The sequence below is a fragment of the Lissotriton vulgaris genome, chromosome 4_1 (genome assembly GCF_964263255.1).
Source record: "Lissotriton vulgaris chromosome 4_1, aLisVul1.2, whole genome shotgun sequence".
NCBI lineage: Eukaryota > Metazoa > Chordata > Amphibia > Caudata > Salamandridae > Lissotriton > Lissotriton vulgaris.
The window spans coordinates 1,988,350,203-1,988,494,381 of NC_141691.1; the positions used below are offsets into that span (position 1 = coordinate 1,988,350,203).

At 46.9% G+C, this 144,179-nt stretch overlaps 1 protein-coding gene across 4 annotated transcripts; it reads left to right on the forward strand.

Moving 5' to 3' along the window:
• Positions 1–40,631: 40,631 nt before the first annotated feature.
• LOC147724805 (uncharacterized) lies at positions 40,632–117,157 on the forward strand. 4 transcript variants are annotated; one of them, XM_086966307.1, is made up of 9 exons: positions 40,632–41,857; positions 47,371–47,548; positions 56,710–56,781; positions 63,149–63,220; positions 82,234–82,327; positions 83,089–83,195; positions 83,627–83,833; positions 84,345–84,539; positions 117,051–117,157. In XM_086966307.1, exons 1-9 carry the CDS (start codon positions 40,632–40,634, stop codon positions 117,087–117,089), a joined length of 2,190 nt encoding a protein of 729 aa, XP_086822433.1. In that variant the 3' UTR covers positions 117,090–117,157. The 4 variants fall into 4 exon arrangements, with proteins under 4 accessions (XP_086822433.1, XP_086822434.1, XP_086822435.1 ...); XM_086966308.1 differs by lacking the exon at positions 63,149–63,220; XM_086966309.1 differs by lacking the exon at positions 56,710–56,781.
• The last annotated feature ends 27,022 nt before the right edge of the window (positions 117,158–144,179 follow it).

Sequence of the window (144,179 nt, forward strand, 5' to 3'; positions counted from 1 at the left end):
AATCCGAACTAGAAAGTAAAGTTCTCGTATACAAATTGATTTCCGCAGTCTAAAAACATTTTAAAAGAAGTCAGAAATAGATGCAACTGTTAATATAGTATCTAATTTCTGTATTGCTAAAAAAGCGGGGCAGCGGCGATTCACTTCCATCGCCTTCGGCATTGGGACAATCCATCTCTTCTGTGGCACTGTATAAAACTTACAGAAGAATAAAATGTGAATATCTGATTGTTCTGATAATCATCGCAAGGGCATTTAATTGTCTCAACCAATTGTTCATATCAGGAAAGCTAAAAACTCTAAAGAATGTTTAGCCTAAAGCGTGTTAATAAGAACCTTTCGCGATCACTCATATATAAAGTTGTATATGGTTGTAAATTGCTAGAGGTCATTATTAATTGATGGGCTATAACTGTCTTTTTTTTCATTTCATCATTAGATCTCCTCTCTTCCAGGTACTTCATACATTGGTTTTTAAACTCCTTCCTGGGGGATGTGACACATAGAGAGCGGGTCATCATAATATTTTTGACAGCCCAGTTTTTTAAAGGAAATTTTTTACGTAAGAAAGCCATCCTGGACCCAATCTTCTCCTTCAGCAAGTACATCTCCTTCAGCCACTCCACTGGACTCCACTGGACAGACCACAGCTACATCCACTTCAGTTTCAGGAGAACCACGACTCGCCACCACCCGCAACAGGTTCCCCGCAGGAACTGGAACAAGATCACCACCGACCAGCTCACCACATCTCTGAACCAGAACCCCCGCCAGCTCAACAGACCCCAACCAAGCAGCCAACAACCTCGCGCAGTGGATCACCAACTGCGCGGACGACCTCGCACTCCTGAAACTACCCCAGCAGACCCGGCAGCAAGAGAGCCATGATCGCCCTCGAGCACGCCTCCTGCATACACCACCAAGAAGACAGCATTCAAGGAACGAATAGACCACAACAGCAAGGAACTATTCAGCATCGTCAAAAAGCTCTCCAACCCCAGCGCAGGAAATAATGACATCACTCCCTCACAAGACCTCTGTGACTCTCGCCTCATTCTTCCACAGCAAGATCGCCGACATACACAACCGCTTCGGAGCACATATCACACACCCAACCGCCGAACTGACACCTCCCACCAGCACCCTCCGCGCCTGGACCCAGGTCAGCACCGAAGACACCATCCACACGATGAACGCCATTCACTCCGGATCACCAACCGACCCATGCCCCCACCACCTCTTCAACAAGGCCGACTCAATCATCGCACCCCAACTCCGGGACATCATCAATTGCTCCTTCGACACCGCCACCTTCCCGGAGAGCTGGAAGCATGCCGATCTCCGCGCCCTCATGAAGAAACCATCAGCAGACCCCACCGACCTCAAGAACTACAACCCCATGTCGCTCCTCCCTTTTCCTGCAAAAGTCATCGAGAAGATCGTCAACAGACAGCTTGCCGCCTTCCTCGAGACGAACGGATCCCTCGACCACTCGCAGTCCGGCTTCCGAGCCAACCACAGCACCGAGACCGCCCTCATCGCAGCCACAGGCGACATCTGTGCCCTGCTCGACAACTGGGAAACAGCGGCCCTCATCCTCCTGGACCTCTCTGCAGCGTTCGACACTGTGTGCCACCGCACCCTAGTACAGCACCTCAGCAACACCAGAATTCAAGATAAGGGACTAGAGTGGATCATCTCATTCCTCGCCAATAGAACCCAGAGAGTCCGCCTCCCCCCGTTCAGATCCCAGCCCACCGAAGTCATCTGCGGAGTACCTCAAGGATCATCACTCAGCCCCACCCTCTTCAACGTCTACATGAGCCCCCTCGCAGCCATCGCACGCCAACACCACCTCAACATCATCTCCTACGCCGACGACACCCAGCTGATCCTCTCCCTCACCAACGTTCCAGCCACCGCCAGGACCAACCTACACGAAGGGATAAAAGACGTAGCCGAGTGGATGAAGAACAGCCGCCTGAAGCTGAACTCAGACAAGATGGAAGTCCTCATCCTTGGATCATCACCCTCAGCCTGGGACGATTCCTGGTGGCCCCCTGCCCTGGGCAGCGCACCCAAACCAACGGACCACGCACGAAACTTGGGCTTCATCCTGGACTCCTCCCTCTCTATGACCAGACAAGTCAACGCCGTCTCGTCTTCATGCTTCAACATCCTACGCATGCTCCGAAAGATCTTCCGATGGATCCCCACCGAAACCAGGAAGACGGTCACCCAGGCCCTCGTCACCAGCCGACTGGACTACGGAAACACACTCTACACCGGAACCACAGCCAAACTACAGAAAAGGCTCCAATGCATCCATAACGCCTCCGCACGACTCATCTTGGACATCCCCCGACACAGCCACATCTCCGGACACCTGAGAGACCTGCACTGGCTCCCCGTCAGCAAGAGAATCACGTTCAGACTCCTCACCCACGCACACAAGGCCCTCCACGACCTGGGCCCCAAGTACCTCAACAACCGCCTGACCTTCTACACTCTCACCCGCCAGCTACGATCAACCAGCCACGCCCTCGCCGCGGTCCCACGCATCCGAAGAGCCACCATGGGAGGAAGATCCTTCTCCTACCTGGCAGCCAAGACTTGGAACACCCTCCCCATCCACCTCCGCCTGACCCAAGATCACCTCTCCTTCAGGAAGCATCTCAAGACCTAGCTGTTTGAGCAGTAGCAGCCCCCCCCCAAAGCGCCTTGAGACCCTCCGGGTGAGTAGCACGCTTTATAAATGCCTTGATTGATATCCTACTCACATGCTCTAGGCTTATCGCATCCTTTAAAATAGTGCGGTTCATGGTACACTCCTCGATTTTCCAAACCCTATGCCACAAAAGTATCGGTTGGACCTTGATGGTGTCTTCAATATATGGTTGACCAAGTTCCGTGTGACAAATGTAAGTTGAGACACTCTCGGGTACAGCTAGGAGATATCTCAAAAACATGTTTTACACTAACAAACTGGATGCATTTCACGTTGGCGTATCCCCATATACCAGCGCCATAGACAGCAGTTGCTATACACGTTTCACTATATATTTTTAAAAGCTCCCTAATTGGTTTTTTGCCCATTTTCTTTGAATTTTTTTTTAGAGCCGGTATTGTTTTACAGAACATACGTCTTCTTGCTTTTATTGCCCTTGACCACAGGCCAGATTCATGTAACAATATGCCTAAGTATGTAAAAGTGGGGGTGAAGTCCAAGGGACTTGAATTAATGTACATCATTTTTTTCCGTTTGTTTGCCCCTGAGCCATGCAAAACGTTTTTGTGCAATTGATTTTCAGGTCCAGGTTGGGCATATAGGTGTTAAAAGATGTTATCATTCTTTGCAGGGCAAGGGATGTCCGGGCCATTATGATCGCATCATCTGCTTACAGGAGTGCAGGGATTGCTCTTTTTGCTACCATAGGCATGTCTTTGCACTCCTGGAGTAAAGTTTTTTCCAGGTCATTGATATAAACTAAAAATAAAAAGGGAGCAAGGACCCACCCCTGGCGCACTCCTCTCCCTATAACAAATGATCTTGTACATTCCCCGTTTCTTCCATAACGTACTCATGCCGTGGCACCTGAATAGAGGTCCCTAAGGAAATTATTTTTTCGTCCACCCCCAAATTTTCTAATATCAGCCATAATTTACTGTGTGTAACGCAGTCGAACGCCGACGTTAAGTCAACAAAAGTAAAAAAGATGCGGTCACTCCTAGCCCTAGTATATTTTTCTTGCAGGATAAATACGTTAAGGCCCTGATCTACAGTACCTAAACCTTTCTGTAACCCAGAACTCATTTAAGATTAAAATATTGCTTGGAGTGTTAAACTGTTTTTTCAAATATGCATTTTTTTTTTTTTCGAATAACTACCTGCATCTTATTTATTTTTTTAACCGTTATTTTGCTTGTTTATTTATTGTAATATTGATGCAAATCCTATTCTTGTTTTTATTGTATTTAAACCAACATCTGTGACCTTTAAATGATAATAAACTTTCTGGTATTATGTGAAAAGCCCAATATTCCTAAAGCTATGCCCAATATTCCTAAAGCTACGCCCAATATTCCTAAAATACGACATAAGAACAAGGGCACAGGCGGTCAACCTTTTAACAGAAATGCCCTCAATTGAAATTTCCATTGCTCTAGGGAAGTACATAAAAGTAGTTCATAATTTTCAAAAAATGGACTAGCCAGGAGTAATTTTTAGGAATTTTAACCCCTTGCGTGCGGGGCGTATTCCCCGCCTGTGCTGACTCCGCCTTGCGCGGGCGGAGTCATGACGGAACGGTTCAGTCATCAGCACAGCTCAACCGACGCTGATGACGGAACCGTTCTGCCATCAGCATGGAAGGGGTTAAAATACTATGTATATAGTGTGTGTAAATCTTTTTAAACTAGTGCAGAATATTCTTACCTGTAATGACTTTTATTATCTCCTTGTAGAATATTTTAACTTTGTAGCTATGCATTCACACATGTTTAAAGATTTCGATCTAAATAAACATAAGTTTTGACTTAACTTGAAAGGGAAAAACGGAATATGTAAGTGTTAAGGACAAAATCCTCTCTCGGATGAACTAAAATTGATGAACTGTGTGCATATCCTATTTTTCCTTGGAAGAGGGCTGAACAAACTTAAGTTTGCAGTTGAAGTATCACGGTAACTAGCTGAGTTGATAAGACATTTGCAATGCACTCTAGGTCCTAAGACCCTGGTTGTCTGCATCACAACTCACTTTTCCGGCATCTAGAGATGAGTGACTTATTTCTAGAGAACTGAAAACGCTCTACAAATAAAAGCTGGCCTGCTTTTTATCTGCTTGTGATTCAGATGGTGACTTACCAGGGTAAAGTCTTGTCTGCATCAGACCTCTATAAGAATGGAGGAACATAGTGTCTTTTTAGAATAATACTGAACGCAAGTTTCCTTTCTAGCTGTGCCAAGTTGTCAGCAGCTGTGCCCAGGGGGATCTCAAGTAGCTCTTGTGGACATCGTTCAATACAAATCATCAGATTTGTGTTTTACCAGAAGGTGACTGACCAACTCTGTCATCAAACTCTTACAAGGTGCTCTTCCCACAAAAAAACTATCCAATTCTGCTGAAATAAGCTAGGCTACTTTCAGCCTATGAGGACCTACAGACCATCCACTTGAAAAGTAAGACACAGCGGGCTTATATGAACCGAAAAACTTTCTGCCATATCTATCTCACTCTACAAAATATAGCAAAGTCCAACTCTTGCACCTGCGGCTTGGTCTGATGCTGCTCAAGGATTAGAAGTATGGACCTTTTACAGGTAGTCAGGATGCCTTATGCAGAGGCCGTCTGATCAGGAAGGGAACGGTCATACATCCATTGCCTTTGTGTCTCCCTGTCCTTTCTGATGCTACTGGCATTTGCCCATCTTCAGACAACTGAGCATAAGGGCCTGCAAGGTGGCAATCGAAAAATGTGTAAAGTAAATCAAACCAATTTTATAATGGCTGCATCATTTCTCCTGAGCAAGTTGACATTGGGACATTTGCAGGCCTTCCTTCTGCACTTCTAAATCTGTTTGCCTTACCTTTTCCTCCCCCTCGGGCAGCGGAGGCCAATGATTGCACTCTCCCTATGATTGACATGGCACTGAGCTGAAAAGCTATTTCTTGTCAAAGAATGGTCCCTTTTATGCTGGAACAATTTGTACTCGAGAGCCTGGGATAGATCACTGTGTTGAAGTTGTCACAGGAGAGACGCGGGAGTTCACACTTGGTTATGATGGGATGACACTCCATTGCACCTTCATCTACTTTGGAAGTTGATGCTTTTGCAGGGTGGATCTGCATTGTTTTAGATCTCAGTAGAAATTTTCTATCCCCAGTTCATCTGGACCTCTGATTGCTGCATCAGAATCCACTGTCCATAAATCATTGTCATATTGGATTTAGTGAGTCTGGATCTGTTCTGAGTACACATCTAATCAGCACAATAACTTCTGAATAACCAGCAAGTTTTTGTTGGCGCTGGCACTTTACTGTACTAGCACCTTCTCAAGGAGTGCACATTTTTGCATGGGGATCTGCACCGTATCGCACTTGCATATTAGGTTTCAGGAGGATTCCCCCTTATGCAGCTTAGTCAGCCTTCACAGTAGGTCTCTGCATCAGTCTGTAGTGTACTGTACCGAACCACCCTTTTTTTTTTTTTGTCCTCATCTCACCTTTGAAGCAATATGCAGAATGTTACAGCCGTTCTTCTGTACCTGAGCTCCCTCCGGCCGACTGCGCATGCTTAGGCCCTCAGACCAACTCCTTGTGCTGGAGTCTTACGGTGTAATCATAGGACTGGGGAGCCATTGCCTTTTCCTTATCTGCACAATCTCAGTTCTTTACCCATGATGGTAAAAGGGTACCAGAGGCTATTTGAGGCAATGCCAGCGCTGGCCACATCCAGGCGAGCCATTGCAAATGCAGAGTTCAGCCAGTCTTCTGTTTTGGGGGGGTTAGGGTCTTTCCATTTCAGGCAGATTTCCCTGCGTGCCAATAAGATCAGACTCCGCAGCAGGCCTCTGTGCCTTGCTGCGAGAACTTTTGTTGATACACGGTCGTCGGCAAAGAAAACCAAGGTCTTGTTGACTGTGATGTTAATGGCAAAAGTCCTGCGAAGATATCCTCCAACCCCCTCCCAAAATGGTACCAGTTTTACACAATCAAAAAAGACATGTATATCATTGGCTTAAGGGGCCATGCATCTATGACCTTTTGATTCTGGGCTTGGTGCAAATTTTGCAATTTTAGCCGGGGTGTAGTAGATGCAGTTCGTTACAAAAAAGTGTTTTTTCTTTAGACTAGCAGATTTGACATATTTATATAATCGATTTAATGAGGGCTCCAATAACTCCTCTATTTCTCCTTCAAAGGGAGTCTGTCTCCACACACAGGCCTGAGTTGGAATATCCCTGGTATCTGCTTCTACCAAATTTTTGTACCATATTGATACCTCCTTTTAATGCGGTTTTCTGACAAAGAGGATCTCTGTTTCCCAGTCACCCGTTAAGGCCCCGCTCTCTGCCTCAAACCAGGATTTCAATTGTAAAAACTTAAATTTAGAAAACCCCGGACCTATCTTGGCTTTCAAACTTTCCCACGGATATACCCCATTACTGTCCTCTAACTCTGACCAGATAGAAACCCCTGCCTCCCTGATAGGGGCAGCCAACCAGTCTCTCAGACAGAGAGGTGTTCCTGGGGAAACCCAGATGGGAGCGTGTTCAGAGTAGAACCCTATGGTACACCTTGTCCTTACTTTTGTACCAGCATTCTAATGCATTTTCCAGGATCTTCAGGCGCACCTTTTTTAAAGAATTTCTTTGCCCCAAATTTATATAGGAACCCTTCCGTTCTGCCCCCTTCGATGTCTCTCGTCTGTTCCCTGAGAATAACTCCCCCCCCCCCCCCCCCCCATGCAGAAGAAGTTGTAGTTGTTGTTAGGAGCATCCTGATGGCTTTAAATTGAAACGCCACCAGGTACCAGCTAATATCTGGAAGGGCTAACCCGCCTTTAAGCAGCCTCCGCCTCAATTTCTTCCAGGACAGTCTTACTCCCTTATCTCCCCAGATGAAACTCCTGATCTTGCCCTGTACCCTGGAGATATCACGTTGTGGGAACTTCAGAGGGACAGCATTAAATATATGTTAAATTAGGAAGAGCCGTCATTTTGACCAGATTCACCTTACTGAAGATGGTCAATGGAAGATTTTTCCACCTCGAGAACAGACGGGTCCAGTTCATTGGTTACCCTTTTTTAATTCACAGGGGCAATGCTGTCCAGGTCTTTTACTATTGTGATAACTAGATATTTAAACTCCTTGCTGGTCTGCCCCGTCCAGTGCGTTATATTCCAGCACATTATTTCTGTCTTTGAGGTGTTGGCCAGGTATCCAGATATAGATCCAAACTCCACCCTTGGGATTGTTACTTCTGAGTCTCTCGTGTAAAGAATAATATCATCTGCATATAATGCAATTTTAGATATGTATTGTTGTGATCTAAAAGGCAAGATCTGATCGTCCAGCTTTATAGCCTGGGCCAACGGCTCGATGTAAAGATCAAACAGGAGTGGGGAGATAGGACAACCCTGCCTGGATCCCCTTTGGATCTCAAAGCTGGAAGTGAGCGTTCCATTTACCAATATTTTTGCCGACGCTCCCTGATAACATTGCCTTAGTGTTTTAACTAATATGGGGCCGAAGCCCATAACCTCCAATACTTCCCATAGGTAGGACCAACAGACCCTGTTGAACGCCTTGGCGGCATCTAAAGCGACTACCACCAAGGGTTCAGATCTCGCTACCGCCAAGTCAATGTTGCCAATAAGGAGTTGTCTGCTCCTCAATGAAACGCCCTCTAATGAATCCCTTTTGGTCAGGGCTAACCAGCCCCGGGCCAGTTTAGCCAATCTCCCTGCCAAAATCCCCTTGAAGATTTTATAATCTGAGTTTAGCAGAGAGATTGGTCGATAAAAGTCAGCCCTTAAGGGGTCTTTTCCTGGCTTAAGTAACAGGACAATGGTTGCCTCTCGCCAGGAGTTAGGTATTTCTCCCGAAAGGCTATAAACTGATTGGAACAGGGAAGCCATAGCTGGAGCTATCTCCTCTTCAAGGAGCTTATATACTTCGTTCGGGAGAACATCCAACCCTGATGCTTTCTTATTTTTGGATGCTTTTATTTGCCCTTTAATTTCCTCCAATGAAATCGGGGCATCAAACAAATCTTTGCCCTCCTGAGTTAGAACTGATAACGATTTAGAACTCAGCCAAGACTGAATTTGATTTCTTGAAGGTTCCAAATCTTCTTTATATAGATCCATGAAGAGAGAAAGAGAAGACAGTTCTTTATGTCCTCTGTCAGTCGATTATCTCCCCTATCGTTGATAACTAGCTCGCCTATATCATTTTTACACGATCTGTTATAGCTTTCCATGCTAGCAAGGCGCCGGCCTTCTCACCATATTGGAAGTTTTCCATGTTCTTATTCAACAATTGGGCCCTGCATTTCTCATCGAACTTGCCTCTATAATCTAATCTGGCATTCACAAGGTCCTCCTGTATTTTACCAACTCTGTCTGGTGGATCATTCCTCTGTAAAAGAAGATAAGCTTCTAACACCTTAATTTTGTCCTCTCTGTTTTAATTCGCAGGATTCAATTTTATTTTTTGAAGATATGAGACCGTATAACCTGCCTCTAAGACTGGCCTTAAAGGCATCCCACACCACTCCTATATATGTTGAACCTATATTAAACTCCAAGAACTCCGAGGAGGAGACTTTAATAGCCAAGGCTATCTCTGGATCTGATAACATTCTCCTATTAAGGGTCAACCTTGTCTAGACTACCTTCGTTGAACTTTTATATGCAACTAAAATAGGGGCATGGTCTGAAAGATGACTAGGCAGGATAGAAATAACCGGATTTTTAGGCAAAAAGTATCTGCTTATAAATATATATTCGATCCTTGAGAAATGATGGTGTCTCTTACTGTGAATGAATGAATGAATGAATAACTTTGTTTGGTTACTTAAAACCATTACATTAAGACCAGAGTATAAAAATTATAAAAAGTTAAAACCACAAAAGTTCCTGTAGGCAAGCGTTTATGAGAAGTTCCCATAGTTCATGAAGGGACACGCGGTCGGGGACCTGTGAGAACCGCCAGGTATCCCACGACGAAATCTCTATTCCTGCATGGCCTTGGCAGCTGTCAGCTCGTGCCGAGTCTGTTGTATGAATTTTCCAAATGAGGCCATCTGTTTTACTATGCTCAAGGTGAATAGATGAGGAGTTGCTTCCTTGGCTGTGCGTGTCCCGGCGTCCCTAAGAATGGGCCTAAGGTAGAGGGTGCGGGGTGCGCGTAGGGCAGGACAGCAAAGTAATAAGTGGGCCAGTGACTCTCGTTTATAATTACAGAGTCTGCAATCCCGAGCACCTGTGCCTGCTTTTTCCGGGTGATATAGTTCTTCCAGCGGCAGGGGGTGCAGTCTGTAAGCAAGAATCTTGCGGAGAGCTGGGAGGCCCACGGCCTGCGTGAGATGGTTTCGAGGATTGTGCATGGTGTGGGGCAGGCATAGGGACTCATGGAAGGCTCTTTTCGTGAGGGACTCCAGGTCCATGTCCCGAGAGCATACGCGCACTTGCTTCTTTATCGCGTGTTTGATGGTCGTATAGTTGACGAGGTCTGGGTTCCACGATTCGATTGCCAGATTCAATTGTGTCCTGGCTGCTTCGATGGTAGTTGACCAGGGGTTCCCAGGTTCAATGAAAATGTGTTTCACGACGGCCTTCATTGTGTTGTCACGTGCCGCAGTTGTGAGATAATAATATTTACTTAGGGCTGCCATCTCTTCCAGAGTTTGTTGATTAAGGGAGAATTCCAGGCGGATTAGAGTGTTTCTTGTGCATTTCGGTAGTTGGTACAGTCTCTTGTATGCTCCACAGTGAATTTTTTCCAGCTCCTTGTTCAGTTTGCCTGGGTACGCCTGTTGTGCGTAATTAAGGGCCGGCATTAGCTTGGCCTTGAGGACTCTTTGGATGGCCATTGCTGTAGGGCTGTGTATGAGGGCTTGTAGTTTACATAGGGCAAAGGTGATGGACTTACCTTTGCCCTGTATTTTCTTTAAGTGGGTACCGCACAACCCTGATTCATGGAAGGAGACTCCTAAGTATATGTATTTCTGAGTGCAGTCCAAAGTTAAATGGCCAACGCTCCATTTTGCTCTTTTTTTTTTTTGGGGTAATGCCCAAAAATGACTTTTTGATTTAGTCTGATTCACTACCAGCCTGTTTCTGTTGTTATATATTGCCAGAGCGGTGAGTGCCTTATGGAGTCCTGTTTTTGTGTGATCCAAAATTACGAGATCGTCCGCATACTGCATGAAATGTATTTTGGTTGCCCCGATCTTTGGCGTTGCTAGGGCGGCCCCCTGCAGTGCTGTCTCCATGTCTGCTGTATATAAATTGAATAGTAGGGGCGCCAGCACGCACCCTTGTTTTAAGCCGCGGTTCGTATCTATCTTGTCTGTTGCAGAGTCGTTTGAAAGTTTGATTCTTACCCAGGTGTTTTGGTACAGAGATTGTATTGCTCTTAACAGGGAGGGATCGATGTTCCAATGGACCAGCTTTCTCCATAAGATGGTGCGGTCTACTCCATCGAACGCGGCAGAATAGTCGATGAAGCAGGCGAACAAAGGGAGACTTTTGCGCAGCCGTGCTCGGTTGACTAGGTAAGAGAGTGCTGTGATGTTGTCTATGGTCGAGGACCCTGGTCTGAAGCCGGTTTGACAGAATGGCAGGAGATTTTCTTCGCTTGCCCAGTCTGTGAGGTATTTCAAGATAGCGCTTGCGTAGGCTTTGCCCTCGATGTCCAGCAGGGCGATCATGCGGTAGTTTGTTGGATCTGATTTGGTCCCTTTTTTGTGGATTGGATGCAGGAGCGAGCCTCGCCATGAATCAGGCACAGCCCCCGACAGCCAGCAGTCAGAAAATAGGCAGGTCAAGTTTTCCGACCAGAATTCGATGTTTGATTTAAACAAATGGCCTGGTAGGCCATTGGGGCCCGGTGCACCATTTGGTCTGATTTTTTTTTTTTAGTATTTCGGACACTAGAGCTTTTCCGGGAGGGGGTGTTGAATTAGTGGTTAAGGGCAAGTTCACTTTTTGTGGGGTTGTGTTATGTGGCTGGGTAGTTAGTCCTTCTTCCTTATAAAGAGCTTTTACATGACGGACCCAGACGGATGCCTCAAGGGAGTTTTCTCTATGGTTTATGCCTCGACCAAGATGACTAATGTAACTCCAGAACTCTTGTGATTTTGCGGGGCTCAGCAGATCGAAAATTTTAAGCCACTGTGCCTCACAGTGATTACGCTTTGCGGCCCACACTTTTAAGGAGTGGCTCTTGGCGACATCTTGCAGTTGGATTTTGTTTTTGATTGTGCGGTGTTTACTGTAGGCTTTTCGTTTTTTGTTTAAGTCCTTTGCGCTGGTTTTAATTTCTGCGTTGAATCCAAAGGTCGTCGGCGGATGCCAGTCAATTGCCCTTGGTTTGTCCCCACCACCCCTGAGTTCTGCCGCTAGGGTCGAGGTGATTCCATCCCATGTAGCTATTAACTCCTGGTTGTGTTTACGCGGGGGCCAGCCTGCCCACGTGTTTACCCAGTTGTTAAAGGTTGCTGTGGCTACCTGTCCCCATTTTATTCTTCTGGGCAGCTTTATTAATTCTTGGCCATCCGATGCCCCCATGCATGAGGGTTTGTATCGTGATTGCACTAGTAGGTTCATGGTGATTGTTAGGGCTGCATGATCACTATCATTGCGTTGGTGAACTATGAAGTTTGTCAATTTGTCTTGCAGTTTATCACTTAAAATGATGTGATCGATCGTCGTTTGGTTGTTGTACGTGTGACCGATCAAGGCTCCCGGGGATTTCTTTAAGAGCAATGTGTGGGCCGTCGCCAATTTATAAGATTTTATGAAATCGTTCAGTGCTTTGGTCTCCCCACGATGTTGGTTTTGCTTGGTAGAAACCCCTATGTTGTGGATGTTAAAGTCGCCGAGGATAATGCAGTCTAATGATGGATGGCTTAGCAGTAAAGTTTCTAATTGATTTACCAGTGTGAGCGAGTTCGATGAGTTTTCCTGCGAATTATGGTAAATGTTGATTAACAGTATTGGTGGAGTTCCGTTAATGAAGTGGGGGAATTTCAGAATGCCCGCCTGTAGGGTGTCTGATTGATTGTGTAGTTCCTTGAATTCTATGTTCAAGGCGTGTTTTATGTAGACACAATTCCCCCCTGAAGGTCTTCCGAATATATTGGTCTTTTTAGCCGCTTTACTGTATTCTGCATAACCTCTTAGCGAGAGTGGGTGGGTCAACCAAGTTTCCTGTGTGCATATGATGTCTGCTTCCTCCAAGAAATTCACCGCGTCTGGGCTTAGTAGCAGCTTTTTGAGGCCTGAGACGTTCCACGTTAATATTTTTAGACTCTCAGTGAATTTCTCTTTTGTCCTCAGTGTTTTTTCTCGCTCACAGACCGAGAGTTGAAATGATCGGGCTAAATTTGCTGGGCGAACTGTGTTAGGAGCTGGAATTTAGTGCAGATGACAGCCAGGACCAGTCGTTGCTTGAGTGACCCCTAGTTATACAGTCGTTTTCCTTGACTGAGATTGGTTGTAATCTTAATTGGGGTACCGTTGGTTGAGCTGTTGTTCATGCTGCCTTTGCACCCCAGAAGGACCGACTCAATTTTTAGGCGATGGTTGAGAGGAGCGTTTGTGAGTGTAGGGTCAGCCACACCCTGTATCTGATTGTCCGGCTTAGGGTGTGGGATCGATGATTTTAGAATTGAGGGGTATTTTTGGGTCGGCCTTGCCTTTATCTTTATGCCCCAGCTTTCTAGTAGGGGTTGTTGGCTCCGCAGTGCCTCCGCCAGGTCTCGCTTGATGAAACTTAACTCCGTTGTTTCGTTTTTTTTCTTCCACATCCGGGGGCAGGAAAGAGATGGATTCGATGTCTTTGGTGTTTATACCTTCCAATCCCGGGAGGTTTGCACAGAGTGTTAGGAGGTTACTTCGGTTGAGGATGTCCCATTCTCCTTGAGAAGTGTATTCTGGGTATAGCAGTATTTTCCGGTCCTTGCCATTTGCTTGAGTTGCACTGGCCTTGTTAAGCCAATTTTTACCATGGGTTTCAGTTGGAGGTATCGATGTCAAACCAGACGGGTGAAAGTTTGTCTGCTGATTAGATCCTGTTGACGGTTGTGGTGTCTCCATGGGCATTGAGCTAGGGGAGCAGTTCTTGTTCCATTGCCTATTGGCGGGTTGCTCCAGCTTAAAGGATGTTGGCCCATGGGGGGCACTCTGAGAATCTCCGAAGGTGACATCGATTGTTTTTAAGTTATCGGGAATTGATGCTTCACTCATTGTAAAGTTGGGTTGCACTGGGTTCTCAAAGCTTGTTTGGCAGTGCACCTGAGTATGTTGCGTGGCTTCATCGTGACTAGTTGCCTGCGGTTCATACGCATGTTTTTGTGTTATTGGTGCTGTATCAGGTTGAGAAGGCGTGGGCGGAGCAAACAAGCTTGGGTCCGAGGCTGGGGTAAATGAGCCTGAGTTTCCAGTCAATGGGCCTATTACTTCTACTGTATGCATGGGGGCTGCCAAGTTTGGTGTTTCGTCTGTGATGATGTTATCGGGAGGCTGCTTATTAGGTCGTAACCAATTGTGGATAAGGCTGGTGGCATATGCGTTGTTTTTCTTCGCCTTGTTGAGTTTTCTTAGTTTTTTCTTGTTTTTCCTTGACCGGTTTTGTTGCTCTGGGCTCGACGGCTTAAGGGTTTGTTGGTGGACCTGACTTTCAGCCTTGGTCAGAGGTGTTCTTGTCCCGCCAGCAGAAGACGAGGCCAGGGGAGCTGGCTTTTCCGAGCTGCTTGGGCAGGGAATTACTGGGCTGTTGTCCATGGAATGTGCCTGAGCTAGGCCCTGTGTAATTGGAGGCCTGCTATTCAAGCATTTTTTCTTTTTATTTGCCTCACCCTTGAGGTCCTCTATCAGAGTGGTCATAATATTTGGAAGTTTTTCTAAGCTGTGCAGGATCGGACTGCAGCTGCATGACTCTTGCTTTAGTTGTGTGCTGTCCTGCGCTCTGCGTATCAGGGCGTTCAAGTTGTCCAGTTTAGAGTCTATCCCCGAGATCAAATTTGCCACTATTTGTAGAATGTTAATCTGCACATCAAGCTTGTCCGCGTGCATTATCGCAGCACTGGTCATTGAGACAAGGGCTTCGCTGATTAATGATAAATAGTTAGTGTTTGCAAGGCCACTATCTGAGGGCAGGGATGGGGCCATTTTATCGTTTTCTGGGAGGCCCAGTCTTGGTGTGTTCAGTGGGTGATTTGGAGTCCCATTGAATAATTGTCGGGTTGCACCTTCCTTAGTGGTGGAGGGATCATAGATCGAATCTGTGTGCATCGGTAAGATGGGCGGGGTTGTGCCTCCTCTCTTGTCAGCGTGGGTGCTGTCTGAAGGGGTGTGTATGTTTGCTTTGACTGCGGGTGGGCTGCTCCACTGGCGGTCCGCTAGAGGGGAGAAAGTCTGGGCTGTGGTTGTGGTGTTTGGTTGGGTAGGCCCGAGTGCCACCATGTCCAGTGGCGAAGGTTTGAGGGGCATACCGCTCTGGTGGATAAGTATTGTTGGTGAGAGGGGTATCCTGTTTGCCCGAGGGCTTGCGAGTATTGGGTTCAACTCTTCTTCCTCCATTACGTTGTTAATGGGTAAACTGTCCGGAGTCCTGGGGCAGGCGGGGGTGGAGGATATTTTGGGGTTCAAAAAACTTCTTATGTCTCTAGTCCCAGCGGAGCAGTTTGAGCGTTCTTTAATGCTGAGCCTGAGCTTGTGCGCTTTTGGATTCAGGGAGCTAGGAGACTCCCCCGTGGTGGCAGTCGGGGGGAGAGCTGAGAGGGAGGGAGCCGTTGGTTCCACGCTGAAGTCAATATGCTGTCCCGGAGAAGTTGGAGTTGCTCCAGTCGCTCCCGCTGCTCCTGCGTGTTCCCAGTCCCAGGGCCCTGGACCTAGATGAGGTCCCCCTAGTTCTACTAATGGGGGGTAAAATAGCTTCGCCTTCCGTCTCTTGGCAGAGCTGTGTGGCCGGGGCTTCTCCTGGGGTTGGATTAAAGTACAGTTTCTGGTCCTCATATTAGGGTTGATTTAGACGGCTTACTGGCACCTGAGTTACTGCAACTCGAATGATGAGACCCGCGTGATAGATGGGGTCTGGATGGGGTCTGTGGTATTCTCCTAGTATCTCCTGCTGGATGAGGAGCTCTGGGCCCCCTAGTGCTGCTACAGACCCGGTGCATATGCTGGTGGACAAATACGAGTTGCAGGTCGCAGTGTTGGCGTGATTTTTGGCGTTTGATGTGTGGGATTCTAACTCCGGCACCGGGTGCGGGTTGGTGCTGCTGAATGCACGGTGTTATGCTCCTGCTGCGCTCCTGGCCCCGTCAGTTTGGGAGGCGCAGATCCCCTGGCCTGCTGGGCCTATGGGGGAGTTGGAGGGAGTTAGGGAGTTATGAGTCTGTCGGGTCCGTCCTTGTCCCTTGCCTCTGGGGGCGGTCCTGCTCCTCAGTTGCTCCTCAGCTCCTCAGCTGCTCCCCCTGATGCAACCTGATGTGCCCGGCTGTCCCCCTACACCTGAGACCGGGCAAGAACTTGGGCAAAGACCGCTCAACCCACTCGACCCGGGAGAGGGAGCGGGAGCGGTACAGGTGGTGGTGCTTCTGCTTCTGCTTCTGCTTTTCTTGGCAGTGCCTCTTGCTTCTGCTTCTCGCTTTTTGCCTTCAGTCTTTGTCTTTGTAAGGTCCGCCGGCTTGCGAGAGGGAGGCTCACACTGATTCTGCCTTGGCCGCCTTAGATTAATAGGCGGCTGAGCTGCACACCGCTTGCACGCTGCCTCAGTCCGGTAGCTTGACGCTTGTTGCTCGGCTCGGCTGCAGTTTGCACTCAGGGGGCCCACTGGCTATCTCTTGCTTAACACCGGTAGGGGGCGAGGGAATGTGGCATTTTGCGCGGTGAAGGCTGTAGTTGTGGCGGTGGCGGTGGCAGTGGGTGCGGTGCGGTGCGGTGTACGCTACGGTACAGTGGAAGTGAAGGCGCAGTTTTTCCGCTTGCCGCTTACCGCTTACTTGCGTTCCGCATCTCACTCTCCACGTTATCTTCGCCGCCGGGCTGCTACTGAAGGCTGCCGTGCAGCTGTGCGCTGTAGCTGTAACTGCAGCAGGAGCAGCGGCAGAGGTGGCGGCGGGGAAGCCGAATTCTGGTTCTGGCCCGGCTTTCCGTGCAGCTCTTGGGTCCCGATGACTCTCCTACCCCCGGCTTGCCGCTCACCGTGCAACACCTCCTCCTCCTCCTGCTGCAACTCGTTGTGACTGTTTCACTGTCTCACTGTCTCTTACTGTGAAACGTAAAACCTGGAACCTCTCCCATCAATTCTCTCCAGACATCCACCAACCCTATATCATGGATCAGATTTTTCGTTACATGCCGTATATGAGGCGCCCCTACATAGTGGCACTGATTTGACCTATCTTTGTTTAGATCTAGGAGGACGTTGAAATTCCCCTCCCCCCCCCCCCCCCCCCCCCCCTATGTTTATAGGAAGATTTAGATTTTCCAAAATTAGCTTAGCATAAAGCCTCAATATATATGTTACGTCGTCTACATTGGGTCCATAAAAAGATACGCAGGCCAACTCCTCGCCGTCCAACATCGAATGTGCAATAACCCACCTCCCGGACTGGTCAGTCTGAAAAGATTTCATTGAGCACCCTGACCCCCGCTTTATTAGGATTGCAACACCTCTGGTATTAGATGATTGACCCGAGACACAAAAACTCTCAACCCAATAGACACTCAAACAATTTTCCAGCTTCTATCAGTCAAATGAGTCTCCTGTAAAATACATATCCGTGCCACAGAAAGTTCTAGATATTTCATTATTAAACGCTGTTTTCTGGGGCACCTCATTCCTTTGATATTCCAAGAGACAAAGCATCTTCCCCTGCCCTGAGTCTCTACTCCTGCCATAGCATCTGATTTATTTTTTTTTCCGCCAAAAAGTCAAAATCTCAAAGTGAGATGAGTATTCTTATTTTTCCCCTCTGCTCCCCACCCACGTGACCCTCATCTCCTAGTGCCCCCTGACTCCCCCCGACTCCCTTGAGGAACCCTCCCTTCCATATAGGCTAAGCCTATTTAGCCTTGCGCACCTTCACCTAGGAAAAAATGGATAGACGATATTAGACCATATCTAATAAAAGCTTTTCCTGTCTTCCCTGTATTTATAACCACTTTTCTACCACACTACCTTTATCAGTTCTCCGACTTCCCACCTATTTTTTTATTTCTGTTATGAAATTATCAACATCTTCTGTGGTACGAAACTGATGCATCTTGTTGTTATACATAGCACGTATTTATTATTATTAGAATAATAATTATAATAATAATATTTCTTATATAGTGCCAGAATCGATCCCCGAAGGGGTATCTCCGCGCTTGCCTTGGGAACCCGTCCTGGTTTTTCCCTGTGAGATAGCCCCTACAGAGCATCCCCAAGGTGAAAGCCAGGCATCCCGCCGCAGGGGGGGCGTTGTGGAGATTAGGGTATTAACAGGGGGGTTATACCCAGCTAAAGTCACTGGGACCTGGGCTGTCTAAGTGGTGAAAGGAAGGGGTCCCAGTTGCATAGAGACAATAGTACAAAATTTGAAATTAAATCAAATCAACAATAATTTTGCCCACATTGTTTTAATCACAATGGGAATGTATATAAAATATACAGGTTACCCAGACAATAAGTTAGTGGTTTCACAGTGCCCCGAATAAGGGAAAAAGGAGGGGGGGGGGGAAAGAAGTGGGTGATCGTGTGAGGATATAGTGAAAGAAGAAAGATTCTTATAAACCAGTGTAATCAACACATATATTGCATTTGTCCATGTTACACGTTGTGTACAGAGACCATGACCATCAGGTTCAAACAAACATTGCAAATGAGCATACTCCACAAAGTTCAATAAATGAAAACAATAGGGCATGGAGTTGACGTTTAAAGACGGATAATTGTCGACGTTTCGACCCTCATATGTGCAGGTAGGAGTATTATTCTTGCTGCGGGGTCTTCATCAGGACGGGAAGGTGGGACACATAACCTATTCAATATATAATTTAAGGCACGGGAAAAAAATATCCCTACGTATATCAAAGAGAAAAGCACATCTGCCCACAGTTTGATTGGTGGGTGTATAAATTCAAAGGTATCCCGACCAACATTCTGGGATCATATCGATTAATCATAGTACAATGTCCGTGGTTGCGCTAAATAGTCACACCAACCGATGAAGCATTAAGGAACAAGTACCTAAAGTCAAGAGCCGCGGAGGGTGAGCCAACACGACACAGGTAGACAAAGCCATATATCACTGAGAGACTGATAATTGGGGCATGGTAATACCCTGGGACCCGATGTGTCAGGACCAGGGTGCAATCACCGAGTCACGTAATGAACGTACGTAATGTAAAAATAGGTTGTTAACTCAAAAGCCAGGAATCATATGCTTGTAAACTTACCACGGGCGTGGTATTGACCCGACGTAGACAAAGTTGAAAGTATTCAAAGTCGGGAAGACCGAAATTGCGGTCCCGTCTATCAAGGGAATTGTGATAGACAATGTGAAGGTAATTTTCAGAGAGAGGGCAACATAAAACTAATTTGTAGGCACGCAAAAAAACTCACCGTGGACTGAATCTATATTGGGTTGATTAACGCTCAATGGCCCGTCGTGGTCCAATATATCCACGATATTATGAAAATCTAACAAAAAAATGTAAAACATACATTTGTTTACGAAATTTATAGACATCTACCCGCATCCAAATTCATGATGAGCCAAGGGGAGATCACTCACCGAACAGTTGTATGGAATACAAGTTCACCGAGAATCTCGTAAATCTTCGAATTATTTTGGAAACTTGCTCGAAGTATCTAGAAGAAATGAGCAAAGTGGAATATTGGAAAGGGGCCACCCTACCGCATTGCCGCAATAGCTGGTGCCTGAACAATTGGAATACTTCTTACCCAGCACGGATTTAATCACGTCCCGGTCGCCGCTCCAATTCGCAATGGCGAATCGAGTTCCGGGTTTGAAATTATCACCACGGAAACGCGGTCACGTGGTGCCGAGCACCCGTATAGACATAGTAGGAAGACTTGGTCAAAGAACCTGGTTGCAGTGAGCCTAGCAGTACGCTTGCAAAACGAGACCAGTGTATCGTATCAGATTACGGATAGGTTAACTCCACGTTACAAATAACCAACACAGCGCAACATAGAAGTTGCATGATTTAGAAAAAACAGATTGTTCAAAAGTTATACCAAGAAAAGGTTTACACTGTTGGCATTAGGACACTAGATTGACAGATTAGCGAAGCTTAAAAGGCAGTTGCGGTGTACCTCTCACATGAGGGTAAAACCACATGTCATTGCCATCAATTAGACATTTGTAAAGATTAATACATTAAACAGAACAAAAGTGGCGTACCTCTCCCAAGAGGGTAAAGACCACATATTGTTGAGATCAGTTTGATTTTTAGAGAGACGGATTGATCAGACATTATACAAGGAGGAGGTTGAAGACCTCTACCACATTTGCATCAGAGAGGTGGAATTACAACCTTCATTATAAGAACTTTAGCAGAGGTAGCGTTGCATTAAACAACAGTTGCGGCATACCTCTCACAAGAGGGTAAGGCCATATATCATTGCCACGAGTTTATATATTATACACGGCTTATAAATAACCAAGAATTGATACATTGAACACATCGTGGCGTACCTCTCACAAGAGGGTAAAGGCCACATATTGTTGCCATCAATTGGGTGCAATACTTGGTTGATACTTGGCACAGAGTTCATACATTGTTGAGCATTATATAAACCCTGACACCCCACTTTATAAGGACAGAAAAGGTCTGGTGGCCTCCTAGACTATACTAGCGTGCCACATAGAGTGTAATTTAGCTGTACTCATGAAAGCGTAGCTAGTTGAGAGAGAGCTATCTTGTTCATTGAGCCCGTTCTCAATGGAGTCAAGCGTGAACATCCATTTCATCTCACGAGTATTCAAGATGCTGGCAATGCTACCACCGCGGGGTCCTAATGTGGCTTTTTCAATCACTACCCATTTGAGGCTTTCAGGTAGATGTCCCGCCGAGGAGAAATGATCCACCAATGGCGCACCCTGCACATGGCATCTAATTCTGCTCATGTGTTGCAGTATCCTCATTCTGGCTTTTTGCTGTGTCTGGCCAATGTATATCATTTAGACACGGGCATAGGATGGCGTATATAATGTTTGTAGAATTACAGTTGGTATGTGTCTTGAGAGGAATTTTGTGATGACGGTATAGAAATTCCTTAGTTTGAATAGTACTGTCACATGCTTTGCAATTACCACATCTGAAGTGACCAATTACCGGAGGTAGGTTCCAGAGGGTGGTGACGGTAGGCTCCTCTGGTGTCTTTAAAAGAACGGACCACAAGATCTTTGACACTCCTTGCCTTTTTAAAAGCGTGTAACGGCAGGTCAGTTTGCTTGACGTCGTCCGAGATTAATTTCCAGTGGTGATTAATTATGCGTTTGATTTTGTTACTTTTTGTATTGAAAGTAGTAGCGCATACAATTCTGTTGTCTTGTTGCTCATTTTCAGTCTTGGGGGTGAGTAATTCATCCCGGGGATAGAACCAAGCTCTTTTCATTGCTCGCTTGATCAATTGTTTGGGATATCCCCTACTCAAAAGTCTACTTTGCAGTTCTTCCGATTCCGTAAAGTAATGGTCCTTGTTTGAACAGTTCCTACGTATACGTAGGAACTGCCCAAACGGCAAATTATCTCGTAGAGCTCTGGGGTGATGACTACCATAGTGTAGCAGCGAATTCCTTTCTGCAGGTTTGCGATACAGCATGGTTAGCAAATGTCCACAATTTTCATAAATGGTGAGATCCAGAAAGTTTATTCGGTGATTATCAGATTGGATGGTAAATTTGAGATATTCAGACTGCTCATTTAGCCAACTGAAAAAAGACATAAGTTCTTCCAAGTCACTGTTCCAAATCAATAAAATATCGTTTATGTATCGCATCCAGAGACCAAGATGGTCTCTGAATGGATTTACTTGGTTGAGCACCGTATCTTGTTCAAAGGCCGCCATGTACAGGATGGCTACATCCGGAGCAAAGGGAGCCCCCATCGCTACTCCTGATGTTTAGATGTAAAATTTGTCTTTAAATATGAAGAAGTTTTTGGTCATGGCTATGCGGAGTGAAGCCACAATGAATTCAGTCGGTACCTGGACTGGTGCTGGTCGTTGGTGCAGGCAACGTGTAATGACCATTAGTGCTTCGTGTTGGGGTATACATGTATACAGTGATACCACGTCGCACGTGGCCAGTCGTTGTTGTTGAGAATCAAAGGGTAGATTTTCGATGATATTAATGGTGTGCATAGTGTCGCGCAAATATGCAGGAGTTGCCTCAGCCAACGGTTTTAAAAAGAAATCAATATATTTTCCAAGGGGCTCAAGGATGGACCCGCACCCCGAGACTATGGGACGACCAGGGGGGTCCGCCATGGATTTATGAATCTTTGGTATTGTATAGATTGTTGCCAGTCGTGGATGCTGTTTATTCAGAAAATTGAACTCTAATTCCGATAGGAACCACTGGTCCCGACCAGCTTGAGTTATTTCCAAAATCTCAAGAGCAATTGCTTTTGACGGATCTGATCGTAATTGTAGATAGCTAGTTCCATCATTTAGTTGACGGAGGATTTCGGACTCGTAGGAGGTAACATCTTGAACCACTATGGCACCACCCTTGTCTGCGGGTTTGATGATAAGTTTCTCATTACTAGCCAGTGATTGTAGAGCCAATTTTTCTTTTTTGCTGGTGTTGTATCTGGTAAAAGATTTAGTTCCCAGGAGCTGTAGTACATCTCTCCACACCACTGATTCAAAAGCCAAGATTTTGTGTGACATGGCACTGTTAAATGGAACAAAGGTCGAAGGAGGTCTCAACCCAGTAACAGATGATTGAATTGTAGGTTCAGTGTTACGGAAGAAGTATTTCAGCCTAATCTTTCGAAAAAATTGACACAGTTCCGTGCGGATAATAAAGGTATCAGGGTTGTTGGTGGGGACATATGATAGTCCTTTCCCCAGTATTCTGATTTCGTCGTCATTCAGGGTTTGTTTGGATATGTTGACAACAGGGCTGTCAAAACAAGGGGGAGCTCCTCCCAATAGTCTTAGTCGGTTGTCTACCATCGGTAGGTTTTGTTGCGGGTGATCCGTTCCCCGTGTTGTGGTTCCGTCTGGAAATGCACTTGTTTTTGCGGTTGACCACGACCTCCATTCCATGTGCTTGTGTTTGCTTGAGATCCACGTTGTTGGCCGCGTTGCCAGTTGTTGCTTCTGCCACGTGGAGGGCGCTATGACCCTCGGCGTTGCCCTAAAAAAGGGCTATGTTGATACTGTGGATAATAGCCGTAATCGGGGTAGTTTTGTTGAAAGCTGGGTCCCGGTTGCTCCTGTTCACCCTCCGAACTATAGGAGGCGTCAGAAAAAGTATAGTAGTTGCGTCTGCCTCTAAAGGTGCCACGACCACGGTTCGTAAATCTTCCTTGATTATCTTGTCGCAAATAATCCTCTTGTAAATAAGGATACGTTTTTTTCTTATCGTATAACCTGATGTCACGTGCCAATTTCTCAAGTTTACGATTTTGAGTTGTTAAATGGAAGTCTTTAAGCGTGGCTTCTAGATTAGTCAAGGTCTCTTTCGCGCTGGCGAAGTTGGCGTCAGCCGCAATCTCTGCTTTCAAGGTCTTAATTTCAGCGGTGATTAGTTGAATTTGTTCAGCCGCGGTTTCTACGCCAAGGACCATCCTATGACGGTTAAATTGTTCGCGACGTGGCTAAACCCTTCTCTGAATTTGGGCACCTCCACAAAAATTGCTGGTTCGATCTTAATCTGCAACCCGATGGGAATGATGTTTTCCTTAAGGTACTTCGTTAAAAGATGGCCATGCCATGCCATGCAAGCTTAATGCCCAGAGTTGCAGAGTGTGAACCCATGATTAAGTCAGGCACCGAAGCGAGTATTATCGAGTCCGTGGACATTTGGGCTCAAGACCCTGCCGCGTCGGGAATTGAACCCTGGTCCCGGGTCTGACCTCTGCTTCAGGGTCTGCCTGCTCTAACCAGTGAGCCACACTTCTCCTTCTGAGCTAGGAACTTCAGTTGGGCCTTGACCCCTAGCCCTTTTAGTTCCTCAAGCCTATTCCCTAGCTCCAATTGCCTTGTAGCTGTGGTATGCGATGTCTGATCTTATATAAAAACTAATCGGTTCTTGCCCTGTAAGGGAGAATGATATAGAGCCTGCCTTTAGGCCTGCAGACAGTTTTTGCTCTTTGACTGAGTAGGAGAGAAAGTTAACCAAAATCTTCTGAGGTTTAAGTTGACCTTGCTTCCTCCTAAATGGGTCCCGATGAACCCTTAGAATCTCTTGAGAGGGATTTATTTCTGGGGAACCCTTTAGTACAGTACCCTGTAACACGGAAGTTATAAACCCCTTCAGATCTGTCCCTTCGATTGTTTCCGGAACATTTAAAAACCTCAAATTGTTCTTCCTGGAATGGTTTTCCAGTCTTTCTAACTCCTCCTGCAGGGTCTTATTCTGGGCAGCCAATTTTGCCAATCCTGAGGTTGCAGAGCTTAGTGCTTTCTTGATACCTGGAATCTCCGCCTCAATTTTATCTGTCCTCACTACAACCTCCTCCAATCTCTGGGCCAGCACCTCACAGGAAGATTTGATCGCCATTTGGTTTGCTTCAGAGATAGAGAATCTATCAATCAATCATTGACACTTATAAAGCGCGCTACATACCCGTAGGGTCTCAAGGCGCTGGGGGGGGGGGGGGGGTTGGGGGGGTGCCGCTACTGCTCGAACAGCCAGGTCTTCAGCTTCTTCCTGAAGGAGAGGTGGTCTTGGGTCAGGCGCAGGTCGGTCGGGAGGGAGTTCCAGGTCTTGGCGGCCAGGTAGAAGGACCTTCCTCCTGTAGTCGCTCTTCGGATGCGGGGGACGGCGGCGAGGGCGTGGTTGGCTGATCGGAGGTGGCGTTTGGGAGCGTAGAAGTTGACTCGGCTGTTGAGGTAGCTCGGGCCTTGGTCGTGTAGGGCTTTGTGTGCGTGGGTGAGGAGGCGGAAGGTGATTCTTTTGTTGACGGGGAGCCAGTGAAGGTCTTTCAGATGTCCGGAGATGTGACTGGTTCGTGGGATGTCGAGGATGAGTCTGGCTGAGGCGTTCTGGATCCGCTGGAGTCTCTTCTGGAGCTTGGCGGTGGTACCGGCGTAGAGGGCGTTGCCGTAGTCCAGTCGGCTGGTGACGAGGGCCTGGGTGACGGTCTTCCTGGTCTCGGTGGGGATCCACCAGAAGATCTTCCGTAGCATGCGTAGGATGTTGAAGCACGCCGAGGAGACGTTGTTGACTTGCCTGGTCATGGAGAGGGAGGAGTCCAGGATGACGCCCAGGTTTCGTGCATGGTCAGTCTGTTTGGGTGCGGTGCCCAGGGCGGGGGGCCACCAGGAGTCGTCCCAGGCGGAGGGTGAGGAGCCCAGGATGAGGACCTCTGTCTTGTCCGAGTTCAGTTTCAGGCGGCTGGTCGTCATCCACTCGGCTACCTCTTTCATCCCTTCGTGCAGGTTGGCTCTGGCGGCGGCGGGGTCGTTGGTCAGGGAGAGGATCAGCTGGGTGTCGTCGGCGTAGGAGATTATGCTGAGGTTGTGTTTGCGTACGATGGCCGCAAGGGGGCTCATGTAGACGTTGAAGAGGGTGGGGCTCAGAGATGATCCTTGGGGGACGCCGCAGATGACTTCGGAGGCCTCTGACTTGTACGGTGGTAGGCGGACTCTCTGTGTTCTTCCGTCGAGGAAGGAGATGATCCATTCCAGCGCCTTGTCCTGGATGCCGATGTTGCTGAGGCGCCGTACTAGGGTGCGGTGGCAGACCGTGTCGAATGCCGCGGAGAGGTCTAGGAGGATGAGGGCCGCTGTTTCTCCATTGTCCATCAGGGCTCGGATGTCATCGGTGGCGGCGATGAGGGCGGTCTCGGTGCTGTGGTTGGCTCTGAAGCCGGACTGTGAGGGGTCGAGGGATCCGTTCGTCTCGAGGAAGGCGGCCATCTGCTTGTTGACGGTCTTCTCGATGACTTTGGCTGGAAACGGGAGGAGCGAGATGGGGCGGTAATTCTTGAGTTCGGTGGGGTCCGCTGTGGGTTTCTTGAGAAGAGCGCTGAGTTCGGCGTGCTTCCAGCTCTCGGGGAAGGTGGCGGTGTCGAAGGATGTGTTGATGATGTCTCGCAGGTGGGGTGCGATGACAGCGTCGGCCTTGTTGAAGACGTGGTGAGGGCAGGGGTCGGTCGGTGATCCGGAGTGGATGGAGTTCATCGTGCGGATGGTGTCTTCGGTGCTGATCGGGGTCCAGGCGTGGAGGGTGGTGGTGGGGGGTGGTTGTTCGGTCATAGTGTGCGTTGGTTGGTTGTTGAAGCTGTTGTGTATGTCGGCGATCTTGTTGTGGAAGTATGAAGCGAGGGAGTTGTAGAGGTCTTGCGATGGGGTGATGTCGTTGTTTCCTGCGCTGGGGTTGGAAAGCTCTTTCACGATGTTGAAGAGTTCCTTGCAGTTGTGTGCGTTGTTGTCCAACCGGTCCTTGAAAGCTGTTTTCTTGGCGGCGCGGATCAGCTGGTGGTGTTTCCGGGTGGCAAGTTTGAAGGAGGTCCTGTTGTCCGGTGTCGGTTCCCTTCTCCAGACTTTCTCGAGGGCTCGGCAGTTCTTCTTGGAGCTCTTGAGTTCGTCGGTGAACCATGGGGCCTTCTTGCTGCCGGGTCTGCTGGGCGGGGTCCTCAGTGGGGCGAGTTCATCCGCGCAGTTGTTGATCCACTTCGTGAGGTTGTCTGCGGCCTGGCTGGGGTTCGCTGAGCTGGCAGGAGGGTGCTGGCTCAGGGAGGTGGTGAGCTGGTCTGCTGTGATCTTGTTCCAGCATCTGCGGGCGGCCTGTTTCTGGTGGTGGTGGGACGTCGTTCTCTTGAAGGTGAAGTGGACGCAGCTGTGGTCCGTCCATTGAAGCTCTGTGGCGTGGCTGAAGTTGATGTCTGTGCTGGAAGAGAAGACTGCGTCGAGTGTGTGTGTCCGGCGAGGTGGGTGGGGGTGGACACCAGTTGCTTGAGTCCCAGGTTGGCGAGGTTGCAAGTTCTGCTTGATTTGTCTTTGCCCCTTTTTCGAGTTCTTTTAAATTATTTGTCTCGGCTGTTTTGCTAGGACTTGTTGTGGAGGACATTATTTTTTGGTAAGTTTTCTGTGAGGGTGTTCTGGTTTTTGCGACCACTACCTTTCTCCCATTACTCTTTCCTCTATTTTTTGGGATTTCCCTTGACATTTTTTCTCCTTCTTTTATCTGGCCCCTTATCTTCGCTTCTATTACAGGGGGGGTTTCCTTGGAGTCACAATGGGCAGAGTGATATCTAAATTGGGGGCTAGGGGTGCTGCTCGTGTCCTGAGCGTATGTCACCCTGGTTTCAGAGGTAATATACCTTCTCTGCTTTCTTTTGCCGAAATTTAACTCTTGTTGCTCCCTCTTTCCTCCTCCATATACTGCAGGAGATTGCTGCGGGGGAGACCCAGCTCAGAGCACCCATTCAGTTAAATAAATGAAAAGACCACTCCCTCGGGCTCCTCTCCGCGAAAGGCTCTACAAGGGGCTCCCTCTAACTGTTGAACCCACTCCACGTCCAGTGTCCTGTTTAATAAGGCACTCGTTCCCAGAGTAAAAAAAAACTCACTGTCTCCCATCCCATCCCAGTGACCACTCTGTAAACGATTTTACCTCTACTATCGCGAAGCTCCTGGCTCCTGAATAACCCGTATCAAGCCTAAGATCGAAGCAAGACCGTGTCTCGGCGTCTTCGAGACTGAGCAGCCTCCTCGCACTTCCAGCTCCGACTCCGGCTACTCGCCGCGCAGGCTGCGTCCGCCGACCCCCGTGAGACGCTCTCGCCTCCAATCCGCCGCATCAAGAGGAAGCCTCCCTTGGAGCAAGAAACAAAATAGGAAAAAAGCAGGAATAAAACGGGGGGGGGGGGGGGGGGGGGGAAATCCGCCGAGAATGAACGCGGCATTATCTCGCCACCGCCATGCAATACATTACACACGAGGTGAGCGAGGCAGCGGCTGTTTAGCTGGCGGCCGCCATGTTCCTCCGGCCCCTAGTGTTATTTCCCAGAAATGTTGCTAATGCTTGACAGAGGCTTCCAGTATAACGTACCTCCAGCCCACCTAACAACATGAGGGTCATGTTCAAACCGATCCAGATTGCCCTGTACCGAACCACCCTGCCACTTCAGATCTCTTTTGGCACACAGCAAATTTGCATAACTACCTTTTGGTAAATATAACTTCAGGCTTTATAGCTCTGCATGGGTTCCCAGGGAACACATTACTAAAAACCGGGACTTTAACTCCCTGAGATTGGCGTTACTAATTTATTTATTTATTTTTTGGGTGCTACTTGTTTGAACCTTCATTTAGGAATGCATTTCTCAATCAATCTTTTGCTATTATGACTTTTGAATTGACTTCGGAAACATCACATGTTTATGCAGACGGCTTTTTATTGCTAATTGATTGTGTGTATTTGATATGCCTTTTTAACCTTTTGGCATGTTTTCTCCTAACCTATATTTGCTATGCTTTCATTGTCTAATGAATATAAGGTGTGCAATGATTTTAATTAATCGCACAAATAAAAATGCAAAAAAGTCACCCTGTTGAAATAATTGTTCTATTTTCCGTGAATACTGAATAAAAACCCAGGAGAAGAAGGTTCAAATAGCTGTGGGTGCCTCGGTTATTTTGGATGACCAAGTGCTCTTGCTTTTCTTCATGGTATGTGTGACTAATGTTTGTTGTGTGCCTACTGGTCTCTGCTTGTTCCATGGTTCTCGTTGGCGCTTGTTTTAATCTGTTCAGTTTCCCTCTGCTATGCATCTCTCCTAACTGGGTGTTTTTCCTTCTTCATGCTGTCTTGGGAATGATAAAATAGTAACTCAGTAAGTACCGGACACAGGTTTCTTTTCTGTTTCCCATTGCATGTTTTTATGCATGCCTTTCATGGTGACGGTCACAGTGCATGCTAGTAGTAGTACATCGATGTGTTCTTCATGGGAGTTTAATGCAGCATTTCCTCTGAAACAGACAAGTTTTCTTTTAGGATTTGGTTACGAACGTGGCAAATTACTTAATTGTTAATACTGTTTAAATGGCCCTTGTAGTTTTCCTGTTGAATAGTTGTGCTGCCACTGGAGCCAGTAACCGCATGCCCTTTCAGTCCTTGTGCGGTCTCCCAGCCCCAAGGTCAAACATTTGGAAGATTAGCTAAAAACGTGGACTGTCCAACTATATGAATATGAACTCTATATTGGTGTTGCCGATTCTGTAGTTGGAGCGCGTGGCAAATAAGATATGCACTGCTCAGAAATGACCATGCAACAGACAAAGAAATTGAATATGCTTTCAGGTCCTTCAATGACCTGAAACCACAACAAAATACTTATTTACTGGCATAAAATGTTCATTGCTGGTTATTATCTAGTAGTCTATTTTAAGGAAGCTGTACAGTGAAAGAAGTTCCAGATACTAGTATGACCTATTGGGCCAAATTTTACGCCGAATGCATGCTGAAAGTGTAGGTACCTTAACTTCCATGGAAAACTTCGATTGACTTGCATCCCAAACTTGTGCATGCGGCCCTCTTGACCAACTTAATTCATTTCCCTGTGGTTCAGTTGCTCTTCTGCATGCAGCAGGAAAAACCTCGTATTACAGATCGTCCTCGAGTCTGTTTTTTTTGCCTTATATTTTTTCCTTTTTTCTTCGTGACCCAAAGGATCGATTAGACCTACAACAGTATACCTGTAACTTAATTTTAAGAAAATAAAACCAGCAGCAAACATTTGGCGCTTACTGGAACATCTGTGGGGAACATCTGTAGGAGAACTTTGTTGTCAGAGCAAATGCATCGTAAATTGACAAGAAGCCAGGACCTCCCGCAAATTGATCGGCGGCCAATACCCATTCTACTCTACGCCGACGACTCGGTCATCCTGGCCCGAACAGCCAATCAACTCCAAAGGCAATTGAATAAATACGTGACGTTCATGGACTCCTTAGGATTGAAAGTAAATACGAAGAAAACGTTTACAATGTCCATAGGCCCCAAGTCTGGAAAAACAAAAATTATACATATAAATAACACTAAGCTGGAAAAAACGTCAACCTACCTGTATCTGGGTATACTCGTGGACGACTCTATGACCTGGCGAAAAGCCATCGAAGCCAGAAGCCTAAACTTTCGCCGAGCAACATCAGCACTTTGTGCTTTCTCCAGGAAATTAGGAAAACCAGCTCCATCCGAGCTATTAACACTATACTATGCAAAATGCCACAGTGTGGCGAGCTATGGAGCAGGCATCTGGGGCCACGGAAACATCCAGCAAATACAGGCAACTGAGAACGCTTTTATTAAGTATGTCCTGGCACTCCCACAAAGTTCACCGATTTTAGCGTCACATCGAGAGCTAGGGATGGAATATGTGACAGACACCATACGTTGCCAGCCTCTCATCTTATGGCATCGCATTTGGTGTAATCCTGAAAGCCACGTCACACGCTCCATCATTACAGACTGTCTGAGCCTAGCACATTGGAGAAAAATCCCCTGGCTTAATTATGTCTTCAAATTTTTTAAAGACCTTAACTGTGAACATTATTTTCATGATCCACCTTCAATTGAAGACATATCCAAGAAACGGCTGAAAGACCTGTGTTTAGGACATTTGAGAGAACTTCGTAACCAGGCGGAGATAGTGAAAACGCAAAATGGTAAAATCTCCCAAATACAAACAGGGAGACTGATACAGCCTTACCTTACGTTCTTCTTATCGAACTATGAAAAGTTTTTACTGATAAGATTCAGGTTCGATCTTTTTTTCCGCCTGGTCACATTCCCAGAACAGAAAACATGGTCACGGACTTTGATTTGTTGCCCATGTGATGGGGCCTCCACGCAAAATACGGTCCATGTCATTTTATTCTGCAAATATTACAGCATGGCTAGGAAAAAATGGATTCTCCCCCTCTTACGCTCAAGCGGCCTCAGGAATACGTATCCAGCGCTTGCCTACCTTCAGTCGCCGTTAAACCCCCATGAAGCCAAAATGACAGCGACTTTCTTAAAAAAAGTTATAAAAACACGGCAGGACATTGTTTTATAAAATGTATCATCTGAATTCTAGCTTAAAACTGACTGTTTTTTAAAATTGTTGTACTTTTTATGATTATGTAAAATTTTAATAATCGAATAAAAGTTTATGAACTGACAAGTCACCAATTTATCTATAGGGCCTGGCATTTAATTATTGTACAACAATTGCACATTGTAAAATCAGATCACATTTTCTTGACTGAATGTTGGTACAATGCACAGCTTCTTTTTTTGTTTTTGTTTTTTATTGTTTTTACTATACTGTCTTTTAATCGGTCTGCTTGAGGGCAGGAGGAAGCTCTGCCAACGCACACCTTACACGTTTTCTTTTTTTTCTAGCAACATTGTCTGAAAATGTCTATTGGTGAGTTGGTTCTAGGGGTAGACCAAGCAGCCATATGTCCATTCCATTAAATAGTTATGGAAGTTTCAACTTGGTTTCTAAAGACCATTGCCACATATATAATTGCACAAGGCTGATGAGTGCCATTAAATCGCCAACATTGAGCAAACTGATTTACAGTGAGACTGCAGTCTTTTGTTCTAGAATAAATCTGTGGGCATTAAATTGACTAGAAAGAATCTTGGCATTTTCTCAAATTAAAGAGCAGGGACTTTGTTCACCTGCCAGTCTATCCTGATCAGGGAGACGTTCTGCTGTATGTTTATAATGTAGGTTATCAGCCGAAGTGAGACTATCCAAGCAATACGCTTCTGCTGAATGAAGAGTAATTTTGGTTGACTACCTTTTCGTTGTCCAACATTGGTGTCCCTGCTCTGCAAAATTGTTCTTTAATGCAATTCTTAATCTTGTGGCATTCATGTTTTTGCAGATGTGTGCGTTTGTTAGTGGTTGTTGCATCTTACAGGGTTTCATCCGATAATGTATGTTAACTAGCCTATATCATTCATTTGGAACTGAAACATTCGTGGTGTCACATTAAGAATAAAGGAAATGAACTGGCGGTATAGACTGCAAAAAAGACTACTTTCTCATTCTCATGGAGATGTAAACCTCCAAGGCACCGTGAGCGCCACTGTCCGAATGTAGATTGTAGTTTACCCTGTAAATAGAAAACAAACTTTTGAGCCTCTCAAACTATAGGCCTGTATCTTTGATGTCCTACAAGGATGTGTGGCAAGGTAGATTGAGAGGAACGTTGGGCAGTAATCTGCAAAAGTCTTGCTACCTTCCCGTTTGATTTTCATTAAAATGACCACGTTTTGCATCCTTTAGGAGACTGCTCACCAGTTTCTCGTACTGCTGACTAATGAACACAAACATTTTATAACTGAAAATTAGTATTGAATACGGGGGTCTGACATGGCTAATTTCCCCATAACGTGCACACCTGCATATTGGCTTAAGCTATGTTTTTTTTTTCAAGTATCTTATTAAAAACAAGCAATTGAGTACATCAAAGTCTACTGTCATTGCTTGAGCCCATTATGAGTGTAGTGAAGATCCAAGAGCAGTATGGTCCAGAATATGATGCTCTACTGTAGTTAAATGGCATTTCCGCTTTACACTAAACTAATAAAGGTCTGAATCTGTATCTATTTATATACTTTCTCCCAGTAAAATACATTTTGGATACACTTAGTTTCAATCAATCAATCAATGACATTTTATAAAGCGCACTACACACCCGTAGGGTCTCAAGGCGCTGGGGGGGGGGGAGGGGTGGCCCTACTGCTTGAACAGCCAGGTCTTCAGCTTCTTCCTGAAGGAGAGGTGGTCTTGGGTCAGGCGCAGGTCGGTCGGGAGGGAGTTCCAGGTCTTGGCGGCCAGGTAGGAGAAGGATCTTCCTCCTGTAGTCGCTCTTCGGATGCGGGGGACGAGGGCGTGGTTGGCTGATCGGAGGTGGCGTTTGGGAGCGTAGAAGTTGACTCGGCTGTTGAGGTAGCTCGGGCCTTGGTCGTGTAGGGCTTTGTGTGCGTGGGTGAGGAGGCGGAAGGTGATTCTTTTGTTGACGGGGAGCCAGTGAAGGTCTCTCAGATGTCCGGAGATGTGGCTGGTTCGTGGGATGTCGAGGATGAGTCTGGCTGAGGCGTTCTGGATCTGCTGGAGTCTCTTCTGGAGCTTGGCGGTGGTACCGGCGTAGAGGGCGTTGCCGTAGTCCAGTCGGCTAGTGACGAGGGCCTGGGTGACGGTCTTCCTGGTCTCGGTGGGGATCCACCAGAAGATCTTCCGTAGCATGCGTAGGATGTTGAAGCACGCCGAGGAAACGTTGTTGACTTGCCTGGTCATGGAGAGGGAGGAGTCCAGGATGAAGCCCAGGTTGCGTGCATGGTCTGTCTGTTTGGGTGCGGTGCCCAGGGCGGGAGGCCACCAGGAGTCGTCCCAGGCGGAGGGTGAAGAGCCCAGGATGAGGACCTCAGTCTTGTCCGAGTTCAGTTTCAGGCGGCTGGTCGTCATCCACTCGGCTACCTCTTTCATCCCTTCGTGCAGGTTGGCTCTGGCGGCGGCGGGGTCGTTGGTCAGGGAGAGGATCAGCTGGGTGTCGTCGGCGTAGGAGATTATGTTGAGGTTGTGTTGGCGTGCGATGGCCGCGAGGGGGCTCATGTAGACGTTGAAGAGGGTGGGGCTCAGAGAGGATCCTTGAGGGACGCCGCAGATGACTTCGGAGGCCTCTGACTTGGGAGGCCTCTGACTTGTACGGTGGTAGGCGGACTCTCTGTGTTCTTCCGTCGAGGAAGGAGATGATCCATTCCAGCGCCTTGTCCTGGATTCCGACGTTGCTGAGGCACTGTACTAGGGTGCGGCGGCAGACAGTCGAATGCCGCGGAGAGGTCTAGGAGGATGAGGGCCGCTGTTTCTCCGTTGTCCATCAGGGCTCGGATGTCATCGGTGGCGGCGATGAGGGCGGTCTCGGTGCTGTGATTGGCTCGGAAGCCGGACTGTGAGGGGTCAAGGGATCCGTTCGACTCGAGGAAGGCGGCCATCTGCTTGTTGACGGTCTTCTCGATGACTTTGGCTGGAAACGGGAGGAGCGAGATGGGGCTGTAGTTCTTGAGTTCGGTGGGGTCCGCTGTGGGTTTCTTGAGTAGAGCGCTGAGTTCGGCGTGCTTCCAGCTCTCAGGGAAGGTGGCGGTGTCGAAGGATGTGTTGATGATGTCTCGCAGGTAGGGTGCGATGACAGCGTCAGCCTTGTTAAATACTTGGTGAGGGCAGGGGTTGGTCGGTGATATGGAGTGGATGGAGTTCATCGTGCGGATGGTGTCTTCGGTGCTGATCGGGGTCCAGGCGTGGAGGGTGGTGGTGGGGGGTGGTTGTTCGGTCTTGGTGTGTGTTGGTTGGTTGTTGAAGCTGTTGTGTATGTCCGCGATCTTGTTGTGGAAGTATGAAGCAAGGGAGTTGCAGAGGTCTTGCGATGGGGTGATGTCGTTGTTTCCTGCGCTGGGGTTGGATAGCTCTTTCACGATGTTGAAGAGTTCCTTGCAGTTGTGTGCGTTGTTGTCCAGCCGGACCTTGAATGCAGTTTTCTTGGCGGCGCGGATCAGCTGGTGGTGCTTCCCGGTGGCCAGCTTGAAGGTGGTCCTGTTGTCCGGTGTAGGTTCCTTTCTCCAGACTTTCTCGAGGGCTCGGCAGTTCTTCTTGGAGCTCTTGAGTTTGTCGGTGAACCACGGGGCTTTCTTGCTGCCGGGTCTGCTGGGCGGGGTCCTCAGCGGGGCGAGTTCGTCCGCGCAGTTGCTGATCCACTTCGTGAGGTTGTCGGCGGCCTGGCTGGGGTTCGCTGAGCTGGCAGGAGGGTGCTGGCTCAGGGAGGTGGCGAGCTGGTCTGCTGTGATCTTGTTCCAGCTTCTGCGGGCGGCCTGTTGCTGGTGGTGGTGGGTCGTCGTTCTCTTGAAGGTGAAGTGGACGCAGCTGTGGTCCGTCCATTGAAGCTCTGTGGCGTGGCTGAAGTCGATGTCTGTGCTGGAAGAGAAGACTGCGTCGAGTGTGTGTCCGGCGAGGTGGGTGGGGGTGGACACCAGCTGCTTGAGTCCAAGATTGGCGAGGTTGTCGAGCAGGGTGCTGGTGTTGCGGTCGTTGTTGTTCTCCAGGTGGAAGTTGAGGTCCCCCAGGAGGATGTAGTCGGCGGAGGGGAGGGCATGCGGGCTGACTAAGTCGGCGATGTCCTCGCTGAATTGTGTGCGTGGTCCCGGGGGTCGGTAGATCAGGGTGCCTCTGAGGGTGGTGTTCGGGTCGGTGTGGATCTGGAAATGCAGGTGTTCGGCGGTGGTCAGGGTGTTGTCGGTGCTGGTCGTGAGACGGATGGTGTTCCTGTGGATGATGGCGATGCCTCCTCCCATCTGGTTGGCGTTGCGGTCCCTCCAGACGATCTTGTAGCCCTCTGGGATAGCGATGGCGATGTCGGGAGCTGAAGAGGCGTTCATCCAGGTCTCTGTGAGGAAGGCAACGTCTGGGGCTGTGGCGTCTAGGAGGTTCCAGAGTTTGATGGCGTGTCTGTGGACGGAGCGGGTGTTGAGCAGGATGCACTTGAGGTGGGTGCTGCTGGTGTACGACTTGGCGGGTGCTGGTGCGAGGCAGGTCCGGATGCAGGTGAATTTGCAGGCGTGGCAGCTGAAAGGTCCGTGGGTGCGTCGTGGTGTGGCTTGGTGGCATTCTGGGAGTCGGCGGGTGTAGAGTGCGATGAGGGTGGCGGCGGAGTACGTCAGGCGGGTAGGTCGGGGTCTTCGTGGGCCAGGGGTCCTGGCGCTGGTCGCGATCCGGTCGCGGACGGGCGCAGACGGGCTTACCTTTGGCGCGCCTTCGGCGCACAATCGGCGCGCCCGCTGCGCGTGACCGCTGCGCGTTCGCACGGTCGCCATATAAGGCGAAGTGCGTGGGTGGGCGGAGCAGCTGGGAGGCGGGAGCGGGGAGGGAACAGAAGGAAAAAAGGGGCGGGGTCTGCGGTGGTGGCGGGAAGCGGGGAGGGAAGACTGAGGGCGGCGAGGTAGGCGGGCAAACAGGAAGGAAAACGCTGACACGGCAACAAAATAACAAAACAATACAAATGGAGATTACGACGCTAACACGGGCACAAAAATAGAAAACAGGCACGAATGGAGGTCAAAACAAGGCATGTCATAAATCTATTGGAGTCTATTCACAAACCTATGGGCGAAGGCCTCCACTGCGCCCGGCTCCACCACGGCAGCAGAGATCTTTGCACACTCGGGTTTTAGTAGTAAATGTGGGCAGAAAAAGGAAGTCACTGGAAAATAGGGAAATATTTTACTAATAAATGACTGTGGTATTGAGGAGGAGTTTTGGGAGGGGCCTGCCAATACAAACACGTCCACAAAATCATTGCTTGTCACAAACTACACTTCTAAAGTTACTACAGCCCTAGTGGTGTACGCCCGCTCGTAGGTACTTAGGCCCACTCTCACAGAAAACCGTGGAGGCTGGGACATAAAATAACATTTAATTAATAATTTTTTTGTTAAACGGAGCTAAAAAACGCTTAACTTTTACTAAATGATAAATAATTTAAACTCAAAACCATTTACTACATATTACAAATATATTGGTGTTTGTACATTTGCCTAAATCATTTACTTAATACATATTTAATTTGACTTAATCTGTAACATTTTATTAGTTCAAGATTATAAATACACATATTAAATTACGTTTATTTTTACATTAAAGTGTTCTTGTGTTGTTTTTTTTTTAAACAAACTAATTTCCCCATACGTTCCTATTGGGAGCTTCCTGTCACGGTGGTGGGAATCATTACTGGAAGAACAAAGTTACTAATAGTAACTGCACACTCGTAAATCCTTTTGTATTAAGGGGTGATTTCATGGGGTATAGACATGCAAGTCTACATCCATAGTGTATGTGCAGTGTGCTATGTTTTTAGGTCGAAGCCTACCAGACTGCTCAGTTTTCTGGTTTGCTGAAGACATCTTGGACATTCAGAAATCTTCCCTGGGAATGCATTCTGCCCATTGCTTACCATTGGCTTTGCGGTCTGTAGTACACATTTCCTTGCTTTCTATTTGCTGGCTCTGTTTGTTTTAGGCTGTCTAGTTTGAATTAGTTCCTTCCCTTGCCCAAACCGTATTTACTGTATCCTTCTGAGCTCTCACTTTCTGTGAACAGACCTTTTAAATGGGAAACCTCCTTTGCAACGCAACTTTTACCACGCAGTGCCTTTACATCGTAACTTTTACTACGCAAACCATTACAACGCATTGCGCTGGGGGGCGCTCTAGGATAGGGAATAGGTTTAATTTACTATCCAACACCTTCCCTACTATCCACGGGGACTGGAGTTGGAATAGTAAATTAAACTATTCACTATCCAGCACCCCTCAACACTATGTGTTGTAAAGGCATGAGTTTTAAAACTTGCGATATAAAAGCATGAGTGGTAAAAGCATGCGTTGTAATGTCATACATCCCCTTTAAATGCTCTTATTTATCACATTTGCTGTGCATTTAAACACAAAGGTCAAATGTCAGGCTCTGCCTCTTCCACGGACGCATGGTGTTTTGCTTTTCTTTCTGTGACTTTAAATTGAGAGCGTTCTTTGAAAAGCAAGAGGAATGCAGAAAACTCTCCCCATGGTGCATGCTCGTGCCCCTCCTATGCTCCAGTTTATGAAGCTGGAACGAAAACCTTAAGGGGTGCAGGGAGGAGGTGCACGCAGCAATTCATGTCAAGTTTCTTCTATCAAAGCACTGTGTTGGCCTTTGATTAATGTGACCCTCTAGTGTGTGTCGTAATGATCTTTCTTTTTACAGTCATTAAGTGAGAGTCCCAAACCCTTTTAATAACGTGCATTGGCAAGCCAAAAGGTGTAGCCTACACAACCTCACTTAATGGGCAATAGCCTCCGGATGTGCAACGCGTGCAGTAGCAGCATGCCATTAAAACCTAGGCAACACAGATTACTGCTTTACAGAAAACTGCGTGCAGGAGCCCAGAAACTAGCTACATTATTTACACTTTAGCATTAAGCATCCTGCCTGTGTCAACACAGTTTTTATAATATTTGGTGGATGTGTTTGTTGTCAACAATGAAGCAGGTGAACATGTTCCACTAAAACGGCCTACCACTATGGCTGGCTTTAGCACTGCTGTCGTCTGGTGCAACACTGTCACTTCACTCTATGCCTGTCTAGTCTGCACCAGTGTACTGTATGCCAGTGCACTGTACCCCACTCTACTGTGCACCACTGCACTCATTGCCACTGTACTATACTCCCCTCTGAGCCGCTGCAATCTTACTGTACTTTAACCTACGCCGCTCTAATTCACTCTACGCTGCGCCACTTTAACCCACCCTACTCTATGCCAGTGCGCTTTACACCACTACTCTATGCGACTGCACTCTACCCTGCACCACTCCACCCAACGCCACTTCACTCTACTATGAAACACTATATGCCACTGCAATTTATGCCTTTGCACTCTATGCCACACTACTTCACTCCACTCATACTGTGCCACTCTACTCTGCGCCACTGCTCTCCACATCACTGCACTCTATTCTATTCTACTCTGGAAGACAACACTCTGGACCACTGCACTCAACGCATCTCTACTGTGCACCACTGCTTTCTGTGCCACTGCACGCTACACAATCGCACGCTATCCCACTCTACACTATTGTGTACTGTTACTCTGCTCTAGTGCTCTCTACGCACTGTACTCTGATGCTCTGCAAGACTACACTCTCCACCGCGCCACTCTCCGCCTCTCCACTATACCCCGCACCACACCTGCTGGGTAGAATGCCACATTAAAGCTTTGTATTAAGTAGCCTCCCACCTTTGAATCGTGTATTTTGACAATACTGTTATTACATATTCTAATTTGCTTTTTTGATCAAACATGGTAGACGATTTGTCAGCCAGTGTGCTCCTGTGCTGTGCCTCTACTCGCCAATTCTCTGTATCAGAAGCAGATTTAAAAGCGTTTTTTTAATTAATCTTCAATAACCTTCTGTTTTTACCTTATTCTTGTGGTGGCTGCATTTAGTTGACAGATAGGTTCCCGAGTGGGAAATGCTTGCATGTAGGCGCTCTATAAGTACACCTCACCAAATGTCGTCTTTCTGCAAATGCATGCCCCGTGGATCCCCTTTGTAACCCCGTTGTAATGAACAGAAATAAGTCCATTCTTTGATTTTAAATGATGTAGTATTTATTCAAGAAGTATTGATGAAGAGCGCCCCACCAGGAGCGGTCTGCTTCTGCTCAGCCCATTCAGCAACTGATCGCATCCAACCAACATTCTAACATTCCACATTCTCTACACGTCACACATCCTGGCTGAGCAGTACACTACACCCGTGGCAGTACTGTTTGACAGGACTGTGTGGACCTCACAATGCAGATTTTGTTTCTGACATCCATTCCAGAACCAAAGAACTTAGTCTTCTGTAAGAAGAATGTGTGGGTTTTTCAGTTCATGAGCAGTCTGTGCTGAGGATGGGAAGGTAACTTTTGAAGGTGAAAGAAGCATCTGTATGAAAGGACCTTTTTTCTTCCTAGGTTTTTTTCTTTGTGTCCGTTCCGGGAGGTTATAGTCAGTTGGGGAAGAAAAGGGGACATTGGGCATATGGTAGGTTATAGAGGTACACAGAAGTCAGGTTCTTTAATACATTTATTCGGGTTTCTGCTTATTAAAGAACACATAGAGGAAGAGGCTTTTTTTTTTTTAAAGTATTTATTTGTTGCTGCCCTGGATTCCGAGGTGGCTCTCGTCATGGATCCTAGGAGTCTTGAGTTGAGTTTTGTTTTATACGGTAGGTTGGGTCCACTATAGGAGCGTTCTTTGGGGGTTCTCATATTTTTGAACCAATCTATGGACCGTGCCTCCAGAGCTAAGCAGATGAGAGCAAGGAAAAACATGAAGTGGGTGTCTACATTAACCACCTTGGTCAGGCTAGATTGTTTGTCTCTTTGAACAGAGGCATTTTATATCCAAAGAAAACAACTGGAAGGGCGTTGCCTTCACAAGAGGAACGTTTAATGCATTTGAGATTTACCTGCTACCCCTCATCTCATTTCATTTTGCATGTAAGACGTTACATGTCGCATTCACATGCCATCATTCGAATTCCATTTATATCTATTTTGTCGTTTAACTCTTTAAATATGCATGTGTAGAAGCTCCTGTTCTCAGGGGTGACGGTACATTTCCTGTTAACTGCAGGTATTACTCTACTGTATACTACTTCAATTAAGATCCTATTCCCGATTTGTACTAACCTCCCTCGAGCCACATTAGCTTACCTTGAAGGAGTCTTGAGTCTTATCCAGGAAACACTGAAGGGCTGATGGTATTGCAGAATAACAGTAAGGTTTGGGGTTTTTGCGTTCCTTACACTTTTAAATCATTAAATTTTGGAGACGTTTGGAGCATGAGGGCTACCTCAGACTTCTTTCTTTAATTATGACTAGCTTTGCATGTTGATTTCTTGAGTTTACGGGGATTAGTATACTTTCTAGTGTTGTACAAAAATAGCTCTGGATTCAGATTTGATTGTGTACTTTCTCAGAATTTATATTTCTATATATTTTTTACACAGCCCTTTCAGTTTGTAACTGGATAGAACTCCAAGGCGTTTGCATGTTTGCTGATTGTGGTGATGGTCCTACTTTGACTGTGTTTGTTGTCTTTTTAATGCTGCCTACTTGTGAAGATGAGGACCAGGAAGCATTCTTCTCCCATGGAAACAGTCTGGGTAGACAAGCATGTCTATGATGAAGCAGAGCGATTGCATTACGAAAGAGCAACCGAGCAGTTGGTAGTGGAGCAGTTTCAGGAAATGGAGCTTGTTGGTAGATGTGTGCCAGAAGTTCTCAGTGAAAATATTTTGCAAGATGACCAAAAGCACCCAAAGAACAGCAGGAAACAAAAACGACAGCGACGTTCTCCAAAAAACAAGGGATCATTCCCCAAACTTGATGGTGTACTTAGCGGACCTTTTCTAGAGCATGTGTGGTTTGATAAATACCTGTATGAAGAAGCTGAGAGCGTTTATCAGGCTAAGCTTGCTGCAGACGTGGCCAAAAAACTGGGAGATCCCAAGCAGTCTGTCCAAACCTCTGCAGCTGTGCCATCACTGGCAGTGGACCTCTGGGAAATTAATAAGTTGACTGGCCAGGCTGCTATAACTTGCTCACATAGCAGTTTAGTTGCGTGCCACCATATTGTCTGTGGATTTTGGTTGAACAAAGCCAGCTTTGATACAGCAGAAATTTCGTTTGTAGAACGATTTGGTACTTTATTGGCATCAAGACCGCTTGATCTCCCGCTTTCCATGGTTGTATCTGGCCCTCCTCTTCCTCTGCATCGGACTCCGGATGAAGGCTATGTCACTGCAATGGCCACCCCTGCAACCCCTGGACAAACTATCCCTCGTGTAATCGATCCTCCGCTGTATGCTGGCAATACTTTAGATGAGACAGTCAACGGCAAGCCTCAGTGGCCAGGATTACAAGAACTGATTTACGATGTGTGGCTACAGAAGCCACTGTATGATGATGCAGAAAGAAGCTTTTATGAAAACCGGTCTGGCAGCGGTATACCAATGAAGGTAGAAGAGCTGTGCAATACCCGGAAACCGGAGACTGTAAGTAAGACCAAGAAGAGTGGCAGGAGACTGAATGCTTCCAAGAGCTCAAAGAAGAGTCATGGGGAGGTTAGGTCAAGTGAGATATCTTCCCTTCCATTTACCTATTTTGTGCACCCAGACAGCGAACGAGGCTGGCCTAATAAATCGGAGTATGACGAAGCAGAATCTCAGTACCACTTGGCTCGGGCTAATGACCTGTCGAGCTGCTGTATCAACGATCGACATCTCACTCCGTGGCTTCCTGGCCGGTCTACTGGAACCCCACCCACAGTTCTCCGCTTCAATCCAAAGTAGGAAACTTCTTCAGTGCAATTATCAGGTGTTCTTACTTATGCATGTGTTAACGGGAATAGTGAGTATGGGGTCTGATTCTAAATTTCACTGGTGAGTACTGTTCCAGTGTTCACTGGATGGCCATGAGGAATACATGTGTTTCCTGAGAGTTACTGCTCTATCATACAATTGTGCATTGCATGCTGAGTGATTTGCTACCAGGCAATCTCTAAAAACATTGTAAAAAGTTGATTCTTTTCTTGCACCCAAATAATTCTCACATTATTTTGTAAGTTGCATCTGATGTTTTCCGTTCCAAACAAAATATTGTATTTAAATTGTCATTTCCCCTTCAAGGTTTGTACAAGGCAACAACTCCCCCATTTAACATTGGAGCAACACACTCTAATTAACAAGTGTTCTTTACTTCACATCTCCTAGCTGAAGTACTCCTAGTTGCATGATCCATTAAGTGCCTGCTCTTGAAATGTGTACCTTCATGTACAGTTCTGATGCGCAGTAATCTGTGTTTCTCCTAGACACATTTGGAATTAATTTGTGTAAAAATCGGTTATACGGTCTGTGAGGTTAATGGTGCTAGGAGAAACAAGATAATTAGGCCACATGGGGTGGGAGTGTGGAAGTAGTAATCCCGGGCTCTACAAACTTCTTAAGGAGTGAATGTGTCCCTGTACAACTTGTGCTGCTTTTATTTCAGCACCTTGCACAAAAGCTACTATTAACACTCCTGGTCTCCCTGTTCTGTCTTCCCTTTCTCACTTGTCGCAATTTCTCATCGGAACTAACTCCTGCAGCAATATTCTGATTTAAAGATCTAATATTTCTGTGCTACACAGTGGCACTCTTAGTTCAAGGTAGGGTCTGTCCAAAGAAATAAAGTTGAATACTAAATCTGTCGTCTTGATTGATTACAAATGTCCTGTATCCTGGCTCTCGCCCTCTCGCCCTCACACCCTCTCATCCTCACCCCTTCATCCACACACATCCTCACTCACCCTCACAACCCTCTCACCCTCACTCAGCCTCTCACCCACACCCTCACACCCCCTCACCCTCACACCCCCTCACAGCCCCTCAGTGCTACAACACATATTGTGTTACAATAGGTGTCACATTTGCGAAAGATAAAACTATTGGCATTGTAAATAACAAAGCTATTAATGTCGCTATTTTCAAAACAAGCACATAAATAAAAAATGTGTCCTTTGCAATACCAATAGCTCAAACTTTCCTAATGCGAGACCTATTGCATTGCTGTGCTTCTCTCCCCTGCTGCACTCTCCTGCTCTCTAGAGATGTGGCCTAACGACCAGAGCTGCCATCTAAGTCACGTAAATACAAAACATGTTGCATTCCAAATGCTATAGGTGTCATATTCCCGAAAGTTATAACTATTGGCATTGTAAATGACAAAGCTATCAATTTAGCTATTTTAAAAACCAACAAATAAATAAAATATTTGTCATTTACAAGACCAATAGCTCCAACTTTTCTAATGCGAGACCTATTGCATTTCCAATGCTTGTTTAAACAATGCCCACAGTTATTTGATAATGCATCCATGTACAGCCAGTCTGATTTATCTACGCCTAAAGGAAGGTTGCATTAGCGTGGACTTAGTTTACATTTGTGATTACTGGGCTGCGTCCAATTTACTTTTAGATGAATTGGTCAATTCATTGTCACAGTCCTCTTATCTGGAAAGTTAACGGCGCAAAGTTGTCTAAAGGTTTAGGAATGGGTGATAAACCATTTAATGTTAGATTGGTTCCATTTTCGAATGTACCCCTCTTGTGGGGTACATTCTTGTGGAGAAGTGTGGCTCAATGGTTAGAGGCGGCAGACCCGGAAGCTGAGATCGGCCCGGGACCGGGGTTCGATTCCCAACGCGGCAGGGTCTTGGGTCAAAATGTCCACGGGCCTGATAATTCTCGCCTCGGCGCCAACTCTAACCTTGGGCTCCACTCTGCAACTCTGGGCAATAGCTTGCTTAATCTTCACAACGGCCCCTTCAACGCAGGGGATGCCTGGTCTCACCTTAGAGGTGCCCAGAAGGGACCATCTCACAGGGAAAGCCAGGACGGGTTCCCCAGCGGTATACCGCGCCGGGACGCCTGCGGTGCGGGCAGCTGTGCGCTTTACAAGTATACAATATTTACATTTACATTTGATCCTATCACAGCTGTCCTTGATTAAATAATTCTTTCCTCGCATGAGATTCTCACAGTAGTTTCTCATGTCTCCATGTAGCTTCTTTATCATTGTACCTTCCTCCTCACTGAAGGAAAAAAGCATTCTGAAGAAATTGTAATTTATTGTCGAATTCATTTATTTTGAAACCTTCACGATAGAAGAAACTCCAATAACACTGTGTAGGCAGCCTACTTCTGTATTCAACACTGGTTGTGTGTGTTAGCAGTATTTCCTTTTCTTGAGGCCACTGCAGGTAGTGGTTGCTTGAGAGCTAGACTATGCTAACCCTGTCTTTTTGAAACCATTGGATGTGGTTAACTGCAGCCAGGGAGGGTATGAATCCTTGATTGGAGAAGAAGTCGCTTGTTGGGCTAAAGCCGTTGGTAAGTACCCTGCCAGTTCACATTCAGTGTAGTCTTGGAATGTTTGAGTATCAATGGAAAAACGACCATACATCAAAGACATACCTGTGATCTGTAACAAAAAGACATGCTTAGCCATCCACCTGAATGTCTTCTGTCCTATTTAGCTCCTCTGCTAAGGGTTGCCTGGCCTTTTTGGGCACGTTATTACTTTAGCTTTATTAGATATTTCTGACCTTTTATTTGTTGGTGGGAGATGTTAATGTGAGGATCTGGGAATTTTTCTTCTTAATTAACATTTAGTTGTTTATTTTGAGTTCAGACTTGGGATAATGTTATGGAATACATGCTTATAAGAATAGATTAAACATTAAGGTTTCCCATATCCTAGGGCACAGTGTCATTCCAAGTTAAGAGCAGCTTTTCATAGAAAGTAACCTTTGTCAAGACAACAGTAGTGACGTGTAATTGGTCATGGATCGCCGCTGATTTCGCCCACAAACCCAATTGTCTGCACCAGACAGACTACGTTATGTTGGTCTCCCATTTCTCAACCAAAAACCAGCTCTTCAGGGTTTATCTAGAAATATCAGTTCTTTTCTACATGTTGTTTACCTTGTCTTCAGCTTCTTTGCTTCAAATGCACTATATTTCTCTTCTTTGATGTGGTAGTCAAGCTAGGGTGTGAGGCAAATGCAGTTGGTGTCTTTGATTCCTAAAGCCTGTTAATGACCTTGCTTGGAAGGGTTGTAAAACTACTTTGACAGGAGTAATAACAACAGCTCTATTTTTCATAATCAAGAGGATACCTTCCAAAGTTTTAAAGGAAACTGTCATCTCGAAGTCTGGCCCCCCTTAACATCGGATAAAACGAGGAAACTTCTTAAAGCTATTAAATCAGGCTCTCCTCGCGATCCTATACCAATCAGAATTATCAGCCAACTGGAGGATTCTACCCTGACGCCCATTACGGACATTCTTAATGCGTCTATGGAACAGGCTTCGGTTCCTGCCATGTGGAAACATGCCATAGTCAGCCCTCTGCTGAAAAAGCCAGCCGCCGATCCTACGATATTGGCCAATTATCGACCAATATCGTTACTTCCTGCCTTTTTCCAAAATGCTGGAAAAGCACATTCATGAAGCTCTCTCCACATATGTGGAAAATAATGAACTACTCCACCCTTCTCAGTCCGGATTCAGGAGTGGGTACTCCACTGAGACTGCCCTGCTCGGAATCACGGAAAAAATCAAAGAGCTCAGGGATGATGGCCAAACGGTGGCACTAGTCCTATTGGACCTAAGCGCAGCCTTCGACACCATCTCTCACTCCAGACTGCTCCGCAGGCTGGGGGAGAGTGGTGTCGAGGGAAAGGCGCTAGAATGGATCAAATCCTATCTATCCTCCCGGACCTTTCAGATCACCTCTTCTGAGGCTTGTTCGGATGTTTTCTACTCCCCGCACGGTGTACCACAGGGATCCATTTTGAGTCCCCTTTTATTTAATTTGTACCTTCGCCCATTAGCCACCCTTGCAGAGAACTTTGGTCTTGTTTTGATGACCTATGCAGACGACTCTCAGATTCTATTCTCATTATCTAAATCCGATTCGTCTGATTCGTCTGCACTTAAAACAGGCCTCCACGAAATTTTCTGCTGGATGTCGGCCAACCAACTCAAGTTAAATGGGGAGAAAACAGAGATCCTCCTTTTAGGAAACAGCAAAAATCTCTGGAGTGATTCCCATTGGCCGATCTCACTGGGCAAGCTCCCGACCCCTGCCACCCAAGTCAGGAATCTTGGAGTCATCATTGATGACAGCTTATCTATGGTTCAGCAAGCTAATAAAGTGGCTGGTATCTGTTTCACTATTCTCAGATGGCTTCGTAAGATCGTCTGGATGTTACCATCAATCACCCAGAAGACCGTAGTCAATGCCTTAGTGACATCTCGGCTTGACTACGGCAACATCCTGTACCTGGGTGCAAACAAAGCAGTCATAAGACGCCTGCAGATGGTACAAAATGCTGCGGCCAGACTGCTTTGTAGAATCCCCAGATATGCCAGAATAACTAAACATCTCAGAGATCTACACTGGCTTAGGGTCGAAAATCGGATCCGTTTTAAAGCCCTGAGCTATTTGTTCCAAATTAAAGCTGGGACTGCACCCAAATATCTTCAAGACCTTGCCAAGCCTTACCTTCCAAATCGCAATCTCCGCTCTACGACATCTGCGAAGTTTGCGGTGCCAAGGTACAAACGGGCCAGATTGGGTGGAAGATCTTTTTCTTTTCTGGGACCAACCCTTTGGAACACATTGCCTACTCAGATACGCAAAGAAGAAAACTACAGGAGTTTCAGAAAAAGCGTGAAAACCTGGCTGTTTGATCAATAATCTTTGCTCCCAGACCTGTTATCTCTCTAGCTGTGCCTTGTGTTTTTGCTGATTTTCGGCGCCGGGAAACCCTTTGTGGGTAGCTGTTGCGCCTTATAAATGCTATAAAATAAAATAAAAATAAATAAATTGACTTGATTCAGTCGTAGGATGTGGTCTTAATGCTTTATTAGACACATTTGGGCATTGTCCTTCCCATGCGATTCCTAGGACCATGTTTGGTTTGCAGGTATGCCGCTTGCATGAAAGAATAACCAGGCCAGTAGGTTTAATTTCTAAACCTGTGCTGCTAAAGTTCAGCTGTGATGGGATTCAGACCTGTCTTGGGTATTTTCTTTACAAATTGTACATCGCTTAAGTAGCCTTTCCATTTGGTGTGGAACTGCTCATCTCTGCCACAGAAGCCATATTCCCTAAATTTGCCTACAAAATGTTCCATTTCAGGTAGCAGGGGTCCTTAAGTCTCTTGAGTATACCACTCTAGAATTTTACCCTCACTTGTAGTTGTCCAGAATTATTCACTAGTGAGATTTTATAACTCTCCTTTCTCCTGTTGCAGAAAAATGGATGCAGAATCTTTATTGTTCGACAAGGTCTGGTTTGATAAGCCAAGGTATGATGATGCAGAGAGGCAGTATTACGAGCAGCTGAGTAGACCTGCTAATGCAAATGTGTCACCGTGCAAGAAGGCTACTGTATCTCCCTGCAAAACGACCACAAAATCACCACACAAAGAGGTAATGTAGGTTACTGCAGTGTTTTGCTTCATGTTTGTACAGTGGCGGAAGGAAAGACTAGTCTGAAAATGTTGATCATGACAACTAAATCCAGTGTAGCTGGTGCCATTAGACCACTGGATCAAACTCTGAAGTCCTGCACACTGACTAGAAGCCTCAAAGGATGACCCAAGAGTGTCGCTATTGTCCATTTCACTGCTGTCTACAATGAATATTTGACCTTAAACGTAACTCAATATAATTTTAAGCAGAGCCTTCGGATTTGTTGTTTTAAGACACTTCTCAACGCTCTTGGCTGTGGAAGTTATTTCCTTAAACCTGGGGCGGGGGGTTCTAGAGGCTGGTGGTAATGCAGGTACAGGTCTTCACACGTTTCCTGCTTCACAATGGCCCGTAGGTCTTTGTAGGACATACAGGCTCAGCTGGTTGCCACTCTCGATTTTTGTCTGTGATCACTGAAGATCCTTTAACATATGAATTTATTTAGTAACGGACCTTGACTAGGAGTACATGCCTGTGCTGGAAGGGCTTGTGCAGGTCTTGTGGAACAGCAATCTATTGAAGGAATCTTTCCTTCTGCCACTGTTGCGCCTACCTAGCATGTTGGTGTGTGCTCATACAAGTGATCTGTGCATCTGATAATATAACCGCATGAGTAGACACACCTTTGTGAACAGCATTTATGCAAACTAAAAGAATCCATTTGACTCCCCCATTGCATGCCAATTTCTAAGCAAAGTTGATTGCATACACTGTCAGCACATCCTGGAAGTCCATTTTATTTGCACCCGCAGGATGGCTGGTTAGTAAGTTACCCTCTCGGGCCATAAAAGGTAACCGTGCTGAGCATATGTTCTACACAAATAGTGAAAACCTTGCAACATTGTTAAATACATTTTATGTGCTCCGTGGCTATATGTTGGTGGATATGAATAGCAATGGGAACAAGGACATCAAAGTTTATTTGGTTTTAAGTACAACAACGTTTACTGGCATTTCTCCATAGCTTTGTGAAAAATAACCCTTCTTTGGAAAGGGTAAAGTCTAACCAAGATTATGACAGGGGCTTGGAGTTTTGGGGCTAGGCAGACTTGCAAAGAACTGCTTGTGGAGTTTAGGACTAAGCTAGGAGTACGACAATAGTAAGTCACAGAAAATCAGGATTACAATAATATAAACTAAATGTCAATGGCAATGCTTTACAATGTATACTATGGCAGCTGTCTCTTCTGTTAAGGAGCTCTGCATTATGCTTAACCTTTGACACAATAAAATGTGTTTATAATAAAAATAAAAAAAAATCCGCATATCAATAGTCTTTGTAGGTAGTCTTGTTGGCATACAGGACTGGCACAGTACGAACTACAGACCTAATCAAATAAAATATTTCTCATCCATAGAGCTCTTATCTGCTTTTCTTCCACTATGCTTTGCAGGATTTTAGGTTTCCCCATTAAGGTCTTTACAGCCACTCCCCTAAGTATGTCCCTCTCCACGGGTTTCCATTTCAGTTCCGCATGCTTAAGCGCCAAGGGCCAGATTCCCAAAGATTATGTAGAACAAGACCGCATGAACGATTCAACCCCCCCCCCCCCCCCCCCTTTGCACTATTCCATTCCTGCGTCTCGTTTGCCACCACATCGTCCACTCTAGCAAATGAGTTCCATCACTATGCTGTTGGTCCCTCACCCAATGAGCCCACATGGCAATAAGGGCGCGGATGCATCCACTGGAGGTCCAAGTGCAGTTCCCGGTAGTCTGCCCATCTTTTCCAAATCTTGGGATGCTTTTACGGGCATCCCCTTGGCCTTAAATATTGGTATCTCTAATCCCATACAAAAGTCAAGTCCATTCTTCCATGTTGATAGATAAGGCGGGGCCGATGCCCTCCATAGCCTTGCAATATCCCGTTTAGCCAATGTCGGCCTCTGCAGTAACAGGTGCCTATTATAGATATTGCCCCCAATACCCTCCACGATGTGTAGGATTACCAATCTTGGTGAGGAGGGAAGCTCCCACCCCAAAATCTCTGCGGGCATGCCAGAACCTCTTGCCAAAACCTTGTGAGCGCTGTGCAATGCCAAATAGTATGCATGATTGAGGGATCCCTCCTCCCAACAACACCGCAGGCATATCGGGGATGTCGCCAGACCCGCCCTCCACAACCGTAGCCTGGCATAGTAAACCCAGTGTAAATATTTAAATTGGATAAGACGCAGCAGCGTTGCTATCGCTGCCCCCCGAGGGGAGGCTGGTGTATACATCCAATAATCCACATCTATCTGTCCAAGATCACCCACCCATGCTTCTCTAATTATTTCTAATGTGGTAGTTATTTGTCACCAGTGACTGATACATGTTTGCGATTGTATGGTCCTGCAGATCGTCCGAAAACACCTTGGCTTCAATAGGACTAAACTCAGGGAGAGCCTCTATCCCTGAGATGCTACGGTATATGGCGTGCCGAAATTGGAGGTACTTATAAAATTGAGTTTTAGGCATCTGGTACTCTTGTTGTAGGTCTTGGAAGGATTTCAGGGCAGAGCCACGCATCACATCTCCCAGTGTAGAAATTCCAATGTTATCCCACCCAAGAGAGCTGGAGAGCGCGGCCAGCTGTGTCAGTCGGCCATTATGCCACAGTAGGGTTTCTTCTGTTAGCCTGTCCTACCACCCCATCCTACGGAGGGACTGTTTCCACAACTAGAATACCACCCTCCTGGCCAGCGGCAGAGAGTTGCGCAGGGGTGCAGAGTACAATATGGTATGGAGCGTGGACTCTCCCATACACATTTGCTCCACTGCATATGCAGTGTCCTTCCTACCACCATTCATTCATTCAGTACTAACAGCTGCAATGCCACATGGTACGATTGGACATTCGATGTAGTCTACCCCCTGCAATATGTAGACTGAAAGCAAGTCCGCAATGCGACTCTGAACCCCCCCCTTTGCCCCCCGAAGTTGGCCCAATGCCGCGTTAACCTGGCGAAACCACGTAGGGAGAATTGGGTATGGATAGTTCTGCAATTGGTAGAGCAGGCGCAGTAACTATACCATTTTAAAAATAGCCAACTTACCATAAATGGAGAGGGGCATGTGCAACTAAGCTTTCATCTCTTCACGTACCCGCGCCCATATCGGGATAATATTTCTGTCCCATGCCACGCGTGATATATCTGATCAGAAAGCTCCCAGATATTTTACTCCCTCCGTTGTTACCTGTACTGCTGATGCCCAGGGCCCCAGTCCAGCCGTTCCCCCTAGCACCCACAGGGTGGACTTACTGGGATTTATAAATAGGCTGGATGATTCCCTGAAGATCTGCATGATGCGGAGCAGCCTCGGCCCGTCTTGTTGATATCCGTTAAAAAGAATAGAACATCATCCGCATATTATGCGATGTGGTCTGAGAGCCCAGGAGCCCACGCAAATCCTGCCACCTGTGCTTCTATCTGCACCCATGCCGCCAAGGGCTCCATTGCCAAGGCAAATAAATATGGAGACCAGGGACACCCCTGACGGGTGCCCCTTCCAATTGGAAATGTGTAGGAGGTGGATCCTGCAACACGCACCGATGCTGTAAGATCCGTATACAGCAATTTTAAATATGACTAGATTTGTGGAATCATGTTAAGGCGGTCTAGTAGCGCGAATAGGTACACCCAACTAAGGGAGTCAAATGCCCTATCCATATCCGCCACCAATAGGGGGACCTGTTCTCGCAGTCCCTGTATAGTGGCTATGACCGTGTGTGCTCGTCTGATATTAGGATGTGTAGCTCTCTGGGGCATGAAGCCAGTCTGGTTAGGATGGATCAAATTGGTTATATGGGGTTGGAGGCGATTGGCCAATGCTCGTTCTACAACTCTGAGGAAATGGGGCCCCAATTTAGAGAAGTATTTCTTAAAAACTTTGCATGGGAATCCATTAGGACCCGGCGCCTTTCCAGAATTCAAACCTCCCAGCGCTGTGCAAAGCTCCTCCTCCGTGAGCAGGAGGTCTAGGTCTGCCCTTGCCTCGTCTGAAAGGCCCCTTGGCGGCAGGTCATCTATAAAGCGTTGGATAATGCCTTCCTGTAGAAGTTCCTTAGGGGTGTACAGCTCTGCGAAATAGTTTTGCGATGCTCTCTGCTATTAAGGAAGGTTCGTTGAGAACCCTTCCATTCGATATACTGAATTTGTGGGGTCATTCCCAGCATTCAGTTGTTGTTGTATAGCTTGGTGCTATATAAAGAAGCATTGGGAAAGCCAGCAGGCCTTGCCTATGCAAGAGCTATTGGCTTTGCCAATATGATTTGGCAATGTTGCACTCCAGCATGGGTACTATTAAGCACAGCTAAAAGTGGTATAGTGTGTTGTGGTGTAGAGGGTATTGCATAGAGTAGTGTTGTAGAGCAGAGTATATTGTCAGATTAGGGTAATGTCATAAAATAAAATGGACTAAAATGGTATTGTCGGGAGTTGCGTAGAGTGCTGTGGAATAGTGTTGTAGAATGAAATGCAGTGGAATAGGGGTTAGTGGAGTATAACGTCTGAGTGGACTGTTGTAGAGTGGCTTAAAGTGAAGTGGTGTAAAGTATAGTGGTGCAGAATAGATTGGCTTGGAGTGCATTGGTTTTGAGTAAAGTGGCGTAGAGTAGATTGTTTCAGAGTGCAGTGGCAATGAGTTGTGCGGAGCAGAGTGGCATGGAGTAGAGCAGCAGAGTGTGGAATGGTAGAATCCAGTTGCTTAGTGCAGAGGAGTGGTGCAAAGAGTTGAGTAGAGGGCACTGGCATAGAATAGAGAGGCATACTATAAAGTGTTGCAACAGACACCAGCAGTGCTAAAGCCGGCCCTGGTGGTAGGCGGTTGTGGAACATGTTTGCCTGTTTGATTGACAACCAGCGCATCCATCAAATTGTATTAAAAACTATGTTTTGACATAGGTGTGGTGTTTAAGGCTGAACTGTAAATAATGTAATTGGTTTCTAGGCTGCTCTCTGTTGTTTTCAGGAAAGCAGTAATCTGTGTTTAAGTTTTTATGAGACCATGCTCATTATAAGGCTAAACTAATTAATTGTAGTTGTATAGGCTATACCATTTGGGTTGGCAATGTGCCATTAAGAGTTTGGTACTTGGACTCGCTGACTGTAAAAAGAAAGATAATTAGACATTCACTAGAGGTTCACATTAAGCAAAAGCCAAGAGTGCGTTGATAGCATAACCTAGACATGAATATTTGTTTAGCACCACCACAGATTGTGCATGCACCTCCTCCCTGCAGGCCTATTTTAAGGGTTGTTACAGCCTCATAAACTATCAAATTATCAATCTGGAATTGGAAAGAGCTGCTAATCACCCGACTGGGTATACTGGCACTTGTAGGTACCGGAGGTCTTCAGGGCCTTTCGGAAAGGGAAGGCACTCAAAAAAACGGTGGCGAATGCAGTGAAAACGAGGCAAAAGCACGGAGCAACCGAGCGATGCAGCTGCTTGGGGAGAGCTGGGCCTGCAACGTGCTCAATGAGATTGTACTACGGTCTCCATTAAGTAGGTACTGGGAAGAGGGAGGCGGTTGGCATATAAAAGATGCAGTCAATTAGTATAAGCAGCAAGGAACATTTTGCATTTAGGGGGCAATGCAGTGGCCACTATTATCCTGGCATGGGTGAGATGAGTGCATTAGTGTAGATGAGTAGATTGGATAACATCCCACCCTGACCCTTAATTTTCCTTTTTGCAACCCTGTCTCCGGTAGCTGTTACAGATAGGGAAAGACTGTGCCCTGGCACAGAGTAGAAACTGAGAAGCTAATAGAAGGTTTCTTGCTCGGGTAGATTAGGTCTTTGGATTTAGACACCAAAGCAGCAGACTCTTTCGGAGCATGCCTGCCTGGGAAGGGGGACCAGGATGTAATTCTACCACTATCTGTATGGAGTTTCCCAAAAGCAATCTAGTTCTTATATCCAAAATGGCAGGGGGCGAGGGTGCAAGGAGAAAGCCATGAAAACAAGGGAACACGAGCAGAGCCCGGCCTGGGCCCTTCCGTATAAATCCTCGAACTTTGAAGTGACAAAGAAAAGTAAACACCAAGCTCTGTCGGAAGACTGAGCCCAACATTTGACCTTTTTCTTTAAATGCACAGCAAATGCGACAAGATGAGAACAAGATTTACAAAAAAATGAGATCTCAGAAGGACACCGTAAACAAGGTTTGGGCAGGGCTCGGGACAAACTAGCTGGACAGTCTAAATCAAATTAAGGCAACAAATAGAAAGCAAGGTAATTGGAGTTGCAAACCACAAGGTCAATGGTAAGCAACGGTCAGAATTCATTCCCGGGGAAGCTTTCTTAATATCCCCAAGATGTCTTCAGCAAAGCGGACGGCGACCTAAAAATGAAGGCACTGAACTCCTGAAACACTTTAAGCAGCCTTGCATAACATGAAACCAGGGCTCTAGTCGGGGTCCCACGTGGGTGGACTGCGACCCCCCATTTATTTTAACTTAACTTATTTTACCGGGTGGACGCCGTCCCCCTGCAAAGATGCCCTTGCTGCGGAATAAAGTGTTTTCTTGCCATTAACTGTATGCAAAAACATACCCAATATAAAGACACTAACCTCCCATAAGCCTTTTTAAAAGCAGACTACTCACAGCAGACGGTGCACAGAAGATGAGTGCACGCTACTGCTACCTCTGCAACAGAGGGCAGACTTTGGGCCAGTACGCAAGACTCTTAAGCGTACGTCGCAGCTGCCTTGGACAGGAACTACCAGCCCCAATGCACCTCCATTAATAGAAGTCTGTTTTTTTCCGGTCGTGACGTCACTCCATGTCTTTGGGTGTGCCCTCACTTCTTTATTTAGGACTTGTGCCCTGCATGAAACCTCAAAAATCCCCATCAAATCAATTATGCCATCTTTATACTAGTACAATCTCTTACCTTAGTTGCCATTTAAAAATGTTTCTCCCAGTACAAAATGCTGTTTGTAGCTTACACTGCAAGAAAACTTGGTCTTTTATTAGTGCTAATTCTTTTTGTTTGACCGACAAACCTTTTGCAGTGTTGATGTGGAATGTTTGTCACGTGGCTCTTTATGTGGTTTTGTAAACTTGGGCCTCTTTCACATGCTGTGAATAAGCTACTTTCTCAAGCACACCCATAGCAACAGTAGTGAGGGCCAAGGTGAACTCTGAGTATGTGCCTGTGGGTTGAAGGGCTGTGCTGGTAAACGTTCACCCAAAGGGAAGCGGTTTGTAGGCCCGATGACAGAAAAGAATCGTATCGGACTTTACATGTAAGCCCTGTGATTTGCAGGCTTGATTTGTGTTTTTTGACTTTGAAAGGTTTTCCGTTATGATTCTTGTGCGTTCTAGCTGTGTGTGTGACTTTTGTTACCATATGGTTATCTACGCTGCGCTGTTCATTTCACTGCCTTCTATTTCTGTTAACACTTGCGTCCTTTAAGTCTCATGTAGAACAATTGTTGGTTGCATTCTAAAATAAAGCGATATGCCTTGGAAAGAGTGCAAACCCACATCATGCCTTTTTCTTTCATTTTCAAAGAAAAATTGTAAAGCCCAAATAAACCATTCGTTTTTCAAATAGCTAATGTAATGTTTAGTGCAGAAGCACCCCCGGATTGAGGTCTAATTACCAGTTCCCACCGATGCTCGTGGAAAGGTAGACCGCTTCTAGAGTGATTTCTGAAGATTTGGAACACTAAGGCTCATTTTATTGGTGGATCAAATGAACAGGATAGGAAACCCGCCTTTTCTCGGACGCTAGCACTGACCTCTGAAACTCATTTAGTTTTGCTTTGTTTTTTTTTGGGGGGGGGGGGGGGGGGTAAGGAAATTGAGGTGATGCAGTGGCCCAGGACTCTTCCGCTTTTTGATGTGAAATCCGGTTTGCTTATACCTGGTAAATTTGAGTGTCTGTGCACTAGGTCCATATATTTATGTGCAATAGAGAAGCTGTTAAACACTGCGGGTATTACTGATATAAAAGAGGGTGAAGTAGGGTTATTTTGCATTCGAATCGAGGAAGGCCAGATTTTTTTTTCTTGTAGCAAAACTCACCCTTTTTTAGTAAATCGGTGCCGCAAGTACTGCTAGTTCCAAACTTTTTATTCTCATCTAGATTGCAAACACTTGTATTCCTCCAGGTGCCCGTGCCCGGCCCGTATCCTTTGCCAGTTGGTACCCGTTTTTAAACGATTTAAGAAATAAACTATGTAGTAATTTTTAGCCAGAATGTTACTGCTTTGTAAGTTCTTTGGCAGGTGGTGGTTTTCTTAGAATTGATCCTATTTGACCTAATGTTTGTCGTTTCTTATCGTATTGAAGCTTATGTTGCCAGTACCTCTTAAACTCGTCATGCAGTTAGAATTTTGTTCTTTTATTCAGCCTTTATCGTAGTTATTTTGGGGAGGGGCTGAAAGATGAGTTTCCTAATTGCAATCCTCTAGCACATCAGCCATGTGCAGGAATTACTTCTTTTTGTTAATCTTCTAGAGAGGCATGTTTGTGCTTCGTATGCAATACTAGTTTTAAAGTCTGCCCTGGGAGAATAATGGTTTGGTTTGTCTGAAGCCAGGCTCATGTAATGTGTGCTGGCATGGCTCTGCTGGACCGCGTTGGATGTTGAATATTGGACTCCTTGTTCTTTGATGCATACATAACGTGTTGCATGTGCTCCAGCTTGTAACATGGCTTGTTGGGGAAGGCGCTTAGAAAATAATACTTGGCTGTGGAATGCTAGCTGCATCGCAAGCACCGCGCACAGTTCAATCGATCCCAATCCCTAGCTTACATTTTCCTCCATACTAAGGCGGTGGTTACTGGGTACTTCCGCCAGCAGAGTCTTTATTCAAGCCCATGACTTCTTTCAACAGCCAGCTCTCTTAGGGTGGTTTCTTGCCAGGGCTCTTTTCAGGTAGACTGTCCAACTCCCATTCATGACCAATAGAATTTTCAATTCCAATCCATCAAACTGTTTATGCTGACTTTGTCCATCAAAACAGTCCATAATATACAGCATCATATGAGCCTAACATACAAAGCCATATTTATAATTAATAAGTTTAATTTCTCCTAATTGCCCTTGGCTGATCTAATTTGATGTTTTGACGTTCTAACATGAGTTTTTGTGTGGTTCTTTCTGCACTGCCCGCAGGAGGATGGAGCGAGCACAATCCTCCGAGACATTGCCAGAGCCAGGGAGAATATCCAGAAATCGCTGGCCGGAGTGAGTACCTCCACTCTCACCAGCTGACACTGCCACCAATCATAACTGTGCTCTGCTGCACCCATCTTAAATGATCCTCATTGATTTAACCTCGTATGTGTGTGTTGACAGGCCCGCTCCAGTGCTGTGCATCCACTCCATGCATGCGGCTAATACTTGGATAACCCTGATGATAATGCAGAGAAACCAACCGACTTGTTGAATAATGTTTCTAGTCTACGGAGCACTGCACTGCTAGTGGCCCTGTGTCTTGTTTCTTGTCTTTCTGGATTTGTGCAAAGAAATAGCATGTGTTTAAGCTAAAACTGCATGTATTTTTAGGGTCGATTGTACTTGTGCACATGAATTGTAGTTAGTTTTACACCTTTATAAAAAGTGTTGTATGCCCCCTCCCCAAACACCTCCATGTCAGTACTTCATTTTAGTACACATTGGTATATGACCCAGGCTTTCCTGCCCTTCCCGCTCTTATTTAGGATGTTCCGTGTTTAAATGCTCCATGTCTTCATATTGGTCATTCAGCTAGATTTTGCTATGTTCTGCTTACTATGTAGCTTGAAGTCCACAAATAAATGACGGTCCCATGATGCATGCATGGAATGGGAAGTATGTATATGCTACCCATAAACGCAGGCCCACTACTGCAGACCACTGTTCTTTACAAGTGGCATGAGATACCTACCTCCTTGGTAAAAAGCTGAAACCCCTGCAATATCAAGTTCACACTTTTGTTACACTACCTTAGGTGGGTTGTTGTGTACATGCAAAAGTCGATAAAACTTTTGTTTTTAAAAGGTTTACTCATCTTGTGGCTCTTTTAGGATGCAAAGGACAGAGTAGCAGACAATGTCTCTCTACAACCTCCCAGAGGAACATATTAAAGAAACGTCTGCCTTCATGGATTGCTGTGCTAATATCTTAAAATATGGCACTGGTAACCTACAAGATACTCCTTGTTTGTCAGTGTTTTTGTCGTCCTTTTGAAAAGAGTGGGACAATTGCAGGCTGAAGATACTCTTTGGATTTAGACATGGTTCAGTGTCGGGTCCCAAGTCTTTTATATGGTGTTCAGGTACCATGACCAGTTTATGCAAAAAAAACTTGTTTAGTGTTGAAGCAAAGTGCTGCCCTTTGAAAAGATTGGAGGACTCTTGCCTTTTGGGTGATGTTGTTGCATCACTTGAACGCTGTGTCCCAAGTTATTCCGCCCATCAAAATAAAACATCAGTTATAGACTTTTTACTAATTGTTTCCAGAGCTACTAACAGCAAGTAGGCCCAAGACAGAGAAAGGCCTTACGGATTAGCAGGATGAATTGAATTTTACCTTAAGCTTGCCGAGAAACATGCGCAGGAGCTGGTAAGATGATTTGCGTGATCCAAAACTAGGATAGGGTAGATGGAAGTAATAGCAGGAAGCATTGTTTTGACTACGTGGCACTAATGTTGCTATTACAATACTCAGTCTTGTTAAGGCTGCTGCCTGAAGGCCCCAAGTCCATTTATTTTACTGAAGGTGCTTGTTTTAAGCTCTCCTTCTGGTTGTGGTTTTGGTTAATTATTCTTGGCCTTATTAATCGGTGCCAGCCTCCTGAAGCATGTATCCTACCTGCAGGAGCATGCACTTCACAAATCCACTTTTACACATCTGAAATGGCCATGGCAGATTATGGTAGTTCAAGCATTACCTCCGAGCTGCAATGGAACTATTGTAACACAGTACTCCTAAATGGGTATTTTGAAGCCAAACCATACCAGGCATTGACGCTTGAGTAGGTCAGAGTTAAATCGCCATACCGCTTGGTGCTTTAAAGCAAAATGGTTTTGAGTTGAAACATTCTAGCTGGTGCACAGTACAATTGATAACGGCTTTTGCTGTTAGCCCAGAGTTTCATTGGTTTGTGCTTTGCTGTTCAGCTATCCTAGTTGGTAGGTGATGCTGAGCCAAGTGAACGGATGGAGCGATGGTAGGACTCTGGAGAACATCCCAGGATCCTTGCAGGGATGGCCATGGCCACTGACTATTTTGAGCTTAGGCATGGATTTCCCTTTCACAACAGCGGGTACTCATAAGAGTTGGTCTCTTGTGAGCTAAAAACATTTGTTTGCACATTTCTGCCTTGCATGCATCTGCTTTCTCCATATTTCCATAATCCATTTAAAGCTTTGCCTTTTTAACCTAATTTTAACCCCCTTTTTTACCTAATTTTAACCCCCTTTTTTGTCTGTCTTCTGACATAATTACCTGCATTCATTTTTGTCATGAAAGGCCTACACATGGTTTCTTAACTGGCTGAGGGTGACAGATTGTATGCCTGGTGTTTCAGTATGACGTTAAAGTGAAGTATTTGTGTTTGACAATTTATTAAACCTTATAAATTAAATTATTTTGCTACGTTCTTGTACAAACTCGGGCTTGATCTAAATAATCAGTTACATCAAACCAATGTTGCTGGCTGGATGTAGCACTTTTGAGCTGAAATCTCATAATAGATAAATAACCATGGCTGAGGAGACCCCATCACTGGTGCAGTTACGGTCAGCCTTACCGGACCAGTAGAACCCAATAACACCATAACTGGAACAGGCAATGTGCTGATGCACACAAGCGTAATAAACACAAGACCAACTGATCAGACCGAATAAATAAAAGGGTTGGTTTGGTGTAAGGTCTCCACACCAGAGCTCCATACCTCTGCAAACCTGCCCCTGCAGACATCAGCCCACAGTTTCTTTAAGGAACCTGACTATAGGTGTCATACTGTACCCTATAAATCGCCCACTGTGGCTTTGTATGAACCATCGAAGTAGCCACTGGGTATCTTAGTATCACTCTCATTGTGAGTGCTTATACACCTGCCTCTGTTAGAGAAGCTCTTTCACTGCTGAGTTTTTTTCTCATTGAGTAGATTAAACCGCAAAAAAAATGACCATGTGCAGGATGTAGCTCAAGTGTAGATGGTGCTGGTAGATGTGTGAGAATACTTTCAGCCCCTTCAGTGATTTACCGGCCACCATGCAGAATTTGCATAGTGCAGAAGGCGTGACTGACGTGGACATAGCAGCATTACCGTTGTGATAGGATCCTTGTTCCTGAAGCGCTTATTTCTTTTCCCTTTCAGTGGGAAATACCAGTTGTAAATGTTTGTGTTGTAGTCTTCTTACGATCGCCTATGATGGCAGAAGTGACTAATGCAGTCGGAGGCTGGCTCGGTATATAGTGTCCACCTATGGTGAGGCACTGTGTCCAGGCAAACCTTAGTGATAGTGTTTAGGTCCCTAAAAAGCAGGTTTCAAGGGGTAGCTATGGAGAGTAGTTAAGGCTCATTTAGTAAGGTGTAAAGCAGATGCATGTGCCGCTATAGTCCGTCATTAAACTTTTCACACAAGAAAGAACCACACCAGGTGAGTATAAAAATACTTAGTATTTTTTATCACACACTAGACATTGTTATATCTCCTACCTGGAGATATCGAATACCAACAAGAAATACTTCAGTCAGAAATGAGTAAGGAGCATGGGATAGCAAATAGGGCCCAACCGGGGCGGTGGGGGGGGGGGGGCATATGCCAAAATAGTGGAATGTGAGGTAAGTGCCAAAACAGGCCTAATACCCAAGGATGGAGGACCCCAGGGTTAGAAAGGCACCATCCAAGGGGAGTAGCCAGGGACCCCAAGGAACCCAGGTGCAGAGTGGTTACACCGGGTCAAGCGTCCATAAGATAGCAACGGGTAAGTTGCAGTTGGAGTTTTACAATACTAGGCCTCTTCCCAAAGGAACCACTTGAACCAAGAAAAGTTATAGAGCAACCACACCTGTGGATACCCTGGGGACCAAGATACCTATACCAGGGAGCCGAGGTGCATAGGGATGAAGAGGTGCCAGAATCACCTGTAGACCCCAATGGAGGATCGTGGAAGATCAGCAGCCACAGTCTCGTGGACCAGGCCAGTGTAACCTGGGCAGGGAATCCAGGCAAGAAGAACCTGAAAGTAGAGGGGACAGAGTCCAAACTACCCATAGGTGACCAGGAGCACAATGCCAGCCCTTGTTGGAGGTTCTTGCTGTTGCACGATGAGGTTGATGTGAATGCTGTTGAGACTAGGCGACAACACTGGAGCTGTCCACGAGCTATCCCATGGTCGACGAGTGCAAGAAGGTCCGTGGCAGGCAGAACCACCAACAAGCCTTGGCAAACGCAAACATCGGTTTGTGAAAGAAGATGCTGTGTTGCAGACCAACAAAGTCTGTGAGACTAACACATCAAGGGAAAGTCAGAGCCGGTCCTGAGCATGCAGGAGAGCCATCAGGAATAGATGGAGCCCACTCAAAGACCCTCTGGCAGCAGGCACAGGGAGTCACAGGGAGACATCACCAGCACATGGGAGATGAAGGCCAACAATGCAGAGGATGCATGCAGGACGTCATTCTTGGAGCTGTCCAATGCTAGAGGCTGTGGCTTCTTGGAGCTTTAACATTGTTGAGAGAGACAAACAGTCTTGGTAACAGACGCGGTGCAAGGGCAGTCTGTTCAGGTCAGATGGGGATTACATTCACCCAAGTTACAGGGAAGACTAGTCAGGCCTCTGGAGAACAACAAATCACTACCTGTGTTGTAGAGCCAGGCGATGTCTGTGGTACAACAGGATCAGCAAACTGGTCGTCGACGTAGAGGAAGTGACTCCTTCACTTAAATGGAGATTCTTTCTGGCTTGGATACAGACGGAGTCCTTGCTGCACTTTACAATATTCAGTTCGAGACGGTCAAAGCAGTTGCCGCCCCAGGGACAAATGTTTTCAAAGCTCTTTGCTAGTGAATCAATTTACAGTGGATCCCAATAGAAGTGCTTCATTCTGCACCTTGCTTCTCTAGAATTTCCCCCTCCCTCGTGTGAATCTCTTAAAATCCTAACTGCCTGAAATGTTAAAGACATGAAAGTATGTGAAATGTAATTATGAAATACAAATGTGTAAATCCCCAATTGGATGTACGGTGCCCCATCAAGTTTGAACTATATAAACATTCTCAGAATTTTGAGGGAAGCTTGCGTAGAACACCTACATGTAGACACAGATATTCGATTTTGGAGTTGTTAGCACCATTTCTCTTTAATTTGAGGTGTTAAATAATGAAGCCGTTTTTTTACTAAAAACTGCCTGTCCTTTTCCAAACTTATACTGGATCGTTTCATGGTCCCTAGGACCGTATTTTCTTGGCAAGTGGTTGCCTTCCCCCTTTTGTAGAGGTTTATTGACCAGTGAGGCCTCCACCTTAAGACCTAAGTGGAAGAGGAAAATCATTATATTCTGTAAGAGCATTTCACTGTGGGACTCCTTGTGGTCAACAGAACTAGGACTGAAACCCATGCCAAGAACCCCTGGATCAACAGCAAATTCAACATGACCGTCCAAGTCAGTGCTGTCACCGCCTGTTTCCATATCCTGAAGACGCTGAGTTCAGTATTCAAATGGCTCCCAATTAGCACCCGGAAAACCGTCACACGTGCCCTTATCGCAAGCAAGCTGAATTATGGGAACACCCTATCTGCTGGAAACAACCAAAAACTCTTTAGAAGACTACAAACCATTCACAACTCTGCAGCTAGAATCGCTCTCAATCTTCCACGCCGCACTCATCACTCCACTCCAGAAGGCGCTCTACTGGCTCCACATCAAAAATTAGCACAATTCATACTCCTCACCCACACTTTCAAGGCAGTAAGACTGCCCCAGCATACCTCAACAAACTCATCTGCTTTAAAAAAAAATCTACCAGACATCTCTCCGGACTCCTACTTGGACACACCCCATACATACAGAAACCCAGATCCAGCGGTCGAGCCTTCTACTACATCACTCCTAAAGAGTGGAAGGACCTGCCACTGCACATCCGCAAGAAGCTGAAGACTGATTCGTGAGCAGTCCCACAAGGCCCTAGCTTTGACTAGACTCCCCTGCTCTGCACCGGGATACTCTCCTAGGTGATTGTGCGCTATACAAATCTACATAACATGACATGGAGATGCCTTTAAGAGGCTCAAATCTCACCTTGAAGCATGACTGTTTGCATGATTCTGATCTAGAATATATATATATATTGACGAGGGGCTGGCTACCTCCCCCGAACAGTTTTATGAAAACAATAGCAAAATTAAGCAAACCTTGACCAAGCCAGAAGGCTGGCAGCACCACCAGATCTATTGGCTTTGCCAAGGTTTGCCCATTGTCCTCTTTTGCTTTGCTGCTGCTCTTCCTGCATGCCGGCTTGCAGTGTTCCAGGCGCATGATTGGCCAGCCTCTGCCTCTTGCAGTGCTTTTTCATTTCATTCTGAAACGAATAATTTAACATTTTCCCCACCTTTGCAGCGCAAGACTGTCCTTCGTGACACCCCCGAAGCCAAGCCAGTCCGCTCTCCGAGACAGTCTGTGCCCTCCTCTGTAAGTCTTTGTGAGGAGCAATGCTGGGCTCTTGACAAGCAAGCAATCCCAGATGAGACAAAACCATAGTGTTCTCTAGCTTGTTAATCGGCTGCCAGGAACTGGATGTGTTCTGTATAAAAAAAAAATAATGTCCGGTATGAATCTGTAAAGTATCGCCTAACTATTCTTGTGCGTTAACAATACATTTATAAAGTGTGGCAACAGCACCACCTTGAGGTTGTACTTTAAACTTCAGCTAGTGCTAGGAAAGTGTGAGGCTGCCCTCCCCATCCGTCCCGTGCCTGCCGACAGACCTGTCGTAGCCCGGCTCCAACTCAGCTGGTAGAACCGGCTTGAGAGCAGTCTCATAAGTCTGGCGCTGGAGTCGTCAATGCCGGGCATGTCCTGCAGCGAGGCAGGTGCGAGGTTGCAGTCGGCCCGTTCACTCTTGCATCTTGGCAGAACCCACACAGAGGCCCTGTTCATTCTGTGTTGTAACTGGCTGGTGCTAATACCGAGGAGTGAGGCACTTGGAATCGAACCAATAGGACCAAAAACGTGGACCTCGCCGACTCTGCGCGTGAACAAGCCCCGTGAATGTTCATCATAACCTTGGGGGCTAATATATTCTGCTATACCGAACTCCGCTTTTTCACTTCAATTGACAGAAGGAAGTATCAAGAACGCACGCAGAAGTACAGAAAGTGTGCCCTGAGACCGGCAGTCGTACAAGGCCACAAAAAGTCGTAATGCGTGATGCAACCAGTTGTTACATGGCTGAGCTTACGTCAGTCATTACCGTGAAAACCTATCTGTACATCAGCAGCAGTTCTTGGTACTGAGCACAACCTTCAGTTGTATTCCAGCGTTGATCTCCAAGTGCAGTCCGCGGGGATGTCGACATGATCAAATCTATTATTCTGATATCTACTTGCAAGCTTCTAATGCCCCCGCCACACTGCTTTAGAATGGGGCTCCAAAGGAGTGAGCCAACATCTGCCGCTGCCTGTGAACGTTGATCCCCACAAGGATACTCGCTCCAAGTCCTCTGTAGACTTCATTTGAATGGGAGCCACCTGTTTCGCCCCTCACGTGATGCGCGCACATGGGCCTTAATGACCTGTTTTACCAGGGCCCTTCTCCAGGTGTTCGTCATCTTAGAAAACGAATCATTCAACTGGTGAGTTGATTGTCCATGCCAATGTTTTTATTTCACACATCTGTGGTCTCAATTCTGCACTGTAGAATTTCCAAAGAAGCGTTTTACTGTAATGTTGGCATACCGTTTGGGCCTTTTGCTGCAAAATGGAGTCTGAGCTCACCTGCTAATAACTATTTCATGTTTATTTTACATGAAAGCGCAAATGAGACTTGACGTGCCCTCCCCACCCCAGATGTTCAGACTACTAATCTTTTTATATGTAGGGTATTTCAGCAGCCTAGGAAATTGTACTCCTACATGGGAGGGTAGCTTAAACTGATGCTTTATTAAAAATAAAAATCACACGCTGTCTTTTGCAAATCAAACACAATGACGTTAAGAATTCCCCTGTACTCGATTTTTTAAAAATGACCACCGTAAAAAGACACATTTCATACCATATGTAGCAGGGTGAGGCTTTGTATTGTACACCTGTAGAAGGTATTTAGTTTTGTTCTCTTGCTTCAAATTATAAAAAAAATTATTTATCCTCCACAATGATTTATTCCTCTTGCGGATAATTGATCTTCGTGGAGGTGAAATCCATGTTTTTAGGACATTACTACACATAGAAACATGAAAAAACGTGCTTTTTCTAGAGTTTGCACTCCAAAGAGAACTGGCCCGCTTTTGGCCATGTACACCAACCATCACTTTAGTTCTTGCAGTTGATCACCTTCAAGAACTGCAGGCCTGCAGAATATTCCAAGTGTTTGAACTCCCATTGTTGGCCTGTTCTGATAAGATCCAAGAAGACCTCTGCGTTTAAAGGCGCAGATGGACCTCATAACTGGGGAACATGTTTCATCACTTTGCAAAATGTGTGGAAAGTTGTGAAGATGAAGGGTAAGGAAGCAGTAATGCCAACAGGCACCAGTTTTATACCATTTGCATTTTTAACTTGGCTAGTTAGGCCCTCATCTGCTTCCATTAGCATCTCGATCCAGGTTCCAGTGTATGTTGCATCAGAGTTCACGACCACCAACCGGTATTTGGAGGGTTAATGGTTTATGCCACAAAGTTGGCCGTCAGATATGCCAGTTCTGATGCATAGATAATTGAGGCGTCGCTAATTGGCTTCCTTTAAAAAAAAAAAAAAAGTTATTTCCAGTGCCACCTAAAGTACTGTCATAAGTCAGGAAGTCTACTTTGCTCGGAAAGCAGACTGTTCAATGGGCAATTAGTTGTTTTGCTCCACACACACTTGCAGATGCTCCAATGCTGCATTAGCAAACCTCTGTCCACCAGCGTCTAGGCGAGCTAATTAACTGCAGTATTCGGGGTCCTTGCAGGAACCCTTTAACAGAGGAAAAGAGAATACCAGTTTAAGAGGGCGGGACACCTTCTGTATTAGGAAAAGCATTAGAGAGGACCCCAATATTTTCCCCTTACTGGGGACTCTGTTTAAGCACATGAATTGGTAATCAGCCTGGGCCCTTTACATTTGCACTCATAGCTTTCTGTAGGAAGGACACCGTTTCGCAGGAGATGGTGGACTGCACTCGAGCTTGGAAAACTGGCCATAATCTATTACAACCCCAAGGACCAGTTACTTGTTGCATAAAGTTCTGTATCATGAAGCACCCAGTTCTCTCATGTGATTGCAAAATGTTTTTTTTTAACCCTCACACACTTACCAGCAGCTGCCAGAATGTATATGACTTTTGTCCTTTAGTCAACAAAGCCCAGGCTTGTGCTTCCCTACCTTCCCTTTTGTTTCTCCCAAAAACTTTTTTTTTTTCAGGAGCTTTCCCAGGGCAATTGACTAAAATATGAATTAATGTGTCCGCCTTGAATTCTTTCTTCTGGTGCTATTGTCACAGTAAATATACCTGCATTATGAATGCCTGGCGACCTAGAGGAATTGACAAGCTCCAGCAACGGGTAACATCCGTTACCCTGCATGCTTTACTCTGCATACCAGTACCCCGCATTTTTTACTCCGCAAAAACTTTTACAATGCAGGGCTTTACACCGCAAACTGTTACAACACATTCCCCAAAGTAACGCCCCCCTGGAGTTAGAATAGTAATTACGTTGGAATGGGGAATGCCTTGTAATGTATTGCGTTGTAAAGCCCTGTGTTACAAAAGTTTTTGCAGAGTACAAAATGCGGCGTAAAGTGTCCTATTCCAGCCATCTCTTCAAAATGTTGAGTAGCTGTAGTATGCACTCTCCATGATTGGAAATTACCTGACAGTATATCTTCCAAGTGATTAGTCGGCACCATTGTTTTTAACGTTGACCACTAAGTCCTCTTCCTATTTCCACGTGCTAGCACTTTCCCTGCTGCCAGGTTCCAAGAGTCCCCCCTCTTGTTTAGATAACTAAATAGTAGTTCACACCTCTCTATTATGGTCACTCAGTTGGAGATATACAATCCCCTTTTACAAACCTTAATAGGCTGCAAAACCAGATTACATAATCACTCGTAAACCGGTTCTTCCTTCCTCTCCGTGACCGAGCAGCTAAACATCCTCCTCAACTATCCCTTTTAGTATCGCAGTATGCTGGTTCAAAGACCCTGCCGAAGGAATCTGCCTCCTATCTGCTTAGCCAGGTATAAGTTGAAGCTCTGGCATACGCCATGATCTACAGCAATTCCTCTTAAGAATATTTCACAAAGCAATGCTGAACTTTTGTTAAAATAACCAATAAAATCTGGAGTAGCTTCAGGATCACTTAACCTCCCGTGTGGCACATATACATTTAAACAGCAACACTGGCACTACGATTTAGCCTTTTGTGCTGCTTCACTGTTGAATAGCTGTACGAAGGTTGGGAGTCGAAATACGCTGCAAGCGCAGGGTGAAGACCTATACATTCTAATGGAAGACTGACTGCCCTGGAGATTACTAGGAAGTTAGGGCTCTGAGTTTTTGGCACATGGTCTGTTTTCTAATATAAACACATCCAGATTAAGAGAAAAAGAATCGTGCAATATCAAGATTTTGTAACCTTGTATTTCTGTTAACTCAGATGTTGCCCTCAGATTCTTGATCTTAGGACTCTTTTGCAAGAGAAATGAAAGATCCATCATCAGTTTGATTTCCCCCTCCCACACACACACATTCTTTGAGAAGGCACTAAAACCTGAGCTTTAGTGACTGTATGAACTCAAACCTGCAAGGACCCATGGGTAAAAAAATAAAAATAAAACACGTACACCTATTGTTAGTATTAATAATGACGATAGCAAGAGGTCGGTTCCTACTAATCCATCTTTATTTACTGCCAGCCTTGAAAGAGACGGTTGAATTGGAAACTATCGTATGTTACCTCAAATCAGTCCTGCACCAAATCAAAACTGTGTCTACTATAATAATGGGATTTCAACGAAAACAGACTGCCTGAAGCCTGTCCCGACAACAGTATTCCTGATGTGACTCTGCATTGTCCTCCTCCAATTTTCAAATGATCATAGTTTTTTAGCACATGATTTTTCTTCGAGGCCTTAGACCTAATATTTGTTTTTCTCGGTTAAAGTGAGATCTGTTTTAGTGGAATCCACAAAGAGAGTTATTGCCGATATTGTTTTCAAGCACAATTTTCTTATAGTGATTGTTCCTTATTCAATCCATCCGTAGTAGTATTGCTGAAGATACTGCTTTACGACAAGTGGTTCAGTCTAACGATCAGCAAGCAGGGGCCAGGAATAAATCACCTCCTTGGACACTGCAGCGGTCAGTGGTACAGACTTTTGTGCTCCCTCTTCAGTGGTACAGACATGTTCGAGGCATATGAGCTGCAGATTGTACACCTTAGCATTAGTCCGCCACCTGGTGTTGGGCTCGGATGATTGCAGGTTGTTGTTGTCTTGGAAGAAGTTTTTGCAGTCCTGAGAGAGGCGACTCCTCCCTTGAACAATAGTGCGCATGGGCATCGACTCCATCCTTAGATTGTTTTTTTCTGCTATTGGGGTTCGGATGAAAGTTTCTCCGCTCTGGCCAGAAGAAGATTCTTCAGCAACTTCGAAGCGCAGAACTTCCCAAAAAACTTCAAAACTAACTTCGACATCGAAGATAAAGCCTTTTGGCGACATATTTTCCATTCCGGTCATCGAGGTGGGCAGTTAGGCCTATTGACGCCGTGCGGCCTACACCACATGGAAAGAACTCCTTTCCAGAAATGCCAGGCAAAATTCCCTCATAGTGATCACCACGAGGTTTGCAGCCTCTGCCTATCGCCGGAACACGACGAGTCGACCTGCACAGCTTGTGCATCCTTTCGATCGAAAAAGACCATTCGGGATCGGAGGGCCCGTCGACACGAGATTAGATCGGCCCCAGCACCGGAGGATATCTTCGAAGATATCGATGAGGAGGTTCCCCTCGTTCCCAAAGAAGACTCTCCGGAGCTCCAGATCGTATCCGAGGCAGACGACTCGGATGACTCCATTCCATCGGGTCAGCGCGTGAGTACTAATGCCCCTGCACCACATACTATGCCCAAACCGAAGGCAAAGGTCAGCACTCCGCCCAAGGGGCCTAGTCGAGACCGAAAAGCAACTTCGACAGCCTCGCCATCGAGCCTGGCTCAGAAGAAAACAACAAAGCCTTTTAGTGCCTTGACACACAGTAAACCTCTCTTGTCGACACCGAAGCCAAAAGACCCTTCGGCACCGAAACCAAAAACTGTGTCTGCACCAAAACAGACACGTCTGTACCAAAACCGAAAGAAACAACGGTTCCAAAACCGAAAGAAGCAACGGCTCCGAGACCGTCTACTTCAACACCTTCGGTGCCAAAGACAAAGAAGCCTGAATCTGAGGTGCCCAAATCCTCGAACGTGCCTTCAAAGCCGAAAACAACACCTTCGGCGCCAAAGACTTTGCCACGGGACGTTACACCACCTCCCAAGACCAAAGAAAGACCGCAACCTCCGTCGGATCCGAACAAATCGAAGCCCAAGAAGTTTGTAGAGGAAGAGGAACTTTTTACTTCAGATCCTCAACAGAAGAAGATTTTTATAGAACCAAAGACAGGTCGTGTGGGTACTACACCTCACAAGAAGAGGACAGCAGAGGCACCAACCACACCTGTAGTGCCTGCTAAAAAGGACTGCAACATCTCCCATACGTCCTTCTCCTATACCTCTTCTTCCTTCTCCTATACCTAATATATCTCCTGCACATTCTCCACCTTCATCACATTCTTCTCAACAAAATGACGATGAATATAACTTAGAGGGAAGGGATGATGAGGAGGAGCCTAGCTCATACAACATAGATGAGTGTATATGGGATTACACAACACCTAGAGAGGTACCCATATATGATTTTCAGAACCCACAGAATATACTTGACGTTCCAGAACCACACTCATGCCCATCAAAGCCTTCCCCTTCTAAAGACCCAATTAGTTTTAGCCATTTGTTAAACAGAGCAGCAGTTTGTCATGGAGTGCCTATGCATTCTGACGACATTGAAGATTTCTTATTAGACACATTTGAACACTCTCCGAGAACAGCTCAAACATTGCCAATGATTAAAGGAGTAGTTAAACACGCTCCAGAAGTATTTAAAGATCCTGTACGCACAAGAATTTTAAATCCTAGGATTGAAAAGAAATATAGACCAGCACCTTCAGACCCAGTCTAGAAGGTGTCCTTCCACTAGATTAGTTAGTAGTGTCCAACGCTAGAAAGAGGGCAAACATCTGGAGAAGTGCCCCCACCTGATAGTCAAAAGTTATCGACGCATCAAAAGTTATCGACGCATCCGGAAAAAGAGTAGCTGCACAGGCAGCAAATATGTGGCGTATAGCTAATACACAAGCCCTACTCTCTAGGTATGATGGGGCTCATTACGACCAACTAGAAAAACTTCAAGAACATTTACCAGATCAGTATAAAGAACAAGCAACTGACCTTATACAAGAAGGCAAACTAGTATCTAATGCCTCAATAAAATGTGCACTAGATGCAGCAGATACAGCATCTAGGGCTGGAAATACAAGTGTCATTCTCAGAAGACCTGCATGGCTACGCATTTCCAGGTTTAAGCAAGAGGTGCAAACCACCATTTTAAACCAGCCTTTTATTCGGAACCAATTATTTGGGCCTGAGGTAGACGCCGTCCTTGAAAAAATGAAAACTGACACTGCCAAGTCTATGGGAGCTTTGCAATCTACACAAGGTAGAGGTTCTTTTCGTCCCTCTTCATATAGAGGAGGCTCCAAGCAGACTGGAGCAGACAATACCACAGCTTTGAAAGCACAGACATCCACCAGGAGGATATGGAGGAAACTATAATAAAGGAAGAGGTCTCGGTAACAATAACAACCGATCCTCTTCCACCACCAAGCAATGACTTCCCTCTGCTCCCCCCACAGCATACCACTCCTGTAGGGGGCAGACTAACACAGTTCCTGCCTGTCTGGAATTCCATCACAACAGACAATGTAATGTATGTGTCTTGTAAAGTGTAGTAAGAGAGATTATCCAACATGGCTACTGCCTAGAGATTACAGCAACGCCTCCGAACATACCTCCAAGACAGCATCCAATGTCTACAGACCATCTCACTCTGCTTCGACAAGCAGTACTATCACTTCTACAGAAACAAGCTATTCAAATAGTTCCTTTAGACGAGCAAGGAATGGGAGGTTACTCGCTGTACTTTCTAATTCCCAAAAAAGACGGGACACTGAGACCAATCCTCGACCTCCGGCCCCATAACAGCTACATACAATTAGATCATTTTCATATGATCACTCTACTACAAGTACTTACACTGCTACAACAGGGTGACTTCCTTACAACACTAGATCTAAAGGACGCCTACTTCCATATCCCCATACATCCTGCTCACAGAAAGTATCTAAGATTTGTTCTAGAAGGACAACACGATCAGTTCAAAGTCCTTCCATTTGGGGTAACCACGGCACCAAGAGTATTTACAAAGTGCCTAGCAGTGGGAGCAGCACATCTCAGGAGGCAACATGTACATGTCGTCTTTTATCTAGACGACTGGCTAATAAAAGCAAAACTGTTTAATCAGTGTGTCCAGCACAAACAGCAGACGATTCAAACATTGCACAACTTAGGGTTTACAATAAACTACACCAAGTCGCACCTGCAGTCCTCACAGACATCGGTATTTAGGGGCTAGAATAAACACGTCCACAGCTCTAGCGTATCCCAGTACAGCCAGGATACAGAGCATTCAAGCCTTAGTCACCAAGTTTCAACACCAGCAGTCTCTGCAAGCCAGGATGTTCATGAGACTAATAGGCATGATGGCATCTTGCGTCTTCATAGTACCACACACAAGACTGCAGATGCGTCCCCTTCAAGAGTGCTTAGCACAACAGTGGAACCAAGCTCAAGGTCAACTAAAAGACCTGTTGTTGGTAGACAGCCGCACACATCGCTCTCTGTAGTGGTGGAACACCAAGAATCTGAAATAGGGGCGGCCGTTCCTAGAGCCTGTTCCACAGGTAGTGCTTACAACAGACTCATCCCTCACAGGGTGGGGAGCCCATCTCTTACATCACACAACTCAAGGACAATGGACCATTCAACAGAAAAGGTTCCATATAAACCATCTAGAGCTGCTAGCAATTTTTCTAGCACTCCAAACTTTCCAGCTAAAAGTTCAGAACAAAGCTGTCTTAATCCGGACGGACAATATGACAGCCATGTACTTTATACAAAAACAGGGGGGACACACTCTCTGCAACTGTCCCAACTTGCGCAGAACATTTGGAGATGGACCATTCCTCAAAACATACATCTGCTAGCAGAGCACCTTCCAGGAGTACACAATCGGATAGCAGATCTGTTAAGTCGACAAGCACAACAGATTCACGAATGGGAACTACATCCACAAGTTCATCAGCCATTCTTTCAAAGATGGGGGGAATCCACACACAGATCTGTTTGCCACTCACAAACGCAAAATGCCCAGCCTTCGCCGCCAGGTTTCCACACCCACAGTCAGAAGACAGTGCAATATGGATGAACTGGTCAGGCAGATTTGCATACGCTTTTCCGCCTCTCCCACTCATTCCACTAGTAGTGCGCAAGATCAGACAGCAGTCTCTCACAATGATACTGGTAGCTCTCACGTGGGCACGCCAACCGTGGTTCACCACACTACTAGACCTGTCTATAGCTCCGCATCAAAAGCTACGACTCACACCATCTCTGCTCACACAGAACCATGGAGAAATCAGATATCCAGATCCCAGCCAACTGAATTTGGCGATCTGGCTCCTGAAGTCTTAGTTTGGGTATCTAAACCTATCACCAGACTGTATGAATATCATTAAAGAGGCTAGAAAACCCACTACTAGAGCGTGTTATGCAGCCAAATGTAAAAGATTCGCTATTTATTGTAAGAATAATCACATAGATCCACTGGACGCTTCCATCCAGAATATCATATGGTTCGAGGCATGTGGGCTGCTGAATTCATATCTGTGCATAGATCGCCGCCTAGTGTTGGGTCCGGATGATTGCACATTGTTGTCCTGGAAGAGTCTTCGAAGTATCACGGGAGGTCGCATGGGCATCCTCTCCATCCTCGGATTGTTTTTTTCCGCCATTGGGTTCGGATGTACTTTCTCGACTCTAGTTCGGAAACTTTGTATTAACTCTTTCCTAAGGCCTCCGAAGCGTCGGTATTGTCTCGTTCGGTGCCTGTTTCTTTTCCAGTTCTTCAAACCGGACGTCGGAAGCTGATTCTCGCTTTCGACACCAAAGGCCAGACTACGACGACGATGGAACGGAGCCCGTTCAAACGATGCCCCGTCTGTAATTCCAAATACCCCCACATCGATGTGCACCCAGTCTGCAATAAGTGTTCGTCCCCCGAGCACGACGAGGCCAGCTGTATGGCCTGCTCGAAGTTCCGCTCCAAGAAGACGCTTAAACTTCGGCGCGCAGCGAGGCAGTCGGCGCAGCAGTCGGTGCCCGAGCCGATCAACATCTTCGAGGCGGGTGACGAGGAAGGCGTCGAAGATGTAGAAGAAGATGATGAAGAGGTTCCCAAAGAACGGTCGGAACCGGCGTCTGAGCATGACTCCAACTTCGAGATGGACGAGCAAGCTGAAGAATACGTCCACGAAGAAGACATCGTCGAGGTAGGGGACGACTAAGGGGCCATCGGAGCCGTCTGACGACTCCAGCGATTAGCCAGGCCCAACCGCAGTAGCGGGGCCTATAACTGACATTACGCTCCCTTCGGCTCAAGTCGAGGCATCGCCGAAAGGCCTTAGCCAAGATCTTTCTACACGTTCTGTAGCCCCGCATCCAAGCCAGGCTAAGAACACATCTAAGGAGCCATCGGTCGATTCCTCTAAATCGAAACCGAAACCAACGGAGCATAAATCGAAACCGAAACTACTTAAGATGGTGGTCGGTTCGGCGACGATGTCAAAGGCTATCGACGACCCTTCGGCGCCGAAAGTACCTGTCGCCTCGAAGACTGGAGCGTCGAAGCAGAGCTCAACCAGCAAACACGGCACCTCGACGACGTCTACGTTCACGCACAAACATGGCGACATGGCCAAAGGCCTCCAGTCGAAGAAGGCAGTCTAGCCGAAAATCACAGGACTCAAGCCACTGCTCAGCAAGCACCTCGAGCCAAAAGCCAAAGCAGACCCGAAACAGCAGGTCTCGTCGACGCCCAAGGCAGGGAATGCTGCACGCCGGGAGCTCGGGTCGACGCCATCCAGCAAGCGGCCTCCTCAAGTGCTAAAGCAGCTAGACTACCACATCAAGCTCCAAAACCGTCAGACAGACTCCGATCAAGTTCGGTCTTCCGCCAACGGCTCGGGCAAAGCAAATCTAACTCCATAAAGGCGCCGACCCTTCCAAAACGTCGTCGACGCCTTCGAAGCCCGCCACAGAAGGAGTGGTTTTCCACGAACCCTCGTACGACAACCAGTCGAAACTCTTTATCGACGCGGAATCAGGCAGGCTGACCATCCACAAGCGGAAGATCGCGCCTGAACATCCCTTGGAGGGTTACAAAATTCCTCTCAAACGGAAGAAGGACTCTGCCACCTCACCATTCTCTTCGAGCACGTTCAGGACTATTCACAGCAAATGGCATATTCTCCAGCACGGAGTGAGGAGGACATGGGTGAAGACTATGGTCAAATGGCCTACGCTTATAATGCTGACACTGATCAGGATGAACCACAACAGTGTTCTGAGGCTATAGATCAATCTGTGGACCCTGATGATCCACATGCTGCACCGGACGCCCAGTCCTATAACGTCAAAACATCGCCAACAGAGGACACGGCGGCGTTTAACGCTTTGATAGAAAGGGCAGCACTCAACCATGACGTGGAGATGCATGCGGAGCCAGTGGACGAAGATTTCTTGTTTGACACTTTCTCCACCTCTGAACGTTCCACTAAGACTTTGCCTATGCTTAAAGGGGTCCTCAAGCATGCTGCGGACATCTTCATGGAACCCACAAAAGCTAGGGTTATTAACCCACGTATTAAGAAAAAGTACAGGCCTGCTTCAGTGGACCCCACCTACATCAAAGGCCAGCTCCCCTTGGACTCACTTGTGGTGGCAAATGCCCGCAAAAGGGCAAATTCACAAACCAGTGGTGACGCTCCGCCTACGGACAAGGAATCAAAGATTCTAGAGGCGTCAGGGAAACGAGTCGCAGCACAGGCTACAAATATTTGGAGGATTTCCAATACACAGGCCCTGTTGGCTAGATACGACAGGGCACACTACGACACACTAGAACAGTTGTTGCAACACCTGCCTGATATGTACAAGGAGGGAGCAGAGATGATTATACAAGAGGGGAAATTGATTTCTAATGCGTCCATCAAGTGCGCACTGGACGCAGCAGACACAGCAGCTAGGGCCATAAACACTAGTGTGATGCTGAGACGTCACGCATGGCTCCGCATCTCTGGTTTCAAGCCCGAGATTCAAACTACTCTGCTCAATCAGCCGGTTAACCCGGACTTCCTTTTTGGTCCCGAGGTAGACACAACACTCGAGAAAATAAAGAAAGACACTGAGACAGCCAAATCCATGGGGGCTCTGCAATCTCAGCAGTTTCGGGGCAGTTCCTTTCGTCGCTCCGGTAATAGGGGAGCCTCTAGAGGACAGGCTTTACAGCAGGCGCAGTACACCAAAGGGAGCACGCAATCCACCTACACAAAGAATGCCAGGGGTGGATACCGTGGGAACAGCGCCAAAGGCAGAGGATGTGGCAATAACGCCAGATCCTCTGCTCCCAACAGTGATGCCCTGTCACTGCCCCCCGACCATCTAACACCTGTCGGGGGAAGACTCCAGCAGTTCCTGCCAGTCTGGGAAAGCATTACCACGGACAGGTGGGTGAGACAACTTATCCGTTACGGCTATTGCCTAGAACTAACCTACCCCCCCCCGCCCCCCCACACACATACCCCCAAGGCACCGTCCTATGTCCGCAGAGCACATGCACTTATTGCAGCAAGAAGTACTCTCCATGCTGCAAAAAGGGGCAATAGAACTCGTGCCTGCAGAAGAGCAAGGTACAGGGGTGTACTCTCTATACTTAATCCCAAAAAAGGACGGATCCCTGCGGCCCATTCTAGACCTCAGACCCCTCAACCAATACATCCTTTCAGAACACTTTCATATGTTAACCTTACAGCAGGTCCTGCCGTTGCTCAGTCAGGGCGACTTCCTAGCGACACTGGACCTCAAGGATGCATATTTCCACATTCCCATTCACCCAAGTCACAAGAAATATCTCAGGTTCACCATCAACAGTCAGCATTACCAATTCAAGGTTCTGCCTTTTGGGGTCACCGCTGCCCCCAGAGTGTTCACCAAGTGCTTAGCGACCGTGGCTGCGCACCTTCGCAGACATGTTCACGTCTATCCCTACCTGGACGACTGGCTCATTCAGGCCAAGTCGGCCCAGCAGTGTGCCAGCCACATGTCGCGCACAATTCACCTCCTTCACAGTCTGGGGTTCTCACTCAACTACACAAAGTCACACCTGCAGCCAGCCCATGTGCGACAATACCTAGGGGCAACCTTGAACACTGACCGCAACAGCGCAGCCGAACTCTGCCAGGGTCGACTGCATGCAGCTACTCATTGGGAGGTTCAGACCTCAACAATCACTCCCAGCGCAGGTGTTCATGCAACTGATCGGTATGATGGCATCCTGCATAATCATAGTCCCGCACGCGAGGCTGCACATGCGACCCCTTCAAGAATGCTTAGCGCAACAGTGGAACCAGGCTCATGGGCATCTAAAAGACCTAGTGTTGGTGACCGGTCGTGCTTACAACTTTCTGCATTGGTCGAATCCACAAAACCTTTGCAGGGGACGACCGTTCCAAGAGCCTGTCCCACAAATAGTGCTAACGGCGGACGTATCTCTCCAGGGTTGGGGAGCGCATGTCCTCCACTACACGGTGCAGGGACTATGGACAACACAACAGCGGAAAATGCACATCAACCTGTTGGAGCTGATGGCAATCTTCATGGCACTGAAAGCGTTCAAGTTGCACCTATGCAACAAGGTCGTGTTGATCCGGACGGACAACATGACTGCCATGTATTACATCCAGAAACAGGGAGGCACACACTCCCCGCAACTATCTCACCTAGCCCAGAGCATGTGGAAGTGGGCCATTCAGAGGAACATCTTCCTCATGGCGGAGCATCTCCCGGGAGTAGACAACCAGATGGCGGACCTGCTCAGCAGGCACAGTCATCAGATGCACGAGTGGAAAATCCACCCCTCTGTACTCCAGCCATACTTCCAGCAGTGGGGTCATCCAGAGATCTACCTCTTCGTCACAAAAGAGAACGCAAAATGTCAAAGCTTCGCCGCCAGGTTCCCACACCCGCAGTCTCAGGGCAATGCGATATGGAGAACTGGTCAGGCAGATTTGCGTACGTTTTTCCCCCAGCCCCACTCATACTGCTGGTGGCGCGCAAACTGCGACAGCACTCCATGAAGCTCATCCTGGTTGCTCCAACGTGGGCACGGCAGGCTTGGTACACCACGTTCCTGGAACTTTCAGTGGTGCCTCACCAACGGCTACGCCTCACTCCCAGCCTCCTCACTCCGAGCCATGGAGACATTCAGCACCCAGATCCTCAACAATTGAGCCTAGCGATCTGGCTCCTGAGGTCATAGTTTGGCTACCTCAACTTGCCCCCTGAGTGTATGAACATCATCAGAGAGGCAAGGCGGCCTACGATCAGGGCGTGCTATGCAGCCAAATGGAAACGGTTTGTCATTTACTGTTCCAACAATGACATTAATCCGCTAGATGCATCCACGCAGAACATCATATGTTACCTACTGCATCTGTATCAATGCAACCTAGCGTATAGTTCCATCAGGATACATTTGGCTGCTATAGCCGCTTATCTTAAGGACAGACAGCACCTTTCACTCTTCAGGGTGCCTGCCATCAAGGCCTTTTTGGAAGGCCTTAAAAGAGTGATCCCTCCCAGACACCCTCCTTCGCCTGTCTGGAATCTAAATATCGTTCTCACCAGGCTCATGGGACCCCCCTTTGACCCTCTTCATTCTTGTGAGATACAGTTTCTTACTTGGAAAGTGGCCTTTCTAATAGCCATCACATCGCTGCGAAGAGTCAGCGAGCTTCAAGCCCTCACAATTCAAGAGCCCTACCTGCAAATTCATGCTAATAGGATGGTGCTGCGCACCAACCCCAAGTTCATGCCAAAGGTGATCTCGCAGTTCCACATTAATCAAAACATTGAACTGCCAGTTTTCTTTCCAAACACTGACTCAGTGGCAGACAGAGCACTGCACACCTTAGATGTCAAGAGCTCTCCTGTATTACATCGACAGGACAAAGGACTTTCGCAAAACTAAACAACTGTTTGTTGCCTTCTCTCCACAACATAAAGGCAACCCTATTTCCAAATCAGGTATAGCCAGGTGGATAGTTAAATGCATTCAAATCTGTTATCAGAAAGCTAAACGCACTTTAACAGTTCCCCCAAGAGCGCATTCCACATGCAAGCTAGGGGCATCCATGGCTTTCCTGGGTAACATTCCTCTAGAGGATATATGTAGAGCAGCCACATGGTCCACCATACATACATTTACCAAACACTACTGCGTAGATGTACACTCCAAACAGCAAGCTGCTGTAGGACAGGCTGTTCTCAGAACTCTCTTTCAGACTGCTGCAGCTAGCACGGGCAACCGCCGATAAGGAGGTAACTGCTATTTATTCTATGCACAGATATGAATTCAGCAGCCCACGTGCCTCGAACGGAATATGCTACTTACCAGTATGCATCTGTTCTTGGCATGTAGGGCTGCTGACATTCATATCGCCCACCCTCCTCCCCGGTGCCTGTCGCAGCTGTAGCACTCAGAATAATTCTCAGGCATGGTCATCACTTACTGTATACACTCCATCTCTGCCACAATGGCGAAAAACAATCTGAGGATGGAGAGGATGCCCATGCGCACTATCTCGTGATACTTCGAAGACTCTTCCAGGACAACAATGTGCAATCATCCGGACCCAACACTAGGCGGCGATCTATGCACGGATATGAATGTCAGCAGCCCTACATGCCAAGAACAGATGCATACTGGTACGTACCATATTCCTTACCTTTTACATTTACATAGGTCTAACTTGGCATACTCTTCCATACGCCTGCACCTTGCAGCCATTGCAGCATAAATACAAAACAGACAGCACCGGTCTGTATTTAGAGTACCAGCAATTAAAGCATTCATGGAGGGATTAAAAAGAATAATCCCACCAAGGTTACCACCTTCTCCAGTGTGGAACTTAAATATTGTACTCACAAGGCTCATGGGTCCTGAGTTTGAACCTTTACATAAATGTGAACTGCAATTTTTAACATGGAAAACAGCTTTCCTTGTTGCCATTACCTCTTTGAAGAGTAAGTGAAATACAAGCTTTCACAATACAAGAACCATGTTTTCAAATACACACTAACAAAGTGGTTCTTACATTCAATCCAAAATTTCTTCCAAAGGTCATTACTTCCTTTCATATAAATCAATCTGTCGAGTTACCTGTGTTTTTTCAAAACCCAGACTCTTTTATACTACGTAGATGGAACAAAATCCTTTAGGAAGACAGAACAATTGTTTGTAGCTTTCTCTCCTCATAAAGGCAACCCCATCGCCAAAGGTGGGATTGCGAGGTGGATTGTAAAGTGTATACAAATATGCTATGCTAAAGCTAAACGTACACTAACCGTTCTTCCTAGAGCGCATTCTACTCGCAAGCTAAGAGCCACTATGGCCTTCTTAGGAAATGTACCATTAGAGGACATATGTAAGGCAGCTACATGGTCTACACCACATACCTTCACTCAACACTATTGTGTGGATATGCAAGCAAAGCAGCAAGCTGCAGTAGGCCAAGCTGTTAAGATTTTATTTCAGACAACTGCATCAGATACAGGTGACCACCGCTAAGGGGAGACACTGCTGCACATATCAATGCTAAGGTGCACAATCTGCAGCTCATATGCCTCGAACGGAATATGCTACTTTACCAGTATGCATCTGTTCTTGGCATGTAGAGCTGCAGAATGTACACGCCCTCCCGCCTCCCCGGGACTTGTATCTGTTCCAGTTTTTTCATCTTACTTAGATGCACACGCATGGACATACTTTTCTTACTGTATCTCTACTAACTCCATTTCCCATCATGGCGAAAAACAATCTGAGGATGGAGTCGATGCCCATGCGTACTGTTGTCCAAGGGAGGAGTCACCTATCTCAGGACTGCAAAGACTTCTTCCAAGACCACAACCTGCAATCATCCAAGCCCAACACCAGGTGGCGGATTAATGCTAAGGTGTACATTTTGCAGCTCTACATGCCAAGAACAGATGCATACTGTTAAGTAGCATATTCCTTTTGCGGCACCTCTTCAGTGGTACAAACGGTCTGGCGCGCCCTCTTCAGTGGTACAAACAGTCCGGCACTCCCTCTTTGTATCTGTTGATCGAGGTGCACTGTCCTAACGGCAGTTACTTAAGTGAACTCCCCCCTTTGCTATTAATGGAAGTGCCATATGGTAGCTTAAGAGAACACCTCTGATGTTATTCAGGCCTTGTTGGAGAGATAGAGGCCCAAAGGGTTGAATTAAGCCAGATTCCTGAAATTTTAAATTCGTTTCCAGGACAGGATGTAGGTGCATTTCCAAAGCGCAGGGTGAAGTCCTGGCTCTAGTGTAGTGGGTGGAGATAATTGGGACCTACATAGTACAGCAAGAGCACAGAAAAAGGTTGTCAAGACTACTATTTCTGGCTGGCAATATTTAAGCAACTTAATGTGAGCCAGCATCTCTACCCCCGGGATGATCTACCCACCTGTGCTTGAACTAATGGGTATAGGGCTACAGTTCGCACCAGGCACTGCCCACTCCCGTTTGATCCTCCGCTCCTCCATACTATGCTGGGGCTGCTTGGGAAGGCTTTCCTCCCTCTCCCACTCTACTCCTTGCTTCCTGCCCACTCCCCCAAAAAACTTGCCTACTCTGTTTTCAAGAAGGATCATGGAAGGCATATCACCACCGAGGTGAGGGCCTGCAGCACCATCAGAGCAGAGCCCCATTCCGCACTTTGCTTAGGGAAGAGGCGGCAGAAAACGAGCACTCCTGCATACTTGTGAAGAAATGCATCTAACATGAACACAAGGCAAGAACATCCACTTGCCCTTCTATAGCATGAAATATGAGTGGTCTCCTGACTGCAAACACAAGGAGATGATGGACGGAACGCTGAAACTTTTCAGACACTCTCCCTCCCCCCTCCAGTCACAGATCTGGGTTGAACCCATCATTCTTTAGCTCACTTGCCACCCCAGTTCAGACACAGCTATGTGCAAATCAGTCGGACCCTGTGCCTCATGGGAACAGTCCAGCCCAAACTTCCAAGCCATGTCTTCCCTGGATCGGAAACACGCATCCTGGGACCGGTTTTGGGCTAACCGCCCTAATCAGCACTGTCTCTCCTAGCTTAACTGCAAACCATTCATTAAACTTCGAATCAATATATTTTGGCTTAAGAAGGCCGACAACCCTACAATTGTAGACAACACTAAGACCTGACACTTAAAAGTGGCACACGGAGGCAAAGCTTGTCTTAATAAATCTCGATTATCTAGAAGAAAATGTTATGAAATAGTCTTGTACAGTTTACAGTGTTGTAACAAATGCTTTTACTAAGCAAACTTTGTATTCATTATCCTAAGAAGTCTATCTATTGCCCACATATCCAACTCTTTCCAAGCCAAATGACAGTGAAAATTAGCCTAGCTCAAAACTGTTTTCATGGTAGTCCGCTGTGAGATCTTGTAAATGTTATGCTGTGCTATAGACCTCCCCAAATAACTAAAATTAGATTGATTAGGATAGCCATAAAAAAAACTTCAGATGCATTGTTACTGTTTTCAGTAGCGCCCAAAGAATCTAATGCCATTGCTAGCCTCTTGGCAGTATTACGTTATCAGACAGAGGCTCAGTCAAAATTAGGTTCTTGGTAGCGTCTACCTTCCCTAGAATGTACGGATGTTTTCAGTACAAGTGTTGTGCAAGAGTGGGTGAAGAGTACGCTTGAGTGGAGTGCGCAACCTAAACATTCTTTTAGATCTTACTACTCCATATTGCATGTTCATAATTTTGTTTTAACCCTTCTAGAAACCAAGCAAGGCTTGGCTCATAATCATCTTTCATTTCCCCTCCTCCATCTGTACTTGTCTTCAGGGCCCGATTCCATGTTGGCGATTGCGTCTGTGACCTAGTAAAGGGAACAAGTAGTGTATATTTGTGCTCACTGGCATTTTTATTCGTTGCAGAGCGCGGCTCCTCCTGCGGGACCAGGTGGAGAGCCTAGTGACCTTATCACCAGAGTTGCCCATTTGGAGCTCGAGAACCAGTCACTCCACAAAGGTAGGCCCCTTCATTGGAAAGAGCTTTGAAGTGATGTGGGGCTTCTGACACCTGCCTTTGCAGGTTTGCAGATGGCTGTGCTAACATTATGAACTTTATAAAAAATCTTTTGCTCTGAAATCTTCCATTCCTGCAGTATCTAATGTTGCTGCCAAGATTCTTCAAGAGGTCCTTCTGCAACCATTCTACAACCTCCTCTTATGTTATTTATTGTAAAAAGTATGGCTTAGATTGGTGTGTAACAGGTAGTGCACCAGTGCCTGACCAGGAGAGACTGGACTGAGACCTTTGGAGCTGCCAGAGAAAAAGCACTGTTGCAGTTTCTGCCTTCAAATGTTAACTGTACAGAAAGTTGGCATGGCCGCTTACATTGTGCAGGTCACTGCATTATTGCTTATACAATCTTTTCTCTGTGGTGCTGCATATGGTGCCAATTGTAAGGGCTTTTATTAGTAGAACTAACCGCATCAGTTTCATAGATTGCTTGTTAAATCATCTTTGGATCACTTTCTACTGTCGTCCCAGATGTGTACCTAGTGGTTCCTTCTTTGTTCCTCTTGGTCCAAAAATCGCATTGAAAAGTGCTACATGTTAGATGGCCTCCTTCTGCACTCCGTGAGTAGTCTGTACCCTCTGTAGGTTTTGATTTTTGCCGCACCCCTCCCCCTTGTTGAAGCGGCCTAGGCCATGCAATGCAACAGTCTGCATTGATGTGATGTCCTTGCAGGTTGTGTAGTAATGTTCTCCCTGTTTGTTTGCAGTTGTTGAAGATCTGCAGTTGGCGTTCTCAAAGCTTGAGGTTCGTCTCGCAGCACTTGAGAAATCCCCGGTCTCTCGCCAGCCCGCGCCACCCACCACTAATGCCCTGGTGAGTTCCTGAAATGTTAATGGGCTGCACCCAGTTTGTTTGCTGTTCAGCCTGGCTAATCACTTGAAGGATTCTTGCCCACATTGATAATACTGTGTTATTTTTAATAGTCAGTCCAGGATATGAACTTTTTGCTTTGTAGCATTGTAACCTTTTGATTAAGACGCCAAATTCTTTTTGTGTTCATGTTTCCACTTTACCTGGTACAGGTCGTACCAATTTCCTTATGACTTAATTAGCCTAACATTTATGAGCTATCCCATCAGAGCTTTGCCTTTCCATCGGAAGAGTGTTCCAGCATGGCCAGATAAGATCACAATTTCTGCCTTATAAAATAATGGGGTTATGTGAGAAGTCCACAATTTTCTGTTGATAGGACACATTGACGCTTTCTGAAGTCTACAGATGTATGTATTTTGTAAATATTTCAGCCTTCTGCTCCAGTGGTGAAGAAAGTTGAAGTGTCTGCTGCTCCGGAAGAAGACGATGATAACGACATTGACCTCTTTGGCAGTGATGAAGAAGAAGATGAAGAGGCTGAGCGAATCCGAGAAGAGAGGCTGCGCCAGTACGCCGAGAAAAAGTCCAAGAAACCAGGCATTATTGCAAAGTCCTCTATCCTCCTCGACGTCAAACCGGTAAGCTTGCATCCCGTGTTCTTTGCTGTTTGCCTGCCAGTTTTGTAGCATTGTCTTTTCCCTTTGTGTAGTTGAGACACCTGGGTTAGTAGGCTGATTCTGCTGTCACTATGAAATCTTCATATGCAGCTGTGGCAGGGAGGGCAGACCCTGCAAAGAGTCTGAAGCTACCTTGGGTTCTAAAACCTTTGGGTGGTGATATCCTGGTGAGCCTCACAGGTGTCCTCTGCTTTTCATGTGATTTTCTGCATTTCTCCTCTGCCACCAGGCATGATATCAGGATATTGATGTAATGCTGCCTAGATGGACAGATTTAACCCCTCTTTCCTCTATCTGCCATGTGGGTGTCACAAGGCGGCAGTTGTCTGTCATTTACTACTAATTGGCTCTGTTGATGACTTAATATAACCTCTATAACGAGGGATGTCCTTTCAGTGCTACATGAGTTTGTATGTGTTTCGCGGGCACCATGCTGTCTTGCTAAGTTTTTTTTTTCATTTCTTGTCTTAAGTGGGATGATGAAACGGACATGGCGAAGCTGGAGGAGTGCGTGAGGACGGTTCAGATGGACGGCCTGCTGTGGGGCTCCTCCAAACTGGTTCCGGTTGGTTACGGCATTAAGAAGCTCCAGATCCAGTGTGTGGTGGAGGACGACAAGGTTGGAACAGACATCCTGGAGGAGGAAATCACCAAGTTTGAAGATTACGTAAGTGCCCAGTCAGCCTCCGAATTGGTTCTAGAATACAAGCTTTTCAAAAAATGCAGCAGGGAAGGAGCTTTGCAGTCTCAGCCAGATTGTTTTGTTTTAGAAGAGCAGAAAGCCATTCCCCAAGGTGAATATTCATGTCAAGGTGTTAATTATGTACCACTGTGGTCCTAGGTGTACATCATTTTCTATAATTATCTTCATAAGCATTTTGATATATTTTACGGTTTCAAAGTCGTAACAAAAGGCATTCTGTTCATGAAAATATGCCATGCAGTTATCCGGTTTAAGCGGATATATTTAGTAACTTTAAAACATTTTTAATGTGCATGTGACGAGGCGTGCATCACAGAACAATAACACTGTGCCAGTACAAGGCGCTCAACAGGTTAACTAAAATAAACTATTTGCATAAACTAATTGCAGCACGTGAGGAAGCATGATGCAAAATAAATACATTTGAGGCATTGCAAGTTCTATGTATGGGGCTTGCCGGGTGCGACAGATCGCGCTTGAGAACCATAAGCACTTGCGATACGTATATCTGCGCTGGCTTCAGGTGCTAGGTTGGACTTGTATCGCCCACATCTTGCAAAGGCAGGAGATAGCCATGCTCCGAGGCAATTAGTGGTGCTCCCGATGTTTACAGTGGCCTTGTAGCATTTCATCCCACTTGTTGGAGATCTGAAATGTTCTCTGGGTTCTAATTTCCTCTACCCGCAGGGCGCGCTGCTCTCTGCTTCAGCCTTCTGTAAAGTGGACAGGCACCAAGCAGTAAATGTGGAGGATGATAGTTTTCCATTTTCTTGTTCTGGCCTTCCTGGTAAGAAAAAAGGCCAAGCCAATGAAACTTGCATCAGTTCTGTTGCTTTTAGTGTGTTTGAAAATGCCGAAAGTGTAAATCTCAAGGCATTTCAAGCCACATTGGCTTATGACTTTAGCTGGACATTGGGTGTCTTCAGACCAGTAATCAATCAGGGACAGCAACCCCACAGCATGTGTTGGAGATCAGTCAAGATGCGGTGGCATGATTAGTCGGCACCTGGGAATATATTATTACTTTTGTCAGAAGCTGAAAATGCTCTGTGTGGTTGTTGAATGTATTTGAATTTGGCATTACACACGATGAGCGAGTGTGGGTACCTACAACTTTAGTATTAAATCTGTTAATTAGAAAAGAACAGTCAGAAAAAACAGAACAAGGCACGCCTACAACCCAACGGGCCGGCTCAACTACGTACGTCCGTATATGCCATTTCAAGACTGGTGGTACAATAATTATTAAACACAGCATGCCGCCTACAACCCCAAGGGGCCGGCCGCGTCTTAAATTGGAGAGGGAAAGGGTGGACGGAACATTCGGAGCGATATTCTATCAGCATGCGAGGTAACAGGAAGTAAATGCACCTCAGCTGCAATCTCAGTCCCCGCACCCATCGCCCTCCCCACCAACCAACCAGACTACGTGATGTGGGGTAGAGCATGCATAATTCAGGTGTTCTGTAAGTGCTTTGCATGGCTCCAGCAGGTGTTCTCCACTCTGTGTACCACTAGCGTTACTAACACGGAATAAGGAACGTGGCCATATGACCCCATCCCCACCTGAACCCCATCCCCACCTTTCCCGCTCCCCCCCCCCCACACCTTTCCCGCTCCCCCCCCCCCCCCCCCCCCCCCCCCACCCCAGGTCCAGGTCCGATTCTTACTCTATAGTAGTGAGCCCTCCCCTCCCCAATTCAGCAGGTCTCCGTGTGCGATAGTTGTAGGAGGCGTAAGTACCTAGGGCACGTGACTTCTCTGAACTCCGTGGCTAGGATGGACAGGAATGGTTGCCACAGCTCCACGTACTCTGCCCCCTCCCCTGCTTTGATCAGTGACAATTTCTCCATACCCAACACTGCCCACAGTCGCGAAAGCCACCCCTGGAAGGAAGGAACATGTGTGGTACGCCAAAGGGCCAAGATGTTCTGCAATGCGGATCCAATGGCGATGGTAATCCGTCTGCCCCTCCGCTACCTCAGAGGGTACGTGATGGGGTTAAAAAGGCCCAGTAACACATATGCTGGGAATCTCGGGATTTCTGTGTCAAAATGAGCATCGACCTCACCTAAGACAGACTTCCAGTATCCCTGAAGGCGTACACAGTCCCAGAGGAGATGCACCAAGGACCCCGCTTCCCCACAGCCGCGCCAGCATGTCGCCTCCCTGTTGTGATCCATTTCGTGCAGGCGCACCGGTGTGTAGTACCAATAGGTGACTATTTTGGTGAGTGTGTCGGTTAAGCCCATGTGATAGGCGGAATGATGCGCGCGGTAATATATACCATCCCATTCTTTGGCGCTGAGCGTGCGTCCTAGTTCTCTTTCCCAACGGGCTCTACCGGAGTTATAGACAAAGGAGTAGCGGTCTAACAGCATGCAGTAGAGGTCCGAGATAAGATGTTTATCAGTTTTTTTCATGATCAGCCAGTATTCGTAGGGTCGCAATCGCCTGGCTGCCGTCACCTAAGAGCCCAGTGCCGCGCTTGTAGATAACTGAGATGTTCTGTCACCGGCAGGCCATAGTCCTGCTTAAACGTTTCGAAAGGAATGACCTCATCGGTATTGTGCATGTGGAACAGGACTCTACAGCCCCCGGGCGCCACCGCTCGTAAGCGACTATGTCCGGTCCGGGGGAGAGTCTGGATTCTCCAGTAAGGGTGTAAGTGGGGATGGGAAAGTGGTCAACTCATGTTTAACATTGGTGCTATCCCACACCTCCAGTGGCACTCTTGTAATGAAGGAGGCATAAAGATTAGGGGGTCTGTGCTGTTTACGGAGAAAGGGAATCTCCTGGAGTGGACGGCCCGCTATGGCTTGATCTTGAAACAGCCACTGTTTCTCCGTCTCCCACCGGCTCCATTCGACCAGGGTTCTCAGTTGCGTCACTTGATAATACAAGAGGAGGTCCGGCAGTCCCACAACTCCCTCTTCGGGTGGCAGCATAGCTAGTCTGAGTTTCAGTCTAGTTTTCTGCCATTCCAAACGAAGTGCGCCAGTTCGGATTGTGTCTGGCGGGGCCGAAGAGGGATGGCCCGGAATAAATAAGGAGTTTGGGGCAGAACTGTCATCTTGACGGCTGCTACCATACCCAACCACGACATCGGCAGATGTTTCCAGCGGTTCAGCTCTTTGCGAATAAGGGCGCTCAGTCGTGTATAGTTGACCCGGACGCTGTCCTGCAATGTAGGGGAGAGTTGGATTCCCAGATAGGGGACTGCCGATTGTGACCACCGGAATGGAAAGCTAGTCTGAAGGCAAGCGAGAGTGTGTGCGTCTAAGGAGGGATCCAACGCTTCTGACTTGGTCATATTGACTTTAAAGCCCGAAACTCTAGCGAAGGCATCGAGGCCTTCCATGCAAGCAGGTAGAGAAGTTTTTGGGGAGGAGAGTGACAGGAGAATGTCATCTGCATAAAGGCTGATATGTGTGTAGGCCCCGATTTTAATGCCACGCACCTCTGGGTCGAGCCGCAGCCTCTGGGCCAGCGGCTCCATGTATAAGGCAAAGAGTAGGGGCGACAGGGGGCACCCTTGCCTCGTGCCCTGCTCGATTGAAAAACTAGGCGAGAAATGTCCGTTGACTTTGACCGTCGCTGTGGGAAACGAGTAACAGTTAAGAGCCATGTGCGAAATTTAACGCCCAGCCCCTCTTTGACCAGCACTTGCTCCAGGTAAGGCCAATGAACGCGGTCAAAAGCTTTCTCGGCGTCTAACGCCAGAAACATATATTCTCCTGCTGTCCTGGTGGCCTTCTCTATAAGGTGCAACGCCCTTTTTGTATTGTCTGTCTGGCGTGCCGGGATGAAGCCCGCTTGGTCCGGATCAATCAGGCAAGGCATGAGCGGCTCCAGCCGGGTCGCCAGGATACTAGTGTAGAGTTTGAGGTCCACATTTAGTAAAGAAATAGGCCTGTAGACCTCGCATCGCGTACGGTCCTTCCCCGGTTTGGGAATGACGGAAATGGTAGCGTCCAGCAGAACCCTCGGTATTGCCCCAGACTCCGCAAAAGAATTGAAAAGAGCGGTCCGCAACGGCACCACCTGCACGCAGAACGTCTTATACAAAATTCCGGAAAATCCGTCCGGTCCAGGAGCTTTGGCTAATTTGAGGCATGAGATTGGCTGCAATGACCTCTTCCGGTCGTATCGGCCGATCTAGGGATTCTGCCTGCTCGGAGGTCAGGGACGGAAGGGGAATGGCCTCCAGGAAGCTCGCGCCTTCCGTCGGGTCCAAGGGAGACCCTGAATATAGGGGAAGTGTAAAAATCGCTGAAGGCTGCGGCAATGTCCGCGTCTACTGTAAACACCCCCCGATCTTGTGTATTAATCTCCTGAACCGCTTGGCGCTGCTGTACCTCCCTCAGGGCCCGCCCCAGCAGCCTCCCACACTGGTCCCCCCCTGTGTAGTATAGGTGTCGCACCCTCAGTGCGGCGTATTCTGCCCGGTCCTGGTCTAACGCTGCCAATTGCTGTTGCAACTGTCTCCATACCCTTGGGGCCCCCGTACGTTGATGCATGCATTCAAGCTCGCGCGTTTTTTCTGTGACCGCTCTTCTCGCTTGAGCGCTCGCTCCGAGTTCTCAGCAGCGGATACGCTATCAATTCCCCCCGAAGGACTGCCTTGAGCGCCGCCCAGGGAGTGGCCAATGAAGTGTCAGTAGTGTTATGTGTTAAGTAATCGCTAATAGTCCCCTTAAGCTTTTCCACCACCTCAGCCCGGTGCAGGAGTGTCACGCAGTTTCCAGGTGCGAGGTGTGCGGGATGTTAGGGGAAGGGCCAACACCGCTAACACGGGTGAGTGAAGCTGCGTCCCTGTCTGACCAATCTCCGCTTCCATGGCAAGCACACGCAAAGGGGCGGAAACCAAGAAGTGGTCGAGGTGGGCATAGGTTTTGTGAGTGTGCGAGTAATGTGTATCCCTTCTCGCCTGGATGAAGGCTACGCCATAGGTCCACAAGCCCCATATCTCCCAATCTGGCCACCCCCTCTGCTGAAAGTGCTCCAGTCTGTGAGTATCTTTTCCCCGACCTGTCCTGCAGAGTGTCCATCACTAAGTTCAAGTCTCCCCCCCACCAGGATATGGCAGTCAGGTGATGTGGCGATCTCTGTGAGGGCTGTATTGAGGAACTTCTCTTGGCCTTCGTTTGGCGCATAAATGGAGCACAACGTGAAGGTGGACCCCCCCAGGGAGAATCTATATGCAAGCAGCCTCCCTATCAGTAACGCTCCCTTCTGCAACACTTTCCCCTTGAACCGTTGGGCCACCAAAATCGCCACTCCGGCCGTTTTAGTAGGGGAGGAGGAGTAGAATTGGTGTGGGAAGCAGCGGGCCTCATCCTAGAGCAGTCCTTTTGCAAAAGATGAGTTTCCTGCAGGAGACAGATGTCCGTTTTGGAGGCCTCCAGAAGGGAGAGTATCGCCTTTCGTTTCACCGGGTTAAGCCCTCGCACATTTAGTGTGAGGACCCGTAACTCAGTCGGGGTCATGAGACAATTCACGGGGGCCAGGGCCCCCTGCTCTACCTGCATTAATGGGAGTCACCACGCACGCTAGCAAACATATCGCCAGACCTGGAACCTGCCCCCCCCCCACCCCCCCCTCCCCAACAGAACCCCAAGAAAGAAAGACAAGCACTGGCGTTGCCAATAGGTCTCGCAGTAGGAAAGTTGGAGCTATAACAATTGCAAATAACAATGCCTTTTTTATTTTTGTTTTCATTTTAAAAACATAAAGGGCTTTGTCATTTACAAAACCAATAGCTCCAACTTTCCTACTGGGAGACCTATTTGCAACGCCCGTGCTTGTTTGAATGGCCTTGCAAGTTTGTGTCCTCCATCCTCCCTCTCGAAGCATGCAGCCGACTTCCTTGTGTGCTGCCTGACAGACAGATAAATTACTGGAATTATTTCAGACTTCAGAGGACCTTGTAAAAGTAAAGCATACCTGTGAATTGTAATTCTGACCTGGCCCTTAGTCACAAAAAAACGGGACATGTATTTAAAATTAAGAACAGCTTCGGGACACCTGGATAATCTTGTGAAATCCGGAACGTCTGGTCACCTCATTTTTATTCATTTTTTTTTCAGTGGCATGATTCAGAACCGTTTGAAAATACTGAGGTGGTAACGAATGAATGAGCGGATTAATCGTGTTCACACACGTAGGGCGGAGTGAACCGTTGGCTCGCAGGGACAGGTCGTCAAATAAATGATTGACGCTAAAAGAACGCAGATGTCGAAGAATGATGAATGAATGACTAGTCACGTGCACAGCACCCCCAAACTATCGGTGTGAAAGGGACGCGTGAAGGAAGGATGAAACTGATACCGAGCGCCTCGAAGGAACGAGCTCTGCTGCTGGAAAGCTGCACGCCTGCCAGTCCTCCTGCCCCTCCCGCTCTGCGGTGAGCAGCCGCCGCTCGGCGAACACAGCCAGGAAAGGGGGCTGGGCACCCGGCTGACAGCTACTGCAATGCAGGTGGAGCCGACCATGCTCCTGCAAAAAGCGGGCACCGTGCCCTGCGCCCAGGCTGGTACGCTCGCTGCCTGTGACCCCCACCCGTGGGCTCCTGTCCGGAGCTGGCCTAAGGGATGCGGCGGGCCTCTGTAATCACATCACAGTAACCACCGGACGTCGCAGCCATGTAAGTCCGTACGTAACAGACTGATAGAGGCGCAGTATTCATGGGTAATATTAATAATTACACTGTTCGCCATTTCATTGCTGTACAGCCACGTGGAGGGCACAGGCTGCTAGTATAAGCTGAAATTGGGAGAGGGCTCGAAACGCTGTGCCCTCTGGAAGGCCAGTAGGGCCGTGGTCTTGGCTCCCTGTTTGACTGTCTCTGGGACACTTTACTTCTTGCTACCACCACCTTTTGTTGCGCCCTTATGTCAAGGCCAGTCCTCTGTAAAAGCCCAAATTAATATCACCATAAACGATTTACTTTGAACCGGCATTGATCCGCAGTGCGAACGGACCGTATGTTGAGGTTCATTTACACGGTTTGCTATCCTGTACATACGGTTCACGTTTGAGCAGTAGTTGGTATTCCAATCTATTTAATCCACCAGGACACCGTATATAGCTATGGTCAGTACAAAACAATAGTGCGCAGCAAACATTTAAAAGGACACACACTTGCATAACCTAGAATTGAGGCAATTTACAAAAAGCGTGCCTTTAGAAAAGGTATAGAAAATGAACAAAGCAGGAGTTCAAAAAGAAAATGGGGACGAGGGTGCACCCTGTTAAACATAGTTTAAGGGGACAGTGGCTCAAGAGGCCAGAGCTTAAAACAGGACTATTTCTGAAAACTCGAGAGAGAAGAAGCCAAGCTCCGTTTTTGAACATTGGTGACATGGATGGTTTAAATTACAATTTTAGTTTTCTTTTTAATTGCTGTTGTGTTACAAGTCTGCACCATGAAGCTCCGGTGTAAGAGTGGTCCAAAAGTATAAACTACATGGCATAGGAATGTGCTAGTAGAGGTGCGATGTTTTTAAAAACGGGTACACTGTCTCAAAGGTACAGAAATTACTATTTGGACTAACTTCCTCTTCCCAAACAAGACGGAGGGAAGGCAGGGGAGGGGGGAGGAGAAATGCGACACGGTGTGAAGCAGCAGGGGCCTTTGAAGTGAAGCTAAGCTTCACTTCAAAGGTGTGGGAGGAGTGCTGCTACGGCCTGGGGGAGGGGGAGGAGAAATGCAAGTTTATGGCCCAAAAGTGCGTGCCTGTGGCCACGTGAACTCGAAGACCGCAGCAAAAAGCCCGTGGTTTCACGAGGATTTTGAGCACTTGAATTCTCGCGAGACCTAAAAAAGAAGAGGAAGAAAAAGAACACAGTAAATCCAACAATTCGAAACCTACTTATTGTCCATCATCCGAAGGTGATTGGTGAATAGGTGGGGAGGACGCACATAGATGGAACAGGCGATCTTCCTCCAATCTCCCTCTACATCTGTCTGGATCGTGTCCTGGAACCACTCCGGCACCAGCCAGTGAGCCCAAGGGTGTATGTTCAGAATAGTGATCTCATGCTTCCGTTGTCGCCTCCGTCACACGGGCCACCGAAGCCACAGCTGCCCCCCTTTCGTGTCGGGTGACCGTGGGGTCCAGTCTCGGCGATGTCTCTGGTATGCCGACCATCTGCCTTTCTTGGGAGCGGCGTCGTTGCCGGGAAGGGGAAAACTTCAGTGTCAGGCGGGCCGCCAGTTTGGTCCAGCCCCAGGAGTTCGCAGGCTGCTTCCAGTGACCGGATCTGGATGAGCTTTGATTTCCATTTAAAGATAAGTCTGAATGGGTGACCCCAGGAATAGGGCACCCCTTGCTCCCGGAGGAAGGTAGTGACCGGTCGGAAGCTCCTACGTTGGGCCAAGGTGGAGGCCGCAAGATCCTGATATAACGGGGGCCAATGGTCTTGAAATTCTAAGGGGGGAGAGGTCTTGCCCCAACCTTAGGATTTTCTCTTTGAGCTGAAAGTCCTGGACACAAACCGGAATGCCCGGAGGTGGGGCCTTGGGGCTGCGCTGCAGACCGACACGGTGTACCCTGTCTAGCTTGACCTCCTGCAGTGCTGCGTCATTCAGAATGTATCGAGAAAGCACTTCCACCTACTCTCGCAGATCTGTTCCTTCCCTTTTCCACGGCACCGCCCGTATCCGTATGTTATTTCGGCGAGACCTGTTCTCCAAGTCTTCCGCATGTGCCTGGAGGTCCAGGTTTTGTTCCATGAGGCGTAGGACATCCTGCTGCTGCCTGTGCACATCCTCCGCGGTACCCAGGTCATGGTCTTCTAGTGTCGCGACTCGTTCCCCTACCTCATCCACATCTCGCCGCACTTCCCTTAGGTCCCACACAAGCTGGGAGCGCAGCTCCGTGATGTCGTCTTTGATTGCTGCGAAAAGTTCCAGCATGAAAGCCTTGGTCGCTGGGCCCTCCGGGTCGTCGCGGTGCGGGGATTTCCCATTGCCTGGTGACGCCGCCTGTTGCATGTCTTTCTGCCCATTGTCCTTCGGTGGCTTGTCTTTTCTGAGTCTGGGTGCTGCCATGTCCCAGCCCCCTGTTAACGGCTGGTGCAGTCGCCTCCCTGCTCGGCGTCGGGGCCTCTCTGAGCACCCTGCTGATGCACTCCGGTTGGTACGGATGGTCCACGCCCGTCTCTCACTCACTCCATCACCGTGTCCTCAGGGTACTGTGGACTCTCACTGTGCAGCTCCGTTTGCGGTCAAGGGGCAGGGAGAAGTAGACCCTAAAATGCAGGTCCCCTTACTGCCAATGCTGCATGGGTAGGCGCTGCAGTGTCCGTCCTCCGCTGTCTCTCCACTCACCCAACCACTGCACAGCTGGATGGCCCGGTATCTGTGCCGCCAATCAAAGTAGTCCCCCGCCGAGCCTTTTGGGTGCCGTGGGCCCACGCTGCTCCGCTCCGCTTGTGGCCGACTAGGTGGAGCGATGTAGGCCTCAAAATGGCGGCCGCCCCACTGCCAGCGCCAGCTCAGGCTATGTAAATGTAAATGTAAATGTGTTGGCATTTATATAGCGCACTGCTACCCGTAGGCGTCCTGGCGCTTCGACCGCTGCGAAACCCTTCCTGGCTTCCCTGAGAGATGGTCCCTTTAATGGGTATCTCCAGGGTGCGACCAGGCATCCCCGGCGGTCTGGTGGGGCCGTTAGTGAAGATGAGGCAAGCTAATGCCCAGAGTTGCCGAGTGTGATCGCTGATCAGAGTGGGCACCGAGGCGAGAGAATTATCGAGTCCGCTGACCCTGGTCCAGAAACCTGCCGCGCCGGGAATCGAACCCTGGTCCCGGGCCGTCCTCTGCTCTCGGGTCTGCCGCCTCTAACCAGTGAGCCACACTACTTCACACAAGGCCCCATGCAACCAGCTGCAGCTCCCTTCTGCAGCGCTCCCCTCATGCCTCCAGACCCAGGTGTGGCTCACCTAGCTCGGGCGCCGACTTCCGTTGTGTCACTGTAGGCCCAGCACCAGTCCCACTGTCCGCAAGCTGCTCCCCAGGCGTCCTGTGTGGCACCGGACCCCCGTCAAGGCTCGTGAGGCCGCAGTCCCGGCCGCCGATTCACAGGCCGATATAGAGGGGGAAATGTCCCTCCGCTGTCCGCCACTTCTTCCGCCGCCGTGGAATATGCTGCGGCAGGGTCGCGGCTGCCAGCGCTCACTCCCGCTGGTATCTGCAGGGCGCGGCAGCGCCGATTCCGCTCTCTGCCGCTCTTCAGACTCCGCCCTGGTCTCGCGCAACTCCGGGGACTCTGGGGCTATGCAGGCTGCAACTCCTGGCGGCCCCGTCAGAGTCTCCGGTGGCCGTAAAAATCGCTGCACTGCTCCCTGGCGTATCCCAGCACTCCCGCCACGCCTCCCGGGCAGCTGCTAGACACCCTGCTGGGCGATATACAAAGCTTTAGAAAAGCGGCGCCGGAAGGACAGAAAAGTGCGTCCTACTCCGCCGCCATCTTGGCCACACCCTACCGGCTGATGAAACCTGAAAACTTGAGTGATCGGCCCAAAACTCATTAATTGCAATTCTTGCTCAGACCGAGCAATTAATTTGTATACTCGTAATTCCACTTTCCTACAACTCCTAATGGTCACCCGGTGATTACCAAGGTTCATGGAACTGCTTTTTCCTCAACTGCAAGCATTGCCTATCCTCGTAATTGCCAAAGAAGTAACTTCTCATTGTGGTCCTGATCTAGAATGGTTGCCAAACTGAGCATTTACCTTTCCAGTTTGCTTCAGTTACCTAGCACAATTTGAGCAGGGATTGATGGAATGAAGACTGACCTCCTCCCTCGGAGATATGGAACATCATTCTCTTTGTATGACTCTGAGTAAAATCGTACCATTTAGTGCTCTTTGTCCCAGAGTGTAAGAACAAGAAGATGCAAGAACGAATACTAAATTAAGCATCTTCTATAGGTGTGTCCTGAACCTGCCGTAGTGGAGAAATGCTGTTAATCCATGAAACATTGTGGGAGTTTGTAACGATTGAAGATTTGAGCCATTCAGAGTTGTTACCACCTTGTCATTTTGCTGGTTGTCCCTGTCTATTGTGGGATAATGTGACATTTTTGTAGTCTGAACATTAAATTGATTTTTCCACTCTGATCCATCATACTGCTGTTTGAGCCAACACATCTAACAGTGCTTTCTTACACTTATTTTCTTTTTTTTTTTTTTAAGTTGAATCAACAAGACATAGCTGTCGGGTTCTGAAAGACACACCATTGGCTTTCCTAAAACATAGATGAGCTTCCAACCTTTAGTACTTATCATTGGTTGGTTGGCGTTACTGTCTTATTTGATGGCTCACTTTGTCCATCTTGTGCCTGTTCCTCCCATGGAGCATTTCCAATTTACTTCTGTCCTTCTACTGCTCCCCTTTAAGGAACTATGTTTTTTTTTTGTCTTAAACACTTCACGAGGCTACATTTGTTTTCCAGCTGTCACCCTAGTGTGCTTATCTTCCCCCCCCCCCCCCCACCACCAACCCCCCCATCCTTTGTTGCTCAATTGCTTAAAATGTGAGAGACTTCAACTCCATTCTCTTCCTCACAGGCAAACGATGAAGGATCACCAGCACTGGTCATACAGAATGCGATTTAGGAATAATCAGCAGGACTTTGGCTGCAGCATTTTGTATGACCTGTAGCTTTCTGGTGACGTACATAGGGCCCACAAGATGGAGAGAATTACTATAGCATAGACATGACGGGATGAGTCCTTGAATCACTATTCTGCGGATATAGTGGGAAGATATTTGATGGTCTTCCTGGGGACTCTTAACAGACCAAAGCATAATCCCGCCAGTTTCTTGGCCTGTGCTGTCATGGCCAAAGGCCATGAAAAATTATCCAGAAGAGAGGGATTATTTCTGACCATAACCTCTGTCTTGTTGCCGTCAAATTTAAGGCGACTATTGTACATCCACGTATATACCGTCTTCATGCATTCCACCAAATTGGCATCAGTTTGTCTAATGTTGGAAGCAAGGGAGAAGACAATAGGAGTGTTGTCTGCATATGAGACCATCCCAAATCCTGCTGAACAGATGATGTCGAGTAAGGGGCGCATGTATACGTTGGAGAATGGGGCTCAAAGTCGAGTCCTGGGGACTCTGCATTTAAGCTGGTGTATTTCCAACAAACTATGTCCGTGCCTGACCTGGAAACTTCTGTTTTCCAGGCCAGCAAGTTCAGTGCTTTGTCCTTGATTCTTAGCATCTCCACCCTACTTTGCAGAATCAAATGAAACCGTGTCAAAGGCTGCGCTCCGATCCAAAAGGATTGAGTGCAGCTGAAAAACCTTGGTCCAATATTCTCCTGAGATCTTCGGTGGCTGCTACGGGAGCTGTCTCTATCCTGTTTGGGATAGATGTAGCAAATCATGAGATTTCAGGAAGTTGGGCAACTGACTATTGACCATCTTCTCTAGAATCTTATTTGCACCAGGAAGTCGAGAAAAGGGTCTATAATTCTTGGTCTTGTCAGGATCTAAGGAGGGCTGCTTCTGTAATGGAAACACGCGGTCGTTAGTCCAGCAGTCTGGAACCTTGCTCTTTTCCAAGGAGAGAATGATCAAGGGTGATTATCACCACCTCTTTTCGATAGAATGTCAATAGGGGCAGGGTCTAATTGGGAACCCGGATGACTCTTTGTCATTTCTTCGATCACGTCTTTTTATTATTTTAGGAAACTTGAACAAGGTGGGACAGTCTGAGCTGACTATTATAGCCGCCCTGAGTAATTGGGACCGTGTCCTGATCTGAGGCATTCCCCTAGAGAGTCATAAATAAGGCTGACTTTACTGACAAAATAGCAGGCAAGCTGTCCACATCGTTCTTTGGAAGGGAATGGGACACTCCCTGTGATATTAGTTTTCAGAAAATAATTCACTATGCTGTAGATGTCCCTAGAGGCCTATGGGAACTGTGTAATTATTCTAGCAATGTCTGTTAACCTGGCTTCCCTGATAGCATTTCCTTTTTGTCAAAATCAAAGTTTCGTCTCCAGTTCCTTTCTATCCTTTTACCTGGTTTCTTTAAGTCTCTAATTTCGGATGTAAACCAGAGAACACTTGACCTAGTGTTATGAGACTAACATTTTTTGGGGAAATCTGAGTCTTCAAAGATTATTTTTCCCAGTCCTCAAATTCCTTATAGACGGCGTTGACTTCGCCATCACCTGACATCGCCTCTTTGCTTCTCTCTGCACTCACTCCCCAGCCCTAACTTTTGTGGCTCTGCTAAATTTAGCGTCCCATGGGTCTGAAGTATCCTGGGCTTCACATTCACTTGTGTGGGAATCGACACCCTCTGCCACCCGGATGTCTGTAGCACGTGCTAATTTACCATTCTATACTCTGACATGACCAACTTTAAAATTGAAATCTCATTCAAGCTGAAGCCTAATTTCTAAAAATAGGGCGAACGGCCTGTACACGAGTCAGTAAAGCAAATTGCCATTCCCTCAGTATCCATTCCATCGCTCCTTGGTACAAGAACAATTTTCTCTGGCCCCATTGCCACCGGCTCTTGTAAATCTAAGAACTGAAATGTACTTAAATCACATCCCAGTTTTACTCATTTAATGAAATAACTCCTTTCAGCTTACTACCACTTTGCACTTGCGCCCTTTGTAGCAGGTCCACTATTGCTAATCGTAATAAATGGTTTGGAGCTAAAAAAAAAACTTGTTTGAGTAGTGAAAGTCTGCATTACAAATGACTTGCTGACAAGATTCTGTAGGCTAGAGGACTTAATAACTGCATTAATATTAAGAAGTATTTTCCCAAGCCCGAAGTGTACATTTTTGTGTGTTTTGACTTGGCTCTTTCTTGCTAATGCAGCTTGATAAATTCACTCAGTCCTCCATTTGTTGAAATTTCCGAATAAAATTGACCTCCTCATATGGTAACCTGACAGATTATTGCCAGATCTGCAATGCCATCCAAGCTGGTCATGCAATGCCTTATTTGTGGAAACCTCGCAAGCTGATGGGTTTAAAGGTTCTGAGGTGCTAATCCCAATGTTTTAGGCTTGGGATTCCTAATAGAGCTTGCACCCCAACACGCTGAAAGGGTATCATTAACCTTGCCAGTGCTTGGTTGCCTCTGGGTCTCTAGGGCTGCACACATATGATTGGGGGGTGGGGGAGCACGTTGTGCAAGATGACCACTGTCTGAGTTCTCGCTTGGATCGTTCCCCTCTCGGATGGATATACATCTACCTACCAGGAGGAGGTGGTATACAAAACGGTGGCTACTGTTCTTCTAAGGCTACAGTGCACCAAAGGGATGACTTCATGCTCCCAGGGACACTCCTCATGAGCGTGGTGCACTCGCAAGGTGTACAAAAAGGCCATGAGCTGACTTAAATCACCATCTTGGTGGCCGCTGAGCGGCTAACATCCAGAAGAAGCAGAAGAGTTCTTTAGGGAGTACAGCTCAGCTCCTGTCTGGAGCCAAATTTCAGGTGATGCCCCTTGAAGGTAGTGGTAGTGACACAGAAGAGCATGGAGACTTGTCTGGTAGAGTGATACAGAGCCTGTCGCTTTAGGGTTGCCAGCGTGACCAACTCCCAATATGAAACACCACTTGGGTGTATCCCCCACTGCACATACAGGAATAGGGGATGATTGACTTTTTGTTCCCCAGTGGTCCCCAAGGTACGTGTAAGTTAAGACAGACCAGGTAGTACCCTCCTCTTCATCGGAACCTTTCTCTCGCAGGGGGCTCTGATTATGGCAGGTGGCCATATCGGATTTGCAAGAAGGCACACCGGTTTGGAAACTGGATCAAGGGGATGGAGAATATTTTTGAATCCATTAGAGGGCTACTGACTGAAATGGAGAATGTAAATTAACTTGAATAAGCAGTTATCTTCTTTGAGCAATGCACAATGATTATTATGAATCTTGAGAAGAAAATGACACTAATGGCTCCAGAGTACCCTTCGCTACCAAGTAAATCTACGGTTCAACACTTTATGCATTCGGTGGTATATGATGGAAGCCTCAGTAATCCTGGTTTCAGAACCACCTTTTTCCAACTATTGGTGCCTTAGACTCCATAGTGAACCTGGGTATGAGTTTGCCAAAACTGGATTCAGACAGCCTGAATCGAAGACCCAGGCAGCAAAAAAGAACTTGTGGTTGCAAGGTGCATGTTTTCAGTAAACTTATAGACCATTAAAAGGGGATAATCTGTCTGGGTATTGAGGCATCTTGGTGGTTTCTCACCAGTTTGTGGGTCAGGATTAGGGGGGAAACCTTTGTGTTCATTCCAACTGAGCTGGTCGAAGAGTAACTGGCAGCAACAACGTAGACCAGAGGACTCCCCTGTGGACAGAGGTGGCTGTTTTGCAAGGTTGTGTTAGTATGGAGGGTAGGTCTGATTCTTGGCCAGACCTTAGGCTGGAGATGGCAAGCAAAGTCTGTTGGCGGTCATGCTTATTTACTTATTTTCGGATAACCTATGTGAGTGCTTCTTGTTTGTTTCTGCCGGTCACAACCCCTTCTCACGGTCTGGTTATTTTCTCAGTTGGGTGGCCTGTGTTGGTGTTAATACCGGAGTCATGAAAAAATATTCTTGTATATTGGGTTGATGAAATCAAAGCATCCCTCCTCATGCCACCCTTTCAGTATCCCCAATCGTTTGTGTAGAATGTTTTTTTACCTGCATGAAGGAGTTTGAATCTCCAGCACTTATCTCCCCACCCCTTTTTTTTAGCTTTACTATGTTTTTGCTGCCTTCTCTCCCCCCCCCCCCCCCCCCACCCCCCCTCTTTAAGGATCTTTTTTCAGTTTGTTTAATTTCCAGTTGGCTAAAAGATGGCTATTTTTCCACGCATGCTTTTCTTGAGCTTTAAGCAATGCATTGGATGCTGCAAGCTGTTCTTGGAGGGAAAATACCAAACTACAGGACTGCTGGTCTTGTGACCCATCCTATCAAGTTGGATATGGTACCACAGTAAAAGCGATGCTACTGCCTCGGAACCACACACCACACAATACACGATTAGAGCGTCTTTGGGTATTGTGGCTTCTTGGGGGTCAAATCTCCAAAGAATGGCAGTATGCTGTTAACAAAAAGCCCCTTGCTTTTAACCATTCTCTTTCCAGGTTCTAGAACCAGCTTGTTGTTAGGGCTGTGTGCCAGCAGAATTTTGTGAAGTTTTGAAATTCACAATTTCACCTGTGGGCGCGTCTCTTCCACGCCACGACTTGGCGAGCCTGCCCATGAACAATTCATTACCCTTCACCCTTATGGCTTTCTTCAACCCTGAATTCCTTCGTCGAGGGCATCCTGTTTTGTCGAATGTCTTAGGGCACCCACCCCAACACCAATACACACTACTTTTTCACTTTACTTGCAGTTATACATAACCTGTATTGTAGTTTAGCCTTTACATGGTGCTCTGAAGCACTCCAGTTTGCCTAGATTTGGTGGTCTTTCAAGTACATGGTTGGTAGTGTTCAGTTTTGTTACCCCTATATAGGGGGTGTTGGGTGAGGTGATGCAGGGTGCTCAGTTCCCTATGGTTGAGACCGCCCTTGAGCGTAATGTGGATAAGTGGAATCCACAAGGAAGTATATTATGTTGAAGACACCCAGAAGCGAAAAACTTTCCCTGGAGAAACTTAACACTGACATACCCCTGGGGTGGCGTGCCCAGATGAAATTAACAGCCTGTTTAGGAGACACTGTTTGTAACAGTATAGGTAGCCCTCTTTGAAGAATGCTTGCGAGGCTGGTACCGTGGCAGAACGCAGTCCGATTTAACTTCCCCTAAATTATTCTCTGGCTTTACTTATTTTTGTGAACTGAGTAATTTCTTTTTAGGCCCACAGACACTTGCTTATTCCACTTCGTAAGATTAAACATTAAACATGGAGGATGCCTCCTCATGCAGTTTCCGCTTTTGTTAGTAGGGAATGCGAAATCGGGGTGAAACAAACCATGTATTGAAAGGAGACTTGCCTTGCTTCCATTGTTTAGGTTAGGCCACCGATTTGCTAGAGCTCATTTTTTCGGTCGAGGACCGGAAATGCTGGCTTGCCAGCTTCCGGGAGGAGTCGTATGTTACTTAGTAGGGATCTGGAACCCGCCTCCCTCGCCCGTCTCTCCTCATTGGCTGGCTTCCTAAAAGGAGGCCAGCCATTGGAGGAGAGAGCCGTCCCTCCAAATAAGCTCCGTCTTTTTCGGATTCGGGGGCGTGATTTTTTGCATTCTTTACCCCTGTGACGTAGTCTGTCACTCGGGGCGCAAAAAACATGCCCCAGAATCTGAAAATGGCGGCGCTTTTCTTTAGGCCTTTTCTCAACAACAGCCGCCCCAAGAAGTCGCAGCCTCCTCCACCTGGCAGTCTCTGTGTGCCCATTTTCTATTTGCGAGAGAGAATCGAATCGGCAGCCCCTGCACGCGCGCCGTTCCCGCCCCCCCTCCCGCTGTCCGTGCGCCGTTCGCCCCCCCCCCCCTGTCCGCCGTGCACAATATGAGCCTTTCTCTCTTAAGCGAACGATACAAATAGCGCCACATTTGGAGCCCACGAGGCGCTACACTCTGTACCCGATAGCACAGACCAGTGTCACCCTTCAGTGGCCTGCATACCGTGCATGATTTGTACTGGTGCTAAGCGTGCAAGGAGGGCTTTGGCGCTTGCACGCACTGGCACAGAATTAGTGTTGTTTTTTTGCACTTGAATATGTTGCACTTTGAATGCGTTTGAAAAGTTGCGATGTTTGTCGAAGTACGTTGTTACGTGAGTGATCACAAACAGTCGCATTTCAGCGCTTCTGAAGCGTTATTTTAGATGCTCAGGTACTCTTAAAGCGCCCGTAAAGCCCTAGCGCTAGAGTGCGGCTTCTTCGGAGTTGAATTTGCACTAAACTAGAGGGGCAGCCCTGTCCTCTGAAGCCACCGGGCTTCCGCTGTTATTAGTTAATCACAAGGCTATTTCAACACACAGATTCCACTTACTTACCAGGCGACCAGTCAGCTTTGCACTCGTGAAATGATTTACTCCTGTCCAGCAGCAGGGGGGGGGGGTGGTCAGGAGAAGGCTCCTATAGACATTTTGTGAACACCTCATAACTTTTCCCAACCCATCCCCAGCCTGGAAACGTCCCACTGACACGGGCAGGAGTAAATCAAGGATAAAACAATGTGTCGTCTTAGTCACGAGGTGGAAGTTCCCCATTCACAACACCCCCACAAAAGCGTCTCTCCAAGGGCTGTGGCGTCAGGTGGGGGAGGGGCCTTCTTCAGACCCCGAGAGAGATGCTTCCGGACAGGGGCAGGGTCCGGCTGCCACCCGCACAGTCCAGACACTGGCAACCGGAGCTTCTCGACTACTCTGCATTCCTACGAGGGACGTCATGCCCTCTGTGCTGTAACACTGTGTTGTGTTGCGTAGTACTGAACTCAAAGGCATTTTATTGTATGGTGTTGTGCTGGCCTGCACTGCATTGTACTGTCAAGGTACTGTGCTCAAGGTATGTTATTGTATGGTGTTGTGCTGTGCTCAAGGTATGATATTGTGTGGTGTTGTACTGCCCTGCACTGCATTGTACTGACAAGGTACTGTACTCAGAGCATGTTATTGTATGGTGTTGTGCTGTCCCAGACAGATTTGTTTAGTTCTACTCGAAGTTTTTGGTGAGGGTGTTGTGTTGCACAGTACCCAATTGTATTTTATTGTGTGGTCTGCTATTGTACCAAGGTGCGCGGTATTGTACGGTGTTCTGTAGTAGACATTTGCATCAATACCTTGAGGGGTGTTGACACCCACAGTGCACTAAGGGGTGTTAAGAAGTCGCAGACCGCCTTAAAAGCAGAGACTGATACCCTTGACTGTAGACCTCTGAAGGATGAAAGTTTAGTTTGCCCTGTTAGGAAGCGAACCTGTGACCAGAGCGCCAAACAAGCACAGACTGACGTCACAGGTAAGGCGTGCCGCTGGTGTGTTTGGGGTTTGTCCTTTCCTTGTTGTTGTAAATGAAGCCATTCGGGGGTGAAGATGTTATCCACCTCCCGGAACCGGAAGTGCGCCAGACTGTCCTGCCGCAGCGTGGCAGCAGTATCACCACTGCGACCCCGAGATAGCTCACAGGGGTAATGCGCCTTCTCCAGAGGTCTGCGGAAGTTTAGCTAGCCAAGGAAGGAATAACTGGGGATAACACCACAATGCAACTCGAGGATTGATTTAACATGTTTACCAAGATGATTATGGCTGTCTGAATTCTATGCAAAAAGAAGAGAACGCTGCTGAATTTCTTGAGGAATGCCACACTTTGTGTCGCACGTTTCTTCTTGACATCCGTACCTCAATGCATAATATATAGCACATGGAAAATCCAAGTAGAACAATGCATTGCAATTGTGAGAATTCCACTGTTTGATTCCCACCTTTTGATACCGAAGCTTAAGCACGGCCCATATGAATTAGCAACATCCATTAATACGTGGGCATGCGCCCCTCAGTGGCGTTCATTTTATGAGCCTGAGAAGGATGAAAAGCTCTGTGCTGGCTTCACCATGAGTTGAAAGCAGTGACCTTCGCATCGTCTAGATATATTGGCAGTATGCCAGGAACGAATATTTCGCTTTTTTAAATTGTTGATAATGGATATGTTTATAACTTGTTTGAAATATAAATGGGGAAGCTAATGAAGTACTTAGTTAAAATCCGTTTCTGGAGAGAAATCTGCATCACTTTAACCTTCTGTAAGGATGTGGTAAGTGCATAAGAGATAACATGTACGTACCTACCACTTGTTAAGAAGCTGCATGTGATTATCAGACAAAGAATTGAAATGCAGATGTATACTGGAGGCTAGTTCTGGTGTTATGTTGATACAATGGTTGTAGCAAGACCTATTTCCATTGGGGAATTGGCAGTAGGAACGCTAATCCCCAGAGGTGTCTTAATGGTTATATCTGAAGGCCCAATACATCAGGTGGTAATATAGCTGAGAGGGTTAGGACACTTGCAGTAGTTGTTTATTCAGCAGGTGACAGCTTTCAATCATAGTAAAATAGCTTTGCTGCAGTGTGCTCTGTTCAATCTGCTGGGTACAGGTTTGAATCCTTGAAGGTTGCTCAGTGGGTTGTTGCAGAGATACGGGTGTAACCTACAGGTCACAAATTCGAATGCTGGGAAGTTTGCTGAGTTAAGCGTGCAGATGTTTCCAAGAGCTGAATGTAAAGCTGGTGGCATAAGCTTGACACCCTAGAAAATTACTTCTAGCTTTCAGTCATCTGAGCCATTGATTATGAGTTATTGGCAGTGGTAATTACTGCAGGTTAGGCCAGGGCAAATAGCGCATGATTTAAGCGACTTACCTGATCATAATATAACATGTGCATTTGTAAATTACACGTTCAGCCCGAAGGGGCATCTTGATGCTGAATAAGAGATGTTTATTGTTAGCCAACTATAAGAGGCTATTACATTGATTACCCAGGCAGGCGTTTGACTGCACACTCTCCCAGATGCCTTTGTGGGTGGGGATGTGGGGGATTGTTTAGTGCGCAGGTTTAACGATTCCCCTCAAGGCTCATATGCTGCATTTACTCTTGGTGTGCCTGAAAGGTGACAGATTAGGAACACTGGAATCTGAAGTCTTGTGCAGCAACATAAGCTCTCTGACTGCGCACTTCAAATCGGCACACAAAAGTGAGCAGGGTCATGCTCCTACAATTATAGGCCTCTTAGTAAGGGCTGTTGCTAAACGATGACATGTTTTGTGCCATAGAGGTGCACCTCTCAGGGACATGCAGTGAAAATTATTGCTCAGCACACTGGGCTGGTATTGTCATAACAGCATTTGGGCCTTTATCATAACTTCAGAGTGAAAGGCATATATTAAGCATTGAGATGAAAATCATCTTCTGGATGAATAAGAAACTATAAGTGCTGCATTTAAGTGGCTTCTGCGTGCGTGAGCTCCTCACCCCACTCCCCCCCCCCCCCCTCGTTGCTTGTGTGTGCGTGAGCTCCTCCCCCCTCCCCCTCCGCCTTCGTTGCTTTTGTGCATGAGCTCCTCACCCCCCTCCCCTCCTCTTTGCTTGTGTGCGTGAGCTCCTCACCCCCTCCCCCTTTCCTCGTTGCTTGTGTGCGTGAGCTCCTCACCCCCCTCGTGGCTTCTGCGTGCGCTCCTCAACCCCCTCTCCCCCCTTGTTGCTTGTGTGGGTGAGCTCCTCACCCCCTCCCCCTCGTTGCTTGTGTGGGTGAGCTCCTCACCCCCTCCCCCTCGTTGCTTGTGTGCGTAAGCTCCTCACCGCCCTCCCCCCTCGTGGCTTCTGCGTGTGTGAGCTCCTCAACCCACCCCTCGTTGCTTTTGTGTGCGTGAGCTCCTCACAGCCCCCCCCCCCCGTTGACTTTCTTTTGATAAGGTGGTATAATGATAGTTAGGGCTTATGCTGCGTTATGACCCCTGGCTGTGCTTGCTCCCCTGCCCCCTGGCTGTGCTTGCTCCCCTGCCCCCTGGCTGTGCTTGCTCCCCTGCCCCCTGGCTGTGCTTGCTCCCCTGCCCCCTGGCTGTGCTTGCTCCCCTGCCCCCTGGCTGTGCTTGCTCCCCTGCCCCCTGGCTGTGCTTGCTCCCCTGCCCCCTGGCTGTGCTTGCTCCCCTGCCCCCTGGCTGTGCTTGCTCCCCTGCCCCCTGGCTGTGCTTGCTCCCCTGCCCCCTGGCTGTGCTTGCTCCCCTGCCCCCTGGCTGTGCTTGCTCCCCTGCCCCCTGGCTGTGCTTGCTCCCCTGTGTGTGTATGTGGCTCTGGGTGTGTGTGTGTGGGGCTCTGGGTGTGTGTGTGTGGGGCTCTGGGTGTGTGTGTGTGGGGCTCTGGGTGTGTGTGTGTGGGGCTCTGGGTGTGTGTGTGTGGGGCTCTGGGTGTGTGTGTGTGGGGCTCTGGGTGTGTGTGTGTGGGGGGCTCTGTGTGGATAGCTTTTTTTGTAGGTGGCTCTATGTGTGGGTGGCTCTGTCTGTGTGAGGGTAGCTCTGTCTGTGTGAGGGTAGCGCTGTCTGTGTGAGGGTAGCGCTGTCTGTGTGAGGGTAGCTCTGTCTGTGTGAGGGTAGCTCTGTCTGTGTGAGGGTAGCTCTGTCTGTGTGAGGGTAGCTCTGTCTGTGTGAGGGTAGCTCTGTGTAGGGGGCTCTATGTGAATGACTGTGTGAGTGGCTCTGTGTGGTTGGCTCTGTATGTGTGTGTGGGTGGCTTTGTGTGTGAGGCTCTGTGTGGATGTAAATACAATAGGTCATGCATTTGCGAGCGATTAAGCTATTGGCAATGTAAATGACAATGCCATTTATTTAACGATTAAGCTATTGGCAATGTAAATGACAATGCCATTTATTTATGATTTAAAAAAAAAATGTCATGAGCAATGCCAATAGCTCTACCTTTAATGATGCCGAGACCATTGCATTGTAAATGCTTGTTGCAATCGTAGACTAGTTCTTGACTGATCTGTATGGCTTGCAAAACAGAAAAACAAACTAATGTAAAAAAATAAATAACTGTAGAGACACAAAGCTATGTAATCTATTAGACCTCTCCCGACTACGCTGCTCCAGATTAGTATCCGTACTAGTAATGAGCACTACTGCGTGAACCAACAATTTTGATTTATCCAAATCTTAGATTGCTGATCAATATTGGTCCCTTCTGCCTCGCAGCCAGTCAAACCAGTTTGTCAGGACTTGCAGGCCTCTGGCTTACACAGCATTACTTGTAACAAAAAGTGCCTGTTATTCCTGTAATATAAAGGTCTAAATGTTTCTACTTGGGGGCAGGTCAGTGAAACGCCACCAGCCTTTTTTTTTTTTTTTCTTTTTTTTTTTTTTTCTTTTTGGCAGCTTGGATTCTCAAGGTAGCAGGGTTGAGAAGTTATTAATTTGAGACTTCAAAGTTGTGTGATTTTTAGTCTCGGGTTCAGTTCAGTTGTCACATAAACAATGTGTAATAAATTGAGGTCCAGGCAGAAAATGAAAGCAAACAAAACCAGAAACAACCTGACTCTTGCCTGTCACAATTCGCGGTGCACATGTTCCTGCTAAGATTAAGGTGTGGTTTGGTTGACTTGTGAGATGTAGGCTGACTGATACGATTAATGCAGATGTTGGCGCAAATGAAGCAACCTAACTTTAGTGCATCCTCTGGTCTACTGTCCAGCTCCATGCTAAATCTGCCCTGTATCGCTTTAATTATTGAGGTCCGTAATGATGCAGACTTCCTGTAATACTGGCCTCGAATGTGAATTCATTCTAGACAGTCCTCGAAAGTTTGGAGGCTGTTTAAGCTGCTGAGCCCTTGGCCTCTTCATGTGTCCATGTGTGTTTACTTTTTGTTGGCATTTGGCTGACTTGTTGGATGCTGCTCAGACAGGTGGGTTAAAATGTAAGGTGTCCTTTCTGCTACATTGTTTCATGTGTTGATATATTGTATCCACACAAGAACGGGGAACGGGGGAGTACTGAGCAACGCAGGAACATGAAGAGGTAAAGCTATTAATAGGGATGTTCTATCTGTCTTCAGTGGCAACCCACCATCTTACGACTGACACACTCCCCCATCCACTTGTGACCCCTTAACTCCTTGTACTCAAACACTTCGGTTTCTACCTTGCACTCAAAAAGGGGAGGTAGGAGGCAGCCGTGTATCACATGCACTTTGGGGAAAACGTGCACTGGACATCGTGGTATCCTGGTTCTGGGCATGGCGCCATTAGTCACCTATGCTACAAAGAGGTACACATTGTGTGAACTCTTTCTCAGCAGAGCCAAACACTGAGTTTGGTAGCAAAATACAGGGTTCTCTGGCAGGTGAATGTCACTGGTGGCTCCCATGCCAGAAAACATCCCGAGTTAGTCTGCTATTATGAATTCAGGAGCGCTATTGACTTCTGACCTTGCAGAACCTGTTGACGTTAATACCTGTAGTGTCCTGCTGCCTTTTTTATTTGTTTTTTCTCCTACATAATCCTGGAAAACATTACTTTTTCCAGTGTGATTCTTTTATCGAAGGACACGCTGTGGTTTGGTTCGAAATAGTTTTTTGTTTTTTTTTAGCTGTGGATGTTATCGTCCACCACAATTAGATGCCATGTCCATACCCCTGTGATATCACACGTATGCCCCAGACATTTCTGTGCATGGTTACTTACCATCTTCAAATGACTTTTTCCTCCTATTGGATCTTGATGCAGGGTAGACGAGCTCCAAAAGAATCTAGAGTTGGATCCACCAATCAAGGGAAAGCAGATAAAGGAAGGAGAGCGAACCGAGCAACACTGGATCATAGAGGGTTATCAGGAAACTGAAATAGAGGAGGGCTCTAACTGTCTTACACTCAAGCGCTGCCAAGAAAAAGACCATAAGGTCTGAGAATGTGCAGTTGTTGGGCCAAGTACCTTACTACATGTTCGCTCAAAAAAATCCCATGGGTTCTGCAACCTCTGCCTTCTAAAGGAACACAGCCTCAAGGGGTGTGATGCCTGTGCTGAGTTAGTCCAAACCTAAACAGGTGAGAAATTGAGTGGGTGCATTATCTCATGATGGAATATGAGAGAAAGCAGATTTCTGGCCTGGCCTGGCCATTGGCTAAGAGTGAAACACCAAAGAGACCCAGCTGTCTCAAGGACCGGGATCAGTCCTCGAAAAAAGGGTCTTTGACATTGAAAGACTGGAGGCCTCAAGGAAGGAGTTGAGGTACGCCAACCCAAAGAAGTGGCAAAAGGTAACTGACTTGCATCGACAAAGTGCTGATTCGAAGTCCACTAAACTCACCTTGACATAAATGCACTAAGCGATCGAAGGACAGTAGATGCTTAGAGCCACAGTCTTCAAAACCTAGAGACCCTGCTAGAGGCAAGCTTTACAGACCTTAATCGATGCTGGAAGGTGATCAGGACTGAGGGAGAGCTTAATAACCTATAGCTGTCCACTGACAAGAGAAACCCCACCGACAGCGAGCACTCTGAACCAGTTTCTTGCTTTCGACTCAAAGTTGAAATGGTTGCACTCCTTCAGAAGGAGGATTTCAGTGAGGTGCTAAAGGGTTTTCGGATTCGAACAAAGCCATCTGAGCTGTAAATGCTAGAGTAAGAGCAGACAGACATCCAGCCTCCCACTGCGCCTGACCCCATGAAGAACATGAGTTACCGTATTTGACCTGGATCGAGAACCACAGAAGGACTTGCAAAGACCACAATGCCAACTCCCCAGGGGAAGGCATTGATACCTACACTTAAAGGACCTTGCCGCTGGATGACCCAGCTTTGTACAATTCACTTGTGAGGAGTGTTGCGGATACCTATGGGATGCACCTTGAAGAGTTTAATTGATTTCTACTCTAAACACTCATGCCAATATAGAAGTACAACATCTTCTCGAAGATGGTTACTCCATAAGTCAAAAGTATAGACAAGCCCTGCATAATCTCCATCTTCATTAAGGGTAATGTGGCATTGGACTCAAATCATAGTCACCAAAACAAGAAGGGGAGGTAATGCCCCCATATCAACAGGACCACCCCCAACAAGGAGTGCAAGTGTGTGAAGATTGAGGGCAGGAAGATACCTTTAGCGGCCGCTGACCATTTGAGAATAGTCCATTCCATTGCACTCTTCATCTGCTATGACCAACAGCAGTGGCAGAAGGTCAAGGAACCTTCCTGACCAATATAAAAAGGTGGCGAAACAATAAGCGTGGGGAAAACCCCATTGCCAACACCTGATACAAGTCAGCCCTAAGTGCAGCCGATGGGGTGAGTTGGCAAATGTGCGTGGAGACAGCCCTGAAAAGGCACACCTAGCTGCTAGTCACGTTTGAGGTGTATGCCTCAGTCACCAATATGCCTTTCACATGTGCCGCTCTTTTTAGGACCGTGCTGGTGAGGCTTTACAACAAATAAAATAGCACCACAAAATGGCAACGGCAGTGGGTGCCCATCAGTTTGGGGGATTTTTCAAGAGTGCTGCCACATGTGCAGGAGACCAGCAGACATGTGGCTTTGAAGGACAACTGTAGAGAGAAGTTTTCAGACAACACTCTAGGTCCCAGGGTACACAACTACAATGGCAATTCCCTGCAACATTACACCAGCCATTTTCCTGTAGAGTCCTGAAGGTTACGGGGTCCACATCAAAGATGTTTCCCACCTTCAGCCCCGGTACAGAACACCAGTTGGGTACAGAATAGAGGGATTCTTCCATAGATGGAGGTCAGTTACCTCAGACATGGATGCTGAACCTTACAGAGCAAGGATGATGTATCCAGCTGCTCAAGAAGCCACCCATTCTACCACCAAGGGAAAAGACTTCCTACAAAAGGAATTGCTCCATGTGCAACAAGTGAGAACTTCTGTCAAAAGGAGTCATAGAAGGGGCCCCCAAAATGAATTCAAATGAAGGGCTACTCCTGTTCCTTCCTCATACCAAAGCCAGATCAGTCCTTGAGGGCAGTATTAGATATCAGACAACTAAACTTGTGCAAAAGAACTAAGCGTTTCAAGATGGACACACTACAGGAGATCATACTGCTGCTGGAAAGAGGGGACTGTATGGCAACAATCGACCTCTGATGCTTACCTGCACATACCACTGAATCGTGAACACAGGAGGTATCTCAGATTTGTCATGGGCAAGGTACATTATCAGGTCAAAGTGATACCTTTCAGCATAAAGTCTGCATCAAGGCTTTTCACAAAGTGCCTGGGTTTAGGGGCCGCACGCCCTCAGATGCAGGGGTAAACAGGTTTAGCCTTGTTATGCTGACTGGTTGGCAAGCTTGTGGCATCAATGCAAAGAGAACATTTGAAAAGTGTTCCTAACTCTTCACTAGCTGGATTTAGGCGAGAGATACTGGATATTGAGTACTGCTGATTTGCATTCTGAGGATAGGCCCATCGAAGCGATGGCCCTGATTGAATTGTACGACTGCAAGATGACTGAAGGAAATTTAATAAAATTTGTTTAAAAAAAAAAAAACTCTTCACTAGCTGGATTTCACCATAAACTTAGACAAGTTCTCCTGATCCCAGAACAGGAGCAAGTGTTCTTTGTGGAATCACGAAATTACCTTACCAGTTCCCAGCTAAATCTTAGCATTGAAGGAGCAAACTCTCCCATACCAGAGTATGGATACAATAGCCTCCCGAGTACCACTCATTTATCCTGGGCCAGATTGCACAGGTGCCCAATTAGTAATAGTTGCAATCAAATGGTCATTCACCACAGGAAGTTGGAAGCATCTAGTAGTTGTTGCAGAGTGTGATGAGGGAGATGGCGGTGGAACAAGTCACATTTCTGTGGCAAAACATTTCACATTACCAACATTAACCGTCACCACAGGTCCTGTTAAGTAATGCATACATGGCAACAGACCCGATTCAGACTAGGTTCCAAAAATTGCTTAATTTTAGGTATCTTCAATTATATTGAAGCAGAAGCATTTCTAGATGGAAGTGGGAGATGGTAAAACACATACATTAGTTGAAACTCGAGACTGTTTCCAAGCACTGGAAACCTTTTAGGCAAAAACAGTGCCGATCCAGATTAACAACACTACTGTGGAGGTCTATCTTTAGCAATAGGTATTTTGGGGGTCACAAGATCTCACATACAATCCAAGCTGGATCAGAACATATTGAAATGAGCATTCAGAGAGGCTCAGCTCTTTATGCCAATACACCTACAAGCGAAGCAAACCCATCCCATGCGTGTAAGCTAAAGCAGCAGGGGCTAGATACAATTTTTTTTGTTTTGCAGGTGGGGCACAGCAGACCTACATGTGCACAACCCCAGATAATGCAAAATGCCAAGACTTTTTGTCCAGGAACCCACACCATCCAACCATAGGAAATGACTTCTCGATAGTGGTAGGGTAATTTGCATACTCTCACCCCCCCCCCCCCCCCGTACTACCGATCCTGTTTGAAATTTAACAAATAGAAATTGTTGCCCATGATGCTCTTCCTAGTAACTCCGCAATGAGTGAGACCTCTGGTCTTGGACCTGCTGGAGATCTTTCGAAGGGCTATGATGAAGCTCCCAGTGTTTCAGGACTTTTGGTACAAGATAGATCGGTTTGTCACCTGGAACTGCCCGGTCTCAGCCTGGCTCCTGAGTACCTGGGAGAATTAGGCAACGGTGCTATATCGCACATTGCAAAAGGTATGTCCACTGGTGTGAAAAACATGGCATGCGGACAGTAGAACTATGAATATCATAATTATCACATACCCAACCCACTTGCTGGATGAAAGCCTAGCCTGTGCGCCACTCGGGTTCACCTGTTCGCCATTGTAGCGTATACTATGGGACTCTCAGGCAAAAGCTTTTCTAACACACAGTTCATCAGGAGATTCCTAGAATGGCCGAAGGGTACCCCAAATGTAATCCCCAAGCAGAACATAAACCTAATGCTCACCTTGTTAATGAAGAACCATTTCGGCTAATATACAAAGCAGTTCTAAAATACAAGCCTTCCTGGTAGCCATCGCGTCGAGCTGCAAACGCACCCAGCCCAGGAACTATACTTGCAAATGGATAAGGACAGGGTGGTCAAGAAAACAAACCCACAATTTTTTCCCAACTAGGTGTTACAATTTCATGTAAGCCAAACTGTCCAGCTGCCAGCGATCTTCCAACAACCAGAGATTTGCTGAAAGAGCCGTGCACACGCTGGACATCTGGCGGGCAGTCCTGTACTAAAGCCAGGAAAGAAAGATCAGAAAGGGAATACAGTTGTCAGTTTCATCTGCACCAACACGCAAGGGGTCACCAGTGTAAATGGAGCTGTTGCTCGATGGCAGTGCAGACGATTCAGACATGCTACAAGAGGTCAGGATTGGCACTAGAGGAGAAACCAAGGGCCTACTCCATAAAAAAGAAGAGAACCTTCCTAGGCAATGTCTCCACCATCTGTATAGCAGTACATGGCTGTCCATGGACTCATTCAAAAACCATTACTGTGTAAATATTCAGGTCAGCAAGGAAGCCTGGCTAGAACAGAAGTGCTGAAGCACCTGAACGCAAGCAGTTATTTCCATCTAGCCTCCTGAAGGTGACTAATACTGCTACAAAATCGATGCACACTATCAATCAAAAAATATTAATGTTGCAAAACAAAATAAAATGGTTATTTACTACCAGGAGCTGTTTTGCAGCTTGAGGAAATTTCTGGATTCACATTCAACCCTACTATTTCCCCAGAAATTAACGGCAGGAAGATGCAAACAGCAGAGAAAAGCTGCACATATGTAAGGAAGTCTAGAGGATTGCAGGTCACCAAGTAGGAGAAAAAAGAATATGAAGGTGGCGACCATACATCTGATGTCACAGGATGGCAAAAATGCCTCCAAATGGATGTTGGTGATGACCATGATTGGGTGGGGAGGTTTCCAGACCAACCACTAGATGCTAAAATAATGCAAAGCATGTTAATAAAGTGAAAATTAATCATGTTGCAAAATGACTCCTACAGTTAAGTAACCATTTAATTCTCAGAATCTAAGCAGGTTTCCCTAGTCCTACAGAAGAACCTTTAAAAGATACATACGTCTGTGAGAAGTTTGTCAATGTTAATCCATATTTATCCATATTTCACTAGACTGAGTTTTAATACCAGACAAATCTAAGGGCCTAATTATGATGTTGGTCGGAAAGCCTCCGACCACTTTCAGACAGACTTGGTAGGTTTAAACTGCGACTGCCCTATTGGGATGACCGGGGTCCGAGAATAACCGGCAGGGGAATCCGTCTGTGTTCCGACTGAGTCACTGAGCCTGCCGGTCAGTCCTAACTGCACCATAATCCCTTAAGGACGGTGTTTCTGCCATCAGGTTTGTGATGTTGGTTTACGAAGGCCAATCCATGTTGGAAATAGACTTTGGGGGTCCCTAGCTGGGCCCCCTCCCCTTGGCCCGCCGCATTTAGGCTTGTGGGCACCCCTCAACATCTCTGCACCATGTGGCAGGCACCCTGAGGTGCCTGCCACACAGTACAGGGATGTGTCCAAACCTCCATTTTTCAATGGGAGCTTGTGCTGCAGGCAGTTTCCACCCACTGCACAAGCTCGCATTGAAAAATGGAAGTTTGCGACTGCATCATGTGCGGTCGCATCCCAACGGGTTTGCGACTGCATCATGTGCGGTCGCATCCCAACGGGGTTGTCGGAACGCCCGACCTAAGGTTTGGCGGTTCTTTCCCTGAAACCGTGTCTGTCGTAGGCTATTCTGACCGACATCGTAATTAGGCCCTAAGAGTTAGCACTCTTCTGCAATTAATGTAATTTTCCTATTCTCGACATAGGATTCTTCTCTGCTGTAGTGTGAGCCCAGAGACTTTAGGCACTATTAGACCAGTGTAGTCCTAGTCAGCCTTTAGAGAGTGTTAAACTCCAATCACCTCCTGTCATAAATGGGACACACAAGTTCCAGGCTGCTTGATGGACCATTTTGCATGTTTTGCTTTATATATCTCACATCTTGTTTCTGTGATGCTAGGCTGTCCTGCATGGACACCGACATAAATGTTACTTTAAATGGAATGGGGGAGAGGTACAGAAGAGGAAACATGCAGTAACTTGTTTACCATTTCCTTTTATGGTTACTTGATGTTTCTTTTACTCAGTGACAGTACATCAACCACAAGGAGTGATCAATATCCGCAGCTAAAATATGGAGAAAAAAAAGTTTAATATTCCCTATGTTAAATTGTATTCCGAGCAGCCCTGGAAGAAATGTTAATTATGTGGGTGAAATATGCTACAATTATGCTTTACCTGATTTTTTTTTTTTTTTGCATGATTTTTTTGGGTCTTGATAGACTGAATGCATGCATGGTCGCTTGAGACATGTTTACTTACAGGGGGGCCTTAGAGCCCATCCATTGCTTTCCACTGAATAGTTTCCTTGTTTCTCATCGGTCATCTTGTGGTGACTTCACTTCCTGTTTGTTTATTCCTTCCCTGGGGCATGGCCCAAGTACTGCTTCATTAGCCACAGTTCTTCCACTGCTCGCAGTTTTGGGTTACTTTTTTTTCTTCATTGTTGCCGCACTCTAAAAATGTCATTGTGTTTGTCGGACATAATTCCCCCAGCTCTCCTCTCCCTACCATAAATACAAGTTGTGTTTTACCGAATTTTAAAATATAAATAGCGTGCAATTGAGCCAAGGCACTTTACATGAGAACCAGATTATATTACATAAGGTCAGTTTTTTTTGTTGCTTTTCCCCACCTGCTTTGTTGCTACCCTACTCCCACCCCTCAAGAAAAACTAGATAAACAAGTAGTTTTGGCCATTGAGTGGTCTTCGTTCTTCAGCACTTTACTGTGCCCGGTGTCACTATGCTAGCCCCAGGGGTGAAAATTGCAAAAAACACGGTTGATGGACAGAGTGTAGAACAATGTCATACATTCACCCCAGTACAAGGATCTAGGCCTAAATCCATCGTTTTTTTGCACTCCACGCCACCCTGGGTTAGACACTGGCTATATGCAAATCAGCTCTGACCCTGTGCCTCATAGGAACAGTCCAGTCCGAACTACCAAGCCATGTCTTTCCCAGACCGGAATCAAGCATCCAAGTCAAAAAGAAACAAACCACCCCCTTTTTTACCACTATGCTAGCCCGAAGCACAAGATTCAGACCCCAAAACTTTCTTTATTGTGCCAAAGAGCAATCTAATACACAGAACACTGGGTGAAGTTTAATGTGTAACATCTCTTATGTTCCATTGTTCAGTGTGTAGACTTGGCAAGAACAGACCTCAATTACTTGGTGAGAACTTTTTTGCAAGTGTTGGCAACTTCATGAACTTTAAGAAGTAAATCAAAAAATTGAGGGTATAAATTGCACTTAAAGTAGGTTTTGTCAGCTTAAACAAAACCCTGCAAAGAATATTTTAAAGGCAAACTGCATATAGTTTTCATGGAAAAATATTCCTCAAAAAGTTTAGCATGTGTGGTTTTGTGGGAATCTGCAGCTTTGATGTTAAGTCTTATCGAATACAAATAGTTCACACAGAACATTTCTTGTCAAGTGACTACTTCTGCTCAAACAAGTCACCATCTTGTGGCAATTTTATTGTGATGAGAGATCCGCAAATCCCATTTCCCTGTGAAAGGGTGATTTTGTGAAATTAAATGGAATTTCACAAATTGTTCCCTCCCCTTTCAGCCCAACCCCTCCCCACCCCCTCCCCTCCCCACCCCACACCTGTCCGTCATCTGCGTTGTACTCCCCAGTGTATTTGGATTAAAGTCCATACTAAGGTTCAATTTGAAGAAAATACATTATTAATTCTGAATTTTTTTTTAAAATATATTTTCACCTTAAAACGTCACTTTTTCATGTTTTGCCAAATAGTGCAGTCGTGTTAAAAGTTTTGTTTACACGTCGTATGCCGTTTTCTTATGCAACGTGTGATTTTAATAACTTGTTTATTCTCTCTCTTTAGGTGCAGAGTGTCGACATTGCTGCTTTCAACAAGATCTGAGACTTGATGTAGGCTTTACTATAAATAATAAAGGTCAACCATGCAGAATAAAAATCTATATTGCTGTTTGTCTTCAGTTTCTGTTTATATTGCGTCAGCAGGATTCACCCCTTGCAGAAGAGATTCACGACAGCATATTGTACTCTGTGATGATGTACATGGAGCTCGCTGCCAAGGACTGCATCTGGGTGTATTGCTGAAATGGTGTCCTTGAGGCCCTGGGGAATTTAAATATTTGGAATGGTTTATGTACCCTCAACCACGAAAGCAGTGCAACTTAATGAAAGTAGAATAATTTTCAGTTATTGCATCTATTATCCCCTCTTTTATTAGTATTTTATCAAAGAAACTATCAAGCAGTGGTCTGCAAATATCAATCACGAGTGAAATATTCTATTCTACATACCGTTATCTGAGAGTAGATCAGCATTAGTCGAAAGAGGAATTTGTATAGCTTGTACCCGGCAGTGCTAGAAGAGAGCCATAACGCACATGTTTGGGTGGGCAAAGGAGGGGGGGAAAAAATCAAGAGTCCAGTCGAAATAGTCGAGATGTGCAGTGCTCCCAAAAAATATACACAAACGCCGTTCTTGAAATCACTTCGCTCCCTTTAGTTGCAGAACTAAGCGCACAAATGTCTTTTTTACACTAAAAAAGAAAATATAATGATGCAAGTGAAAGCATCCAAGCCCGAATATGGAAGTAAACAATTAAGGGGACTTGCTCTTTAAACTTTCCATGTAGATTAAAAGAATAGGAACATACAGGGCAGAGGAGCCCAGCATTTCCTAGTGTTTTTTTTTTTTTTGCAGCTCACCTATCGGATTTGTCTAGGTTAAAATGTGTTAATGGCTTCCATTCCTTTGTCTATTACCCTTCAGAACTTAAGACCCATTTCAGCGTATGGAATCCATAAATATTTCTAATCCATTAACCAGGCAGTGGGGAACATTGGTCTGGTCATACTCTTGCTAACATTATTTTAGGAATCGATATAAATGTTTGTAACCGGATCTTATTTTGTTAACAATGTCAAATAGAATAATTTCTGGGGGCTTGGTAATGCCAGTCTTGAAAGTTCTGCAGATTGTACCTTGCATTAGTACTGCTGTGCCCTGTGTAGGACCTGATTGGTCCAGTGTTAATCTGTTGAGATTGGCATTTAGAAAGTAGAGCCACCAACTTGCTGAAGTCATTAGCTGCGCCCCCATCTGACAGTTGTTAGACGTTTTGGGCGAGTACCTGGGCCCTATTAACCCAGAGTGTGTTACATATGGGACAACTCACGAGAGTTGCCAAAATTATGTGTGTTTGATACATAATCAGTATTATAGATTCAAACAGTCTAATAATGTAATAGCTGAGTATTACGTGGTATAAAATATTTTAGGGGTGAGATGGTTGTCGTAAACCAGCATTGGTAATGCATCAGTTCTGCTTATGTAATGAATAAAGAGCTGTTTCTATCAATTATCATCCGGGGGAAGGAAAGAGCTCCCTGACAGATAACACGGGAGTGGAGGAAATGTTGTGCAGCTGCCACAGCTGCTGACTCGAGCACTGGGGATCTCCGTTCCAGTCTCGGCCGTGCCCTGCAATATCCTTTGATTCTATGCAAATCACTTAATCTCTGCGGTTGATAAATTGCTATATAAATATGCTGCAATAGCAAAAGTAAAGACTTTGTGAAAATAGTTACACTAAAGCGGATATTAACAGTATTTTGGCAGCAGGAATCTGCTAAGAAAAGCAGACGAGGAACAAGCATTGATAAATGCAAGAAATTATGCTACAGCCAATAGACATGGAGGAAAGGTAAGTAGCATGCACAGGAACCAATAAGTAGCCAGGAAAGAGAGGAGGCGGGATGTAAGTCCCTTTTAAGTCTATATTAAAAACAATCGATTTCTCCAGCACTACGAAAGCAAAACCTAAAAATTTCAGTATTCCACATCAAGTCTTTTTAGATTTTGCCTGCACACCTGCTGCGAAATCTCATGTAAAGACAAAAAAACATCTTGAAAGAAGCTTGGTGCCAACCAACCCATTTCTTACCATTATTTGTCTCCCATGTTGCTCTAGTTTTCTTGCTTCTAATTGCTCGGCACCTCCGGCTTACTCTTGGGCTTTGGCCTTCATCCCTGCTGTGAAACATGGACCAAGTGCAGCTTCCTATGACCAGTGGCCTTCCACTGGCCACGGGCTCCTACAGTTCCTCTTTTTCTGTATGCGCTCTTAGAAAATGCATGCCTCTGCAGCCCCTCCCTGCACCCTCGCTCTCCTCATTCTCCCCACTCACTCCCACCGTCCCATTTGCTGTTGGATGAAACCTTCCCCCCACCTCCGTGCTGTAAATCCTCCACCCACTGTCGTCTTTTAAACCAACCCTCCCGCTGTCCTTTCTTTTTAAAACCTCCCCTACCTACGTTCTTGTTAACCTACCCTGCTACACATTCTTTGTTTCCCACCGTCGTCTTTGTTGCGTGCCACCCCCACTCTGTTTTTGTTTTAAGCCGTATTGCACAGCAGCATAGGCTACTGAGCAACGTGGCTTAAAGTAACTTAAAGTGCTATGGCTTAGTCAGTGCTGGCCGCACCATAGCACTTAGTTTTTATTTAATCTAACCCATGTTTCACAGCTGCCTGGGCTGCTGTGCAACATCTTAAAATAAATAAATAATTAACAAAGCCAAATAGCTTGCACATTCCAGTTCTGGCCTAAGTGTATCACTAAGTTCCTGGTGTTGGAGGATCCCTAGCTACACAAACTATGCTAGCTCAGGAACCAAAAGGAGTCAAGCTATTAGACCTGCCAGGCTTTCACAGACATGAATATTAAATACAAAAGTAGCTTTAGTGGGTGCACTACAAGCTGTATTGGGAGGACCCTGCAGGGCTGCTGTTGGTTTACAGACCGGAGTACGAGGGCGCCCAGTCGGAAGGCGAAGGCCAGACCCCCCTGGATCAGTGTCCTAAAATGCTCTCCTCTGAGGCTTCTGGCTACGAGGGCTCCTGGCAAACTTACACCTAAGACACAGGCGTCTTGCATGCCATACAACGATTGACTCTGGTTTTTGCCCTTAGTACCAGCCTGGCATATAGAGCAGGCATTCTCTTGATGGAGCCGAGCTTCAGTCCAAAAGAGGTGTTGACTGTCTACTGCTGCCGCTGTCCCTGAGCTGGTTTGGCTCCAGGAGCCCATTTAGGTCTTGAAGAAGCACCACTGTAGCCTACCTGCCTCAAGGCCGAACAACCCCTTCCCAAGACAGTAAATCAAAGCCTTCTGCGCCAAAGTCATCCCTGAAATGGGCCTCCACATCAGGAGACTGACCCAACAGCTCAAATAAGAGGAAGTAGACCTTTGAAGATTTCTTTCTGAAGAATTCCATATGTTCCCCATACCACTGTGACTTCAACAGAAACACGCCCACCCAATTCCTCAGCCTCCACCCAACCCCACTTGCACGCCATCACCACAGCAATCACCTTTGCCTCAGAGCGCGCTTAATTTTGAATCTGATCAGGATAGTCACTTTGACCCACAAGACAACTACTACGAGCCGGTCTCACCAAATGATGGGGGAGGCCCTGGCATTACTATAACAAACATCCTCAAAGGAGCCATACCCAGTGGAGGATTCACCACTGAACACCACCACAACATACCAAGCTGTTATGTGAAGAGGTGTAATAGCGTAAAGGGCATCTCATTAACGTCCCAGAATGTGGGCAGTGAGATGAATAAGCAAACAGTGGTTTCTTACGATGTGTATTCTATATATTTGAAAAACAAATGTCGCAAGGAGTCAAGTGTTCTCAAGCAAGGCCATATGTTGAGATAAACAACAATTAAAGGCAATACTATATTGTTTGCACACATACAGAAAGGAGAAAAACGTGTTTGTGATATGAATTTCAAAAGGAACAAAATGTGTGCACAAACTCGGAATATTGGTTTAGCGTTAATTAAATGTAAAACAAATTTAGTCGATCTGATTTTATGAATTGGATTGAGCTGACTGTTTCAACCTATGTTGGTTTAAAAGGTCGTCGTCGGGATAATAAGAATGATAAGAGGTGCTAAGAGCCAAGCTGTCCCTGTGATTCTAAAGGAGCCTGTATTGTTGAAATAGCCAACATTTATTGCACAGAATGTACTCCCCATCTGAAAATCTGGGTGCAGTGTATGTGGAACTATTACAAGACACCAGCTGCAGCCCTGTAGGGGACTGCGTCTGACATAAAGCAGTCAGTATTTTAGGAACCATTCGTCGAGGCATATGGGCTGCAGATGGTACATTTATGAATAGATCGCCATCTGGTGTTGGGCTCGGATGATCATTTCAGTGGTGAGTAAGAGGGAGCTAGACTGTATTTTTTTTGTACCAGGCCTGTGAAAACAAAATGGCAAAGAGAATAACCGCGCAAAAAGAGGGGTCAGGAATTTGTATGTACTTTACCGTTTCTATGTATAGTGTGAGTCTTGCTCTCACCTTTATGAGGCACCACACGTGATGATATCTCAATATTAGTACAAGCCCCTACAGGAAAAAGTCCCAATTTATTTCTAGAATTAAACCCAAAATAAAGCGGAGAATAGATTAAAAGTGTACCAGAGTGGCAAAGGTATTTAAGGAGATTCCAGACCTGCCAACTCTCACTGTACTACTGTGTCTCACACAAATTTGGTTGCCTTTCCAGGGTAACCCGGTGAGGAGCCAAAATCATACAGTGGCAGGAAAGTGGCTTTCTAGCTTGTCTCTGGAGGTAGTAAGCAGCTGATGTCCATTAAGTGTTTGAAAACAGCTCAAGACATAGGCGGTGGGTACACCAACCCTTTCTTTCTTTAAGAGGGGGTGTTCTGGTGGAGAGTGCCTCTGAGGTAGCACTTTGCGAAAGTCCCCGCCCCCTCCTCACACAGTGAAATTTATTTGCATGTTGGCAGCTCTGAGATTCTCCTTTACAAAGATGGCAAGCATTTGCAATACAATAGGTCACATATGTCCGAGCGTTTGAGCTATATGCATTGTAAATTAAAATACCTTTTATTTATGTGTTGGTTTTTAAAACCTAAATAAAAGGAATTGTCATTTACAATGCTGGTAGCTTATACTCTTGCAACTGCAAGACCTATTGCATTACAAATGCTTGCTTATAAAAGCACCCCATGAAGAGCTTTCTCTTTAATGGTGTCCTCGCCCTTTCTTTAGATGACCCGCGTCTAAAGAAAGGTGTGCAGTCACTATTAAAGTGAAAGCATGGTATGGAGCACTTTAAAAGACGATGTGGGTGAGCTGCGCAGCTTGTCACGCGAGTAGTGTCTCGCCCCCATGTGAAAGCGTGGATAGCGTGCTGCAGATCCAAAAAAAGCAGCTGCCATTGCTAAAGCTGGTGTCCCACTAGTGCCGTCTCAATGAATTTAGCAGAGTGGGGGTGGCCAGAACAAAAAGGGGCACTTTCTTACTGTAAACCATGCATACTGTGCCTACTAGGTACAAACAGCAGGCACTGAAGACAGACTACAGGGCAAGGATAAAGTCCTTCAGTCATTCTTGCTCTCAGTGGCTGCTGAACACAGTCTGAGAGCAGCTGTACTGAGTGTGTGTTATGATTGCCTGGAGCGCTAGCTGGCTCTGGGCATAGAAATAGCCAGCACTGGTGCCCTCCCTGCCTGATGCCACAAAGCAAAAACAAGGGAACCCTACTCACAACAGAACCAGGGCGATTAGTTTATATGGAAAACAACGGTTTCAGTGGTACAATGCAGTTATGATACACAGTTAGTACATTGCATAATGGCAATTACAGTAGTTGAGGGGTTTAGAGGGGATGATTGAAGGAGAAGCAAGGCTCATGGTCAAAAGTAGTTGTATTGGGACATCTTATGGTCAGTGCGATGTTCAAAAGCGCAACCCATGCGTGGTAAGGGAACGGTTGTTACTTACAGTGGACCCAGCCGGGTACGCTGTTGATAGTGATCGGGGTATGTATAGTTGGCGGATATCCACTCTCGGACTCGGCGGTAGTCGGTGTAATGGCGTAGCCACGCCATTACACCGACTGACCATAAGATGTCCCACAACACTCAGTCCTGATGAGACCCCTGATCCCATGGGTCGAAACGCCGTCGACTCCATAGGAAATGAACCACGCTAACAGTGCCTATGATTGAAGATAGCCATTGTTTAAATTATTGTTATGGTCGTTTTCCTTTTTCCTGTAAATACCCCGAGTAGAAATCCTGTATGTATTCACGTACTGATACGCAACTATTCCTTGGTTCTCACAAAACACTTAGGACACTTTGCACTTTTTTCCTCAACACTATGTGTATAGAATGGATATATTGATGAAAACTCTTGTTTCAAAAATACAACTACTTTTGACCATGAGCCTTGCTTCTCCTTCAATCAAAAAGGTAGGACATGTACTTTTATGTTTTACCTGTCCTAGTAGTGACAAACAGCTTTGTTTGTTTTTCACTGCTGTAAGGCAGACTCATTCCTTCAAATTCCTCAACGCTGTAATTCCTGTTCAGAAAGAAGTAGCTTTTTCAAGTTGCATATCTTTGAAATGGTCATGATAAATTATCTTAACTGGTAAGGTCGGATTTAACATTCTCCAGTATTCAATCTTTCATACATTCACATGCTTGTATCTTCCCCGTCGTCATGGTGGGGGTCTGCTGGGATTTGGTGGCCCTGTGCAGGTGCACAGCTTGCACATGCCTAAGGCCGGCCCTGGTGGGGGTCTCCCGGTAAATAATAACCATAGCAGTAGAAGAAAAAACTGCCTGAAACCATGGAGTAGTGAAACCAGAGGGTAACCTCTCCTCCTCATTATGTGGCCCAAACTACAGCCAATCCGCAGCCAGCCCCAGCCTACACCATTCCCAGCAGATCCACCATACATCAGATTTCCAACCGCCTTCGTGTGAGGAGTCTCCCTGAGCTCTGCTCAGTTTTTTCTCTCTTCACTGAACTTTTGACCTTCACAGTTGGGAGTCAGGTATTGTGTTTTTTCTTGTCAGCATTACTACTTTCAGAATGGCTGAAAGCTCCAACAAGAGCTTTTCAGAGCTTGCAGGTCCGGTGGCAAGGCCAGACTATTTTCTGAGGATCCTCACAAGGAGTGCTTGTACTGTCTGTACCCGAAGCATATTCCTAAGTACTGCAAGTATTGTTGGACCTTCTCTGCCAAAACTCTTTTAAGGATAGAGAAGCGCGCCTTTTATTATGGCTTCAGAAAAGGAAAACTCCAGACTCTGAGTCTGAGGGGGAAGCCAAAGGACACACCTCTAAAAAACAGAAGAGAGGGTCCTCTGAGGAAAAGGGAGATGGGAAGAAACATTGTATTGTAATTGCATTTATATAGCGCTTACTACCCCTGACGAGGCGTCGAAGCGCTTTTTCGGCGGGTAGCACGCTACTCCGGGACCCACAGAGGATTAGTTTTGAATTAGTATAGTGAAACATGCAAGTACATTTTAAGTGGTGGATATGTTAGTCAGTTATTTGGATTTGGAATGATAGCAGAAGGATAGAGTAGGACAAAGGTTAGTATTTATTTAGCGCTCGCTTGTTGACTCATGCTGTTCAGGGAGCCTATAAAGGATTAGTGGTGAATTAATATGGTGAAATATGAGGTAATTCCAGTGGTGGATATTAGTCTGTTACTTGGAGTGAGAAGGATAGCGGATGGATAAAAGGGGAAGAAAGATTTGCATTCATATAGCACTTGTTACCCCTGATGGGTGTTGAAGTGCTTTTTTGGCGAGTAGCACGCCACTCTGGAACCCATAAAGGATTAGTGTTGAAAATTAGTATTGTATAAATATGAAGTAATTTGAGTAGTAGATATGTTATTCAGTTATTTGGGCAGTATATTAGTATAGTTGAATATGGAATTTGAGAAGTGAACATGTTAGTCTGTTAATTTTGATAGAAAAAGGATAGTGGAGGGATAAAAGAGTGAAGGATTTTTATTTTTTTTAGGAGAAAAAGGGCAGCATTTCTGGCCCTAGTCCCGACCAGTCTCGAACAGGCAACTACCCTTGTCCTATCCACCCTTAGCCTCGACGCCCGGGCTGAGGCGCCCTAAGCCTGGCCCTTTTTGTAGCCCTAGTAATCAGGTGACCCCTTCAGCCAATGGGAACCCTAGACCTAACACTATCCAATCACAACACTAGCCCTAACATCTAGAACCAATAGGAGACCAGGACCTTGCAGCCAATCTTAACCCTAGTCCAAGCACCCCATCAGTTCAAAAACCCTGATCTCGACATCCAATAAAGGCCTTACTCCTACCACTAGTTCCAACCCAAGTCCAAGCAGCCAATGGTACAGGTAGCCCTAATCCCTACTTCCAATAGAAAGCCTAACCCTACTCTTAGTCCCACAACTGGTCCAACAACCAATCACACCAGAAGCACTAAATAGCTACTTCCAATTAAAAGTCTAACCCTAACCCTAGTCCCGCCCTACTCCCAACAACCGATAACATAGGAAGCCCTAGTCCCTACTTCCTATAGAAATCCAAACCCTAGCCCTAGTCCCAACCCTGCAATGATTGCATCACAGACCGAGAAACTATTCAGAACCCTCAAATACCCAACCAATGAGGACATTAACCCTAACCCAATAGAAACACCAGATACAACCACCAATCAGTGTACACATGTGCCAACCATCAGCACACCATATAAGGTCCCAGCAACCTAAGACAAGGTTTGCTGGCCGGGGAGTTGGAAGCTGCTTGCTCCTGTTCAGAATCTCCTAGGAGACAGACAGGCTCAATCCACAACTTTGGACTTCAGCAGGTAAAGGCTTCACTAACTCGAAATCTAACATTACTGTTTGAATAAAGCTTTACTCCCCCTGCTGGCCAAAAAAACGAAGTGCACAGGCCCCAGTAAATACAGTTTCAACAGCTCACAGAAGCACCTTCTGATGTAGAAAATCCCTGTTGCCTGGGGGGGGGGGGGGGGGGGCTAGAGGGGCTGGCCTCACTGGCTTGTGAACACAAAATGGTGGCTGGGGGTGCACTGTTTCAGCACACAGGCCTAAGCACAGAGCAGAGGAGAAGTTTGGAGGAAAAACAGATTTGTCACCAAGGAATGAGAGGGACAAACTACAGAAGTTGGACTGCAAATCCCACAATTCAACACACTAAATGAAGGCAATCATTGGCAGGGAAAACCACACATTTAAAACACAACACAGGTGATAAAATATGCAATTACAGGCAGGCTAAAACTACAATTTTTAACTGTAACAACCACCGGCATAGACAGTAAACACAGAATGTGAAAATCGTTTTTTAAACAACTTTTTGTCTTGGGAAGAGACAGCACTAGTCTGTCTCCTTACCACTTCCTGGACTCTGCTCAAAGCAATCTGGGGCACATGTGGGCTGCAACTCACAAGATGGAGGAGAATGATTTGGGGTGCACCCTGCAAGTCCTTCAGGGGCCTGGGAAGGTGAGAGGAGGGCTCAGACTTGGCTGGTAGCTGAATAGCCAATGGTCTGCTGGCCTGGGGGTGGGGTCTGGGCATCTGCTTGCTCCTGTTCAGAATCTCCTAGGAGACAGACAGGCTCAATCCACAACTTTGGACTTCAGCAGGTAAAGGCTTCACTAACTCGAAATCTAACATTACTGTTTGAATAAAGCTTTACTCCCCCTGCTGGCCAAAAAACGAAGTGCACAGGCCCCAGTAAATACAGTTTCAACAGCTCACAGAAGCACCCTCTGATGTAGAAAATCCCTGTTGCCTGGGGTGGGGGTGGGGGCGCAGAGGGGCTGGCCTCACTGGCTTGTGAGCACAAAATGGTGGCTGGGGGTGCACTGTTTCAGCACACAGGCCTAAGCACAGAGCAGAGGAGAAATTTGGAGGGAAAACAGATTTGTCACCAAGGAATGAGAGGGACAAACTACAGAAGTTGGACTGCAAATCCCACAATTCAACACACTAAATGAAGGCAATCATTGGCAGGGAAAACCACACATTTAAAACACAACACAGGTGATAAAATATGCAATTACAGGCAGGCTAAAACTACAATTTTTAACTGTAACAACCACAGGCATAGACAGTAAACACAGAAAGTGAAAATCGTTTTTTAAACAACTTTTTGTCTTGGGAAGAGACAGCACTAGTCTGTCTCCTTACCACTTCCTTGACTCTGCTCAAAGCAAAGAAAAGAAGGCTCCGTCGTCGCTGCAGTCGACAAAAACTATCGAAATTCCAGTCGGATCGCCGACGAGACCGTCGACTGCCTCGACGACGACCCCGACGGTGAGTTCCAGACCTTCGTCGACGGCAAGATCCTTGTCGACTAGCATACCGTCGACTATGCCGATGATTGTTCTGCCGACGGCCCCGTCGACGACGAAAAAATCGTCAACGATGGCATCGCCAACAAGGATAACTTCAACTTATATCTCTATTAAAAGGATGGCTCCGTCGACTGGATCGTTGACGAGCAAAAGAGGAGAGTTTTCTACGCCAAAGATTTCACCTCTGCTGCCCTCTACTATTCTGGATTGTCAGGAATCTGAGGAGGAAGGATCCTATGGTGTTGCTTACAGTCCGTCGCAGCTCCATATTAAGCATCAGGATACCGATGAGGAAGGCCATCAAGAGGAACGGGAGCATTTCTCTTTTAGAGATCGGCCGGTCAAGTGCCAGATGAGATATGAGTCATTTCTTTTTGTATGTGCTCCTCACTATGCACGTGGCACGCTCCATACACCCAGGCATGCTTGGATTGCGTTCAATGATTCCCAGCACCACAAGCATGCCGCATTATGTACATATCCTGGCGTTGACTTGACTTGTGGTTTTCAGTATAACGTTATAACCATTACTTGTTTCTTTAATTTCTCTGTATTTAGGCATAGGAACTTCCACAGAGGTATTGTACACACTACACACATGACACAAGCATGTTGTTGTAATTCTTCTTTGCACTTTTTGTAAGGTCCTGATGAATCGCGGGTGATTTTACCCTGAGCGAGAAACATGTCGACCAGTCTCACTTCTAGCCTTCTCTAGGGTCACTCGACCTAACTTGCTGATACCTAGCGAGCTAGTCCCACCTTTTAATTGCAGCCAGGGGACCCCCAGAATAAAGTTAATTCCGGTACCCCTTGCTACATTTTAAACTTCCTCACTACACAACATAACATCCCGCCCACACACCCCCACTTCACCATAAGGCTGTTGGATAAAAAGATCTCCGCCAAAGAGCCCCTCTTTGAGGTGAGCCCGTCGGGGATTGCACCGCCTCCCCGACGAGGAGAAAACGCCTATGATGAAGCATGACACCCTTCTGGGTGTGTGAGGCAACTACATCCAACAAAATGGATGCCCTAGGGTGTCTCTTTTACACCTTGGTCACGCCAGTTAAATCCCCCTAGTCTGTCTATAGGAACAGTTCAGCAACCACTTCATTGCGCCATATGAGTCATTTCATCAGGCTTATCATTATGACGATGAAGAGGAAGTATATACACCTGCGAGGGAAGAGGCTATGTCAGTGCCTGTCTCTCTTATATCAGATCTAAGAAGCATGATTGACAGTTATTACTGTCGATTTCTGGAGGATAATGCGCCCGTCTCTTCCGCGGCCACTGGGAATGTTTCTCAACTGGCAAAAGAAACACCCCTGATTCAGCCTCCTACTCCTCCTCCGCCTCCTCGGAAGGAGGTACAAAAGGTTATCACAATTCTTGATGATTTGCATGATTCCGATCAGGATGAGCAAGAGGAGGAAGGAGAAATCACTCAAGATGATGTGGTTGGAGATGAATGGGACCAATATATAGTTCCAACGTCTCCGGTGTCTCCATTGCCTCAATCAAGCTCTCCGCCAGAAGACATAGCCAGCTTTCACGATTTAATGGAAAAAGCGGCTAAGAGATTCCAGCTTACTATGCCAGCCAAGGAAAGTGAATGTTTTCTCTACGACTTCAAGGAGTCCTCCAGGAAATCTGTGAGAGCCATCCCGATTATTGATAATGTCTGGGCTGAAGGTCTCAAGCTAATGAAGAATCCAGCCTCAGTCCCAGCATCTATACCCAAGTTGGATAAAAAGTATCGCGCTATAGAGAGGACTCCAGCATGCCTTATTGGTCATCCTCGACCGGACTCGGTGGTGACTCAAGCAGCGCAGAAGCGCTCCAAGAACCCAATGGCAACATGCCTGGCACCTTCTGATAAAGAGGGCAAGAAGATGGACGGCATAGGTAAACGTTTCGCAGTCATGGCAGCAGCTTCAATTAAAGCAACTAATGCAATGGCACTTCTGAGCCGGTTTAATAGACAGATGTGGTCCGACATCGCACCAATCCTGTCGCACCTTCCGGAGGACAAGAAAGAGGAGGCAACTACCATTTTACAGGATGGAGCCAGGGCAGCATCATAATCCATAGAAGTGGCAATGGATATAGCTTCTATAGCTTTCCGTCAGATGGCTGGGGCGGTAGCCCTACGGAGGCAAGGATGGCTCAAAGCCACATCCTTCCGTCCAGAGGTCCAATCTAAAATCTTGGACATGCCATTTGATGGCGAAAGCCTCTTTGGAAAACACATCGAGGCTTTGCAAGTGATAAAAGCAGATACTGACACTGCTAAATCCTTGGGATCATTACAGCAAAACAGTTTTCAGTCCTCTCATGGCCAAGGTTCCAGGGGACATTTTCAACAGCAACGATCCTCTTACCAATCTAATCGGTACCAACCTTACAACCAACAGGGATACCGTCAGTACTCCTCCAACCAGCAATACCGGGCTTAGAACACTTCTTTCCAGCAACAGGGTAGAAGAAAATTCGCCGCCAGAGGGAAGCAAGACTCTGGTCGCAGACAGTGATGTTCCTCAGGCGCCTCCAATACCGCTTCAGACCGACCAGTTCCACTACCTCTCTCAGTTTTCTCCCGCATTGGCAGTCCATAACATCGGACAGATGGGTATTAGACATCGTTGCACAGGGTCATAACCTGGAATTATCACAAAGACCTCCAAACCGCCCACCTCTACACAGAGTTCATCAACATCTGGCAGCTCTCAAAACGGAGATCTTATCTCTTCTACTGAAAGGAGCGATATGAGGTCCCATCAGACCAGCGGGAAAAGTTTTTATTCGCACTTCTTCCTTATAAGGAAAAGACAATCGTCAAAATGGAGACAGGTGCTGGATCTCAGAGATCGAAACAAATACATAAAGAAAATTTCTTTTCGTATGCTGTCCTTGCAGGAAATTCTTCTGTTGCTTCGCAAGGGAGACTACATGGTCTCTCTAGACCGGTTAGATGCATACTTCCACATTCCGATACACAAAAAACACAAGAAGTATCTGCGATTCATGGTGGCGGGCGCCATTACCAGTTCAAAGTTTTGCCTTTCGGCCTGAAGTCTGCCCCCAGAGTTTTCACAAAATGCATGGCTCCAATAGCGGCACGTTTAAGGCAGCAAGGTCTCCAAATTTTCCCCTACTTGGACGACTGGTTAATAAAAGGATCATCGTTCCAAACAGCACAGAGATCTCGGAGGATGTGCATAGATCTCTTCCAAAGTTTAGGTCTTCGGATAAACTCTCTACAATTCCTAGGGGCAATCCTGAAAACACAGGAACTAAAATCGTTCCCATCAGAAAATCGAATAAAAAAATCTTGAATCTGACTGCAACTCTGACATCAAAAAAGTTCACTTCCATCAGAATATTCAAGTCATTACTGGGGATGATGTCCTCCTGTATCCCATTGATCCCAAACTGCCGTTTGCAGATGAGACCGCTGCAAGAAGCCTTGGACAAGCAATGGGTCCAAGCCCTAGGATCCTTCGACGACAAGCTGATCATAGGCTGCTTGATTCTCCTTAGCACACACTATTTATAAGTTGATGCACGTATATACATGTGTTTCCACCATACATTTGACACACAAAACTAAATTTCAGTCCTTTTATTCAGGGTGGTTGAAGTTTATTTCTGGAGACGTCACAGCCGACACGTGTTTCGTCGTTTTGGGGAATGTAACCCCCGACTTTTTCAAGGCTATTCTCCAAAGTGTCGTTCGTTATTTTCCGAGGTGATAATTCCAACCCTCGAAGGGGTTCTTGTGTGGATGTCGTCAATATACGGAAATCTTCTCTTATTGTGTAAACCAATATATTGGTTCAGTATTTTGCAGCTTTTAACCGCTGTCTTCGACGGAGCGTTATTCGTCCCCTCTGCTGTTTCTATCTTGCAGTTGAGACCGCTGCAAGAAGCCTTGGACAAGCAATGGGTCCAAGCCCTAGGATCCTTCGACGACAAGCTGATCATAACCGGTCAGATCAAACGAGCAAGTCATGGTGGGGTATCAGGAGCAACCTTACGAAGGGACTGTTATTCGAGCCTCAGTCACCGAGCTATGTGATGACATCAGATGCGTCATTGCGAGGCTGGGGAGCACATCCGCAAGACCTAGAGATTCAGGGCCTTTGGTCTCCTCAAGAGGCAAAACTTCACATCAATCTCTTGGAATTGAAAGCAGTCTTTCTGGGCCTTCAGGCTTTTCTTCCCAGAATCCAGGGTTCATCAGTCTTAGTGAGAACAGACAGCACAACAACAATGTTTTATCTGCGCAAGCAGGGTGGCACGAGATCGAAACCTCTATCGATTCAAGCACAGAGAATCTGGAACTGGCTATTGCACCAGAACATAACGCTACAAGTGGAACATGTTCCAGGAATAGACAACACAAGGGCGGATCTGTTAAGCAGGTCATCAGACATTTGCCACGAGTGGGAATTATGCCGAGTCCAGCTGAATCTGATTTTCAGCATGTGGGGCAGGCCGAGCCTGGACCTGTTTGCAACTCAGAGCAACAAAAAGTGCAGACATTACGCCAGCAGGTTCCCTCAGCAGGGTTCGAGAGGGAATGCTCTTCACCTCCGATGGACAGGGATGTTCGCCTATGCCTTCCCTCCTTTTCCCCTAATTCCCAGATTACTGAGGAAAATGAGAACATAACCTTGCCAGATAATACTAATAGCCCCAGCCTGGCCGAGGCAGTTTTGGTATATGGAGCTTCTACAAATGTTGGTGGAGCCAAAGATACAGCTTCCAATAACCAAGGATTTGATTTCCATGAACAGGGGCCAAGTTCTTCATCCACAATTGACCTCTCTAAAATTGTCGGCTTGGAACCTTTTGAGCACGAATTCCAGTCATTAGTTATTCCTCCGGAATGCCGTGAAATATTGCAAAGTGCTGCAGCGCTCTCTACCAACAAGACATATACTGCAAAATGGAAACTATTTTGTAATTGGTGCCTTGCTAATGCAGTGCATCCCTTAATGTCCTCTCCCGAGCAAATTCTTCCTTATTTGCTACATTTAGCCAAAACAGGGCTTGCGCACTAATCTATTAACCCCTTCCATGCTCATGACGGAACGGTTCCGTCATGAGCGTAAGTTGGCCTGTGCTTATGACGGAACCGTTCCGTCATGGTTCCATAGGCCCAATGGAACGTTCAGCACCACAGCAAAATTCGCGCAGCACAGAAGGGGTTAAGGTCCATCTAGCAGCAATATCCAGATACAGAAGATCTCCAGGATGCCCATCTTTGTGGTCTAACAGACTAATCAAGGAGTTCTTAAAAGGGCTATTCAGAAAGTTTCCTCCTGTTAAGCGTCCTCCACCTTCATGGCAGCTTAACACAGTCTTGTCACAACTTATGAAAGCTCCGTTCGAACCCATCCACAAATCGGAACTGCAATTCTTGTCATGGAAGGTAGCATTACTGATGGCGCTCACATCAGCCAGGAAAGTAAGCGAGATCCAAGCTTTTTCTATTCTGGACCCCTTCATACAATTCAGGCCAGATAAAGTGATGCTAAGAACTAACCCAAAATTTGTGCCTAAAATACTCTCTTATTTTTATCTAAATGAACCTGTGATCCTGCCTACATATTTTAAAAATCCTTCCACAGCGGCTGAAAAAGCTCTACATACTTTGGATATTGGCAGATGCCTAAAATTTTACATCGAGAAGACTAAAAGCTTTCGCAAATCAAACCAACTGGTTGTTGCTTACTCGGGGCCCAGAAAAGGTCTGGCCCTGTCCCGTTCCATTTCCAGATGGATTGCATCCGCCATTGTCTTCTGTCAAGAGAAACAGGAAGGCCTCTCGCCATGAAAGTCCGTGCCCATGATACACGGAAAATGGCGACGTCTTCTGCATTGCTAGCAGGAGTACCCCTTCCAGACATATGCAGAGCAGCAACCTGGTCGACTGCTCATACATTCACTAAACATTACTGTCTGGACACGGAATGGAAAGCAGTTGCAGCAGTGGGACAGGCAGTTCTGCGACATCTCTTTAAATAAGGTACATGTTTATGAATTGTATTCTACTAACTTTTTCTATGTGATATGTTATTCTCTTTACGCTAATAACTATAACGGCAAAGTTTGCTTGCTCATACCTTTTGGATTCGTAATAAGTTCTTTTTAATAGAATCAATTTATGGCGCACAGCCCCGGGAAAGGAAAGGGGTCTAGCCTAGAAACGCTCTAACTACAAGGACTGCTATCTATTCTGATACAAGCATGTGAATCTATAAAAGATTGAATACTGGAGAAAGAACTAGTTCTGTAGTAGGGGATCTCTGTGTATAGTCCTAATCTAGTGAATAGTCCCGCCCATGTGCGTGGACCCCGGAGCAATCAAAAATAATCTCTTAAGGTGTCGGAAAAAATGCAGAACTGCACAGACACTTAAGAGAGAATTTAAAGACAGATAATGCAGCCTATATAACAGGCTACACTGTCCAGTACTTCAACTAGAATTTCCACCAAAAATCCACAAACAGCAAAGCCTGTCCAGATTTCTCTTGCTTCAGCAGCAAAAACCCCTCTGGAATGATAGAGAGGAAGACCTGGACAGACAAGCCCCATAGGCTGCCATTATGTGGCTCAAAACAGGATACTGTGCCTTTAAGAGAACTTTCCAGAACTTCGCAGTATCCCAGAATGCCCTGCAGGTCCCTTTTACTTTCAGTTCTTTTTTCCGGCTCCTGCTAGTAGGACCCTAGAGCATTGAGCTCTCCCTTTTTGGGGCTTATTTGGTGTTTTTTCACTATTTTTCACAGATTTAATACTTTATTGTACTGTGGGGCTTTTCTTCTTGGTTTTCTCACTCTGTTTTTTGTCGAAGATGCCTGCATTATTCGACAAATGCCCGGAGTGCTCCAGGAAAAAGGCCAAATCGGACCACCATAAGGTGTGTATCCTCTGCCTTCCAGCTTCCCATGTTCCAGAGGAGTGTGTTATCTGCCAAGGCTTCTCTGGAAGGACCCTGAGGGAAAGGAAGAAGATCAGACTTCAGAGTCTCGAGGAAAGAAGACTGAAGGCACAAGGTGGGTCTGGAGGGGCTTCATCTGCCCATGCTGAGGCCTCTGGGGGGCTCCCCAGGGGCAGGAAGACCAGCAAACGTCACCATTGTCCGCCTGGGTCCTTTGCGCCCACTACGGCGTCGAGAGGAATGACTACGGTCTGTTCCCCATCGTCGGAGACGAAACGATACGATATCGACGCTTGGCGTCGAGGGAGGTCACAAGACCATCGAAGTCCCCGGTGACTGTTTCGTCATCGGCGTCGAGCGATCAACGTCGACGAGCCAGGCGTCGGCTCTCGCCGTCGAGGCGATACCGCCGTTCGCTGTCGGCGAAGAGGAGGCAGACGCCATCGAGGAGGTCCTCGTCGTCAAGGTCGCCGTCGAGGCACAGGCCGCCGTCGAGGCACAGGCCGCCGTCGAGGCACAGAAGATCGCCGTCGAGGCGCAGAAGGTCGCCATCAAAGTGAAGGCGTTCGATGCCGAGGAAGAGACGCTCGACGTCCAGGGGCCGACGCTCGCCGTCTGGTCGCCGTTCTTCGATGCCAAAAAGAGGTGGAAGGAGACCTGACGCCGTGGGAGGTTCGCCTACGTCCCAGGCTGGAAGAGAAGGGGGTTCGCCTCACTCGGTGCATTCCGAGGTGTATACCCCGTCGGGGAAGGTGACTCCCCCTCCTCTGTTACCGAGGGGTCCCCCTCCGAGGAAGCCTACTCCTCCTCCGTTGCCTCCACCGCAACTTGGGTCAGGGTTGCCTGAGAAGCCTCCTCCGGTTCCGCCGAGGTCGACTTCGTTACCTAAGTTTCCGACGCCTCCCAAGGGTACACCTAGACCGAAGGCTCCGTCCAAACCCAAGTCACCCGTTCCGGTGGACCCGGTTGATCGTCCTCGGCCGAGGAGGTCACGTTCACGCTCCGGACGGAGAGGAAGATCAAGGAGTCGTCATAGATCCTCCACCAGATCAAGGCGTCGCCATAGGAGGCGGGGGTCTAGGTCCCGCACGGACTCTTCCAGGACCCATTCCTACCTGCCGACCTTATCGGACTCCCTTGAGACCAGGGTTTCTCCAGTGGACAACTGCCACATTCCAGGAGGTACTCCTGAGGGGGGTTGCGAAGTTGGGTATCACGGTGACGGCTCCAACACCTACGACGTCCGTGATATTCGAGACGCTTCACAAGAAGCATCTGTCTCGTCCCCTTCTGCCTCTAGTACCTGGATTGAAGGAACCTGCGGAGGAGCTGTTCCTCACGCCAGCGGTGGTAAAAGCTGCGCCGTCCCGGCTTCTAAAGAAGTACAGGGCCCCGGATTCGGACTCTGCCTTTCTGAGAGTGGATCCGGTACTGGATTCAGTGATCGTGACGGCGGCCAGGAAATTACACTCTACCTCCCCTCATCCACCATGCCACCAGATAAAGAGAGTCGATGGATCGACTCGGCGGAAAGGAAAGCGTGTGGGACCGCTTCCGCAGCCATGAAGGCTGCCAGCGATACAGCTCTGCTGGGCCGTTATGACCGGGCGCTGTGGGACTCCCTGCAACAGGTCGTGGAACTGATGCAGAGAGACAAGAGGGAGGGCTTCCAGGAGATCCTCAAGGAAGGGATGCTGGTATCAAACCAGGTGATCAGTGCAGCGGCGGACGCCTCCCTGTTGGCCGCACATGGTTACTGCCATGGAATCCATCAGCGGCGGCATGCCTGGCTCCGGCTCACGTCACTCAAGCCGGAGGCCCAGCAGCGGGTGGCCAATCTACCCTTTTCCGGGGGGACCCTATTCGGAAAACACGCAGATGATGAGATGGCCCGCATGAAGGCGGAGGCGGAGACCCTTACGGCTGTGGGCTTGGAGAAGCCCAAAGAAAGAAATCCTACCGACCGTTCCAAAGACGGTTCGGCTCGGCTCACAAGGAAGAGGACGGGACAGTCTTCGGGACAGCAGCAGCAACAACAACAACAGCAGCAGTTCCGGAGACCCTTCCAAAAACGGCAAAAGGGTAGAGGAGGACAGCAGTCCTCTACCGCGAACAAGGGCCCGGCCGGGTCTCAACCCTGAGCGGTTACTTCCCCTTCATCCGTTACCCGCTCCGGTGAGGGGAAGCGTTCCATTTTTTCTGGCAGAGTGGAGAAAAATTACTCAGAACAAGTGGGTGCTGAATATTGTTTGCAATGGATACAGTCTTCGGTTCATCAGCCCTCCTCCAGTGATCCCTCCGGTCAGCTCGCAGTATCAACTGCGCGAGCTCCAGGCGGAGGCCGATATCCTGTCAAGGAAAAGGGCGATAGAAGACGTACCTCCGTCTCAAAGAGGAAGAGGTCTGTACTCCCGGTTCTTCCTGGTGCGCAAGAAGGACAAGAACGAGTTCAGGCCCATTCTGGACTTGCGGCAGGCAAACGGGTGGATTCGCAGAGAGAAGTTCCGCATGCTGTCGTTGCATCAGATTTATCCTCAGTTGCAACAGGGAGACTGGCTTTGCGCAATAGACCTACAGGATGCGTACTTCCATGTGCCCATTGCACACAAACACCGGAAGTTCCTGCGATTCCAAGTCGGCGCCAATCATTATCAGTACACAGTACTGCCATTCGGGCTGAAGTCTGCGCCCAGAACATTCTCGAAGTGCATGGCAGTGGTAGCAGCACACCTAAGGAAGAACAAGGTGTTTGTCTACCCGTACCTGGACGATTGGTTGATCAAGGCCTCCTCCTTCTCGGAAGCTCAAGCACACTTCCAGAAGACGTGCGTTCTCTTGAACAAGCTGGGGTTGCACATCAACATGTCCAAGTCTGTCCCGGATCCGGTCCAGTGCATTCAGTACTTGGGAGCCACCATCAATACGCTGTCAGCAAGTGTGTCTCCTTCGGAGGAGCGACGGCGATCAATCCTTCGGAAGGCTCAGGCTCTTATGACCGCTCCATCTACAACAGTGAGGACGGTGTCTTCTCTACTGGGGTCGATGGCCTCTTGTATCTTCCTCACGCCTCACGCACGGCTGCACATGAGACCTCTGCAGGAGTACTTGGAGGACCAGTAGGACCAGAGGAGAGGGTCTTGGGACGACGAGATACGACTGTCTCTGCATGCTCTTCAGTCTCTGAAGTGGTGGTGTTCAGCGGAGAATCTCCTCAAGGGGGTTCCTTTCAACAAGGACATTCCCACTCAGACCATCGTGATGGATGCTTCTCTCCACGGCAGGGGAGCGCATTCCGGAGACCTACAGATTTAGGTAACGTGGTCCCCGACGGAGTCCACGTACCACATCAACTTCCTGGAACTCAGAGCTGTTCACTTGGCACTGAAGGCTTTTCATCCATCCTTCCAGACCAACTCTCTGCTTGCACAGACGGACAATACGACCACGATGTATTACCTCAACAAGCAGGGGGGCTCGAGATCACGCACTCTGTATCAGGAGGCGCAGGCGATCTGGCACTGGCTTCTGGCCACAGGATTGACGAGCACGGCTACCCATCTGCCAGGTGTGCAGAATGTTCAGGCAGACGCACTGAGCAGACTGATTCAGGAAAACCACAAATGGGTCATAAACGACGACGTACTAGGAGAAGTCTTCGCAAGGTGGGGGACTCCAGACCTAGATCTGTTTGCCACCGCCGAAAACAGCAAATGCTGAGACTTCGCCTCCAGGTACTACCAGCAAGGGACGATGGGGAATGCACTATGGATCAACTGGTCGAACAGCTTTCTGTACGCTTTTCCACCCATTCCCCTGATTCCGGCGGTGCTCATCAAGCTGTCCCGGTCCAGGGCTCGGATGATATTGATTGCCCCGGAATGGCCAAGACAGTGGTGGTTCACGGACCTGCTTCACTGGTCTTTCCTTCCTCACATTCGGTTGCCGTGTAGGCCGGACCTTCTCGCGAAGTTCGGGGGCAGATGGTACACCCGAACCTCTCGTCTTTGAGTTTGGCGGCATGGCTCCTGAGATAGTGCAATATGGCCATTTGAATCTGCCCGAAGATTGTATGGACATACTGAAGGAGTCTAAGCGACCTTCCACTAGGACTTCCTATGCTTACAAGTGGAAGAGATTCTGCATCTGGGGCAAGTCCAAGAACTATGACCCTACGAGATGCAAGGAAGATGTCATCTTTCCTTATCTTCTACATTTGGCGCGGTCTGGCCTTAATGTTCATTCCATTAGGGTTCATCTCCCTGCATTGACGGCCTACAGGAAATGCCCTTCACAGACTTCCTTCTTCCAGGTCCCTGTGATCAAAGATTTTTTGGAAGGCTTGAATAAAGTATTCCCTCCTGTCAGGCTTCCTCCGCCTTCATGGGAACTGAATGTGGTGCTGTCCAGATTGAAGAAGGAGCCCTTTGAACCTATTCATAAGGCTTTGTTGCAGCACCTGTCCTGGAAGGCGGCGTTCCTCGTGGCCATTACATCGGCCCGCAGGGTGAGTGAAATTCAGGCGTTGTGTTGCCAAGAACCTTATACTGTATTTCATGCTACTAAGGTTGTTATGCGTACTCACCCGAAATTTCTTCCAAAGGCTATTTCTGATTTTCATGTCAACCAGACTATAACTTTGCCTACGTTCTTTCAGAATCCTTCGTCTCCAGCGGAAAGGTCCTTGCATTCCCTGGATGTTAGGATGGTGCTGATATTTTATCTGGATAAGACCAAAGATATTCGTAGGTCAGACCAATTGTTTATCAATTATGAATCAGTCAGGACAGGTCTTGCGACCTCTAAGCAGTCCATTTCTAGGTGGATTGTGTCCTGCATACTACTGTGTTACCAGAAGGCTAATAAGACCTTAGGAGGTAAGCCTAAGGCTCATTCCACCAGGGGCAAAGCTGCCACGACAGCCTTGCTCCGTAATGTGCCGATTGCAGAAATCTGCAAGGCCGCCACTTGGAAGTCGGTTCATACTTTTGCTAAGCATTACTGCCTGGACACGGATGCCAGGGCAGACGGTCAGGTTGGGCAGGCTTCGCTGCGAAATCTGTTCGCACAATAGTGGTGTTCGTTCTCGTTCTCCACCGCCGCTTTGGTGTGGGGATGGGCTTGCCATTCTATTCACTAGATTATGACTATACACAGAGAACCCCTACTACAGAAGGAGTAGTTTCTGTCCTGTAACTCCAGTTTTGTAGTAGGGGTATCTCTGTTATAGTCATAAGCGCCCGCCCTCCTCCCCCCTCCCCGGTGGAGAGGGATTCTCATGTAAGGAATGCTACAGGTCTAGCGTTCTACGCCTTCAAAAAGAACTGAAAGTAAAAGGGACCTGCAGGGCATTCTGGGATACTGTGAAGTTCTGGAAAGTTCTCTTAAAGGCACAGTATCCTGTTTTGAGCCACATAATGGCAGCCTATGGGGCTTGTCTGTCCAGGTCTTCCTCTCTATCATTCCAGAGGGGTTTTTGCTGCTGAAGCAAGGGTAATCTGGACAGGCTTTGCTGTTTGTGGATTTTTGGTGGAAATTCTAGTTGAACTACTGAGCAGTGTAGCCTGTTATATAGGCTGCATGATCTGTCTTTAAATTCTCTCTTCAGTGTCTGTGCAGTTCTGCATTTTTTCGACACCTTAAGAGATTATTTTTGATTGCTCCGGGGTCCATGCACATGGGCGGGACTATTCACTAGATTATGACTATAACAGAGATACCCCTACTACAGAACTGGAGTTACAGGACAGAAACTACTTCTTACTTACCTGTACACTATGGTTCTCCAGTATTATCTTTCATAGATTCACATGGCCCGCCCACCTCATTACATTAGGTAGACCACCTTTTATCTCTGGTTTCCTGCATAGCTCACTCTTGGGCGGTAGGAAATCTGAGGTATGGTGGCTCTGCTGGGAATGGTGTAGGCTGGGGCTGGCTGCTGATTGGCTGTAGCTTGGGCCACATAATGAGGTTACCCTCTGGTTTCACTACTCTATGGTTTCAGGCAGTTTTTTCTTCTACTGCTATGGTTATTATTTACCGGGAGACCCCCACCAGGGCCGGCCTTAGGCATGTGCAAGCTGTGCACCTGCACAGGGCCACCAAATCCCAGGGGCCACCACATCAATATATATCCTTAATATAATAATCCTCTGAGGATGGATACATATTTGTGTGGGGGCCCCTGGCAGGGATCTGGTGGCCTCTGGCTCTATACAACTTCCAAACACCATGTCCCCCCCTCTTCACTGGCCTCCATGCTCCGCCCCACCCGGACCCCCTCTTCCGGGGCCCCCTATCTACGCTCCCTGCCCAGGGCCACCATGAACCTAGAGCCGCCCCTGCCCCCACCATGACGACGGGGAAGATACAAGCATGTGAATCTATGAAAGATAATACTGGAGAACCATAGTGTACAGGTAAGTAACTAGTTCTTTACTATTTTAGAAATGCCACTTCTAGAAAGTGGACATGTCTCTGCTCTTACGCTCTGTGTGCCTTACAGCCTGTATGTAATACACACCTGCGGTAGGTGACCGTTCCCTTGGTGCATTCCTTCTCGACAGACATAGGAAGGGCCGGATGTGATTGAACACCCATCTGCATTCAGATGGGTCATAATGGGTGGACCCGTCACTCCGGCACTTAAAAGGGAAGTGGCCTAACCCCATACAAAGGACTGATCAGCCCCAGCTGGTAGTCTGGATTGGGGGCTGGGATTGAAAGGGATACCAGTGCTCTTCAAAAGCCCTCTTTGAAGTTTCCCCTCACATAAAGGCACATTTGGGTATAAGTATTGGGTCTCTGACCACAGGAAATTAGAGACTTCAGCTTCTTGAACCGAACCTCTGTCAATGGACTGCAGTGATGCTCAACGGACTCAACAGGACTGCTTTTCTGGAAGGACTGCTTTCCTGTTTGTTACCCTTCTCATTGACTCTGTTGGAAGGAGAGCTGGGCTCTGCCTTCCCTCCAAAGCGATCTCCAACGGCATGTTAGCTTGCCTCTTGTTTCTGAAGTCACAGGGACACAAAAGACTTCTTGCAATTCTGCTGAACTCTGCAGCTGAATTTCCGCCAACTCTGAAAAGAAGTGATGCCAATCCTCCCTGTATAGCCTCTCTGAACTGATGTCAGATGGTGCAAAATCTCACTGTGCAAACTGTGACCTAGGACCCAAGGTCCTGTGTTCAGTGGGCTAAGAGGGTCCCATTAGCCGGCCCATGCTCTATTGTGGTTGGCCTGAACTTTGGATCGGCACTGGTCCCGCACGACCTGAAGCAACCTACTTCTGAGTGCTGTATTGCATTTATTTCTTCAACATCTAATTGATAGATTTGGATTGCTATTTGTCTTGTTTGACTCTGATAAATATTCTCTTTTTCTAAAATGTTGTGGAGTCTTTTTGTGTTGTACCTACTGTGTTGCTGTATGAATTGTTGCACAAATATTTTACACATTGCCTTGTAAAATAAGCTTGATTGCTCTTTGCCAAGTTACCAGAGAGTAAGCTCAGGATAATTTGTGGTTGTGTTGTGACTTTCTCCAATTAGAATTGTGATCCCTAATTGGACCGGGTGCATACCTCTACCAATTGGAGACCCATTTTCAAACAGCTGCGTAAAGTGAATCCTGTTTCCACACCTATGGGTGAACTTAGTTCAATGCACCTGTGCTAAATATGAAATGCAGATTTTTGTAATCCAGCCGGACCCAACCGAATACATAAATGAACTTCAAAGAGGATTTTTTTTTTGTCAGGGACTTCACCAGGCGCTAAGCTTAACCCCTTGACTGCTGGCCCGTTTCCGCCCCTGTGCTGTAAACAAATGAACAGGGGCGGGCCATGACGAACCCCAGCCGTCATCAGCACACGAGCACTGTAGTGCATGACGGCTGGGGTTCGTCATCAGCATGCAAGGGGTTAATATACACAAACTTGTGACTACACAAAACAGTGTATGGTGCAACTAGGCAAGGGGATAAGCCCTATAACTCCTCATTTAAGTATCGGCAAAAACCCACACAGAACAACAAAGACCAAGCACCTAGGCACACATGAAAGGTAAATCGGTGTGATATAGACCAGTGTAAATAATAAAATACGGTATTCTTCAAATGGCTGGAACAGTCCTCAAATGTTAGTAAAAAGTTCAGTCCTTTAATTCCTTGCGAACGTCAACAAACCAGCCGACACATGTTTCGTTGCGTTGAGGAGAATTGCTCCGCGACTTCTTCAGACAAACATGAAGTAGGTCTGGATAGTCGCTCAGCCGGTGATAATTCCAACCCAGCTGGGCTCTTTCCAGTCCAGGCAAAAACATGATGTTCGAGTTTGTCAGGAATGCGGTAAAACCAATTATGATCTGCAAATGTCAATCCGGTTAGAAGCTACCTGGAACAGAGTGATCCGCCGTGGGGGCTCTGGGATTTTTCAGAATCTCGATGTGAGAGCTTATGAACAACTACAATACAATTATTGGTTACATCGGAATACTGAACCCCCTACGATGTACAGCCCTTCTGGTCTGATGTCTCAAGTTGAGTTAAGTTGTGGTGCTGAAATCGCCATCTTCCCAGCTTTCAGGGATAAGCAGACTTTTGTCAGAAAACCCAAAAATGTTGCACAGTTTTGGCATTTTTCTGGTCTATTTTTATCCTTTAAGGTTTCTTTATAGAAACTAACTGTTGAATATAGGGAAAATTGAAAATTATTTGAAAAAAAATTGCCATTTGTGTCGTAGACTTTTTCACCTGTAACTTCTTCTAATTATGACAGCTGTTTGAAAGCAATATACGGTTATATCCACTGGACCTTTCTGGTTGTGGGGATATATAGGACTTGTAGGTTCACCAAGAACCCGACAAACCTAGAGCCAATAACTGAGCAGCGTCTTGCAATGTTTTTTTTTTTTTATGTATCGGGTATATAGCAATTAATTTGGGAAAATATATACATGGAAAATCGGTAGAAAAGACACCAATGTATTTCTGAAATTGGAACAAAATATAGAGTTGGGCTGACCTCCACCCTGAATAAAAAATAAATAAAATCCAGAGGGTTTTCTGCCCCCTCGGGCGGTTAAAGGGTTATTGCACCAATATGCCTCCGGGGAGGGGCAGAAAGACTGTGGTAATTTTTTGTGGGGTGGGGGCATTATCATGCCCATTCTGGGCAGCCCCCACCCTTACATTATAAAAAAAATCCCTGGTGCCTAGTGGTCTTTCTGCCCCCCCCCCCACAGGTAGATCAGGGGCTATTGCCCCATCTGCCCCTAAGGGGCGTAGAAAGACTTGCATTTTTTGGAAGGGGTGGGGGCATTGGCCTGCCCATCTTGACCAGCCCCCACCCCTATATCAATAAAAAAATCCCGGATCTATAATGGGCTTTCTGTCCCCGGGGGGGGCAGAAAGGCTGGAATTTCACTGGAGGCGGGGGCCTTCTCATGCCCATTTTGGGCAGCCCCCACCCCAACATCAATAAAAAATCCCTCGTTTCTAGTGGGCTTTCTGCCCCCGGGGGGGGGGCAGAAAGACTGACATTTCTCTGGAGGGGAGTGCGGGCAATGCCCCCACCCAAATGTCAATAAAAAAAAATCCTGGTGCCTAGTGGGCTTTCTGCCCTACCCCCTCCTCCCCCCCCGGGGGCAGATTGGGGGCTATTGCCCCGTGTGCCCCCTGAGGGACAGAAAGACTGACATTTCTCTGGGGGGTTTGGGGGCATTGCCAAGCCCTTTTTGGGCAGGCCCAACCCCAACATCAATAAACAAAAATCCCTGGTTTCTAGTGGGCTTTCTGCC

Excerpts from the sequence above, each read along its gene's own strand:
- LOC147724805 (XM_086966307.1), top strand. The coding sequence starts at position 40,632 with ATGAGGACCAGGAAGCATTCTTCTCCCATGGAAACAGTCTGGGTAGAC. Across the intron at positions 56,782-63,148 it reads TCCAGAAATCGCTGGCCGGA|CGCAAGACTGTCCTTCGTGA; the intron begins GTGAGTACCTCC and ends CCACCTTTGCAG. Across the intron at positions 84,540-117,050 it reads TCACCAAGTTTGAAGATTAC|GTGCAGAGTGTCGACATTGC; the intron begins GTAAGTGCCCAG and ends CTCTCTCTTTAG.